Raw genomic sequence first — 139,253 nt, 5'->3', positions numbered from 1 at the left:
ACTCATCTATTTTTTCCTGGCGCTCAACACGTCATGAGTTGTTTGTTCTTTTGTCATTTTGGATTAAATTGAATTAGCTTAATGGACACAGGAACTGAAACAGATGTGCATATTGGCACGAAAGACTGTAATTCTACGACTAAAAATGGATATTGCCATCCAGAGGAGCGCAGGATTTTGCTCCTTTTCTTAGAAGTACTCTCAAAAGTGCTAAAATTCTAGTAATCTGTTTAACTCTGTTAAACAGTGTATTTTTCTAAAACTAAATTAAAATTATTAAACAAAAAGATAATGTAATCCTAATCCTAATTTCTATTGTAATCAACTGCAAACAATGCATTTTTGACAGCTATCTCTACATGGATTTGAACATCATTTATATGTGGCTTACTTATGTTGCTGTCTGTGATCACTTTGTGAAACTTTAGCTCAGGAACATATCAAGTGTGCAAACTAAAATTCCAGAGAAAAACATTCAGCATGTTTTCTGTTTGTAATTCAAATAAAGTCCAGAGTTTCCATGATGTAGAGTAAATGGTCTGCTGTCCCAGTTGGCAAGCATCTAATCCTCTGAAATTAAGAAAAAACTTTGACCTGGCCGTGTTTTGATCTCTTCACAGCTTGTAATCTGTCATTAATTGCTAATATTCCGGCCATAACTGCTCTAACATGGACATCAGCGGTAAGATGCATAAGTGATTGAAAATGAAAGTAAACCCTGGCATTATGTCTCTGCAGACTGAGTGAGATAATTCCTCCTGAAGGTCAGAAAACAGGCTTGAATGTGGATTAGTTGGTCTGAACTAAACTAAAGGAAATCCATAGTTTTTGTCCCTGTGGCGTTTTAGATCATTCAGACTGTCTGAATGAATGACCTGAAGGCTGAGCCCTGACTTATATCTGTCAAAGGAAATGTGTTAAGGTCATGCTTAGAGTCTGCCTGTTCAGCAAGGTCTGTTTTCTGTCAACACAGAAGACTATAATTCAACAACAGCCTCACTGTCGACAGCTCCAGACGTACAGTACACCCTCAGCACCATTGGGAAACATTTTCTAAACTCTATCAAATGTTTTCTGTAAGAAACGACACAATGACCCTTTAGGATTTTTCTCTCTAGTTACAGAAATCTATGGTGGTTTATCTGGCTTAAAAATCATATCTTTTTTTATTGAAAAGAGCTTTAATTAAAGTTTCTCTTGATTATTAAGGAACATAATTAGGCCCAAGCAGAGAAAGCATTGTGAAGCCCTGGTGTATCTGTAGTATTTGTTATTCTTCAAAAGTGAATGAGCTTTTTGGAGGTCTAAACATGTACAAAACTCACTGAACTTTGCACACACGTCAGTCGCGCACAAAATTTACATATTTGCCTTTGCCCTTCATAGAGCAACTAGATTCATACTGAGATCAACTTGCACAAAGGAGAACTTTGTTTATTAATTAAGGGACTTTTGAAGATAACTGGTTGGACTGGATTTTAGTTAGGGGTTGAGAGTTAGAGGGTTAGGGTGCACATTCTTATTCTATTCATACCCATGTCTACATTTGTCACTATTTCTATAAAATGTAAGTAAAACTAAAATAAATGAACTTGCAAACATGACAGACTATTCTAATAATGTGGGCATCAACAAACTCAAAATGAAACGAAACACCCGGCAGCTACCTGCATTGTTTCCCATTTTTCAAATGCCTTTATGCTATTAGACAACAGCAAAGCACACAGCTCTTTGTTTTATTCAACTCAACCACACAAAGCAGTGTGGTACTCAGTGTCGCTGAGGTCAGTGCATTCCCTTGTCACAAAAATAAAAATGTGAAGAAAACTGTTACCCTTAAATGTGTCCCTAATGAGTGTCCGGGTTGATTTCCAGAATTAATGTCATGTACGAGTCTCAGTAACAGTCCTAATTTTGAGGCGGTGGGTATCTGTCTCTCAGGGGTAGAAAGACACAGTGGAGCTGTCCAGCAGCTCAGCGGTTTGGCCTGTCAAAGCTGTGATGACATTATCCAGTGGAAGCAGATGATTCAACTCAGGAGGGAAAAAAAAGCAAGCAACAGGCCTCAATTAATCTCCTCATCTTGGCAAAACTGGAGCAGAGGGAGTCAAATCTATAATCCAGATTGGATTGTATATCATACAGGAGGCAAGATTCATGTCAGATAATAGCAGTAACCTGAAGCTTTTAGTGAGACCCCCAAAGTTAAGGAATTCATGCACACATGATTTGCTTCATATGATACCAGAAGTCAGACCAGTCCTAAGTATTGTTTGCACATACATATATGACATGAAATATTGGACAATTAACTAACCATGTCATAGAAATTCTTCAGTGACGCCACCACAAATTAAGTAGTTTTCCAGTAAAACCCTGTGTGTAAGGATCCAGGGCTCAGAAGTACTTGTTCCAGGTTTTAAACTGACCTCAGAAAGAACAGTGGAGAACAGGATCCAAGAGCAGTCTTTGTTAAAGCACGCTCCACATACTTTTAAGTATACGTTTAGAAGACCTGAAAACCACCACGTCTCAGTTCTGGAGGTAAAAGAGCCCAGCAGACGAATCAAGCTCAACCCAAATCATTGTAATAAGGTGAAACTGCCCTGCGTGTGACGCAGAAGGCCAAAGCCAACAGATTTAGTTACTGGGGGACCCTCTAAGCGCCTGTCAGACGGGAGTCGGACTGTTTGGAGACTCTTTTGATACGACAGAGCCGCAGTCATCAGAAGAAAATAAAAGGTCTAGTCAACACCTCCAGATCTCAGGGGTGTCTGGCAGAGCAGCATGCTGTTAAGTGAATTCACATATGGCATGTTCATACAATTAAAGCCCATCTGACTGAAGTTATCCCCATCTTGCCTAAAATATAAAATAATTGTTTGAAACATTGGTGCCACTTGGTGATTTGTGCTGCATTTTTAAACTCTAGCTTTTAATTGAGATCTACACTTATAAAATTATTATCACACTCTATGAATGCCTGTGTTTTTCTAACATATTTGAACATGTAGATATTTGAATCCCTTTAAGTAAATCTGAAGAAAATACCTTTACAGTATTTTTAAGTTTGTTTTTAAGGAATTATTTTTTTCTGTTGAATAAATTAGGATACACCCTACAGTTATTCTTACTTCAAATAACTAAAATTATAAACAGGCATTAAATGCACACAATTAGAAAATTACTCAAACAGTACCCATGTTTCTTTAGTTTTTGGGTGGTATTATGTGTAATTGACTTTTGACATGGTAAAAAGTTAATTTTGTAATGTATTTCATGTATTTAATGGGGTGTCCTAATTTATTTAAATTGTATATTACTCCTTGTAGCTCACAAACACCATCTGATTACTTTTAATCTTTAGCATTTTTAAAATGCAGAACACATTTTACTCAGTTAGATAAGAGAATTTGACATTTTAAACAGTCCTTTTCAGGCCTGGAGTTTTAGCAGGGGTGTCAAAACCTTTGACATAGTTAAGGTATGTTATTTTGGAGGATAACATCTGTTTCTGGGCTTCATTCATTGTGGTTAACAAAAATCCCAAATATCTGTGTCTTTGCCACATTTCTTCAATCACTCTCCCTTTTAGATATATTCAAAAAAGTTCAGGGCAAACAATCAAACAACAAAAACATGGATTTTGAAAACTTTGACAAGAAAACTTCAATTTATCGATTTTGAGGTGTATCACACGTCATGTCTCTAAGGAGAAACAATATTTTATTCCGTATTTTACAGGTTTTAACTTGATCTGAAGATTTATTGAGCAAAGTACGTAGTAAAAAATTGTAATAAGTTTAACAGTTATCTATAACCCTAAGTTGATATTAACCATGCAGACCAATTTCACATTGAGAGCGTAATTCCATGTCCTGAAATACAAAAAACTGCTTTAAACACATTTTAATAAACAACAGTACATTAGCTCAGCTCAGTAATTTACTATTTTTCTTCTGTAAGTGGTGAAAACGCTCTAAAATCTGAGTGATTAGAATAAATTTAATAAATTTACTAATAAAAGAGTCACTTTCTGCATTATGGATGACAAATCAGTGTCCTTCCATTAACCATTTTAAACCTATCGTATCGGTCCACACTGTAGTATTCATGTCAAGTTTTTACCATAATGAAACAAGGAAGATAAACATGTTGGGAAGATCTCTGGAGTGATGGATGGTGTGTGTTTAAATGCCACATGTTGTGTTTCTGTGCCAAGTAACAAACAAGCCAGTCATGAACTTATTTTGTCTGAATTTCTATTTGGAATGAATCACTTTGTAATTCTCATCAGATGGTGTTGCGATTGAAACCAGAGGCTGCTTGCTTTGTTTTCAGAAACAAAAGACAGAATTTCAGTAACAACACAAGACACTGTTTCACGTTACACTGAGACATCTTAGACTGAAACAAAAACTATTATTTCTTCACTGGAGAAGTAGTGTAGATCAGAAAATCTTACTGTGGCCCAAGTAACATTCTTCTGTTTGACCATTGTTGAAGTACAACTGGACAGAAAGTCCTTAAAGTGTTTATTGGAACCTAAACTACGTCATTCACATCAAAGCAAGCTACATAGAAGTAGAAATGGCAACTTTGAAGATAAAAAGTAGTTTTGTGTTTTCTGTGATGCCTTAAGTTGTTTATTTTGTCTTTCTGGATTTGATCTTGTCACGGTGTATGCTGGATGTGGTGGACCCAAATGCAGCAGGCAAAGGCGTTGAGTAGATTATGAAGATTTAATGAAAAATGAAAAAAAAACAAACAAAAACTTACAACAAAGAAAAAACATGGAAAGAGAGAGAGAGTGACCCGGGGGAGTGGGGTTTACGCAGAGGAACAAGGAATAAATCTAACACTAAAGAATAATTAGACATCAAGTACACAGTAAAACTAAAGTAAGACACAATAACCAGACAAGAGAAATAATTAAACATAATTATCTAATGAAAGAAAGAGATTAAGGAACACAGAATAACAATGAAGCCAGAATAAATTAATCAAACTCGAAAACAACCAAGGACTTCATAAAGTTTGGGAGATGACCTTGGACAGTTGACCCTTTGTGGTATTTCCCATGTAATAGGAACATGTATTTGTAGTTATGGTCACTGCTGTACATACACAAAGTGGCATCACTTACCTGGTAGTACTGGTTCACTTAAACGCAGTTATAAAGTTAGAAGACATTGAGAGGATGTTGCTGGTAATGTAACTCACTGCAAGGGTCAATAGTGTTAAACAACGAGCTAAAAAGTGCATTCACTCTCTTGTTTCTCACCAACTGACATGACTTGGTTGAACTCTGTAACATAACACAAATCTTGCTCTTTCACAGGAGAGCATGGCCTGTTTGTTTCTGTCTGTTGACACTTCATACCCTATGAATTTAGCTAACCTTCATTGACAGCCTGACCTCTGAAAGACAGGAGGTGATGAAATGCTGCTCAGTTCACATTCCACTTTGAAATAATTCAAAGTCATATATACTTGTTCTGTTCCTTCCCTGTACTTTCTGTTCTCATGTCTCCTCCTTTGATTGTATACAAAACCTGAGAATCAATATGATACCACACTGTTCTATTTTTGCCTGCTGGGATGCCTTCCCTTTCATTTCCTGCCCGTCATCAAAGTCTTCCTACATCTGTCGCGCTCTCTCTGTCTTGTCTGCAAAGCAGTCGGTCTATTATCTCCTCCACTTTATAGTGTAGCAGATGTGTGGGGCTGTAAAAAGCAGAATCTCTGGAAAGTCATTATGTGAGCAGTAAATCTGGCAGAAATGTCAATTCTTGGCAACAGCTTGTGAAAGAAAAGGCCCTCTGGGTGAGTGAAAGGAAAAACAAAGTAATGTCCTCACTCACTCTCATCTGGTCCCTGTTGTCTGATTGATAATGACAGCTTGCTGCTAATCAATACACCCACCCACTGTTCCAGTGGGCACATCCTCAATAAACTGTCCTCATGCGTATCTGTGCCACAGATGGTAAACCTTTTTTGAACAATCTGAATCTGCAGGCTTTTATGATTATATGTAACTGATGGCTACAGCATTAACACTAATATCTGAAGTGCACCGTGTTTAGTATCACACTGAGATTTTCCTTCTGCATCCAAACTGTTTTTAGAGCAGTTCAGGATTCCAGTAGCAGCTCAGGATACGAGCCTGGCTTGGCTCCTGCATCATGGGGTTGGACGGGTGTAAAAAGTGACATAACACGGTTTATTGTGCGAGGAATGGAATGCAACAACAGCAGAGGTCTTCAATAGGACTTCAAAACCAGACGATTTCAGCTCGGTTAGGTATTTTCATTGTAGCTCTTTGACGACAGAAATTTAAACCCCAGAAACTTACAGCTGGAAGAGCCGGTACATATTTATTACATAACACTGCAAGCATGCAGATACTTCACCTGAACTCAATTTGCACCAGGAAATGGATTTGGACTGAATGCTTCTGGCTGGGTTACATAACATGAGTGGATTTACTGTTGATGGTTTCCAATATTTTACTGCGTTCTTATGACAACAATCCTCTTTCCAGCTTCAAATGTTACTTTAGTCCCCTGTTCCTGTTGACATCATCCTCTACTCCAGCATAGCTACAATATATTTTTTTATTGTTGCTGCAAACCAGACAAGTATAATATTATGACTGCTGACAGTGAAGAGCGTCGTACTGGTGAAAAAGCAGCAAGAGTCATGGTCATGCAAGGCTCATTATTGTGGCTAGCTCAGTTAAAATTGCTAGTGCAAAAAGGGAACAAACACATTACTAGGCAGATCATTATAATGCTATACCTGGTTGGTCTATAAATTTGGAACTCCAAACTATGATTAGTTCTAAAGAAGACTTTTGGATGATAGCTAAAACACCTTCAAGAAAGAAGAAAATAGGTCCAGGGTCCTCCAGTCTTTACACACAATTAGCAGACCCCAGTGGTTATTTGAAATGCAACTGGAACATTTCCCAGAAGAAAGTTCCAACCTTTGATGGAAATGTATCACAACAAACCTGTGGGAAAGGACTACAGCAGACATTAGATATCATATCCCTGTTAAAAACAATTCAGTCTAATGTACAGTAGAGAACTGTTACAAGCCTTCTACCGTCCTGGAAAATGTATAGATTGGGATGTCTCAATTGGGACATTTCGTTAAAATGTTTGAACTCAGAACAACTCAGAAAACCTGTGTGCAAAATACTGCATGTGTTTTACTGGCTACAATGTAGGAGCTTGAATAAACAAGCAGATACAAGTTTTATACATTAGGAAAATAATCTCTAAGCGGTGCCTAAACTCTGCGTGCTGCTCATTGTTGCAAAAAAGGGAATGGGGTCAGCAACCTTAAATTACATTTCATTGGCTCCTTTATGGAGCTCCATAAAGGAGCCAATGAAGGTTGGTCTCCTTCTGGTTAGCCTTTAGGCCACCCTTTTTTGTGTCTCATCAAGTCTCATCAGGTGGGCTGCCCACCTGAACTTTTTACTTATTCTGTTTCAACTCCTTGGATCAAGCTCCTGGCCAGTGGAGCACAGAGTTTAAGAACTGTGCACCGTTATATCTGGCAACCTGTCTGAGGTGTTGCTTTTGTTCCTTCAACTCCTGATGGGAGTCTAGGTGTTACTCTTGTGGGGAACTATTTGTCAGTTTCTCCTATTATGCACCCTGTTTCGTTCTTGATTTTGCTTCACTCCATAACCTATCAAAACAAGTTTTGGATGTTCCTGGTTTTTCCTCCCAGAGGAACATGTCTGGAAAACCTCCAAAGGGAGGTGGACAGGGGTTCATTCTGATCAGATCCCCAAACCATCTCAAGTGACTCCTCCTTTTGATGAGACTCTACTTGGAGGTCACCCCGACTGATGGAACTTCGTATTCTACTTATTATGTATTAAATGCTTATTACGTATTTAATACATATTATGTATTAAAACAATCCTTTTTCGCCATTTTTTGCATACCACATTGAGTCCTTTGTCACTCACAGCAAAAAGCCTGACTGTGTCACACATACTGTAGTTAAAGTGGTTAGCAAGTGACCAGAGAGATCATACTTTTTGGGAGGGAGAGATTAAAATCCACCCTCTATTTCTCACTGCCATGCACTTGGTGGCCAGCAGACCGCCCAGCCCTGTGCCTTTCCACTCTTTAAGTTTCTGACCACATGCAGCTAGGGTGGAGAGATGGTGTGGGTTGAAGTAATGGACAGAAAAAGACGAGACACTGGACAAGCATGAGGTATTTGAAAACTACGCAAGCAGCAAATTTTAGGTGCTCATTTCTATATTGTTCAATGATTGTTTTTTCTCCTTATGAGAATAATACTGGGAAATATATTTTCCTAAAGTTAATTAAAGAAATGGTGGGAGTTCAGTAAAATCAACTGACTTTTTAAATAATTCTAAACATGATATTTTCACAGATATCTAAAGAAAACTGGGAGAAAAACAAGTTGCACTGAGTTAAAACTGGTGTCATAGGGTGTATTATGCAATGATGGCCTAAAGATATTAGTCTTGCAAAAAATTACAAAGTGCTACAGCTGTCATGAAGCGGTGTGGTGTTGGTGGTGAGGCAGAGGCAGCGGACCCAGGTATGATGAATAGATGATGTTTTAATGAGAAAACTTAGTCCAGACAACGAGCAGCAGGCACACGGAAACACTGACGACACAGAACTAACATTGACGACGACTAGACTGGACATTGACGAAACATAGACGAGGACCCGACGAGGAACAAGGAACACAGGTGGAGTTAAATACACGGGAGGGTAATCACAGAACGAGACACACCTGGGAACAATCAAGGGGAGGACAGGACAACGAAGAGACTCAAGGACACAAAAAACTCTAACTAAACACGGAAAAACACAGATCCTGACAGTACCCCCCCCTCAAGGGCGGCTACCAGACGCCCAAAAAAAAAAAAACCACAACAAGGGTGGGCGGAGGGGCGCCGGATGGGGGGCCAGAGTCCAGAAAAAACAAAAACACAACAAGGGTGGGCGGAGGGGCGCTGGACGGGGGGCCAGAGTCCAGAAAAACAAAAAACAACCCACCATCGTGGGCGGAAACACAAGAAGGGCCAAGAGTCCAAAAACAAACAAAAAACTACCCACAGGGTGGGCGGAGGCAAAGGAGGCAGGAACCACGGAGGTGGTCCGGCGGTCGTCCGCGGCGGCGGGAACCACGGAGGCGGTCCGGCGGCCGTCCGCGGCGCTGGAGGCGGGAACCACGGAGGCGGTCCGGCGGCCGTCCGCGGCGCTGGAGGCGGGAACCACGGAGGCGGTCCGGCGGCCGTCCGCGGCGCTGGAGGCGGGAACCACGGAGGCGGTCCGGCGGCCGTCCGCGGCGCTGGAGGCGGGAACCACGGAGGCGGTCCGGCGGCCGTCCGCGGCGCTGGAGGCGGGAACCACGGAGGCGGTCCGGCGGCCGTCCGCGGCGCTGGAGGCGGGAACCACGGAGGCGGTCCGGCGGCCGTCCGCGGCGCTGGAGGCGGCGATGATGAGTCCCGGGGGCCGCCCACAGACGGCGACGACGAGCCCCCCGAGGCAGGGTCTCTGGTGGAGCACAGGGGGTCTCAGTGGGAACGCCGGGAGTCTGAGTCGGAACACTGGGAGTCTTATGAGGAACGCAGGGGGTCTTGGTCGTCGGGGTCTCGGAAGGAACGTAGAGGGTCTCGGGAGTCGGTGTCTCGGAGGGAACGTAGAGGGTCAGGGTCTCAGGAGGAACGCAGGGGGTCTCGGTCTCAGGAGGAACACTGGGGGTCTCGGTCTCAGGAGGAACGCAGAAGGTCAGGGTCGGAACGCAGGGAGTCTCTGAAGGAACGCAGGGAGTCTGAGTCGGAACGCAGGGAGTCTCGGAAGGAACGCTGGGGGTCTGGGTCTCGGAAGGAACACTGGGAGTCAGGGTCTCAGGAGGAACGCTGGAGGTCAGGGTCTCAGGAGGAACGCTGGAGGTCAGGGTCTCAGGAGGAACGCTGGAGGTCAGGGTCTCAGGAGGAACGCTGGAGGTCAGGGTCTCAGGAGGAACGCAGAGAGTCTGAGTCGGAACGCAGAGAGTCTCGGAAGGAACACTGAGAGTCTCGGAAGGAACACTGGGAGTCTCGGAAGGAACGCCGGCTGATTCGGCCTCGGGTGCGCCGGCTGGAACGCCGGCTGATTCGGCCTCGGGTGCGCCGGCTGGAACGCCGGCTGACTCGGCCTCGGGTGCGCCGGCTGGAACGCCGGCTGACTCGGCCTCGGGTGCGCCGGAGCGAAGCCTTGGAACCGGCCGCGGAGGCGAGCCGCAGCGAAGCCTTGGAACCGGCCGCGGAGGCGAGCCGCAGCGAAGCCTTGGAACCGGCCGCGGAGGCGAGCCGCAGCGAAGCCTTGGAACCGGCCGCGGGGGCGAGCCGCAGCGAAGCCTTGGAACCGGCCGCGGGGGCGAGCCGCAGCGAAGCCTTGGAACCGGCCGCGGGGGCGAGCCGCAGCGAAGCCTTGGAACCGGCTGCGGAGGTGAGCCGGAGCGAAGCCTGGGAAACGGCTGCGGGTCCGGAAAGCGACGAGGGGCCGGGTGCACCGGCGGCTCACGTCGTTGTCTCCGAGCGGGCAGCGGAGGTGGCGGCTCCGGAAAGCGACGAGGGGCCGGGTGCACCGGCGGCTCACGTCGCTGTCTCCGATATGGCAGCGGAGGTGACGGATCCGGAAGGCGACGAGGGGCCGGGTCCACCGGCGGCTCACGTCGCTGTCTCCGGGCTGACCGTGGAGGTGGCGGCTCCGGAAAGCGACGAGGGACCGGGTCTGCCGGCGGCTCACGTCGCTGTCTCCGAGCGGGCAGCGGAGGTGGCGGCTCCGGAAAGCGACGAGGGGCCGGCTCCACCGGCGGCTCAGGTCGCTGGCTTCCCGGACGGAGGTATCGACGGGGGCCATATCCGGGGGGTGCCAACACCAGTCTTGTCCCCCGGAATAGCTCCCGCTGCAGGTCGGCGAGGGCTTCAGCCAGCTCCCTGTCCTCCCTGCCGGACCTCCGCCTCGGGCCGCTCTGCCCTTTAGGAGGTAACCTCCTGAATGCTGGGTCCATGTTAGCCGCCTCACCGATCGGTATGGTCGGGTCCTTCTGTCATGAAGCGGTGTGGTGTTGGTGGTGAGGCAGAGGCAGCGGACCCAGGTATGATGAATAGATGATGTTTTAATGAGAAAACTTAGTCCAGACAACGAGCAGCAGGCACACGGAAACACTGACGACACAGAACTAACATTGACGACGACTAGACTGGACATTGACGAAACATAGACGAGGACCCGACGAGGAACAAGGAACACAGGTGGAGTTAAATACACGGGAGGGTAATCACAGAACGAGACACACCTGGGAACAATCAAGGGGAGGACAGGACAACGAAGAGACTCAAGGACACAAAAAACTCTAACTAAACACGGAAAAACACAGATCCTGACAACAGCTTCTATAAAAGGAAAAGGTATGTGTTGTACTTTCCAGGCGAACGGATTATCTGTGCTTGTCAGAAATTGCTTAAGTACCTTGAAAAGTGTTTATTAAGCTGCGATCTGGAGGCCATCAAAGAGAGATCAGTCAGAGCAAAAATATTTACTGACAGGAGGAACTGTTTTCTGAGATAATCTTCACAAGGGGAAGATTATGTTGAACAACAAAGATATGAATCGAGGTGCTGGGGAGAAGCTGTGATGCCAGTGAAATTTGAACAAAAGTTAAATATTTTTAGCTAAAGATTTGTTGATAAGATTAGGACTTGAGAATTTTTTTTTGCTACATTTTGTACTTCATGCTCACTATGCGTCATGGAAAAAAATAATTAGAATCTGCCTGACGTGCAAGAGAGCTCATTTAGTGAGCAGAGCCAAACATTCACAAACAAATCCTTCAAAAGCATATTCTTCTTCTGCTTCACATTTCTTTACCTGCTGACATGAAAACAAAAATACACTGATGGATCAGAGAGCGACTAAATGTCACCCTGTCCCTGACTTTTTGTTCATCCCAACAACCATCCCACAATACTGCTGGTCCTTTTGTCTTGAGTCCTCATATACAGTATTTGAGGAATGCAGACTGAAGTTTGATATCCCGGGGCTTAGCGAGCATAACAGAGGGCAGAAGCCTCAGAGAATAACACATAACCAAAGCCCTAAAGAATTCCCTTGGAAACAGCCAGCAACCAGAAAACCATGCACTGGGAGGGAGGGCAGGAGAGCTACTGAAACCCCAAACTTAAATAGCACGGACTCCGCTGGTGGAGACTGCCTGAGATAGATACTCTGCATTTTGGTTTCTGCTGTTTCTTGCTTTAGCTAAAACTAGACAAAAATACAATGCATTTTTGCTAAATTGTTTATTTAAACATTTGTGCGATACATACAGCACCTTGCTGTGTGTTCACACCTCTTGAACTTTTTCACATTTTGTCAGCTTAAAGTAGGTAATGTGCTACAGAGCACTATTTACCCCATCACATGCTACAACAAACCTAGCAAGATATGTCTGGTACCTCAAGGAGTTGCTGAGATCTGGAGCCTGGATGGTGGAATGGAATGGATAGGATAAAGAAAAAATTTTATATATATTGTATGTATATATTAGTTGTGCACTCAGCAAATTTGACCTTTTTCAAAGAATGTTAAGAAGACAGTTATTGGATCAGGAAGTTCATTTTAGCATAAGTAATGTAGTCTCAAGTATTTTGCAGCCTCTAACTGGTTTTACCTTCAGAATTTGCCAGTATTGAAGGTTTTTTGTCCCTGATGTATAGAAAGCCTGCACACAGCATGTCGCTGCCACCACCATGGGTTAATCTAAGGGCAAAGTGCCTTTAGATATCACTTGACATTAGAGTATGAAAGAGGTTTAGACCTCAATTAATTATAGTCTTTTTAGCTTAGCTGAACAACTCATACCTTAAGATTGAAAAAGAAAAAAAGACAGAAAATGGACTTGTCTTGATCTTCCACATAAAATGCATTGAAGTCATTTCTATGTAACCCTGGTCTTTGCTAGATCATCATACAGTATGTCTTCTTGTTCATGATAAATGAAACCAGGTTTCAGTTTCATGTTTCTTAGTTTGGTTTTTCTGCCATTTCTTTCCAGCAAATATAACATTTTGATTCACCTATCTGCCTGTGGAATTAAATTACATGACATTTATGAGAATAATACCACTATCAAGATTTTCCATGTTGCTGCTTGAGTAGTACGTTTTTTTCATTGTTTTCTTATTTATTTTGCCTTTATTTATATAGAAAGTTACCAGTGAGACACAGCACCATATCTTCTGGGGATTCCAGTTCAAGATTGAACACTCCTAGATGTGTGAATAGACAGCAGTATTTGAAGTATTATGAAACTTCTAGCCACTTTACTTTATGATCTCTTTGCAATAGATGCAAATAGTGACCATACAATTTAACATATATCTGCATTAGAAAACTTTTTATTACTTTGCAACTGCATAAGATTAATCAGTAATTGTGTTCAAATCTTTTGTAAAAACCCACATGTTGGTCACATGTGTGGATACATGAAGTTATTGCTTCCAGCTTGTTGACATTTTTTTAGCAGCAGCAAAAATAGGATATATATATACATGCACTGCGGACTTACATGTGCAGGTCCTGGTATGCTCTGACCCATGTCACCACAACAATTACAGCCACCGCCGTTCCCCCTCTAACTTGAGCGTTCACTGTCTTTAAATAAAATGCACTGATGTTGAATAAAATCAATCATTCCCTGGTCAGCTTGATGTAGCCAAGCAGATGTTGTGTCTACAGATGTTCACATGTTTGATGCCATTTCACATGGTTCCCAGGCTTTAATGGTGTGACTTTCTATCCTTCAATGTCTATGTGGAAATAGTTTAGTGCGCTGCAGTACACAATGCTGGACTTTCTCACAATTTGTTACATTGCAACCACAAACCTCCAAGAATTTTACATTGTGGATCGACACAAAGTTGCCTATATGTTGTAATTAGTAGATTGAGTACATGTGACCTTGTAATCTAAACCCAGACAAATCCAGCTGTTCTGTGGAAACAGAGGCTTTTAGAGAACATCGTTGCTTCAGCAGCATCCTGCAGACCCAGGAACACAACACGGATCAGGGATAAAGCTGTAATAAAAGCAGTGTTAAACTTAAGATTAAACTTTGAGCATCTCACAAAGCACTCCATCATCAGACAATGAAGACATTAGAGAACAACTGCAAAGCCATCAAAACATGATCGTCTACTTTTACTGACAGACGTTATTCATTTAAACAGAATCCTTGGGATTAAACATGATGGTAGCGTCTTCATGGTGGAGTATACATTTTTTTCATCAAGAACTGTGAGGCCTTTCAGAATTGATGGGGAGGCTATCTGACATAAAGACTGAGGTTCATCTTCCACCATGGCAATAGCTAAAGAAAAAATTGGAGTGATTTAAAGCAAATTTAAACCAAATGGACATTTTGACTTGGGTATTTGAAAGTTGATCATAGATTCCCAGGATTGCTGAATATAAACTCTTCTACTTTACAATTATGTGCTACATTGTGTTGGTCTAACACATAAAACCAGTGTAAAATACAATAAATTTTTATTTTTTCTACCCCTCCAGGGGGTCTTTTGTGGACTCTAGTGTCCCTTATATGATAGTAGGCTGACAGGAAACGGGGAAGGAGAGGGGGGAAGACATGCGGCAAATGTCGTCGGATCCTGGAGTCGAACCCGTGAAGGCCGCGTCGAGGACTCAAGGCCTCCAAATACGGGTCGCGCTAACCGCTACGCCACCACGGCAGGCCCTACAATACATTTTTGAGGTTATTACATACAAAAATAGGAAAAAATAAAGAGGGTGTGAATTCTTTTGCTAGGGCCTGTATTAAATCTACAACGGTAGAGCATCAAGGCAGCATGTGCTTGTCTCTAATCGTCTCTTTGATCAAAGGAGCATCTTGGGACTCCACCACTAAGCCCCTGTGGCCCATGTCAGGCAGAAAAGAGCCAGCACACTTACCCAAATGCACATATCTCATCCAGTGGAATCCATCCAGCTTCACCCACTAAGCCGCAGAGAGGCAACCACTTAACAGAAGCATCATCCTCTTGTATAGTCTGTAATAATGGCATGGAGAAATCCAACCACACGCAAAGAAGATTCTGTCTTAAAGGACTGATTAACCAGAAGCTGTGGAAGGTGTGTTGTTTACAGTCCCTCATGTACCGATGTACCGACATTAGACAGCACATGTATACACAGAGAGATGCAGAGAAGCATGAATACTCCCACTAAGTGGTCTGCTGGTGCTTGGTTGTCAGGCTACAGTTAAAGTAAGCAAGCAGTGGCAAGTATGCCCAATGTCTGATACACTTCTGTGCATTTAATGAATGAGGTTGTATTTCATGCAAAGGAGCTGGCAAAGGAAGGAGGGAAAAAAAGCTGTATTTCTCGGCATAGAGGTGATGCCATTATGATGTTTGTTTTGTTTCTTCATACTGCATTTGATTGTGTTGTGAAAACACAGGTTAGGCTTTTTGTTTTCACAGGTCATCCTGCAGGGAAAATCCCAACCACAAGCTAAGCTGTTTGTCCGGAGAGAGCTGCCATCTCTCTTAACAGACTGAGCACACCTTTTTGATCAGCTGCCAGAAGGGTGCTTCAAGACAAAAGGTGTCATATGTTGGCAAAGATCACTGAAAAAACAGGTTTTTTTCTTTACACGCTTTTACCTCAAAGCTCCACCAAGTTTTCAAGTGTGCTCCGCCAAAGAAAGTGGCTTCATTTGTGTCAAAATAAGACTCTTACAGTTCCTCTATCCTTTCAAAGCAGATGATGCATGCATTTCAGTGGATGTGCTTGCAGATTCATCAGGCACTGCAACAATCGCCTTGTGACAACTTTCTATGTCTCACTGCCATTTGATCTCCTTGTGAACCCACAACAGGAAGTGGAAAATAAGAACGCAAAGATAAGCACATGAACTGTGGGAATTTATCGCTAAAAAGGCGAGAAAAATATTCTCAAGTGTTTTCCCCCTGCTACTAGAAAGAATTTACCTTGCATGCATGCAAACTGAGTTTTTTTAGACAGACAGACAGAGAAAAAGAGAAAGAAAGTTTCAGTTGTCTGAATGTAAAAGAAAAGACAGTCAAACTCAAACCGTGGTTGTTCTTTTGGGGAGAAACCACAGCTATGTCAGCTTAAGCTCAAGATAACACTAGACCAAAACAGGATATTAAAAACGGAGTTCGCAGCTCCCAAAAAGGCCCATTCCAGCTTTGGTTGGTGTTTACTGCATGCAAGGTTTGATCCAGGAATCACATTTAGCTCTATGCAAGATCTACTTTAAAACAAGTGGTTGCACCCTGTGCCCAGACAGATGGTAACGTCTAGGTTTCAAAAGCTCTTCAATCATATATGTATCGGTTTTCACCTTCACTGTAAAGTAACATAATGGGTTCTTGCCCAGACTTTGAGTCAGAAGTCATGAAAATACTTTGACATATTTACAATGGTGCCACTAATGGTTTAGATTTCACTATCTTGCACAGTGGAATATATATTAGCAGCCCATTTCCTGACCCAAGATCTGTACAAATCCTGGATGGAGGGATATTCCCTCTCAGAGATCTTCTCTGCAGACCCAATTGTTTGTTGCAGTCTGCCCCTTTTCTGCTTTGTAGATGAACCAATCAACACAGTGACAGATGCATATGATACAGACTAAATATTGATTGTGAAGAAGATTAACAACAGCTCCTGTGGTAGGTTGCACTTTTTGAATTGCTGCAGGAAATGCAGTCTGCACAGAGGCCTCTTCCAAGCAATGTTTATTATGCGTGAGGACCGTCTTACGGTCCTCACGTCAGAATGGCTGACGTCAGGGAACTGGAAGTGGTCCACAGTGGCCACAGTCATATCATTAATATCAACAAATTTGGAACAAACTTCCAGAAAACTGTAAAACAGCTGAAACACTGACTTCTTTTAAATCTCGACTAAAAACCCATCTGTTTAGAATTGGATTTGAAATGTAATCAATTACAAATTTATTGATGGAACTTGACTTAATGCTGTGTTTTAATTGTTGATTCTGTCTTGCATTGTGTTTTGTGTTTGTAATTATGTAAAGCACTTTGAAATGCCTTGTTGCTGAAATGTGCTATACAAATAAAATTTGATTGATTGATTGATTGATTGATCATCTATGAACTTCAGGAATTCCACAGATGGGTACCTTGACTAAGTAGAGTCATTACAAAAGGAGGGACATACGTCAAGTTTTTCCTAGTCATTTTGAATAAAATAGCTTACAACTAATCAAAACCCAAAATTCAGTTAGTTTGACAAAATTAATACATGGGACCAATTTAAAAAGCTACTTTATCAGAGTTTTTTAAACATAATTTTTCCTTCCAATTAACTTTTCAATAGTATGCTTGAATACAGCACCCTATTAGCGGATGTGTTCTTTAGCAATGCTCTTTGGGACATGCCTTAAATATTGGGTTTTCATCATCTATAGTCATGAAAATTAATAAAATTCGACAGAATAAACATATCACTATGTGGAAAATTAATCCATGTTTCAAAAAAGTTTCACTTTCTGATTTGGAAGTGTGCCTGCAAATGAAATTCTACTTGGGGCTTCTGCAACCTTGAACAAGCTCTTTGGTCTGCAACATCCTGTAATGTGTATACCGTATTCCTAAAAAGTAACAGCTGCTGCTATATTTAGGGCTGTAAGTTGAGTTGTCTCCATTGAAGCTAGCACGTTTCAAGCCTCTGCAAACACAGTTGTTTTTTTTTTTGCACTTTCATGCCTGGCTCAAGAGCACTGTCTCGATGACCGTCAGAGCCTGTCAAGCTGGTGTGCTCTGTGAAGCGCTTTCAGGTGAACTGCATGCAGTGGTTCTCTGAAAATCTAGTCAACTGTTGTGCACCACAAAACATTGTAAAACACACATTGATGTTTAAGGAATATTCCTTCTCTGAGATAAAGTCACATGTTTATTCCTTGTTCTGTTCCAGGTTGAAATGATCTGTTGCTTTTATTCATTTTTCATTGAACTGTTTGTCTTTAAAGAGCTTTGCCCCCATATCTCATTTGTCAACATTATCTTGTCTCTAGATCATTGAATTACCACATGTTACTCATCACTCATCTGTGTCTGCTCCTGCAGTCACGCCTTCTTTTCAGAGTTTCTATCTGTTTATGCCCCGGTAGGAGCATAGACATGCCAGTAAATGGGAGTTTTTTTTCTCTACTCTGCTGGATTACTTTCTGTTAAGCTTGATCATGAACAAAATCTCCTACAGCATTATTTTTAGTTGAGTGTTTTTTTTTCTTTTTATCCTGCAATCTGCGTGCATGTACTGCTCTAATATTTTCATTTGGGATATTCTGTAACCATAGATTATGGTAAAACAGTGGCTTTGTCACATTTTTACAAAAAAGTTGCTCACACAGATAAAAAAAAAAAAAATCAACAATTTGTATATTTTGTGTCCCGGATATTAAAATATATTAGCAAACAAATTAGTTTCCAAAATCTAAGTACTTAGTAGATACAGAAGTCACAGAAGAAGGTGTGAATCCTTTTTTCCAGAACTTTTGAGATGTTTGATAGATTTCAAAAATCTATTTGAATTTTGAACCGGATACATATTATTTGCCAGATTAGTTTTCTCAAATACTAGCCTTTCTTAATCAGGCAGGTGTGGCAGGAACTCATTTCGTTCTAAGAAACCTTTAATATACAGGGTGTGCCTGCAGCACTGAAAATACTTTTGTCAATAATTCCTCGGAATGAGTCACTGAACCTATGGTGACCTTTTCTTAAACATACAATCCCGAGTTTTATACCTGTTGTTCTTTTGGATGTTTTGTAACACATTTTATGTCACGGTGAATCATCTCGTCGTTGATAGACGATCTTTGAGGTGACCACTGTCACCTAGCAACCAGATACACCATAGCCCTACCAGTTTAGCGCTGGTTGTGAAGGTTAGCTTCTGGGCTAAGTTGAGGCTAGCCTAAAAAGTTTTGTTTTATAGTAGAAAATGTTTAAACAAACGATACAGATATTCGGTCGAATTAAGCCCACGAATAAAACTGCGGCGGTAAGAGCACAATTCTCGGCATTCAGATGTATGTCAGATGTATGGAAAATAGAAGTTATTTGGTGTTAAGATTAGATAAAGTAGAGAGCTTATTGCCCGTGGCGTTGGCAAATACATACAGTCTAGTCTTTATTCAGAGAAGCTAGACTGTGCATACAAAAACACCAGGTGTCAAAATATGCAAATGTTTACATGTATGTTTAATTTTCTTCTTACCGACATTTTTTTCCACTGAAGATTTTGTTACCTTGATTTGTCAGTTATAACTTTAATGACGATGGCTCCTTTCCATAAGGTGTCCTAATAAATTATTCGGATGAACAGGATTCCACAAAAGAGTCTCGGAGCCTTTCGAGCTCTGGCACACCTGGAAGGAATGCAGTTGTTTCAGATTGTTTTCAGTGGCACATTTCATGTGCGCTTCTTGCTATAACTTGCATGTTATAAAAACAGCTCAGGCTATAAAGTCAAAATTTTCTTGACTTTTTTGCTATCTAAAACACAATTGTTGTTGACATGTTCTATGTAGTTGTCAAATTTGAATGTTGTTTTTATTTTATTGACTACATATACAGGTCCTCAATCCGATACAGGTTCTCTCCTGGCTTTTTTTGTTGCCTTACCTTGTTTGTACTACAAATGAAAGAAAATGGCTTATTCTCCTTAATGAAAACTTGACTTCATTATATGAAAAACTCTTTACATTGCCTCTGACATATTCCTATTTTTGACAAGTATGTACATTGTCAACCAAAACATTTTAACTGTTTTTCTTTTAGATTTGTTATGCCCACAGTTATATATTTGAGCTGTGTACTTCTGCTAATTTTGATTATTACAGTCTACAGCAAAATAAAACAAAATTATTTGTATCAGAAACTATTTATCTAGTCAAATGAATTTTTTTGCTTTGGCAATGTTAAAGCTTACATATGTAAACATCATGTTTGTCCTTTTTTGAGCTTCTGTTTTCTCCACTTTCAGGGTGCCACTTTCAGTCCACTTTCAGGGTGGACTGAAAGTGGACCCTGAAAGTTTCAGCCATCAAAAAAGCTGTATCCAAGAAAAAAGTTTAAATATTTTCGCAAAGTGACCAAGATCACTTTACAGTAAATTTTGTAAGAAGCTTTGGCTCCTGTGAGCACATTTAGATAAGATAAGATAAGATAAATCTTTATTGTCATTGTCACAAGGACAATGAAATTTAAAAGGTGCCACCAGTCAGTGCATATGCTTAAAAACAAAAAAATAACTGTCTCACAATTCACACACAATGTAAGAATTAACAAATAACTGGTAAAAAAACAAACAAACAAACAAAAAAACTAATAAATAAGATTTGCTCCACATTTTACATGTAAACATAGGTTCTCATAGGATGCAGAGCTAAAACTGTATTTTCGTCTTATTGAAGCGCTTTTCTGAACAGAGCCCCTGTTTGAAAAAAAAAAAAATCTGACGTAGTTTTGTAGTGCTTTACTGCTACCTGACAATATCCACCAAAATGAAAGAGCACAGCTCCCCCCTAGGGGCTTTTTCAGGGTTTGGCACACATCTCTGGAAAAAACAGCGTTGATGAGGAGGGCAAAGCAACAAACAGGGTGACAGTGGAAAACCAATCTAATCACTGGGGCCATATCTTTTTTTTTATTCCTCCAGCCCTGGAGAATGCTAATTACATCAGTGTCCATTGGAAACATATGCCAGAGGCTCAAAAACAGAGAACATGGGTGTTCAGAGCACCCCAGCCAAGCCCACGTAAATGGCCTCCTGTGCTGGAGCTCAGTCGATATTGGTTTAATGTTCTACAATTTTCTTTGTCTCCCTTGGGGCCTGGCTTTGGCTTGAATCTGCAGAGCCTGCATTCTCAGTGCACTGATCCTGATTGCCTCTTTAGTTCTGTTGCTTTCCACAGGATACTTGCACCATAAACTGCCATCTTTTCATTTCTGGGCTTTTTCAATGCTCAAACCACAAATGTCCAAACCTATATTTCTAACTAAAGATGATGCATAGACTTTATGTTGAAGTTTGACTGCAAGTATGACTCCACATACAATTACGGTAAAAAAAATCTGTAAAATATATAGCAGACCAGTACATGAATGTTTATTTGACTGCTCTTAAATGCTTCCTAAAATGTCATTTTATGGTACATTTTCTGCCTATAGTTGCCACTTTTAGAACTTATGTGCCTGTGTTTATGTTGCCTCTGGCTCCCTCAGGTGTACTCTGTGAACCACAAGGAGGAAACAGGTGCCTCTCTCGAGTTTTTGGTGCCCAGGGACCTGGCTGATGGCATTATTAATCACAAGAGGGAAAACTACAAGTTCAGGTACATTCATTTACATAAGTGTTTGTTGCAAAGAATAAATAAAAATACCTATTTGCTTGTGTTTGTCAATGATACTTGGGAAGGCAAAGCATGTTTGTTTATATAGCACCATTTATACACAAGCTAATGCAAGGTTTTTTACTGAAAAATAAAAGAACAGAGACAATGGCATCAAAAATAATGAAGACAAAAAAAGAGAACTGTTAAAAAATTTATGCATGACATTTAAAAAAAAATCTAAAATCCAAATTTTAGACATAATGAAAGTAAACTGATGAATTAATCTTTAATCTTTATTGAAAGGCTGCTCTAAATAACAATATTTAATTTAACTTGCTATTAAATAAAGAATGTGCACCACTTTTCTGGTGTCCTGTACAGGAAAGCATTTTCTCTCTCAATGTTATTGCTGTTGTTGTTGTTGATTAACTGAGTACAGACATACACTCATTCACTCTTTTCAATTTTAAAATCACTCAATGAATGTAAGGAACTGCAATTTGTGACACATCAATGTAAAGTTGTGTATTGTCAGCATGTATGTGCAAGAAGACGTACTAATTCTCTAGTTATCTGAGATAAAAGTAGAATAAAGGTCCTGAATTAAAGTCACCTGAGGAAGGAACCTTGGGGAACTCCACATGTGATCTTGTATTTTATAGTTTTTATAGTCCTGTGGTGTGATAAAACACTTCCCTGGAATGGAAATTATGAAAGACATTGCTGTTTTGCTATGTAGAAAACTGAACGCAGCTTGTAATAAATTTATTTTTTCCATAATTATTACAAAAAAAGACAACAACAACATGGGGCATGCAATTAAATATTATTGAGCTATGCAGGTTAAGCCTACAAAAGAATTATCTACCTGCAATATTTCAGGTGGAACCCATCTAAAAACTATTTTTCTTGAATACTTGTGGGCACCAGGTGGAAGATTTAAAGCTATCACAGTTTCTCTCAGAGACACACAATTCAATGATTGGAAATAATCAAGATGCAGTAATAATTCTGGAATCATCAAGGATGTAAGCAGATTACCGGAGATGGAACTACATTCTGCTTGTGTTATCCTGCACAATGATATTAGAGTAAAGTATTTTTTTAATTAGGCTAACAGTGATTTAAATTAAGATTAATCTGTGACCAGCAAAAAAACCCCAAACAAAACATGACTAATTTTATATACGAGGAACAAATATGCCAAATGATCTAAGTGTAAAAAGCTACAATAAGGAAAGCCAGCACAGACCTGGCTCATGTGGCTGCATTTGAACTTTTTCCCCATGAATAATTCATCCACAAGTCCTGTCAGTGAAGAGCCAGAACATCTGTTTAATGCGCAGCTGCAGCCTCATATACCCTCTGTGCAGGGCCCATGCCACGCTTCCAAACCTTAAATTCACAGTTAGAAAGTCAGACAGCAGTGGACACTCAGAGCCTCTGAAAACCACATGGTCTTATAATAGCGTGCAGAGGTTCCCCTGTGCCCTTATAGCAATAAAGTTTCCACTTTTAACAACCTTCCTTGGGTGGATTCTGTTCACATTTCTCCTCATCTTTCTGTGGGCTTAAACACGATGCAGCTTTGTTTGTTTTACAGAACAGAACCACTTAGATAATCCTCGTCTATTTAAGACCTTAAATATTTAACAATCAGCTGTGGATATTCCAAATGAACTAAATTTTTTGGACTATTCTTAGCTTGCTTCATTAAATGTGTCATGGCAATACAGTGTTGTTTCCCATTTCTCTCCAGGTTCCGAAAAGTGTTTGAACAGCACATTAAACAAGATGTGATCTTTGACGAAATTGCCAAACCAGTTGCAGAAAGGTAAGACAAAAAAAAATCTTTGATGTTTGCCTAAATGCTTAGCTTTTTTGAAACACGAATGATGGAAAAGATTTTATCTGTGCATTGTACACCCTCAGACTAATGTGAGGCCACAGAGATTCAGCCAAACCTTGTTGACAGGAAGTTAGTAAAGCTCAGTTTTCTTTAAGATGGAAATGGAGGGTGTCTGTGATGTTTGGCACGTTTTAAGCACTTAAACCACTAAGTGGACAGAGCTGGCAGGCAAGATGGCACACTGTGCCATCATGAGAGTGAAAGCGTTTTCAAGCCACAAAGCTGTAGTCTGTATTTAACACATAGGCTTACTGTAAATGTATACGTGAGATGAACATACTTCTTTGATGCTGTATTATTTTCTAATCCTCCATCATAGTTTTTATTTTAGAAAAGGGAAGTGATGGGATAAACACAGTTTTGTTTGTCGTCTACTGATATGGTCTGTTGGTTGTTTTATTTAGAGCTTGGTTTTATTTCCTGGTTCTTTATTTTTAGTCGGCTCCAGTTTTGGTTTCCTTATCGATCTTTTGTAACAGTCTTGTTTTATCTTCTGCAATGTTCAAAAATTTGTCAGTTGTTTTAGCACCTAGATTTAATGTGTTATTATTTTTGCATAGTGCCTTATCATTATTTATGGCTCAATATAAGCTGCAATCTGCTATCCCATGGGGCCAAATTGATATCATTAGATGTGTTCCCTCCATGATAGTCCTCTTGGTGCCTATGTTTGTCCACTTTATTTACTTTAACATATTGTTTTTGTTATCCAGTTGGATTTTATCTTTCAGCAGCACTTTCAATTTTACTGTTTGTGGTCAGTTAACTTAGCTTATATGTTATCTTAGTGTGCGTTTCCATCACCATTTGTATTGTACATAACTTTGTCCCTAAATCTGATTTAAAAACACATAGACACACGGAAATTCATAGACATTGTTATAATACATGTGTAAAAAGTCTACCAAATAATGATCTTTTCATTAATGTAATCTCATACTAAACATGTTGAAACTACTAAACAACTGAGGTTTAGTAGAACCCGCTCCCTCTTCTTCATCAGTCTATCTAGCTTCTTCATCCCAAGCTACAAATAAATTGCTGATAAATTTTTGCTGAAATCGCTCACAATTTCCTCCACTTTTGTGTACTCAGCCTTACTTGTTTATAGTTTGACTTACCTTGAATACATCATAAGATGACGCTGGCGTTTGACCCAGTTACTGCAGGCGAAAACAGCCCCACTCTGCATTGATGGTATTCTGTGACAATTATTTATTATTAAATGTTTTTGTGTACACAGAATGAAAGCACAGTAGTTCATCTTTTTAAATCGTTTAAGTGGTTATATTGTGTCAGTGACACTTTAAGTTTTACTTTTGAAATAAGACACAACAATCAGGAAAAGACTTGGAATTTCCTGAAATCAAATGTTGTTTTTTTGTCGAGGTTATTCCTTTCTTTGTCCCCAGCAAACCTTGTCTATACCTCAGATTTGCTCCACCATCTTCTCCACATTCCACCCAACCGTCATTATTACACTGGGACCTATTTGTGGAATCCCACAAGTACTTTGGATTTTCTCAGCTATTTGGAGACATATAAACAATGGTTGACTAATTAGTCTGATGTGTCTGACCTTTAAGGTATAATATTTCCATCCAAAGCTAGCAGTTTTAATGCTTCTCATTTTGGTGTGGCAGCTGGTATACATCAGAATAAAAATCCGTAGTCACCAGCAGGCAGCATCTTTCCACATTAATTAAAAACTTGTCATGTTCAAGTCTTTGAAATGAGCCTTCTGTCTGTAGTCTAATCACTCAGTCGAGGCATGACCAGCCTGTTTCCCTAATCAGACATATCTTAGTCTATCGTTAGCTCCTTGTATCCTCAAGAGAGATCCACCTTATACAAACTCTGAAAATGCCATGGCCAAAGAAGCTGGTTGTTCAGAGAATGATGTGTCCTAGAATATTCATAGAAAGTTGAGAGAAAGGAAAAAGTGTGGTAGAAATTGCGGTTAGCAATTGGACTAACCGCTGACCTCGAGAGGATCATCAAGCAAAATTCATAAAGGATTTTGGGGAGTTTCATAATAGTTAAATCAGTCCATCTAGTGCCAGTATGAATCCCACACATAGGCTACAAGCATCTTATCTGGGCTAAGGATAACAAGAAGTGGACTGTTGCTCAGTGGTCCAAAGGCCTGTTTACAGAAAAGTAAAGCTTGCATTTTATTTCTAAATTAAGATCTCAGAGTCTGGAGGAAGAGTAGAGAGGGACAGAATCCATGATGCTTGGAAGTCCAGTGTGAAGTTTCCACGGTTATTCATGATTTTAGTGTTAAGCCATCTGCTTGTCATGAGCCTTGCTTGTCTAGAGACTGAAAAGTTGAATGTCAACAGTTTTTTTTTTTTTTTGTTCTAGGGTTGCCCTGTATTTACCTCCATCCATATTCAACTCAAACCAGCTCATTGTCCCTGTTGAAAAAAAGCATCTACACAGGATGACACTTTTGACACCATCTTGTTTGGTGTGGGTGTTGTGCTCATGGTCATGTGTTGTTTTAGTTTTCTGCTGCACTTTGCCCTTGGCTTGAGCTACACACGTATTTGGGTCTTATCTGACAAATTACATGAAAGGTTAGTTTCTTCCATATGAGTCTATATCAGAAGTAAGTATAATGGACAGTATTTAAATGTAAAATTCAAAAGAAGAAATGCAAGGCATTGCACCTGAAGTAATATATTATTGTAGCCCATCTGTGGGATTCATCTAAGCAGTACCTATCATATGTATCTGATCATTTGGGGTTGGTATTTTGCACACATAGATATTTTGGTTAGATATATTACGCAGCTCTACATAACTCCCTTTAAACTTCTTTATCTCTAATCTGTTTGCTTTGTTCCTTGGTTGTCATCATGCTATTTTTTCTTCTAATGTTCCCTAACAAACCTCTTAGTCCTTCACAGGAGAAATGATTTTGTGCTTAATTGTCTCTGTAGTAAGTTATTTCTTAAGTCAACTGGATTTTATTTTGGGGTATTAAAAGGTTAAGAGGACTGAATACTGTTTTAATTATTTTAATTTGTAGGAAATTAGGAAAGCCATATATTTTCTTTCCTCTCCACAAATATGCTTCACTTCTGTCTTGCTGTGGTGTAACATAAACCACTCTGTTCATGTCTCATGAAGTAGTTTAAAAAAATACAGCCTCAGTTGTTGGTGAAGAGGAGCCAGTTTGATGATATTGGGCTGACAGCACAGACCAACTGTCTGTATTGTGTGATCACATTTCACAAGGCAGTGAGACCTGCAGCTGAAGTTCAGACATTTCTGTTCAGTAGCCAGGAAAGCTGAGGTGTAAACAGGATCAAGAGCTGGGAAACGCCCAAACCTCAGTGGCACGGCCCAGCCCGCATCATTAGTACTGACATTAAGCTAAACACTGAGCTTGCGTCTTTTCTCTCCGCTGCCAATCACCACCATGACTCAGACTCGATTGTACTGATGCCCAATGGCCATCCAAGTCAGTCTAGCTCTAGTGGGGTATCATTTATTTGAGTGGACAGATGCTCTATTATAGCTGCCTGTTTTCCTGCTGCTTATGTTTCATGTAAGATGTACATATACTGTACATATACTGTATATATATATATATATATATATATATATATATATATATATATATATATATATATATTTATATAATAACTGCAGTTTTGACCACTTTTAATCTCACATCTCACAATAGTTTCATCATTTAAGAGAAAAACTGGTTTCAATCATTCTGTGCACGTGTATGTAGAAGATCAGCTCCATGCCAAACCCAAATACAGCAGATCCAGCCTAGTCGTGAGGGTTTGGGCTCCTGCTGTCAGTCATGCTCCAAAGCATTCCACCCTCACCATCAGATGTCTGCCGCCATTGCAGCTCTGAATTCACTGGCATGCTTTAATGTGGATTTTATGTGTCAGGTTTTATTCACAAAGACCCTTATTGGCTTTATAATAGTTTCAGAAATTAAAACAGAGATTGCTTATAGGGACTAACTTGCTAGTGAGCAAACTCTTCTGAAAATTATTGAGATAAAAGAAGGGATTCTATAGCAGCCGATTCTATAGTTCAGCTCAAGTAAATCTTACTAGTTGGATTTTTCTTGTCTTTGAAAGTTTTTTGTGTTAGATTAATGAAATATAACTTGCATACTTGAAGATGTATTCATGTATTTAGGGTCAGATGATTTAGTGATCAATAAAACCTCAGAAGTATTCATTTAAGCACGACTTTTTATTTGAAAAATTTGTTCTCCAACAGTTTTGTACATTTGCTCATATTCAAACTGTGAATGTAATATATCTGCAGAAAAATATTGCTTTGAGGCCTTCTTGTTGCTCATGATCTGTTCTGTGCAGTGTACTGGCTGGCTACAATGGCACCATATTTGCTTATGGTCAGACGGGAAGTGGGAAAACTTTCACCATCACTGGAGGAGCTGAGCACTATGCAGATCGTGGTATTATACCTCGCATTCTGTCCTACCTGTACGAACGCTTCAACCAGGTCAGAGCAGGCACCTCTAACTTTCTTGTACAGATTCCCTAAATAATTTGTAAAGATGCATGGATAGATTATTGTTATGATGAATGTTTATAATGTTGTGTGATATGTGTTGTTTTTCTGAAAGGTGTCTCACAGATTATGTAAACCAAATTTCCATGTCTATAGACAGTAAAGTTATTGTCTTATAAAACAAATATAGCTTAATTGGTTGTTGTGTTAGCAGTATATGATAAAACCTGTGCCGTTCCTGTTATTATTTTGGCTATACTTTTGCAGAACTTGAAGGTATATTTTACAGTGAACTTATAAGTAATTCAAACTAAACTTGAAGTGTAGTTTCCAGAAAAAGTACACAGGTGGCTTTTTCAAACTTGCAGGTTGGTGTAATTAACTTGCAAGAAACGCATTGGAATTTTTAGGGTACTTTCTAGAACTGATATGGTTCATTTTGGAACATACAGAATAATCTCTGGTTCTTGCAAGTTGATTTTTGAAATGTACACACTGCTTTCCAGAACATATGTTGCTTTCTATATTTTAGAGGCTACTTTCTGTAATTTGTTTCATAGAATGCTTTATGATATCTTTCTGAAATTTTCATGGAATTTTCTGGAACTGATATGCAACTTCCTGGAACTTACCTTTTGGAACTTACAGGTTACTTTCTGGAACTTTCACAGAAATTACAGGTTACTTTGAACTAGGCCTGTCGCGATAAACGATAAATCGATTAATCGTACGATAAATTAAAACTATCGACGTCATTTCAATTATCGGCATTATCGTCTCTCCCGACCTTTTTCTCTTTCTGTTGATGACACAGAATGAAAAAAGGCTCAACTCCGGTGCTCTCCACTGACTCCTCCCTTCCTCATTTCCTTAGTGTAAAGCCCAGCGCACCCTACACGATCTTAGAGCTGTCGGCCGATTGTCGGCCCATTTTCAAAACCTGACAGATCACACATTAGCCGACAGAAATCCTAGGTATAACGGTTCGATCGGGTTCGGTCCTGCCGTGTGGTGTCCAACAATGGGCACAAAATAATGGCTACAAGTCCAGTGAACTAATTTTAAAACCAGGTATTAATCAATGCTTTACAACAATCTACCTGCAATGCATGTGGCTAGTGTCAGCGTAAAGTCCTGACTGAATGAAAATCATTATAACCTATTTACGTCACGTTAACGAAGAACAGCTGAAAAGTTACCGGGTTTATCAACTGCGGTAGCAATTTCGCTCCAACTCCTCCCCTTGTCATTTCTATATTCTTTGCATGTTGAATAAACATTAATGTTGTTTCCACGTCGGCTGGACTTCGGGTTGCGTCGTGTCAGCTGTTTGGGATTCCCCGACGTAATTTCCCCTCAGAAAGTGCGGAGGAGAATCCGCGCTTTCTGATTGGCTACCTGTCACTTTCAACAGGCTGCGTTAACGCTCCCAGTCGGGGAAAACCCCTGATTTAGATCGGAGCGGCAACGAGGATCTACCGTAACACACCACACAATCTTAGGAAGACCAAAGGTCTAAGATTGTTGTATGGGGAAAAATAGGAGCAAAAAATCATGTAGTGTGAACTATTGCATCAGGTAGTCGATGTGCCCGTCTTCTCTATTTAAATCTAATTATTACTGAAGGGCAACATAGTATACAGACTTCATAATCTGCACTCTTTGGGTTGAATGCAGTATTTATTTCCACTTTGGCTTTATGTTGTTTAGTTTTTATCAAGTACATTTTTTGTTAATGGAGACTGAGAATCCATTTTGTTTTTGGTTGTTTTGTTTATTTAGTTTATCAGCTCCAGTGTTAAATATTCTTTTGAAAATAAAGTGTATCTATCTTTGGCAGGAAATCACATGCATTATTATGTCATTTCCATTAAATCAGTGTAAAAAGGTCTTCAGACAATATTATCGTTTATCGCAATAATTTTTTGAGACAATTAATCGCTCAGCAAAATTTGCTATCGTGACAGGCCTACTTTGAACCTAAATGTTACTTTTTGGAAGTTAAGGAAAGTACCCTATGAGTTCTAGCAGAATGTAAGTTTGATGAAAGTATTGATTGATGTATGTATGAATACTTTTTTTTTCTTGCTAGATGTAACATAGATTACAATCCACTAATAAATAAATAGTAATAAAATCTGATGGCTTGTACTCCTATCCTGTCTCAATTTATATAATTTTGCTTCACAGGAGAGCAGTGTGATGTACACCATGCACATCTCCTACCTGGAGATTTACAACGAGGTGGGATATGACCTTCTGGATTCCCGATGTGAGGCGTCGCGACTGGAGGACCTACCGTCAGTTTTTCTCTCAAACATTTTTTGTTTGCCTCTGTAAATATACATTCTTAGAGAAAAAATAAGCCATATGAGTCAGACTTTTAGATTTTACATTAACTGACACATGAGTTTCAGTGTGGTAGTATGTATTTTTCATGTACCACTTCATTTTAAGTCACTTCTGGACTAGAAGTCAAAGTTTTAGGTACCCACAAATCACAGTCTTCTGGAAATAACCAGTGCCCGTTGTGAACCATGTTGTGGCCATACTTGCTGAATCATGAAGAGGCAGTGGCAGTGACATTTGCTCCATTTTACGTCTGTCTCCATCTTTCCTTCACTCCCAATAATGAATGGTCTCCTTTCTTTCTGAAATTTCTTGCACTATTTGATATTGCTTTACATTTGACTTTCCATCTGTTTTCATTATGCACTCATCTTTCCATCATCTGGATTCTTAAAAGTCGGCAAATTACCCTCATTCATTCCATCATTTTTTCGCAGAAGCCCAATAATCAAATTATATCTAAGGTTGGCTTGGTCGTTGCGGAAAATTAATCTGCCAGGACGCAGCTTTGAATGACAATAAGATTAGTATTGTTTTATCAGACCACTTGAATTACCTACACATGTTAACATAATTATCTGCATGTGTTCTCCAATCATTCCTCCTGTTTGACAAGTCAGTCAAGTAGTTGCACTCTCACATCACCGGTGGCTGGATGGAAATTATGTGGTAGGATCACGGGAGTAATTTAGTCCCATCTGTGTTTCAAATCGCGTGATGTGGGCGAGAAACAATCACCTGTTTGTTTTTAAGATCTGGCCCTGTCTGTTATCAAGTTATGAACACCCAGATAGATAAATCACATGTGAGACAAGTCTGCAGCGCAGACTGTTTGGATTCAGTGCTGAGTGACGCCAAGGCCATGGGAGGTAAATGGATGACATAACTGGCACATTTAACGTTGTGCTTTTACTTCTGTGTTAAATTTTGAAGTGTGAAGTCTTTCAATAAATGTGTGCAGCTCTGACATTTTTATTTAATATGCCAGGTTTACAAAAATCTTGGAATGAATCCTACTTTTCTCCCAAAAATGAAGAATAAAGATTTTTGTCATTATATACAATGCCTTTCAATAGTATTCATACTTCCTGAACTGTAATTTTTTCACATAGAAACTTCAATGTAATATTAGGATTTTATGTGGTAGTCAAAAACAAAGTAGAGCATAATTTTAAAATGGCATAAAATTCACATGTGATTTCCAAAATGTTTGTTGTAGATTCAGCTGCAAAGCTTTTGAGTAGAGTGAATTCAATTTTTGCCCATTTCTTTTTCTAAAATATCTTTAAAAACAGATTGTCGTTTGGATTTGGGTGTGATCTTTGACTAGGACATTTACCTCCATCCATCTCACTAACTTTGGCCATTTTCCCTGTCTCTGCTAAGAAATCATCACCAGCTTTTTCACATTACAACATTTTATTTATGACTTCAGATTTTAATGTTGCATGCTGTAATCTATAATTGTCTTTTAAAAGTCTTTAAAAAAAAACATTTTGCTATTTTTTTGGCAGGAAAGTGATGATTATGGAAGATACAGAACAGAACATCCATCTCAAGAATTTGTCTATGCAGCAGTCTGGTAACGTAGAGGAGGCTCTCAATCTGCTCTTCCTGGGTGACACCAATCGTATGATTGCTGAAGTAAGAAAAAGGGAGACATAGATACACACACACTCGCACGCACACCCGCACACACAATTTATGCAGTGATCCTAGTCAAGACTGTAAACCGTAAGCAAAAATTACACTGGCCACTTCCAGGGTAAGTGGCATAAGGAGTCATTGTTGTTGTTTCTAAAATGCAATATACATACTAAAAACTACCTTAGTACCCTTCTAAAACATAATTTTAGTCCACAGAGGGCCTTTTTATCAGTTCCTTTGCCCAGTAAAACCCAGTTTTCTCTCTGTAATTTATGTTTATTATGTGGTGCCTTTTCTTCACTCGCCCAAGCTCCCCTCACTGATGACAAGATGTGTGGTGGCTCAGCCTTAGTTTTTCAACATGACATTCATGAGGTTTTGGAGGAAAAAAGCCGATTTCACCTTGTTTACTCTTGTCACTGGTTTGCTGATAAATAAATGACAGTAAAAGTGACCCAGATGATAAGGTTTCAGTCACAAACTGGTTGACATTGACGTCAATTTTAGATGTGGTTGGGATTCTTCCATGAAACAAAAGCACTGCTCAGAAATATGATAGAACTTTAGTTCTTTATTAAGGGGAAATGTAAACTGAGGGGCACGTGTTGTACTTAATGTAATCCATTTGTTCCGTTCCACCCAGATGACACCCTTCTGGGTTCAATTCTGTAAAACTAGAAGGGGTATTTTATTGGAAACAGCTTAAAAAATGGAAATGAGCTTTGCTTTGGGGAGACCCCACAATCATCCACCCACATAGAGACATTTACTTGCTTGTCCTCTCTGGAATTCCATCTCTAGAAGTCCCCCAGAGTGAATCAAACAAAGAACCCTTAATATTGTTCATTTATCTCTGGCAGAATCCCCCAAGAAGTTTGTTCTCCACAATGAGTTTCCATAAAGTTAACAGCAATGCCTTCTTTCTTCTCATGATCCCATCCATGTGGATAAAAGATGACACATCCATTCATGCAAAACTCAGAGGACCATTAGCTCACTCAGTTTGAGAATTTTATTGGACTTAAAAAAACACGTTTTAAACTCCTCACCCTTCTGTCAATGTTTTTGGGGATTTTTTTTCTCCCATCTGGTCTTTTCTGACTCACTTTGTTGTCCAAATGTGTTCAAAGCTGGTTTTCTCCCTGCAGTGAACTCTAACTTCTGTTGAACCTGTAGGAATGGGTACATTGCAGCTTGTCTAAATCAGAACTGCATACTTGTGTAACCTTTTTATGCGTTTCACTTTTAGTCACCAGAATGTCCTTTTGTGATGTTCCCTTTCAGCACTGTGTGTGGTCAGAACAGCCGGTGGTGCAAACAGAGCAGTATGACTGCAATGCAGGGTGCATTTATGTTTGTAGTTTATAGCTTGTAAAATTATAGTTGTATGACACCTTCGGCATCATCTTAGGTTTTATGATCTGCTACACTTGCATAGCCTCCTTATGCTAGAACCCTATCATCTGCAGTAATATGAAAATTAGACTATTATAGTGCACACTCTCATCCATTATGGACAATGCAATCCCATTGATAGTGTCTTGTTATTAACCACCATTATCTTGGTGAAAAGAACAAAACAGTTAGAGATTGGAACAAATGGTGAGTTATCTGCAGGAAACAGCTGGTAGATGTGAGACTATTAACTGTCGAATGCAAAAACACATAACATTTTATCTACTTAATTTAGCTTGGTTACACATTTAAAGATCATATGCTATTCACTCTTCTAACCCTTGCTAAAAATACCAGAATATTTTTTTTTTGTTTCTGTGTTTAATAAAATGTAGATTATATATTTTTTAAATTATTTGTATTACTTTCAAAATATGGTGAACAATTCAGACCTACAACTTTAACATAATCTACATTAAAGTGTAGATTATGCTGTGACGCCCAGCAGAGGGAAAAAATAATATTGCTGTAATTTAAAAAACGTGAATAAATGACAAAAACTGGACTAACTTCCTCTGTATGTAATAAAATAATCAAAATAGGATGAAATATTTCACAAAGTACAGGAGCTATAGATAGTTCAACTTTAATAAACTAATTTTAACTGTTGCAATTATGTAAAATTCAATTATTGGCCAATATAAAAGAGAAATTAGTTTAGTTCTCTCTTTCATCTTGACAGAACTGACAGAAACCAAACTGTTTATAGATTTATATCTAAGGAGAATACATATTTTACATATCAAAACAACAGCAATTTTCTCTGCTTTGACTTAAACCATATTTTATAGAAATTGGGTAAGAAATATTGCTAATACTGCTATTTTTGTGACAGCTTCCTGCTCATCCAACATTGGAACAGTATGGCTTTGTGTTCATGACTCAATGTATTGATGCACAGGAGCACACCACTAGCTGCAACGGTTAATAGGCGATGTCCAAACCAATAATATACAGTATATCAGTGGAGAAATCCTACAAGCGCTAAAATCTGACGCTACTCTCTTTTTGTTTACATTTTGTGGTCTTCTTCAGAGGTTTAGGGTTGTTTCCTTCAGTAGTTCTTGGTGCAGCTCCACCACAGGCAAAAGGGGGCACAGGTTTCCCAATTAGTTTGGATCGTTGAACACAGTGCAATGTGAATGTTAATAGGTATCTTCATATAGGCATATATTTATCTTTCGTTTTAAAACACATTTTTACATGGATTTAGATGGAAGTCAACATGGCCTTTTAGTGCTATTTAACAGGGTTTTTCTTTACGGCTCAAATCATGGTAATCCACAGAGCTCTAGTGGTACACAAACTAAAATTCTTTCCTGAGAATTTCTCTCTGTCCCTGTTCATGACCTTACAGTACAGTCATGCCTTTTAAACACAAAAAAGGATCCTTTTCTAAACTCCAAAGGCTGTCTCACATTTCTCTAGGGATACCCTCTGGACAAGTGCAGAGTGAAGGGAATTTGGTCTGAGGAAAGGGAGGACATCTGCAGGTTAAGATAGAGAAATGTCTGTCATGACCTGCTGTGACCCTAACAAGCAGGTGTTGGCACATTTATGTCAACTACTTAAGGCTAAGAGAAACATTTTTTCCAAATTAGGGGACCTGAGATGTCATGTGTGAATTTATCAGATTATTTTTAACAGAGAAAGAAAAAAAAATTCTTCTGCAAGGTCTTTCTTAATCACAACATCATAATAACATAAATCTAGAGGCATGTGCTTTTCCATTTGAGTTGTTGGAGTGGCTCAGGATAAGAAAATACAATGTAGTGTAGATTCCATCTGTTTTTCTTCTTAGCGTGGGTCTCAGGAGTCACCCATCCTCTTTTGGTTAAAGATGTTTTCATGTAGAAAGTGAGTCATACTCTATTTCTGTCTCTCTCCTAAGACCATCCATAAGCCACCATTATCTGTGTACGTTGTGTTGGTCCACATGTTTGAGGCTTTCCTATCGGCTAAGAGGGACAAACAAGATCTATCAAAACTAACCTAAATGCCTTCTAATGTATCTTTTTGTTCTTGGTTCTTGTCTTTCTCAGACCCCTATGAACCAGGCCTCCACTCGTTCGCACTGTGTTTTCACCATACATCTGTGCAGGCGTGAACCTGGCTCAGCTACCCTGCGCCGGTCCAAACTGCACTTGGTGGACCTGGCCGGGTCAGATCGAGTCAGTAAGACAGGCCTGGATGGGCAGCTACTCACTGAGGCCAAGTACATCAACCTGTCACTCCACTATCTAGAGCAGGTATACTCATCTTTATTTAAAGATCCTCCTGATTTTTAACCATTTTTTCATCTCTTCAGAAAATAGTTTGTTAGTGATAAAGAGCAACAACGATAAATTATGAAAAAAGGTCTTAAGTTGTATTTACAGAATAAAAAGGGGCAAAATATGACCTAAAACATTGCATCATAATGTCAAAATGTCCTGATAACACTATTCCTCTCACTCAACCACTTATTCCATCTGGTGCTCATTTTGGAAATCATCTACATATTTATAATTGTTCAACCACATTATGTTGTTGGATTGTGTTGCAAACTGAAATAATTGATGTGTGTTTCTGCAAAGAAGCATTTGAAAGGGAAAGCAAGAACCATTTCTGTTTTCAGATTGTCTAACCCTTCTCTGATTGACTGATTGTAAACACTCCTGTGTATCATAGAAGTGGTTCATTTTCTGGTTCTTGTCCTCAGGTGATAATAGCATTGTCAGAGAAGAATCGTTCCCATATTCCATACAGAAACTCCATGTTAACATCAGTGCTGAGGGACAGCCTTGGGGGCAACTGCATGACCACCATGATCGCCACCATGGCAGTCGACAAACGGAATCTAGATGTAAGTTTCGGCATTCATAACCCTGTTTGGATACCATATTCTGTTAAACCATTAGAAAATAAAAAAATGCTAAGGGATAAAAAGAAATAGAAAGAAAAATAAGAAATCAATGTATTTTCTGATGTCCAAGTTTATTTTGAAATGTCAGAATGCTCATGTGCCTCCAGTCACACCAAATCTTTAAGTTCATCACAGGTATTTAAAAAACGTTTGGTATATGTAGAAAAAAAATTCAACAGCACATTGCGAGTATTTTTTGTTTTTAACACCTAACATAGCCTATGCTTTACAAGGCTCTTTTTTAAAGAAAAAAACCCCCAAAACAATCAAACTTAGGTAAGAGATGTGTGCAAAAGAATATCTACATCAAGATTTTATGCCAGGCAGTTCACCATGGAAGGCTGAGCTTATTTTGAAAAAGTGATTATTATCAAATTATTACATGAGTGTTTTTATTTTCTTCCTTATTGTCCCCCAGGGAAACAGCGACTGATTTTTAAAATTGTTTTTTACCAGGAGTCAATCTCTACTTGCCGCTTTGCTCAGCGCGTGGCGCTCATCAAGAACGTGGCCATATTGAACGAAGAATTGGATCCTACACTGGTGAGACTGTCAGAATCATGTTGCGCTTTGTTTAAAACAACACTTTAGCTAGCCCACGAACTACACAATCTTGACCATTCTAAAGTGGGTCGTCAAAACTTTGACATTGACTCTGCTACAAAACCTAAATGTTGTTTGATTTTGGAATGAAATTATATTTCCAGTGTTAGTCACTCTCACTGCAGGAATTTTCACATCTTAGACAACATGAATATCTATCTATCTTATGGTATTTAGACAGCTGGCATGTCCTGTTTGTATTTTCTGTCTATCTTGTTTACTTTTAACAAATTGTTGTTTAGCATATTTTATACAAATACATCACATTTTTTAGAGGAAACATTTCAGTAGGAAAATGTGCATATATTTATCTTCCAAGTTTTATGGAAAAGATCATAATCTGGATTTAAGGGACTTTAACCAGCCCCTTTAAAGTTCAATGACAATGTCACAGTTTTAACTTTTTTTTGCAATTGTTCATTTATTTAATTTTATATACCTATAACTTTGCATCCTTAAGCCCTTTGTATTTAACTTTACCAGGTTTCTTTACTCCCTCTTGAAGGCTTTGAAAAATAATTAACTTGATTTTGGTCTTTTCTAGTTCTGACTAAATATGAGAAAAAACAAAGTAGAGCATGAAAGGTCTTCCTGTCCTTCTGCCAACATGATAAACAACACAATATATTTAAAAAATCGTTATACCAACCCAAATTATGCTCGTTTTTAAATAAGATACACATAGAAATGATCTATCAATTCACCTGCCCTCTTTACCTGTGGAATATCTCATATGTAACACCTAAGTATTGTGGGATGATCTAAAATTCATACTCAGATTTTGTATTTTCTGTTAAGCAAAGCCTTATGAAGTTAGGAACTTTGAGTTTGCAGATGTAAAAAACTGGGTTCTGCAACAGGCGGCTATGGAGCAACAAGTTGCTTTTTCAAGCTTTCACAATAGTAACTTTGGCTGGTAATAATAAAGAACCAGGTAATGTAGTGAGACATAGAAATACTACCTTTTGTTAATAGTTGCAATAATTTTTAAATATTTTCATTAAATTCCAACAATAGAACAATACTAAGTACCAGTAATATTTCTTGAGATGATAAAAACAGCTGGGTTTTAAAGGGTTGTAAAGGTGTGATGTTTTTCTTAACTTTCTTCATCCAAAACTAGAATATTTTTTTCCCAAAAGATAGCAACAAATTTCCTATGTTGTATCAAAAATGTACAACATTTGCAGCTATAATTGAGTAACTGTAGCTGGACTGTTCACAAAAATGACTCCTGTGATTGCAAAGTTGTAGATCTTTAATTTAAATGTGAAATATGAAAAAAATTGAAACAAAGATCCCGTTTTGTACAAAACAGTTTTTGACATGCTGAGTATAATTTACAGTCTTTACCTTGTGAACATGTATCATAAACATTACGGTACGGGAGTGTAGCTGAAAGTCAACATAGTGTTGAAATGTCTTGCTGAGGGGATGAGTTATGGGTCTTCACAGCTGTGTCCATGTCCTATGCTTCCATCCAGATCTTCCTCAGAACCAACTGCTACTGTAATCCTGCTGCTAAGATTTGACTGTCCACTTGCAAACTCTTGAGAGGTATTTTTATAAGAGTCTGCGGCTGGCCCCAGTAATTGTGACAGCGTCTGGCTGTTCCCATTTGGATCTAACAGAGTTACAGCTTCAGGCAAAGTCAACCTCCTTCCTCTGTTTATAGGTTTTATCTTGTCTTTTGCATTTTCTCCCCTGTTGCTGCCTGCTTACCATCTCTACATGAAAAAGTGTGAGTTGGAATAAAGCAAAGCCTGGAGTGTAATTTATAAATTATAAAAATGTCATTTATTGAGGTTTCGGGATGTCACTTTACCCCATTAGATTGACAGCTCCCTGTTGGACTTGCTCATTGTGGTAACTGATTTGAAAGCTGCAATTTTCACAACACTATTATATTTGCCACATTGCCTAAGTAGTCCTATGCTGCAGCCAGGATACTAAATGGATTTCTGAACAGCAGGAAACCGGCCAGACCAGACAAAATATTTAGCAAGTCTTTCATGGAAATGGGAAAGAATGAGGTGTTGAAAGTGACCTGTGCTTATAATGAAGTCTGCTTCAGTGACCTGACCATATTAGGGTGTTATTTTCTCTAAAGGCACAAAGGTCAGTTGTAGACCAAAAGCTGGTTTATGTTTGCCAGTGGAGATTTTCTGCAGTCATTAGCTCTTCTAAGATGCCTCCACAACTTATTGTTGCATTTCTTTTGTGTACCTTAGACAAAGATGATGCCAATTAGTAGATACCTGTGACTCAAACAGAAACTTCCTCTCACTAACCGACACGAGAGTTTCAGAAAGTGGGTGCAACATCTCCTCGTGTTTGGAGAAAGTTCAGTCAAGTGTTTCTGCTGTTAGATGCAATGAGTGCAGCCCTTGTTTACTTATTTTTGGGGAGGATAAAACTTGTCCACGTGTAGATGGTAGTGGGAAATTGTGCCTCCTTTCCCCTCATAAAAAGAGGCCCCTGTAATAGCAACATTTTTGGGAGTGGGATGCTGTATACATGCATTTAAAGTGAAACCTGTGGTTATACTGCAATGCTTACAGTTTATTGTGGGTGGTTTGCATGTACACGAGGAGGAGGTATAATCTAAAGTAAGCACTGTGTTAATGTTTTACGTTTAATTGGGTAACCAGATAGTTAGAATTTAGGTGATGGCAGAGCTGTTTCGAAACTGCACTTTTACAGTACCTAGCAACTGTAACAACACTCTTTTCACTTTTCCACATCTTTTTTAGATTTTATGAACCACAAGTTTTTATTTTTTAGATTTTATGCTAATGTTCAACACAAGGTGCGGCATAAATTTAAAGAATATATAAAAAAAAAGCATACACTCTTTCTAAACTCAAAACGTGTGGCATGTATTTGACTTTTTTTTGACAGTTCGGCTGAATAATTTTGTCTTGGTGAATTGTGCCTTACTACTTCAATTTGCATACCAATAATTGAACAGGCCTGACAGAGATATTCAATGCCTGGGCTAAGGCGACTTTATGTACCAATTACTTGACCTATGAAAGTAATTGCTTACACTGGACTAAAAAGGTTTAGTCCATCTTGAACCCAAGATTTCTTGCACACTTTGAACTGTAAATTTTTTTTCCAAAGGCCTTTGTGCATTTAGAATACATTATTTTACATGTTCCAGACCTAGGCTAAAGAGGATTGAAGAAAATGCTTGCCACACAGTGACAGTTTTTTTTGACAAGACAAAATGTGAAAAAGATCTAGAGCCTACTTTTGCAAGGCTCTGTACATCTTCTGATATCATCATTACAGTGTGCTGCATTGGTGCCCTAACATGAGTTTGTACAAGAAAACCCCAAAACTACCTCATCATTTTTATGGCTTAAGTAATTTTTTAGCCTTAGAATATGTAAGTCTGCCATGGTACTGTGGTGCCCGTGTGGGATTTTTTGCTCTGAAATAGACTGCACCATCCCGCTGACCAACAGCCGGCGGTCAGATTTTTAAGGATGCAGCTGGGAGAATTACCATCAGAGCAGTGGTTCTAACAAAAAGAGCCAGGGAGCGGCTCTGGTGAAGGAACGGTCAAGCCATGATATTCAGTGTTGAAACATACGATATGGGGTGGATTAGGGGCATAATCATCGTTGAGCGAAGTGGCACCCACTCAAAAACCGCACCATAGCTGTGTTTTCGTTCTGTAGCATCCTGAATCAACAGCAACTGGGCATTTTGCTAGTTTTAGTGGTAATTTTAGGTTTAAAATGACCACTGTTTAGTTTCTGTTAGATCACTTAGTCTGACCTTTGACCTTGTATTAACTATTACTGAAACTAGCCTAATTAGAATTTTTGTGTGAGGAACACTGCCGAGTTAGTGGTACACAGTTGGTATCTTGTGTTAAAGATACCAACTGTCCACAGGAAGAGAACGGTTGATGGTAAAAGAGGACTGACATTAACCAAAATGTTTCTTCTGACTTGAAAAATTATTGGAATTTTGAAGTAGTCCAGCTAGCATCCTAGCTGATAGCTGCAAGCCTAGATTTTTTTCATGTATAAAAAACTCAAAACTTTTCCTTCCACTTTTTATTTATGCATTACTTTTTCTATCACATAAAAATAATACTAAAAACGGAATTAGAATTGTATTTGCAGTGTGACCAAAATATTCAAACAGAGCTAGAAAAGTCTAGCATTTCTCTGGCTGTGTTGTGTTACTTTTTGCCCTGAGAACATCTGATGTGAAGCCTCCCACTAATGCTGTGACTTCTGTTGACACTGCATAAAGGACCATGAACTCTATGTTGTATTCTTTGGATTATAATAAAAGGCTAAATATACAGGACAGAAACTCTTCATTTGTGGACTTAGGTATTCCTCTCTTATTGTGTCATTTATGACCTCCCACTGTACCTTTTGCATCTTTCAGCTTATTGCCCGTTTGAGAAGAGAGATCCAGTTCCTGAATGAAGAGCTGGCAATGGTGACAGGAGAGCAGAGACAGGAGCAGCTAACTGCAGAGGAGATACAAAAGTATACCTTCTCTGATTTTCAAAAATGTCATTGTTGTTTTTCTTTTCCAAAAAGCACCAAAAATACAACAAAACAAGCATTAAAATAAAGCAAACCATAAACTATACATCTTGTCTGTGAAACAAAAAACATGAAATTACCTATTCTGGTTAATATCATAAAAACTGAATGTCCAAACATTAACTCTGCATTTTTAGTTTACTTTTATTTAGATATGAAAAGGCCTCAGGTGTTCCACTAAACAATCAGGACATCTTATTCCTAAATGTCTGGAATTTTCTATTTCAAAATTTGGGAATTGCAAATACCTGAACAGCCAAACATAGGATTTATAAGAATTTATAATGTTCCTAATAGGTGGCTATTACTTTTACTGACGGATATTCATCAGGACTTAATTTAGATTTCATCAACTTAAACATATTTGGGCGAGACCACAGGTTTCATTAAAGATTTGGAAAATTTCCCCTTCAGTATGGAAGTGTTTCCTGTAGCTATTTTTGATTTCATCTTTAATTGGGTGACATATCTCCTATTTATACCCATTAGGGATTCACTTCACAGTGGCAACATGTAATGACTGTTGTAGCCACATTTAGCAGCAATGATGAATTATTTGTTTCTGTTGCATTTTTATGTTATGACCTGCATTGGTCGACATATTAATTGAGGGCAAATTGATGAGAGCCAAAAGTGCCACAATGTTAGGAATAAAAAAAAATAAATGAATAAAAAAATTGTATAACTGCAGAGGAGATATGATTGTTTATCATAATTAAAAATTGTTTTTTGAATGTCGTTCTTGTTATTGTGGCTCTAATATCTGTGGCCAGCCTCTTCTACAAAATAGAGGAGATTAGATTGAAGTTAATTTACATTTTTGATAGACCTAGTGCATATTTGTGAAGTGAAAGGAAAAGGATACATGATTCTTCAAAGTTTTGCAGATAAATCTTATGGGCTTGCATTTGTAAGCAGCCCATAAGTAAAACCCAGTGCAACCAAATGTCCACATTGTTAATCACTTAAATAATTTACACACTTAAATTGTTTGTAATGTAAAACTTAATTATATTAGGAATATTTTTTTATTTGTTGTTCTTTAAAATAATTGTGCATGGCATCAAGGGATTTTCAGGAAACCAAAATCATAAACTCTTGAAGGGACCAGCATGTTTGTGTAAAGCCCTCCATCATATAAACTTGGCCTCTTTCTAAGCTGGACATGTAACAGAAAATCAAGAACCGCACATTGTCATCCCTGCATTTGATCCGTCTGGATGGATGCTTTCTGGTCTTTTCCAGTGGCTTCATCGGGATGCAGTGTTTGGACTATCATTTAGCGGTAGTTTATCAACAGGTCGCTCCAGTGGAGCTGAAACTCACGTTGATGTAAATAGTTTTGTTTGACGAGACCCACATTTTAAACTGCTCGGATGAAGCCATTAACCATTTGGGTGCCTGTAAAGGGAATGTGATGGAAGATTATAACATGAATTTTTGGCATTGCTAAAAGTAAGTCTGTGTTTATTTTTGTGTCTTGGCTTTTTAGGTTGGATGAGTTAGTCAAAGCCTTTCTGAATGATAAAGATCCAGATGTGACTCTCTCCCTGGGACCTGACATGAGAAAGATACAGCACTGTTTCTTCCTGATGAAGGTAAAATAGTCAGCGCTGCCTCTGTGAAGTGACTGCAGAAATGTGTTTTGTATAACCTGCCTCTTGCTTCTGGTATTTTTGTCCGTGAAATGTTCCCTCCTTTTTTTAGTTTTCTGTCTTGGCACTGTCGCACATGATTCACATCCTATGACAATTTCAGCTAGTTCATTCGTTTAACTTTTCATATTTCTATTAGAAAGTTATTGCTCTTAACAGAACTCTTACAGTTACATAAAAAAACACAATGGATCTGATCATCTTGTCTTACTATTATCCAAATATGGATCTATGAAACAGTGTTAAAAATAACTAAAGTTTCATTTTCTTTTACTTTTTTCACAAGTATTACAGTGTTGCATAGTTTTGTTGGTGAATTGTTATTTGAAGTCATCTAAGAAATAAATCAGTAAATATAAACTCAAGTTCAAAAACAAGTAAATTATCAGTTATTTAGAAGAAAATACATGTCATGAATTCTGGTGTGTAAAGTGATATGCATTATCCATGATGGTTTTTACACCAAACAGTAAAATTGATATGTTTCATGAACCTATTTTCTTTGTTATAGTGTCTGGACAAAATGATTGAGTGCAAATGTCAGGGTTTTTTTTTATTTTTTTGCACACTGTTTTACAAACAGAAAGTGTGTTCTTGCTGCTGCTTCTACTGCTGCTCCTGGTGGCCAAGAAAAAAAACCTCTGCAATGCTCACTCTGGTTTGGTTGGAGCTGAAGCATCCACCAGATGCAGTAGATGTCTGTTTATATTCCCTACAGCTTGTTATGATGCACAAACTCTATCTCCTGTTCAGTTTACGTTCCTGCAAGTAACACCTCAGTTCGGTTCCAGCAAACCTGTTAAATGTGTCTGGTTTAAATTCCATTTCCTTCTTCTTTGGTCCTGATAACACAGTAGGAGTGTAACCGGTAAACCTTTTATGGATGCAAAAGCAAGAACCCCCCCCTTGGTGACTTTGTGTTTCTGTGTTTGTAATGATGTAAAGCACTTTGAAATGCCTTGCTGCTGAAATGTGCTATACAAATAAAATTTGATTTGATTTTGATTTGACGTAGGATTCCAATTCTCAACTTGTCCTTGTTTCAGGGTGAGCTCTGATGTGCAGTTTGTTTTCTTTTTCATGATTGTTTGTGTTGACAATCACAGTGAGCTATAGTTCCATAAATTTGATAATCCAGCTGAGCTTCATGAGGTTTAATGAGCCTTGCAAAAGTATTCATTCCCCAAAAGACATTTCACATTTTGTCACTTTAAAGCCGCAAGCTTTAGTATAGTTTATTGGGATTTTATACAACTGAACATAAAGTACAACATAAAGTGGAAGAAAAAGGGCTTTTTTTTCCTATTAAAATTCTGAACTTCCCAGTCTCTTGCACTCCACAAATCTTGTTGAAAAACCTAGTGAGTTCAATCATGCATGGACTGCTCCCAGCAAATATCTGGAAGAAAATCAAAAAATCAAATCAAATCAAATTTTATTTGTATAGCACATTTCAGCAGCAAGGCATTTCAAAGTGCTTTACATCATATCAAACACAGAAACACAATGCAACATAGAATCAACAATCAAAACACAACATTAAGTCAGGTTCCATCAATAAATTTGTAATTGATTACGTTTCAAATACAATCCTAAACAGATGAGTTTTTAGTCGAGAAAATACTCTACTAACTCATATGAGGCAAATAGGAAAGGAAACTGGCACCTGGTGGTGGCAGCATCATCCTTTTGAGAATGCTTGACAAAGTCAGCTAGTACAGAGAGGGTTCAAAAGAAGATTTTATCAATTCTAGAAGAAAATCTGGTTGAGTCTACAAGACTTCAGAGTTTGGTGGAAGTTCACTTTACAGTGGGGAAAAAATCCCTAAACATCCTACCAGAGCTACAATATGTGATTTATACAAATGATTTATGTCAAAGCATATGCATATGTTTGAAATTCATTTGGGAATATATGGTGCTGAGCGCTAACAGTTTCTACCTTTCTCTGCATTTTAACCTCACACTTTCCGGTAACAAATTAGCACACTTACCTATTTTACACAAGCACACATTCACACTCAGACAACCTGATAAATAACCAAAAAGGCTTAAGATCAAACAAATACATGCTCTTATTTCAATATTTGTAACCTGTCTTTTTTGTTTCCAGATGCAGCTATGATTTAATAAAGTCAGTAATACAGTTAGGATCTTCTTTATTGCGCAAAGCTGTCCTGTCACATGAAAGCAACCTGCTTCTGTATATGACATACAGTACATGAAATGTATACTTCACTAGTGTCTCCTTCTGGAGTTTGAGGTATTTCCACATCCAATATTTAAAAATATAGCAATACTTTTTCAATACACTATAATTTCAAAAGAAAGCATATTTAGGTGTTTGAAAATTTTTGAGAACCCACTGCCACATTACTAACAATATTTAGTTTCTTGAGCAGATGGACTGTTCGAAAACTGCATTTATTACACCTGGGTAATCTTTCTTTTTCTGTTTTCTTTTTTTTTTTTACAGTCAATGATTTTGGACAAAAAAGGTGCCAAAACTGGACGCAGTGATCAACAACTGTTACCAACAGGAAGTAGAGAGTACTCCCAAATCAGCAATTCCAGTTCAGCAGCAGAACTGACTAAACTGAATGAAATGCTTAAACAACGTGACGATGAGATCAGTATCCTTTGACATTGTGATCCAGCTGCAGTAATCTCTAGTTTCTGACTTTCTTTTTCTGACAATGGTTTTACGATGAAACATAAAGTTGATCGATAAGCTATCATTTTTCAGAACCATATAAAGTTAACGGCTCTTGACAATTTTTTTAGGTGGTCTAAGAGTAAAATTGGCTCTCTGGATTGTTAAGGTTGCTGACCTTTGATCTGTGCAACTGAGATTAGTTTTAAAAGTGTTTGGTTCAAACTTGATTCCATGGATGATGTAAGAAAGAAAATTGCTCTGTTGTGTTGACAGAATCAACTAAGCAAGATTTGTTACTAGCTCTTGCTTACAAAAGCATAGAAGAATCCCCCATTTTTTTGTAAGTGCTTTGAACTCTGTGACCTGCTAATGGTTACTAGTTTGAATCATTATGATGTGTATTTTTTCTGTCTTGACTGCATTTGATCATCGCTAGTTCAAAATCTGAAACACCTGGACTGATTAAGCCTACCCTGTATTATTCTACACTGAGCATAGATTATTAAAAGTGTTAATGTAATTCAAAAGCCTTTATTTTGGCTTTAGAACAACTTCAGGATTAAAGGAGCAAAATAAAGGAAACACTGTTTATAGACAAGTCAAACATGGATTGGATTATTCTACACTTAGAGTGTCGTACAAGCCAACAAAGTTTGCAGTGTGTGAAAGTTTTACTGTATTTGGACAACAAACAGAAAATGATTCTGTTTCCACAAAAAATAACTAAACCCTTGTCTGCTTTTATTCTCATGGAGATGGACATGTCAAGTTGAATGTCCCGTTACACTTCTAAGCTTAGGTTCTGTTACATAGAATTACTCATACACTCATCAAGCTCAATTGTTCCACAAGAACAAGAGATTGAAATATTTTTTATCTGTGTCATTTTTTGAACTGTGGCAGCACTCTCTACCAAACTGGAAATATCTAATTCATTCCATTTCTTTCTTCTTTCATTCCTGACACAAGAATTTAGGAAAATTATAGACAATTTAGAAAGTATAGGAATTACTGACTAATTCCAGTAATTGGGTAATTTGCTGTTTTCCTCACTTTTATCAGGGAAGTCTTCCTTGCAGAACTTTGGTTTATTATTATTGCAAAAATATTTGTTTAAATAATACACTTCTTTGCACACACATAATGTACTTTTAATATTACTACATTCTTGCCAAGTGCTCCACAAATCCAAAAATATCTTGAAGTATTTGCTCAGATATGTTTTCATGTCATGGCTTCTGTTAATGATAAACACTGTTGATCATAATTATAGTTCTTAGGTTTGAATATAATATTTCTGAAGACTTTAAGGGTTTATTCTCCACTCTACCCCTCTCGTTGTGGTTTCTCAATAAATCCCAGCACATATGTAGGAAAACTTGAGATATCTGCTTGATTATTTAACCCGTCAAACCTCAGCTCACTAAAATAAACTACAATATTATCATGCAGATATTTTAGCACAGTGTTTCTTGGACCAAATGTGTGTAATGTGATTTCCTCACTTTGTATATTTTCCCCTCTCAAACTGTCACTCCCTGGTTTTCATGGGATGCAAATGTGGTCCACTTCAGTGCCCCTATGCGCGTCAGAAAGCATATATTTCAGGTGATAATGCTCCCACGCTACTGACAAAGTATGTTGTATTTATTTTCTTTCATTGGGGAGTTTGTATATTTAAGTGCAGCAGCCTAAACTGTGACTCTGTCAGTCATGGTGGTCTGTCTGCAGTACGTAACATTATAGGCTGACCATGCTTATAGGCGTGTCATCGCTTCCAGCCACTTGTATTTACCAGCTCATCCCCCTGGTGTCCATACCTCTAAGCGTTTCACACCTTTAACTTTAATGTGCCAAAGGTGTTTGCAGCAGCCACCAATGCTTGTGCTGTGGGCTCACACTTCCCACACTTCCCACACTGACAAACAGTCTTTATAGGGTTAATTGCAGGAATGTTGCCTGTAAAAGTGTATAACTATCCACTACCCACTGTAAGGGAGTTGAGCACCTGGTAATGCTTAGCTGGCTCTGCTGGTGGGATGAGGCATACGCTAATACATGATGATGGAACAACAAAGGGAACCAAAAAACATTGGGGTGACATTGCATTCTCGTGACTAACCTTAGTTGTTGTGGTATCTGGCATGAAAAGTCAACAAACGCACAACAAACTGTTTAGGATTTGATTTATTTGTGATGCTATAAACAATCTTGTCTTGGCAGTGTTATGACTTATGGGTCAAACCAAATGGGGCTAATGCTTACAGCATTCTAGCGCAGTTAGATCTACTTTACACGATATAACACATGGGCCTCCAACTCCAGTCTTTGAGAGCATACCAACACTATGACATTATGCAGATTAGTAAACTTGAACGGATTAAAACAGAGTCTGTTTTAAATGAATTTGCTTATTCGTAAAGCACTTGTTATGCTAGTATTACCTGAGAACATAAAGCAACAATTAACCCCTTTATATATTTCCTTTTGTTTCATCCCATTGCAACAAGCCAAACTGTACATTTGACACATTCTACCCTTTTATCCATTGACAGAATTTAGTGTAGTTCCAGAGATCATACAAAGCCTGGGAGGTTTACTTGTTTTCACTCTTAGCTGGATTCCTATGATTTGTGCAGTATAACACTGGATTTATATTCTACTTATGGACTTTTTAGAGTTTTCAGCAGAAGAGCCAAACTATTCATCAGCCATATTTTGCAGCTGTGGTGGGAACTGAGGATAAAGGATTGAACAAGAGCTCTCTCTCTGGGCTATAAAGTGGAACAACTCAGCCTTCTTGTAGAAAAGAAGGACAGATAACTCGATTAGATTTTTCGTGGTGCACTTCTGTTGACTGTATCCCAAAAAGATTTGGTTTATGCAATGGAGGGGGACATGTCTTATGCCGTCTTTTGGATAACTCCAAACCTTTTAGCAGGTCAAAAGGTTACATAAATTCAGGAACATATTGTTCCTGAATTTTGTTTGCTCCGATTGTCTAAAGAATTAGTTAATCTGCAGGTATTTGAGCAGAAGAATATCTAATAATTAAAACCAGCATAACTGTGAACCCATCATTATTGAACATTGGGTTTAACAGCTCTGAAGAAAATCTCCTGGATTTATTAACATGTTAGAAATATATTATTTAATTTCAGATGGGCCTCGCTCAGCAGTATCCCAACAGTCTTTATAGTTATCATCACTAGACCTTTTATTGAGTTTATGAATATGCTAACACACCTTATATTCAGGCATTCAAATCAGATCTTAGAAGGTCTATGTTGTTTGCTGCTTAGCTTTAATTGTATTAGTATTGTTACCAGATGAGTGAAGATATGGTTTGAATTCTGAATGCAGGCAGGAGTTTTTATAGACAGCCACGTGTTTTTTTTTTTGTGTTTTTTTTCAGACAATCAGTGCTGATTGCATAAGATTATCTAAATTGTAGCTTTTGCACACAGGAACTGTTAATTATACTGATTATGTGTAAACATTTAATTGCTTGCAGAGAGTGTTGTGTTAACAGAAGAACTGGCATTGGCTTGTCAGCCATGTCTCCTAGCCTTATTCTGGCTTTTGTAGATCTGTCCTATCCTCTGCTTCAAATCTATTCTCTGATATACTTTGTATTCAAAATACATGTAGATATTTAATATTAACATTGTAGAACCTAAAGGTACAGAGGTGCAGTTCCTTGTATAAGTATTCACACCTCAGAGCCACAAACACCGATTTATTTTATTGGAATTTTTTGCTTTTCAAATCTTGTTGGAGATTACGTATTAGTTTTTGTTTCTTTGAAAACACAAAACATTTTGGTTTATTAAAAATTACTTATAGAGAACCAAGATGATCAAATTGAGATTTAGACACTAAGAGCACAAATGGATAGTTAGAATTTTTTTGACTTTGTCAGTCTGAGAAACAGAAGGTATGTTTTAATTGTAATTTAGACAATGATGTTGACCAGGATTTTTAAAAAGCTTCTAGTTTGAAACAGTAGTACATTAGTCATTTTAATTAGGCCCGAGCAGCAAAGCGCTGCGAAGGCCTATTGTATCTGTACTGTTTTATTAGGCCCGAGCAGCAAAGCGCTGCGAAGGCCTATTGTATCTGTACTGTTTTATTATTATTCTGCCCCCCTCTTCGTGTGCCTTTTTGGGGGCTTTATCATATTCAAAAACTCACCAAACTTGGCGGTCGCAACTAGAAAATTTAAAAATTTTGAATTTTAAGGTTGTCGCAAGAATCGCAAAAAAAATTGCTGAACGGCGGCAACTAGCAATTTTCTGTTGACACAATGGTATGAACGTACTTCATCGTAGAGACATGAAATTTGGTACACTTGTAGAGCTCACCAAAAGACTCAGAACTTACATTTAATGTTATAAGCCAACTATCACAGAAAGTCGGCCATTTTGTATTGAACGTCCATTTTTTACCTCGATTTTGACGTTTACAGCCTTCGTATTTGATCGAACTCCTCCTAGGGATTTCGATTGATCGACTTCAAACTCGGTCAGTCTGATCATAAGGCATGTTTGATTTAAAGTTATCAAATTGGTGAGTTTTGGAGCATGTTGAAGGGGGGTTAGCAGGGGTCAAAGTTCACCTACTCGCCATGAAACACGAAACTCTTATATTTCCTATATAAAAACACAAAGAGGGACCAAACTTTCAGTGATTGATCGGCATCGGGTGCCCTACAATACCCTATGGTCAAATGATGACATCACTTAGGCCACGCCCCCTGAGAACAGGAAGTGTCATGTTTTACTGTGAACGGTCGCTATCTTAGCCCTTTGACCTAATCAACATGAAACTGTGTCCAGAGACAGAAGACATGTTGGTGTGTTGTGGATTCCAACCCCGACCGGCTTTGACATAGCAGGTGGGCGTGGCGGCGTGGCGAAGTGACCTGTAACGCCGTTGCCATACGTTTGGCTCTGAATTCCACAATTTCGGGCCCAGCTGCTCCAAACTTACTAGGATGGATCCTTATCCACCCACCGACCGGAATTCATAACAAAATTTGGTGGGCGTGGCCTAATTTCTCTATAGCGACCCCTAGAGTATTTTAAATGAACAGCCCTAAGCCATGCTTTAACCTAGAATTACGAAACTTGGTACACATGTGTATCTTGTCAGGACGTACAAAAAAGTCTATTAGAGCCATGGTCGAAACCCAACAGGAAGTCGGCCATTTTGTATTGAAGGTCCATTTTGGACCTCGAGTTTGACGTTTACAGCCTTTGCATTTGATCGAACTCCTCCTAGGGATTTCGATTGATCGGCTTCAAACTCGGTCAGTCTGATCATAAGGCATGTCTGATTTAAAGTTATCAAATTGGTGACTGTCTGAGATTGCTGAAGGGGGGTTACCAGGGGTCAAAGTTCACCTACACGCCATGAAACACGAAACTCTTATATTTCCTATACAAAAACACATAGAGGGACCAAACTTTCAGTGATTGATCGTCATCGGGTGCCCTACAATACCCTATGGTCAAATGATGACATCACTTAGGCCACGCCCCCTGAGAACAGGAAGTGTCATGTTTTACTGTGAACGGTCGCTATCTTAGCCCTTTGACCTCATCAACATGAAACTGTGTCCAGAGACAGAAGACATGTTGGTGTGTTGTGGATTCAAGCCCTGACCGGCTGCGATGAAGCAGCTGGGTGCGGCGGCATGGCGAAGTGACCTGTAACGCCGATGCCATACGTTTGCTTCTAGATTCCACATGTTTCGACCGAGCTGCACCAAACTTGGCTTGAGTGATGCTGGTGTGATACCTGAAAATTCTATGTCATCAGATTATGACGTCATCTAAGCCCCGCCCCCTCAGAACAGGAAGTGCTATTTTTTTCCTTGGAAACTTTCATCTATGGCTCTCTTGACCTAATCAAGGTGATTCTGTGTTGGATGACAGATAGGAAGTTGGTCTCGCTTGCTTTAAAGTGCCAAGAGTTTTCAATGGCGGCAACGCCGTTCGTATACGTTTGCCTCTACATTCCACATATTTTGACCGAGCTGCATCAAACTTGGCCTGAGTGATCCTGGAGGCTTGCCCGTCAATCCTACGTCATCACATTATGACGTCATCTAAGCCCCGCCCCCTCGGAACCGGAAGTGCCGTTTTTTTCCTTGGAAAGCTCTGTTTATGGCTCTCTTGACCTAATCAAGGTGATTCTGTGTTGGATGACAGATAGGAAGTTGGTCTCGCTTGCTTTAAAGTGCCAAGAGTTTTCAATGGCGGCAACACCGTTCGTATACGTTTGCCTCTACATTCCACATATTTTGACCGAGCTGCATCAAACTTGGCCTGAGTGATCCTGGAGGCTTGCCCGTCGATCCTACGTCATCACATTGTGACGTCATCTAAGCCCCGCCCCCTCGGAACCGGAAGTGCCGTTTTTTTCCTTGGAAAGCTCTGTTTATGGCTCTCTTGACCTAATCAAGGTGATTCTGTGTTGGATGACAGATAGGAAGTTGGTCTCGCTTGCTTTAAAGTGCCAAGAGTTTTCAATGGCGGCAACGCCGTTCGTATACGTTTGCCTCTACATTCCACATATTTTGACCGAGCTGCATCAAACTTGGCCTGAGTGATCCTGGAGGCTTGCCCGTCGATCCTACGTCATCATATTATGACGTAATCTAAGCCCCGCCCCCTCGGAACTGGAAGTGCCGTTTTTTTCCTTGGAAAGCTCCGTTTATGGCTCTCTTGACCTAATCAAGATGATTCGGATGATAAACTCTGTCAATGCTCACTGCTGGCTGAACCGTGTGGGCGTGGCCAAATGGCGAATATCAGTCCCTCGCCATATACATACGTTTGGCTCTAATTCACACATGGATCATCCGATTGGCGCCAAACTGGATATGTATGACCTTTGTTCTGCTCTAAAGAGCCCAACGGGTTTGAGATGTAATTTGGGGAAAATGCGCGACAGCTTCTGCAGCGGCTAGCGGGCGGCGGTGCTGGAAACTGCGGCAGAGCTTCTGCGGTGGGGAGCGGGCTGCGGCTCTGGAAAACGCGCGAGAGCTTCTGCGGTGGCCGGAACCCCCGCGGTGGCCAATAGGCCGGAGCGGCGCTTGCTGCGAGGGCCGCCCGAGGCTGCTTGCAGCTTTAATTAGGCCCGAGCAGCAAAGCGCTGCGAAGGCCTATTGTTTCTGTACTGTTTCTTATTAGGCCCGAGCAGCAAAGCGCTGCGAAGGCCTATTGTTTCTGTACTGTTTCTTATTAGGCCCGAGCAGCAAAGCGCTGCGAAGGCCTATTGTTTCTGTACTGTTTCTTATTATTATTACGATTCTGCCCCCCCAAAGAGGCGCCTTTTTGGGGGCTTTATCATATTCAAAAACTCACCAAACTTGGCGGTCGCGACTAGAAAATTTAAAAATTTTGAATTTTAAGGTTGTCGCAAAAATCGCAAAAAAAATTGCTGAACGGCGGCAACTAGCAATTTTCTGTTGACACAATGGTATGAACGTACTTCATCGTAGAGACATGAAATTTGGTACACTTGTAGAGCTCACCAAAAGACTCAGAACTTACATTTAATGTTATAAGCCAACTATCACAGAAAGTCGGCCATTTTGTATTGAACGTCCATTTTTTTCCTCGATTTTGACGTTTACAGCCTTCGTATTTGATCGAACTCCTCCTAGGGATTTCGATTGATCGGCTTCAAACTCGGTCAGTCTGATCATAAGGCATGTTTGATTTAAAGTTATCAAATTGGTGAGTTTTGGAGCATGTTGAAGGGGGGTTAGCAGGGGTCAAAGTTCACCTACTCGCCATGAAACACGAAACTCTTATATTTCCTATACAAAAGCACATAGAGGGACCAAACTTTCAGTGATTGATCGTCATCGGGTGCCCTACACTACCCTATGGTCAAATGATGACATCACTTAGGCCACGCCCCCTGAGAACAGGAAGTGTCATGTTTTACTGTGAACGGTCGCTATCTTAGCCCTTTGACCTAATCAACATGAAACTGTGTCCAGAGACAGAAGACATCTTGGTGTGTTGAGGATTCCAACCCTGACCGGCTTTGACATAGCAGGTGGGCGTGGAGGCGTGGCGAAGTGACCTGTAACGCCGTTGCCATACGTTTGGCTCTGAATTCCACAATTTCGGGCCCAGCTGCTCCAAACTCACTAGGATGGATCCTTATCCACCCACCGACAGGAATTCATAACAAAATTTGGTGGGCGTGGCCTAATTTCTCTATAGCGACCCCTAGAGTATTTTAAATGAACAGCCCTAAGCCATGCTTTAACCTAGAATTACGAAACTTGGTACACATGTGTATCTTGTCAGGACGTACAAAAAAGTCTATTACAGCCATGGTCGAAACCCAACAGGAAGTCGGCCATTTTAGATTGAAGTTCATTTGACCTCGATTTTGACGTTTACAGCCTTTGCATTTGATCGAACTCCTCCTAGGGATTTCGATTGATCGGCTTCAAACTCGGTCAGTCTGATCATAAGGCATGTCTGATTTAAAGTTATCAAATTGGTGACTGTCTGAGATTGCTGAAGGGGGGTTACCAGGGGTCAAAGTTCACCTACTCGCCATGAAACACGAAACTCTTATATATCCTGCACAGAAACTCACAGAGACACCAAATTTTCAGTTATTGATCAACAATAGGTGTCCTAAAATACCCTGTGGTGAAATTATGACATCGCTTAGGCCACGCCCCCTGAGAACAGGAAGTGTCATGTTTTACTGTGAACGGTCGCTATCTTAGCCCTTTGACCTAATCAACATGAAACTGTGTCCAGAGACAGAAGACATGTTGGTGTGTTGTGGATTCAAGCCCTGACCGGCTGCGATGAAGCAGCTGGGTGTGGCGGCGTGGCGAAGTGACCTGTAACGCCGATGCCATACGTTTGCTTCTAGATTCCACATGTTTCGACCGAGCTGCACCAAACTTGGCCTCAGTGATGCTGTTGTGATGCCTGACAATGCTATGTCATCATATTATGACGTCATCTAAGCCCCGCCCCCTCAGAATGAATTAGAGAGATCTTCTGTGTAATTACATAATAAACAGTACATGTTCGTCGTTTGTAGGGCAATGCTGCCCTCTGCTGGCCACTGAAATAGTTTCATTATTTCAGTAATTCGACACCAGAGGGCAGCATTGCCCTGCAGATGAAATTCTTCGATTTTGTAATACACAGGAAAAAATGAAAAATTGGTATTTCTAACACAAAAACTCACAGAGACTCCAAACTTTCAGTGATTGATCGTCATCAGGTGGCCTACAATACCATATGGTCAAATGATGACATCACGTAGGCCACGCCCCCTGAGAACAGGAAGTGTCATGTTTTACTGTGAACGGTCGCTCTCTTAGCCCTTTGACCTAATCAACATGAACCTGTGTCCAGAGACAGAAGACATGTTGGTGTGTTGAGGTTTCCAACCCTGACCGGCTTTGAGATAGCAGCTGGGCGTGGCGGCGTGGCGAAGTGACCTGTAACGCCGATGCCATACTTTTGCTTCTAGATTCCACATGTTTCGACCGAGCTGCACCAAACTTGGCTTGAGTGATGCTGGTGTGATGTCTGAAAATTCTATGTCATCAGATTATGACGTCATCTAAGCCCCGCCCCCTCAGAACAGGAAGTGCTATTTTTTTCCTTGGAAACTTTCATCTATGGCTCTCTTGACCTAATCAAGGTGATTCTGTGTTGGATGACAGATAGGAAGTTGATCTCGCTTGCTTTAAAGTGCCAAGAGTTTTCAATGGCGGCAACGCCGTTCGTATACGTTTGCCTCTACATTCCACATATTTTGACCGAGCTGCATCAAACTTGGCCTGAGTGATCCTGGAGGCTTGCCCGTCGATCCTACGTCATCATATTATGACGTAATCTAAGCCCCGCCCCCCCGGAACAGGAAGTGCCGTTTTTTTCCTTGGAAAGCTCTGTTTATGGCTCTCTTGACCTAATCAAGATGATACGGATGATAAACTCTGTCAATGCTCACTGCTGGCTGAACCGTGTGGGCGTGGCCAAATGGCGAATATCAGTCCCTCGCCATATACATACGTTTGGCTCTAATTCACACATGGATCATCCGATTGGCGCCAAACTGGATATGTATGACCTTTGTTCTGCTCTAAAGAGCCCAACGGGTTTGAGATGTAATTTGGGGAAAATGCGCGACAGCTTCTGCAGCGGCTAGCGGGCGGCAGTGCTGGAAACTGCGGCAGAGCTTCTGCGGTGGGGAGCGGGCTGCGGCTCTGGAAAACGCGCGAGAGCTTCTGCGGTGGCCGGAACCCCCGCGGTGGCCAATAGGCCGGAGCGGCGCTTGCTGCGAGGGCCGCCCGAGGCTGCTTGCAGCTTTAATTATTATTACGATTCTGCCCCCCTCTTCGTGTGCCTTTTTGGGGGCTTTATCATATTCAAAAACTCACCAAACTTGGCGGTCGCAACTAGAAAATTTAAAAATTTTGAATTTTAAGGTTGTCGCAAAAATCGCAAAAAAAATTGCTGAACGGCGGCAACTAGCAATTTTATGTTGACACAATGGTATGAACGTACTTCATCGTAGAGACATGAAATTTGGTACACTTGTAGAGCTCACCAAAAGACTCAGAACTTACATTTAATGTTATAAGCCAACTATCACAGAAAGTCGGCCATTTTGTATTGAACGTCCATTTTTTACCTCGATTTTGACGTTTACAGCCTTCGTATTTGATCGAACTCCTCCTAGGGATTTCGATTGATCGACTTCAATCTCGGTCAGTCTGATCATAAGGCATGTTTGATTTAAAGTTATCAAATTGGTGAGTTTTGGAGCATGTTGAAGGGGGGTTAGCAGGGGTCAAAGTTCACCTACTCGCCATGAAACACGAAACTCTTATATTTCCTATACAAAAACACATAGAGGGACCAAACTTTCAGTGATTGATCGTCATCGGGTGCCCTACACTACCCTATGGTCAAATGATGACATCACTTAGGCCACGCCCCCTGAGAACAGGAAGTGTCATGTTTTACTGTGAACGGTCGCTATCTTAGCCCTTTGACCTAATCAACATGAAACTGTGTCCAGAGACAGAAGACATGTTGGTGTGTTGAGGATTCCAACCCTGACCGGCTTTGACATAGCAGGTGGGCGTGGCGGCGTGGCGAAGTGACCTGTAACGCCGTTGCCATACGTTTGGCTCTGAATTCCACAATTTCGGGCCCAGCTGCTCCAAACTCACTAGGATGGATCCTTATCCACCCACCGACAGGAATTCATAACAAAATTTGGTGGGCGTGGCCTAATTTCTCTATAGCGACCCCTAGAGTATTTTAAATGAACAGCCCCAAGCCATGCTTAAACCTAGAATTACGAAACTTGGTACACATGTGTATCTTGTCGGGACGTACAAAGAAGTCTCTTAGAGCTATGCTCTAAACCCAACAGGAAGTCGGCCATTTTAGATTGAATTTCATTTGACCTCGATTTTGACGTTTACAGCATTCGTATTTGATCGAACTCCTCCTAGGGATTTCGATTGATCGGCTTCAAACTCGGTCAGTCTGATCATAAGGCATGTCTGATTTAAAGTTATCAAATTGGTGACTGTATGAGCTTGCTGAAGGGGGGTTACCAGGGGTCAAAGTTCACCTACTCGCCATGAAACACGAAACTCTTATATATCCTGCACAGAAACTCACAGAGACACCAAATTTTCAGTTATTGATCAACAATAGGTGTCCTAAAATACCCTGTGGTGAAATGATGACATCGCTTAGGCCACGCCCCCTGAGAACAGGAAGTGTCATGTTTTACTGTGAACGGTCGCTATCTTAGCCCTTTGACCTAATCAACATGAACCTGTGTCCAGAGACAGAAGACATGTTGGTGTGTTGAGGTTTCCAACCCTGACCGGCTTTGAGATAGCAGCTGGGCGTGGCGGCGTGGCGAAGTGACCTGTAACGCCGATGCCATACGTTTGCTTCTAGATTCCACATGTTTCGACCGAGCTGCACCAAACTTGGCTTGAGTGATGCTGGTGTGATACCTGAAAATTCTATGTCATCAGATTATGACGTCATCTAAGCCCCGCCCCCTCAGAACAGGAAGTGCTATTTTTTTCCTTGGAAACTTTCATCTATGGCTCTCTTGACCTAATCAAGGTGATTCTGTGTTGGATGACAGATAGGAAGTTGGTCTCGCTTGCTTTAAAGTGCCAAGAGTTTTCAATGGCGGCAACGCCGTTCGTATACGTTTGCCTCTACATTCCACATATTTTGACCGAGCTGCATCAAACTTGGCCTGAGTGATCCTGGAGGCTTGCCCGTCAATCCTACGTCATCACATTATGACGTCATCTAAGCCCCGCCCCCTCGGAACCGGAAGTGCCGTTTTTTTCCTTGGAAAGCTCTGTTTATGGCTCTCTTGACCTAATCAAGGTGATTCTGTGTTGGATGACAGATAGGAAGTTGGTCTCGCTTGCTTTAAAGTGCCAAGAGTTTTCAATGGCGGCAACGCCGTTCGTATACGTTTGCCTCTACATTCCACATATTTTGACCGAGCTGCATCAAACTTGGCCTGAGTGATCCTGGAGGCTTGCCCGTCGATCCTACGTCATCACATTATGACGTTATCTAAGCCCCGCCCCCTCGGAACAGGTAGTGCCGTGTTTTTCCTTGGAAAGCTCTGTTTATTGCTCTCTTGACCTAATCAAGGTGATTCTGTGTTGGATGACAGATAGGAAGTTGGTCTCGCTTGCTTTAAAGTGCCAAGAGTTTTCAATGGCGGCAACGCCGTTCGTATACGTTTGCCTCTACATTCCACATATTTTGACCGAGCTGCATCAAACTTGGCCTGAGTGATCCTGGAGGCTTGCCCGTCGATCCTACGTCATCATATTATGACGTCATCTAAGCCCCGCCCCCTCGGAACAGGAAGTGCCGTTTTTTTCCTTGGAAAGCTCTGTTTATGACTCTCTTGACCTAATCAAGATGATTCGGATGATAAACTCTGTCAATGCTCACTGCTGGCTGAACCGTGTGGGCGTGGCCAAATGGCGAATATCAGTCCCTCGCCATATACATACGTTTGGCTCTAATTCACACATGGATCATCCGATTGGCGCCAAACTGGATATGTATGACCTTTGTTCTGCTCTAAAGAGCCCAACGGGTTTGAGATGTAATTTGGGGAAAATCCGCGACAGCTTCTGCAGCGGCTAGCGGGCGGCAGTGCTGGAAACTGCGGCAGAGCTTCTGCGGTGGGGAGCGGGCTGCGGCTCTGGAAAACGCGCGAGAGCTTCTGCGGTGGCCGGAACCCCCGCGGTGGCCAATAGGCCGGAGCGGCGCTTGCTGCGAGGGCCGCCCGAGGCTGCTCGCAGCTTTAATTAGGCCCGAGCAGCAAAGCGCTGCGAAGGCCTATTGTATCTGTGCTGTTTATTATTAGGCCCGAGCAGCAAAGCGCTGCGAAGGCCTATTGTATCTGTACTGTTTATTATTATTATTCTTCCCACCTCTTCGTGTGCCTTTTTGGGGGCTTTATCATATTCAAAAACTCACCAAACTTGGCGGTCGCAACTAGAAAAATTAAAAATTTTGAATTTTAAGGTTGTTGCAAAAATCGCAAAAAAAATTGCTCAACGGCGGCAACTAGCAATTTTCTGTTAACACAATGGTATGAACGTACTTCATCGTAGAGACATGAAATTTGGCACACTTGTAGAGCTCACCAAAAGACTCAGAACTTACATTTAATGTTATTAGCCAACTATCACAGGAAGTCAGCCATTTTGTCTTGAACGTCCATTTTTTTCCTCGATTTTGACGTTTACAGCCTTCGTATTTGATCGAACTCCTCCTAGGGATTTCGATTGATCGACTTCAAACTCGGTCAGTCTGATCATAAGGCATGTTTGATTTAAAGTTATCAAATTGGTGAGTTTTGGAGCATGTTGAAGGGGGGTTAGCAGGGGTCAAAGTTCACCTACTCGCCATGAAACACGAAACTCTTATATTTCCTATATAAAAACACATAGAGGGACCAAACTTTCAGTGATTGATCGTCATCGGGTGCCCTACAATACCCTATGGTCAAATGATGACATCACTTAGGCCACGCCCCCTGAGAACAGGAAGTGTCATGTTTTACTGTGAACGGTCGCTATCTTAGCCCTTTGACCTAATCAACATGAAACTGTGTCCAGAGGCAGAAGACATGTTGGTGTGTTGTGGATTCCAACCCCGACCGGCTGCGATGAAGCAGGTGGGCGTGGCGGCGTTGCGAACGCCATCGAATTTCGTTTGGCTCTGAATTCCACAGTTTCGGGGTGAGCTGCTTCAAACTCACTAGGATGGATCCTTATCCATCCCCGAACAGGAATCCATAGCGATATTTGGTGGGCGTGGCCTAATTTTTCTATAGCGACCCCTAGAGTATTTTAAATGAACAGCCCCATGCCATGCTTTATCCTAGAATTACGAAACTTGGTACACATGTGTATCTTGTCAGGACGTACAAAAAAGTCTCTTGGAGCCATGCTCTAAACCCAACAGGAAGTCGGCCATTTTGTATTGAAGGTCCATTTTGGACCTCGAGTGTGACGTTTACAGCCTTTGCATTTGATCGAACTCCTCCTAGGGATTTCGATTGATCGGCTTCAAACTCGGTCAGTCTGATCATAAGGCATGTCTGATTTAAAGTTATCAAATTGGTGACTGTATGATCTTGCTGAAGGGGGGTTACCAGGGGTCAAAGTTCACCTACTCGCCATGAAACACGAAACTCTTATATTTCCTATACAAAAACACATAGAGGGACCAAACTTTCTGGGATTGATCGTCATCGGGTGTCCTAAAATACCCTGTCGTGAAATTATTTTTTTACGTAGGCCACGCCCCCTGAGAACAGGAAGTGTCATGTTTTACTGTGAACGGTCGCTATCTTAGCCCTTTGACCTAATCAACATGAAACTGTGTCCAGAGACAGAAGACATGTTGGTGTGTTGTGGATTCAAGCCCTGACCGGCTGCGATGAAGCAGCTGGGTGTGGCGGCGTGGCGAAGTGACCTGTAACGCCGATGCCATACGTTTGCTTCTAGATTCCACATGTTTCGACCGAGCTGCACCAAACTTGGCCTCAGTGATGCTGTTGTGATGCCTGACAATGCTATGTCATCATATTATGACGTCATCTAAGCCCCGCCCCCTCAGAATGAATTAGAGAGATCTTCTGTGTAATTACATAATAAACAGTACATGTTCGTCGTTTGTAGGGCAATGCTGCCCTCTGCTGGCCACTGAAATAGTTTCATTATTTCAGTAATTCGACACCAGAGGGCAGCATTGCCCTGCAGATGAAATTCTTCGATTTTGTAATACACAGGAAAAAATGAAAAATTGGTATTTCTAACACAAAAACTCACAGAGACTCCAAACTTTCAGTGATTGATCGTCATCAGGTGGCCTACAATACCATATGGTCAAATGATGACATCACGTAGGCCACGCCCCCTGAGAACAGGAAGTGTCATGTTTTACTGTGAACGGTCGCTCTCTTAGCCCTTTGACCTAATCAACATGAACCTGTGTCCAGAGACAGAAGACATGTTGGTGTGTTGAGGTTTCCAACCCTGACCGGCTTTGAGATAGCAGCTGGGCGTGGCGGCGTGGCGAAGTGACCTGTAACGCCGATGCCATACTTTTGCTTCTAGATTCCACATGTTTCGACCGAGCTGCACCAAACTTGGCTTGAGTGATGCTGGTGTGATGTCTGAAAATTCTATGTCATCAGATTATGACGTCATCTAAGCCCCGCCCCCTCAGAACAGGAAGTGCTATATTTTTCCTTGGAAACTTTCATCTATGGCTCTCGACCTAACCAAGGTGATTCTGTGTTGGATGACAGATAGGAAGTTGATCTCGCTTGCTTTAAAGTGCCAAGAGTTTTCAATGGCGGCAACGCCATTCGTATACGTTTGCCTCTACATTCCACATATTTTGACCGAGCTGCATCAAACTTGGCCTGAGTGATCCTGGAGGCTTGCCCGTCAATCCTACGTCATCACATTATGACGTCATCTAAGCCCCGCCCCCTCGGAACAGGAAGTGCCATTTTTTTCCTTGGAAAGCTCTGTTTATGGCTCTCTTGACCTAATCAAGATGATTCGGATGATAAACTCTGTCAATGCTCGCTGCTGGCTGAACCGTGTGGGCGTGGCCAAATGGCGAACATCAGTCCCTCGCCATATGCATACGTTTGGCTCTAAATCACACACGGATCATCCGATTGGCGCCAAACTGGATATGTATGATCTTTGTTCACCTCTAAAGAGCCCAACGAGTTTGAGATGTAATTTGGCTCCACTGCGCCCCCTAAGTTAATACATCGGCTGTGTCTCCTCGAGGCATCGACCGATCTGCACCAGATTTTTTGACAGTGGTCGGGGAGCGCTGCCGAACGCATTCACGCATGTCGCCTGGTGGACGGGCGTGGAAAATGCGCGACAGCCTCTGCGGTGGCTAGTGGGCGGCGGTGCTGGAAACTGCGGCAGAGCTTCTGTGGTGGGGAGTTGGCTGCGGCTCTGGAAATCGTGCGAGAGCTTCTGCGGTGGCTGGAACCCCCGCGGTGGCCAATAGGCCGGAGCGGCGCTTGCTGCGAGGGCCGCCCGAGGCTGCTCGCAGCTTTAATTATTATTCTTATTATTCTTCCACCCAAATGAATTGCCTTTTTGGGGGCTTTATCATATTCAAAAACTCACCAAACTTGGCGGTCGCGACTAGAAAAATTCAAAATTTTGAATTTTAAGGTTGTCACAAAAATCGCAAAAAAAATTGCTCAACGGCAGCAACTAGCAATTTTCTGTTGACACAATGGTATGAACGTACTTCATCGTAGAGACATGAAATTTGGTACACTTGTAGAGCTCACCAAAAGACTCAGAACTTACATTTAATGTTATTAGCCAACTATCACAGGAAGTCAGCCATTTTGTCTTGAACGTCCATTTTTTTCCTCGATTTTGACGTTTACAGCCTTCGTATTTGATCGAACTCCTCCTAGGGATTTCGATTGATCGGCTTCAAACTCGGTCAGTCTGATCATAACGCATGTTTGATTTAAAGTTATCAAATTGGTGAGTTTTGGAGCATGTTGAAGGGGGGTTAGCAGGGGTCAAAGTTCACCTACTCGCCATGAAACACGAAACTCTTATATTTCCTATATAAAAACACATAGAGGGACCAAACTTTCACTGATTGATCGTCATCGGGTGTCCTAAAATACCCTGTGGTGAAATGATGACATCACTTAGGCCACGCCCCCTGAGAACAGGAAGTGTCATGTTTTACTGTGAACGGTCGCTATCTTAGCCCTTTGACCTAATCAACATGAAACTGTGTCCAGAGACAGAAGACATGTTGGTGTGTTGTGGATTCCAACCCCGACCGGCTGCGCTGAAGCAGGTGGGCGTGGCGGCGTTGCGAACGCCATCGAATTTCGTTTGGCTCTGAATTCCACAGTTTCGGGGTGAGCTGCTCCAAACTCACTAGGATGGATCCTTATCCATCCCCGAACAGGAATCCATAGCGATATTTGGTGGGCGTGGCCTAATTTTTCTATAGCGACCCCTAGAGTATTTTAAATGAACAGCCCCAAGCCATGCTTAAACCTAGAATTACGAAACTTGGTACACATGTGTATCTTGTCGGGACGTACAAAAAAGTCTCTTAGAGCCATGGTCGAAACCCAACAGGAAGTCGGCCATTTTAGATTGAAGTTCATTTGACCTCGATTTTGACGTTTACAGCCTTTGCATTTGATCGAACTCCTCCTAGGGATTTCGATTGATCGGCTTCAAACTCGGTCAGTCTGATCATAAGGCATGTCTGATTTAAAGTTATCAAATTGGTGACTGTATGAGCTTGCTGAAGGGGGGTTACCAGGGGTCAAATTTCACCTACTCGCCATGAAACACGAAACTCTTATATATCCTGCACAGAAACTCACAGAGATACCAAACTTTAAATTATTAATCATCATTAGGTGTCCAAAAATACCCTGTGGTGAAATGATGACATCACTTAGGCCACGCCCCCTGAGAACAGGAAGTGTCATGTTTTACTGTGAACGGTCGCTATCTTAGCCCTTTGACATAATCAATATTAAACTGTGTCCAGAGACAGAAGACATGTTGGTGTGTTGTGGATTCAAGCCCTGACCGGCTGCGATGAAGCAGCTGGGTGTGGCGGCGTGGCGAAGTGACCTGTAACGCCGATGCCATACGTTTGCTTCTAGATTCCACATGTTTCGACCGAGCTGCACCAAACTTGGCCTGACTCATCCTGGTGTGATACCTGACAATGCTATGTCATCATATTATGACATCATCTAAACCCCGCCCCCTCAGAATGAATTAGAGAGATCTTCTGTGTAATTACATAATAAACAGTCCATGTTCGTTGTTTGTAGGGCAATGCTGCCCTCTGCTGCCCACTGAAATAGTTTCATTATTTCAGTAATTCGACACCAGAGGGCAGCATTGCCCTACGGAATGACAGTTCAATGTTGAATTAAAGAGGAAAAAATTAAATAATTTGTAATTCTAACACAAAAACTGACAGAGACACCAAACCTTCATTTATTGATCATTATCTTGTGTCCAATAATATCCAATGGTTAAATGATGACATCACGTAGGCCACGCCCCCTGACAACAGGAAGTCTTGTATTTTACTGTGAACGGTCGACAGCTTCTGCACCAAACTTTGCACGAGTGACCCTGGTGGGATCCCTGACGACCCTGTGTCATCATATTATGACGTCATCTAAGCCCCGCCCCCTCAGAACAGGAAGTGTCTTTTTTTTCCTTGGAAAGCTCTGTTTATGGCTCTCTTGACCTAATCAAGGTAATTCGGATGATGAGCTCTGTCAATGCTCGCTTCTGGCTGAACCGTGTGGGCGTGGCCAAATGGCGAATATCAGTCCCTCGCCATATTCATACGTTTGGCTCTAATTCACACATAGATCATCCGATTGGCGCCAAACTGGATATGTATGACCTTTGTTCACCTCTAAAGAGCCCGACGGGTTTGAAATGTAATTTGACTCCACTGCGCCCCCTAAGTTAATACATGGGCTGTATCTCCTCAACGCATCGACCGATCTGCACCAGATTTTTTGACGGTCGTCGGGGAGCGCTGCCGAACGCATTCACGCGTGTCGCCTGGTGGATGGGTGTGGAAAATGCGCGACAGCTTCTGCGGTGGCTAGCGGGCGGCGGTGCTGGAAACTGCGGCGGAGCTTCTGCGATGGGGAGTTGGCTGCGGCTCTGGAAATTGTGCGAGAGCTTATGCGGTGGCTGGAACCCCCGCGGTGGCCAATAGGCCGGAGCGGCGCTTGCTGCGAGGGCCGCCCGAGGCTGCTTGCAGCTTTAATTAGGCCCGAGCAGCAAAGCGCTGCGAAGGCCTATTGTATCTGTGCTGTTTATTATTATTATTAGGCCCGAGCAGCAAAGCGCTGCGAAGGCCTATTGTATCTGTACTGTTTTATTATTATTCTGCCCCCCTCTTCGTGTGCCTTTTTGGGGGCTTTATCATATTCAAAAACTCACCAAACTTGGCGGTCGCGACTAGAAAAATTAAAAATTTTGAATTTTAAGGTTGTCGCAAAAATCGCTAAAAAAATTGCTCAACGGCGGCAACTAGCAATTTTCTGTTGACACAATGGTATGAACGTACTTCATCGTAGAGACATGAAATTTGGCACACTTGTAGAGCTCACCAAAAGACTCAGAACTTACATTTAATGTTATAAGCCAACTATCACAGGAAGTCGGCCATTTTGTATTGAAAGTCCATTTTTTACCTCGATTTTGACGTTTACAGCCTTCGTATTTGATCGAACTCCTCCTAGGGATTTTGATTGATCGGCTTCAAACTTGGTCAGTCTGATCATAAGGCATGTTTGATTTAAAGTTATCAAATTGGTGAGTTTTGGAGCATGTTGAAGGGGGGTTAGCAGGGGTCAAAGTTCACCTACTCGCCATGAAACACGAAACTCTTATATTTCCTATATAAAAACACATAGAGGGATCAAACTTTCATTGATTGATCGTCATCGGGTGCCCTACAATAACCTATGGTCAAATGATGACATCACTTAGGCCACGCCCCCTGAGAACAGGAAGTGTCATGTTTTACTGTGAACGGTCGCTATCTTAGCCCTTTGACCTAATCAACATGAAACTGTGTCCAGAGACAGAAGACATGTTGGTGTGTTGAGTAATCCAACCCCGACCGGCTGCGATGAAGCAGGTGGGCGTGGCGGCGTTGCGAACGCCATCGAATTTCGTTTGGCTCTGAATTCCACAATTTCGGGCCCAGCTGCTCCAAACTCACTAGGATGGATCCTTATCCACCCACCGACAGGAATTCATAACAAAATTTGGTGGGCGTGGCCTAATTTCTCTATAGCGACCCCTAGAGTATTTTAAATGAACAGCCCCAAGCCATGCTTTAACCTAGAATTACGAAACTTGGTACACATGTGTATCTTGTCAGGACGTACAAAAAAGTCTCTTAGAGCCATGGTCGAAACCCAACAGGAAGTCGGCCATTTTGTATTGAAGGTCCATTTTGGACCTCGACTTTGACGTTTACAGCCTTTGCATTTGATCGAACTCCTCCTAGGGATTTCGATTGATCGGCTTCAAACTCGGTCAGTCTGATCATAAGGCATGTCTGATTTAAAGTTATCAAATTGGTGACTGTCTGAGATTGCTGAAGGGGGGTCACCAGGGGTCAAAGTTCACCTACTCGCCATGAAACACGAAACTCTTATATATCCTGCACAGAAACTCACAGAGACACCAAACTTTCAATTATTGATCATCAATAGGTGTCCTAAAATACCCTGTGGTGAAATTATGACATCGCTTAGGCCACGCCCCCTGAGAACAGGAAGTGTCATGTTTTACTGTGAACGGTCGCTATCTTAGCCCTTTGACCTCATCAACATGAAACTGTGTCCAGAGACAGAAGACATGTTGGTGTGTTGTGGATCCAAGCCCTGACCGGCTGCGATGAAGCAGCTGGGTGTGGCGGCGTGGCGAAGTGACCTGTAACGCCGATGCCATACGTTTGCTTCTAGATTCCACATGTTTCGACCGAGCTGCACCAAACTTGGCCTGACTCATCCTGGTGTGATACCTGACAATGCTATGTCATCATATTATGACATCATCTAAGCCCCGCCTCCTCAGAATGAATTAGAGAGATCTTCTGTGTAATTACATAATAAACAGTCCATGTTCGTTGTTTGTAGGGCAATGCTGCCCTCTGCTGCCCACTGAAATAGTTTCATTATTTCAGTAATTCGACACCAGAGGGCAGCATTGCCCTACGGAATGACAGTTCAATGTTGAATTAAAGAGGAAAAAATTAAATAATTTGTAATTCTAACACAAAAACTGACAGAGACACCAAACCTTCAGTTATTGATCATTATCTTGTGTCCAATAATATCCAATGGTTAAATGATGACATCACATAGGCCACGCCCCCTGACAACAGGAAGTCTTGTATTTTACTGTGAACGGTCGATAGCTTCTGCACCAAACTTTGCACGAGTGACCCTGGTGGGATCCCTGACGACCCTATGTCATCATATTATGACGTCATCTAAGCCCCGCCCCCTCAGAACAGGAAGTGTCTTTTTTTTCCTTGGAAAGCTCTGTTTATGGCTCTTTTGACCTAATCAAGGTAATTCGGATGATGAGCTCTGTCAATGCTCGCTTCTGGCTGAACCGTGTGGGCGTGGCCAAATGGCGAATATCAGTCCCTCGCCATATTCATACGTTTGGCTCTAATTCACACATAGATCATCCGATTGGCGCCAATCTGGATATGTATGACCTTTGTTCACCTCTAAAGAGCCCGACGAGTTTGAAATGTAATTTGGCTCCACTGCGCCCCCTAAGTTAATACATGGGCTGTATCTCCTCGACGCATCGACCGATCTGCACCAGATTTTTTGACAGTCGTCGGGGAGCGCTGCCGAACGCATTCACGCGTGTCGCCTGGTGGATGGGTGTGGAAAATGCGCGACAGCTTCTGCGGTGGCTAGCGGGCGGCGGTGCTGGAAACTGCGGCGGAGCTTCTGCGGTGGGGAGTTGGCTGCGGCTCTGGAAATCGTGCGAGAGCTTCTGCGGTGGCCGGAACCCCCGCGGTGGTCAATAGGCCGGAGCGGCGCTTGCTGCGAGGGCCGCCCGAGGCTGCTTGCAGCTTTAATTATTATTCTGCCCCCCTCTTCGTGTGCCTTTTTGGGGGCTTTATCATATTCAAAAACTCACCAAACTTGGCGGTCGCAACTAGAAAATTTAAAAATTTTGAATTTTAAGGTTGTCGCAAGAATCGCAAAAAAAATTGCTGAACGGCGGCAACTAGCAATTTTCTGTTGACACAATGGTATGAACGTACTTCATCGTAGAGACATGAAATTTGGTACACTTGTAGAGCTCACCAAAAGACTCAGAACTTACATTTAATGTTATAAGCCAACTATCACAGAAAGTCGGCCATTTTGTATTGAACGTCCATTTTTTACCTCGATTTTGACGTTTACAGCCTTCGTATTTGATCGAACTCCTCCTAGGGATTTCGATTGATCGACTTCAAACTCGGTCAGTCTGATCATAAGGCATGTTTGATTTAAAGTTATCAAATTGGTGAGTTTTGGAGCATGTTGAAGGGGGGTTAGCAGGGGTCAAAGTTCACCTACTCGCCATGAAACACGAAACTCTTATATTTCCTATATAAAAACACAAAGAGGGACCAAACTTTCAGTGATTGATCGGCATCGGGTGCCCTACAATACCCTATGGTCAAATGATGACATCACTTAGGCCACGCCCCCTGAGAACAGGAAGTGTCATGTTTTACTGTGAACGGTCGCTATCTTAGCCCTTTGACCTAATCAACATGAAACTGTGTCCAGAGACAGAAGACATGTTGGTGTGTTGTGGATTCAAGCCCTGACCGGCTGCGATGAAGCAGCTGGGTGTGGCGGCGTGGCGAAGTGACCTGTAACGCCGATGCCATACGTTTGCTTCTAGATTCCACATGTTTCGACCGAGCTGCACCAAACTTGGCCTGACTCATCCTGGTGTGATACCTGACAATGCTATGTCATCATATTATGACGTCATCTAAGCCCCGCCCCCTCAGAATGAATTAGAGAGATCTTCTGTGTAATTACATAATAAACAGTACATGTTCGTCGTTTGTAGGGCAATGCTGCCCTCTGCTGGCCACTGAAATAGTTTCATTATTTCAGTAATTCGACACCAGAGGGCAGCATTGCCCTGCAGATGAAATTCTTCGATTTTGTAATACACCGGAAAAAATGAAAAATTGGTATTTCTAACACAAAAAGTCACAGAGACTCCAAACTTTCAGTGATTGATCGTCATGAGGTGGCCTACAATACCATATGGTCAAATGATGACATCACGTAGGCCACGCCCCCTGAGAACAGGAAGTGTCATGTTTTACTGTGAACGGTCGCTCTCTTAGCCCTTTGACCTAATCAACATGAACCTGTGTCCAGAGACAGAAGACATGTTGGTGTGTTGAGGTTTCCAACCCTGACCGGCTTTGAGATAGCAGCTGGGCGTGGCGGCGTGGCGAAGTGACCTGTAACGCCGATGCCATACTTTTGCTTCTAGATTCCACATGTTTCGACCGAGCTGCACCAAACTTGGCTTGAGTGATGCTGGTGTGATGTCTGAAAATTCTATGTCATCAGATTATGACGTCATCTAAGCCCCGCCCCCTCAGAACAGGAAGTGCTATTTTTTTCCTTGGAAACTTTCATCTATGGCTCTCTTGACCTAATCAAGGTGATTCTGTGTTGGATGACAGATAGGAAGTTGATCTCGCTTGCTTTAAAGTGCCAAGAGTTTTCAATGGCGGCAACGCCGTTCGTATACGTTTGCCTCTACATTCCACATATTTTGACCGAGCTGCATCAAACTTGGCCTGAGTGATCCTGGAGGCTTGCCCGTCAATCCTACGTCATCACATTATGACGTCATCTAAGCCCCGCCCCCTCGGAACAGGAAGTGCCGTTTTTTTCCTTGGAAAGCTCCGTTTATGGCTCTCTTGACCTAATCAAGATGATTCGGATGATGAGCTCTGTCATTCCTGGCTTCTGGCTGAACCGTGCGGGCGTGGCCAAACGGCGAATATCAGTCCCTCGCCATATTCATACGTTTGGCTCTAATTCACGCATGGATCATCCGATTGGCGCCAAACTGGATATGTATGACCTTTGTTCACCTCTAAAGAGCCCGACGGGTTTGAGATGTAATTTGGCTCCACTGCGCCCCCTAAGTTAATACATCGGCCGTATCTCCTCGACGCATCGACCGATCTGCGCCAGATTTTTGGACAGTCGTCGGGGAGCGCCGCCGAACGCATTCACGCCTGTCGCCCGGTGGACGGGCGGGGAAAATGCGCGACAGCTTCTGCGGCGGCTAGCGGGCGGCGATGCTGGAAACTGCGGCAGAGCTTCCGCGGTGGGGAGCGGGCTGCGGCTCTGGAAAACGCGCGAGAGCTTCTGCGGTGGCCGGAACCCCCGCGGTGGCCAATAGGCCGGAGCGGCGCTTGCTGCGAGGGCCGCCCGAGGCTGCTTGCAGCTTTAATTCTTATTATTCTTCCACCCAAATGAATTGCCTTTTTGGGGGCTTTATCATATTCAAAAACTCACCAAACTTGGCGGTCGCGACTAGAAAAATTCAAAATTTTGAATTTTAAGGTTGTCACAAAAATCGCAAAAAAAATTGCTCAACGGCAGCAACTAGCAATTTTCTGTTGACACAATGGTATGAACGTACTTCATCGTAGAGACATGAAATTTGGTACACTTGTAGAGCTCACCAAAAGACTCAGAACTTACATTTAATGTTATTAGCCAACTATCACAGGAAGTCAGCCATTTTGTCTTGAACGTCCATTTTTTTCCTCGATTTTGACGTTTACAGCCTTCGTATTTGATCGAACTCCTCCTAGGGATTTCGATTGATCGGCTTCAAACTCGGTCAGTCTGATCATAAGGCATGTTTGATTTAAAGTTATCAAATTGGTGAGTTTTGGAGCATGTTGAAGGGGGGTTAGCAGGGGTCAAAGTTCACCTACTCGCCATGAAACACGAAACTCTTATATTTCCTATATAAAAACACATAGAGGGACCAAACTTTCACTGATTGATCGTCATCGGGTGTCCTAAAATACCCTGTGGTGAAATGATGACATCACTTAGGCCACGCCCCCTGAGAACAGGAAGTGTCATGTTTTACTGTGAACGGTCGCTATCTTAGCCCTTTGACCTAATCAACATGAAACTGTGTCCAGAGACAGAAGACAAGTTGGTGTGTTGTGGATTCCAACCCCGACCGGCTGCGATGAAGCAGGTGGGCGTGGCGGCGTTGCGAACGCCATCGAATTTCGTTTGGCTCTGAATTCCACAGTTTCGGGGTGAGCTGCTCCAAACTCACTAGGATGGATCCTTATCCATCCCCGAACAGGAATCCATAGCGATATTTGGTGGGCGTGGCCTAATTTTTCTATAGCGACCCCTAGAGTATTTTAAATGAACAGCCCCATGCCATGCTTTATCCTAGAATTACGAAACTTGGTACATATGTGTATCTTGTCAGGACGTACAAAAAAGTCTCTTAGAGCCATGGTCGAAACCCAACAGGAAGTCGGCCATTTTGTATTGAAGGTCCATTTTGGACCTCGAGTTTGACGTTTACAGCCTTTGCATTTGATCGAACTCCTCCTAGGGATTTCGATTGATCGGCTTCAAACTCGGTCAGTCTGATCATAAGGCATGTCTGATTTAAAGTTATCAAATTGGTGACTGTATGAGCTTGCTGAAGGGGGGTTACCAGGGGTCAAAGTTCACCTACTCGCCATGAAACACGAAACTCTTATATATCCTGCACAGAAACTCACAGAGATACCAAACTTTAAATTATTGATCATCAATAGGTGTCCAAAAATACCCTGTGGTCAAATGATGACATCACTTAGGCCACGCCCCCTGAGAACAGGAAGTGTCATGTTTTACTGTGAACGGTCGCTATCTTAGCCCTTTGACCTAATCAACATGAAACTGTGTCCAGAGACAGAAGACATGTTGGTGTGTTGTGGATCCAAGCCCTGACCGGCTGCGATGAAGCAGCTGGGTGTGGCGGCGTGGCGAAGTGACCTGTAACGCCGATGCCATACGTTTGCTTCTAGATTCCACATGTTTCGACCGAGCTGCACCAAACTTGGCCTGACTCATCCTGTTGTGATGCCTGACAATGCTATGTCATCATATTATGACGTCATCTAAGCCCCGCCCCCTCAGAATGAATTAGAGAGATCTTCTGTGTAATTACATAATAAACAGTCCATGTTCGTTGTTTGTAGGGCAATGCTGCCCTCTGCTGCCCACTGAAATAGTTTCATTATTTCAGTAATTCGACACCAGAGGGCAGCATTGCCCTACGGAATGACAGTTCAATGTTGAATTAAAGAGGAAAAAATTAAATAATTTGTAATTCTAACACAAAAACTGACAGAGACACCAAACCTTCAGTTATTGATCATTATCTTGTGTCCAATAATATCCAATGGTTAAATGATGACATCACGTAGGCCACGCCCCCTGACAACAGGAAGTCTTGTATTTTACTGTGAACGGTCGATAGCTTCTGCACCAAACTTTGCACGAGTGACCCTGATGGGATACCTGACGACCCTGTGTCATCATATTATGACGTCATCTAAGCCCCGCCCCCTCAGAACAGGAAGTGTCTTTTTTTTCCTTGGAAAGCTCCGTTTATGGCTCTCTTGACCTAATCAAGGTAATTCGGATGATGAGCTCTGTCAATGCTCGCTTCTGGCTGAACCGTGTGGGCGTGGCCAAATGGCGAATATCAGTCCCTCGCCATATTCATACGTTTGGCTCTAATTCACGCATAGATCATCCGATTGGCGCCAAACTGGATATGTATGACCTTTGTTCACCTCTAAAGAGCCCAACGGGTTTGAGATGTAATTTGACTCCACTGCGCCCCCTAAGTTAATACATCGGCCGTGTCTCCTCGACGCATCGACCGATCTGCGCCAGATTTTTTGACAGTCGTCGGGGAGCGCCGCCGAACGCATTCACGCGTGTCGCCCGGTGGACGGGCGGCGAAAATGCGCGACAGCTCCTGCGGCGGCTGGCGGGCGGCGGTGCTGGAAACTGCGGCGGAGCTTCTGCGGTGGCGAGCGGGCTGCGGCTCTGGAAACCGCGCGAGAGCTTCTGCGGTTGCTGGAACCCCCGCGGTGGCCAATAGGCCGGAGCGGCGCTTGCTGCGAGGGCCGCCCGAGGCTGCTTGCAGCTTTAATTAGGCCCGAGCAGCAAAGCGCTGCGAAGGCCTATTGTATCTGTACTGTTTATTATTATTAGGCCCGAGCAGCAAAGCGCTGCGAAGGCCTATTGTATCTGTACTGTTTATTATTATTACGATTCTTCCCACCTCTTCGTGTGCCTTTTTGGGGGCTTTATCATATTCAAAAACTCACCAAACTTGGCGGTCGCAACTAGAAAATTTAAAAATTTTGAATTTTAAGGTCGTCGCAAAAATCGCAAAAAAAATTGCTGAACGGCGGCAACTAGCAATTTTCTGTTGACACAATGGTATGAACGTACTTCATCGTAGAGACATGAAATTTGGTACACTTGTAGAGCTCACCAAAAGACTCAGAACTTACATTTAATGTTATAAGCCAACTATCACAGAAAGTCGGCCATTTTGTATTGAACGTCCATTTTTTACCTCGATATTGACGTTTACAGCCTTCGTATTTGATCGAACTCCTCCTAGGGATTTCGATTGATCGACTTCAAACTCGGTCAGTCTGATCATAAGGCATGTTTGATTTAAAGTTATCAAATTGGTGAGTTTTGGAGCATGTTGAAGGGGGGTTAGCAGGGGTCAAAGTTCACCTACTCGCCATGAAACACGAAACTCTTATATTTCCTATATAAAAACACATAGAGGGACCAAACTTTCATTGATTGATCGGCATCGGGTGCCCTACAATACCCTATGGTGAAATGATGACATCACTTAGGCCACGCCCCCTGAGAACAGGAAGTGTCATGTTTTACTGTGAACGGTCGCTATCTTAGCCCTTTGACCTAATCAACATGAAACTGTGTCCAGAGACAGAAGACATGTTGGTGTGTTGTGGATTCCAACCCCGACCGGCTTTGACATAGCAGGTGGGCGTGGCGGCGTGGCGAAGTGACCTGTAACGCCGTTGCCATACGTTTGGCTCTGAATTCCACAATTTCGGGCCCAGCTGCTCCAAACTCACTAGGATGGATCCTTATCCACCCAGCGACAGGAATTCATAACAAAATGTGGTGGGCGTGGCCTAATTTCTCTATAGCGACCCCTAGAGTATTTTAAATGAACAGCCCTAAGCCATGCTTTAACCTAGAATTACGAAACTTGGTACACATGTGTATCTTGTCGGGACGTACAAAAAAGTCTCTTAGAGCCATGCTCTAAACCCAACAGGAAGTCGGCCATTTTCTATTGAAGGTCCATTTTGGACCTCGAGTTTGACGTTTACAGCCTTCGTATTTGATCGAACTCCTCCTAGGGATTTCGATTGATCGGCTTCAAACTCGGTCAGTCTGATCATAAGGCATGTTTGATTTAAAGTTATCAAATTGGTGACTGTATGAGCTTGCTGAAGGGGGGTTACCAGGGGTCAAAGTTCACCTACTCGCCATGAAACACGAAACTCTTATATATCCTGCACAGAAACTCACAGAGACACCAAATTTTCAGTTATTGATCAACAATAGGTGTCCTAAAATACCCTGTGGTGAAATTATGACATCGCTTAGGCCACGCCCCCTGAGAACAGGAAGTGTCATGTTTTACTGTGAACGGTCGCTCTCTTAGCCCTTTGACCTAATCAACATGAACCTGTGTCCAGAGACAGAAGACATGTTGGTGTGTTGAGGTTTCCAACCCTGACCGGCTTTGAGATAGCAGCTGGGCGTGGCGGCGTGGCGAAGTGACCTGTAACGCCGATGCCATACTTTTGCTTCTAGATTCCACATGTTTCGACCGAGCTGCACCAAACTTGGCTTGAGTGATGCTGGTGTGATACCTGAAAATTCTATGTCATCAGATTATGACGTCATCTAAGCCCCGCCCCCTCAGAACAGGAAGTGCTATTTTTTTCCTTGGATAGCTCTGTTTATGGCTCTCTTGACCTAATCAAGGTGATTCTGTGTTGGATGACAGATAGGAAGTTGGTCTCGCTTGCTTTAAAGTGCCAAGAGTTTTCAATGGCGGCAACGCCGTTCGTATACGTTTGCCTCTACATTCCACATATTTTGACCGAGCCGCATCAAACTTGGCCTGAGTGATCCTGGAGGCTTGCTCGTCAATCCTACGTCATCACATTATGACGTCATCTAAGCCCCGCCCCCTCGGAACAGGAAGTGCCGTTTTTTTCCTTGGAAAGCTCTGTTTATGGCTCTCTTGACCTAATCACGATGATTCGGATGATAAACTCTGTCAATGCTCGCTGCTGGCTGAACCGTGTGGGCGTGGCCAAACGACGAATATCAGTCCCTCGCCATATACATACGTTTGGCTCTAATTCACACATGGATCATCCGATTGGCGCCAAAATGGATATGTATGACCTTTGTTCACCTCTAAAGAGCCCAACGGGTTTGAGATGTAATTTGACTCCACTGCGCCCCCTAAGTTAATTCATCGGCCGTATCTCCTCGACGCATCGACCGATCTGCACCAGATTTTTCGACAGTCGTCGGGGAGCGCCGCCGAACGCATTCACGCCTGTCGCCCGGTGGACGGGCGGGGAAAACGCGCGACAGCTTCTGCGGCGGCTAGCGGGCGGCGATGCTGGAAACTGCGGCGGAGCTTCTGCGGTGGGGAGCGAGCTGCGGCTCTGGAAAACGTGCGAGAGCTTCTGCGGTGGCCGGAACCCCCGCGGTGGCCAATAGGCCGGAGCGGCACTTGCTGCGAGGGCCGCCCGAGGCTGCTTGCAGCTTTAATTATTATTACGATTCTTCCCACCTCTTCGTGTGCCTTTTTGGGGGCTTTATCATATTCAAAAACTCACCAAACTTGGCGGTCGCGACTAGAAAAATTAAAAATTTTGAATTTTAAGGTTGTCGCAAAAATCGCAAAAAAAATTGCTCAACGGCGGCAACTAGCAATTTTCTGTTGACACAATGGTATGAACGTATTTCATCGTAGAGACATGAAATTTGGTACACTTGTAGAGCTCACCAAAAGACTCAGAACTTACATTTAATGTTATTAGCCAACTATCACAGGAAGTCGGCCATTTTGTCTTGAACGTCCATTTTTTTCCTCGATTTTGACGTTTACAGCCTTCGTATTTGATCGAACTCCTCCTAGGGATTTCGATTGATCGACTTCAAACTCGGTCAGTCTGATCATAAGGCATGTTTGATTTAAAGTTATCAAATTGGTGAGTTTTGGAGTATGTTGAAGGGGGGTTAGCAGGGGTCAAAGTTCACCTACTCGCCATGAAACACGAAACTCTTATATTTCCTATAAAAAAACACATAGAGGGACCAAACTTTCAGTGATTGATCGGCATCGGATGTCCTAAAATACCCTGTGGTGAAATGATGACATCACTTAAGCCACGCCCCCTGAGAACAGGAAGTGTCATGTTTTACTGTGAGCGGTCGCTCTCTTAGCCCTTTGACCTCATCAACATGAAACTGTGTCCAGACACAGAAGACATGTTGGTGTGTTGAGGATTCCAACCCTGACCGGCTTTGAGATAGCAGCTGGGCGTGGCGGCGTGGCGAAGTGACCTGTAACGCCGATGCCATACGTTTGCTTCTAGATTCCACATGTTTCGACCGAGCTGCACCAAACGTGGCTTGAGTGATGCTGGTGTGATACATGAAAATTCTATGTCATCAGATTATGACGTCATCTAAGCCCCGCCCCCTCAGAACAGGAAGTGCTATTTTTTTCCTTGGAAACTTTCATCTATGGCTCTCTTGACCTAATCAAGGTGATTCTGTGTTGGATGACAGATAGGAAGTTGGTCTCGCTTGCTTTAAAGTGCCAAGAGTTTTCAATGGCGGCAACGCCGTTCGTATACGTTTGCCTCTACATTCCACATATTTTGACCGAGCTGCATCAAACTTGGCCTGAGTGATCCTGGAGGCTTGCCCGTCAATCCTACGTCATCACATTATGACGTCATCTAAGCCCCGCCCCCTCGGAACCGGAAGTGCCGTTTTTTTCCTTGGAAAGCTCTGTTTATGGCTCTCTTGACCTAATCACGATGATTCGGATGATAAACTCTGTCAATGCTCGCTGCTGGCTGAACCGTGTGGGCGTGGCCAAACGACGAATATCAGTCCCTCGCCATATACATACGTTTGGCTCTAATTCACACATGGATCATCCGATTGGCGCCAAAATGGATATGTATGACCTTTGTTCACCTCTAAAGAGCCCAACGGGTTTGAGATGTAATTTGACTCCACTGCGCCCCCTAAGTTAATACATCGGCCGTATCTCCTCGACGCATCGACCGATCTGCGCCAGATTTTTTGACAGTCGTCGGGGAGCGCCGCCGAATGCATTCACGCCTGTCGCCCGGTGGACGGGCGGGGAAAATGCGCGACAGCTTCTGCGGCGGCTAGCGGGCGGCGGTGCTGGAAACTGCGGCGGAGCTCCTGCGGTGAGGAGTTGGCTGCGGCTCCGGAAATCGTGCCAGAGCTTCTGCGGTGGCTGGAACCCCCGCGGTGGCCAATAGGCCGGAGCGGCGCTTGCTGCGAGGGCCGCCCGAGGCTGCTCGCAGCTTTAATTATTATTCTTCTTACGATTCTGCCCCCCTCTTCGTGCGCCTTTTTGGGGGCTTTATCATATTCAAAAACTCACCAAACTTGGCGGAAGCGACTAGGCGGTTTAAAAATTTTGAATTTTAAGGTCGCCGCAAAAATTGCAAAAAAAATTGCTCAACGGCGGCAACTAGCAATTTTCAAAAGACCCATTGCTATTCACTTACTTCATCGTAGAGACTTGAAATTCGGTACAGTTGTAGAGCTCACTAAGACGCTCAGAATTTACAAGTAATGTCATAGTGCAAGTATCGCAGGAAGTCGGCCATGTTGGATTGAAGGTCCATTTTGGAGCCTGATTTGGCCGTTTACAGCCTTCGTATTTGATCGAACTCCTCCTAGGGATTTTGATTGATCGGCTTCAAACTCGGTCAGTCTGATCATAAGGCATGTCTGATTTAAAGTTATCAAATTGGTGAGTTTTGGAGCATGTTGAAGGGGGGTTAGCAGGGGTCAAAGTTCACCTACACGCCATGAAACAAAAACCTCTTATATTTCCTATACAAAAACACATAGAGGGACCAAACTTTCAGTGATTGATCGACATCAGGTGTCCTAAAATACCCTGCAGTGAAATTTTTTTTTTATGTAGGCCACGCCCCCTGAGAGCAGGAAGTGTAATGTTTTACTGTGAACGGTCGCTATCTTAGCCCTTTGACCTAATCAACATGAAACTGTGTCCAGAGACAGAAGACATGTTGGTGTGTTGTGGATTCCAACCCCGACCGGCTGCGATGAAGCAGGTGGGCGTGGCGGCGTTGCGAACGCCATCGAATTTCGTTTGGCTCTGAATTCCACAGTTTCCGGGTGAGCTGCTCCAAACTCACTAGGATGGATCCTTATCCATCCCCGAACAGGAATCCATAGCGATATTTGGTGGGCGTGGCCTAATTTTTCTATAGCGACCCCTAGAGTATTTTAAATGAACAGCCCCATGCCATGCTTTATCCTAGAATTACGAAACTTGGTACACATGTGTATCTTGTCAGGACGTACAAAAAAGTCTCTTGGAGCCATGCTCTAAACCCAACAGGAAGTCGGCCATTTTGTATTGAAGGTCCATTTTGGACCTCGAGTTTGACGTTTACAGCCTTTGCATTTGATCGAACTCCTCCTAGGGATTTCGATTGATCGGCTTCAAACTCGGTCAGTCTGATCATAAGGCATGTCTGATTTAAAGTTATCAAATTGGTGACTGTATGATCTTGCTGAAGGGGGGTTACCAGGGGTCAAAGTTCACCTACTCGCCATGAAACACGAAACTCTTATATTTCCTATACAAAAACACATAGAGGGACCAAACTTTCTGGGATTGATCGTCATCAGGTGCCCTACAATACCCTGTCGTGAAATTATTTTTTTACGTAGGCCACGCCCCCTGAGAACAGGAAGTGTCATGTTTTACTGTGAACGGTCGCTATCTTAGCCCTTTGACCTAATCAACATGAAACTGTGTCCAGAGACAGAAGACATGTTGGTGTGTTGTGGATTCAAGCCCTGACCGGCTGCGATGAAGCAGCTGGGTGTGGCGGCGTGGCGAAGTGACCTGTAACGCCGATGCCATACGTTTGCTTCTAGATTCCACATGTTTCGACCGAGCTGCACCAAACTTGGCCTCAGTGATGCTGTTGTGATGCCTGACAATGCTATGTCATCATATTATGACGTCATCTAAGCCCCGCCCCCTCAGAATGAATTAGAGAGATCTTCTGTGTAATTACATAATAAACAGTACATGTTCGTCGTTTGTAGGGCAATGCTGCCCTCTGCTGGCCACTAAAATAGTTTCATTATTTCAGTAATTCGACACCAGAGGGCAGCATTGCCCTGCAGATGAAATTCTTCGATTTTGTAATACACAGGAAAAAATGAAAAATTGGTATTTCTAACACAAAAACTCACAGAGACTCCAAACTTTCAGTGATTGATCGTCATGAGGTGGCCTACAATACCATATGGTCAAATGATGACATCACGTAGGCCACGCCCCCTGAGAACAGGAAGTGTCATGTTTTACTGTGAACGGTCGCTCTCTTAGCCCTTTGACCTAATCAACATGAACCTGTGTCCAGAGACAGAAGACATGTTGGTGTGTTGAGGTTTCCAACCCTGACCGGCTTTGAGATAGCAGCTGGGCGTGGCGGCGTGGCGAAGTGACCTGTAACGCCGATGCCATACTTTTGCTTCTAGATTCCACATGTTTCGACCGAGCTGCACCAAACTTGGCTTGAGTGATGCTGGTGTGATGTCTGAAAATTCTATGTCATCAGATTATGACGTCATCTAAGCCCCGCCCCCTCAGAACAGGAAGTGCTATTTTTTTCCTTGGAAACTTTCATCTATGGCTCTCTTGACCTAATCAAGGTGATTCTGTGTTGGATGACAGATAGGAAGTTGATCTTGCTTGCTTTAAAGTGCCAAGAGTTTTCAATGGCGGCAACGCCGTTCGTATACGTTTGCCTCTACATTCCACATATTTTGACCGAGCTGCATCAAACTTGGCCTGAGTGATCCTGGAGGCTTGCCCGTCAATCCTACGTCATCACATTATGACGTCATCTAAGCCCCGCCCCCTCGGAACAGGAAGTGCCATTTTTTTCCTTGGAAAGCTCTGTTTATGGCTCTCTTGACCTAATCAAGATGATTCGGATGATAAACTCTGTCAATGCTCGCTGCTGGCTGAACCGTGTGGGCGTGGCCAAATGGCGAACATCAGTCCCTCGCCATATGCATATGTTTGGCTCTAAATCACACACGGATCATCCGATTGACGCCAAACTGGATATGTATGATCTTTGTTCACCTCTAAAGAGCCCAACGAGTTTGAGATGTAATTTGGCTCCACTGCGCCCCCTAAGTTAATACATCGGCTGTGTCTCCTCGAGGCATCGACCGATCTGCACCAGATTTTTTGACAGTGGTCGGGGAGCGCTGCCGAACGCATTCACGCATGTCGCCTGGTGGACGGGCGTGGAAAATGCGCGACAGCCTCTGCGGTGGCTAGCGGGCGGCGGTGCTGGAAACTGCGGCAGAGCTTCTGTGGTGGGGAGTTGGCTGCGGCTCTAGAAATCGTGCGAGAGCTTCTGCGGTGGCTGGAACCCCCGCGGTGGCCAATAGGCCGGAGCGGCGCTTGCTGCGAGGGCCGCCCGAGGCTGCTCGCAGCTTTAATTATTATTACGATTCTGCCCCCCCAAAGAGGCGCCTTTTTGGGGGCTTTATCATATTCAAAAACTCACCAAACTTGGCGGTGGCGACTAGAAAATTTAAAAATTTTGAATTTTAAGGTTGTCGCAAAAATCGCAAAAAAAATTGCTGAACGGCGGCAACTAGCAATTTTCTGTTGACACAATGGTATGAACGTACTTCATCGTAGAGACATGAAATTTGGTACACATGTAGAGCTCACCAAAAGACTCAGAACTTACATTTAATGTTATAAGCCAACTATCACAGGAAGTCGGCCATTTTGTATTGAACGTCCATTTTTTACCTCGATTTTGACGTTTACAGCCTTCGTATTTGATCGAACTCCTCCTAGGGATTTCGATTGATCGACTTCAAACTTGGTCAGTCTGATCATAAGGCATGTTTGATTTAAAGTTATCAAATTGGTGAGTTTTGGAGCATGTTGAAGGGGGGTTAGCAGGGGTCAAAGTTCACCTACTCGCCATGAAACACGAAACTCTTATATTTCCTATACAAAAACAAATAGAGGGACCAAACTTTCAGTGATTGATCGTCATCGGGTGCCCTACAATACCCTATGGTCAAATGATGACATCACTTAGGCCACGCCCCCTGAGAACAGGAAGTGTCATGTTTTACTGTGAACGGTCGCTATCTTAGCCCTTTGACCTCATCAATATGAAACTGTGTCCAGAGACAGAAGACATGTTGGTGTGTTGAGGATTCCAACCCTGACCGGCTTTGACATAGCAGGTGGGCGTGGCGGCGTGGCGAAGTGACCTGTAACGCCGTTGCCATACGTTTGGCTCTGAATTCCACAATTTCGGGCCCAGCTGCTCCAAACTCACTAGGATGGATCCTTATCCACTCACCGACAGGAATTCATAACAAAATTTGGTGGGCGTGGCCTAATTTCTCTATAGCGACCCCTAGAGTATTTTAAATGAACAGCCCCAAGCCATGCTTAAACCTAGAATTACGAAACTTGGTACACATGTGTATTTTGTCGGGACGTACAAAAAAGTCTCTTAGAGCTATGCTCTAAACCCAACAGGAAGTCGGCCATTTTAGATTGAATTTCATTTGACCTCGATTTTGACGTTTACAGCATTCGTATTTGATCGAACTCCTCCTAGGGATTTCGATTGATCGGCTTCAAACTCGGTCAGTCTGATCATAAGGCATGTCTGATTTAAAGTTATCAAATTGGTGACTGTATTGGCTTGCTGAAGGGGGGTTACCAGGGGTCAAAGTTCACCTACTCGCCATGAAACACGAAACTCTTATATATCCTGCACAGAAACTCACAGAGACACCAAATTTTCAGTTATTGATCAACAATAGGTGTCCTAAAATACCCTGTGGTGAAATGATGACATCGCTTAGGCCACGCCCCCTGAGAACAGGAAGTGTCATGTTTTACTGTGAACGGTCGCTATCTTAGCCCTTTGACCTAATCAACATGAACCTGTGTCCAGAGACAGAAGACATGTTGGTGTGTTGAGGTTTCCAACCCTGACCGGCTTTGAGATAGCAGCTGGGCGTGGCGGCGTGGCGAAGTGACCTGTAACGCCGATGCCATACGTTTGCTTCTAGATTCCACATGTTTCGACCGAGCTGCACCAAACTTGGCTTGAGTGATGCTGGTGTGATACCTGAAAATTCTATGTCATCAGATTATGACGTCATCTAAGCCCCGCCCCCTCAGAACAGGAAGTGCTATTTTTTTCCTTGGAAACTTTCATCTATGGCTCTCTTGACCTAATCAAGGTGATTCTGTGTTGGATGACAGATAGGAAGTTGGTGTCGCTTGCTTTAAAGTGCCAAGAGTTTTCAATGGCGGCAACGCCGTTCGTATACGTTTGCCTCTACATTCCACATATTTTGACCGAGCTGCATCAAACTTGGCCTGAGTGATCCTGGAGGCTTGCCCGTCAATCCTACGTCATCACATTATGACGTCATCTAAGCCCCGCCCCCTCGGAACCGGAAGTGCCGTTTTTTTCCTTGGAAAGCTCTGTTTATGGCTCTCTTGACCTAATCAAGGTGATTCTGTGTTGGATGACAGATAGGAAGTTGGTCTCGCTTGGTTTAAAGTGCCAAGAGTTTTCAATGGCGGCAACGCCGTTCGTATACGTTTGCCTCTACATTCCACATATTTTGACCGAGCTGCATCAAACTTGGCCTGAGTGATCCTGGAGGCTTGCCCGTCGATCCTACGTCATCACATTATGACGTCATCTAAGCCCCGCCCCCTCACAACAGGAAGTGCCGTTTTTTTTCCTTGGAAAGCTCTGTTTATGGCTCTCTTGACCTAATCACGATGATTCGGATGATAAACTCTGTCAATGCTCGCTGCTGGCTGAACCGTGTGGGCGTGGCCAAACGGCGAATATCAGTCCCTCGCCATATTCATACGTTTGGCTCTAATTCACACATGGATCATCCGATTGGCGCCAAACTGGATATGTATGACCTTTGTTCACCTCTAAAGAGCCCGACGGGTTTGAGATGTAATTTGACTCCACTGCGCCCCCTAAGTTAATACATCGGCCGTATCTCCTCGACGCATCGACCGATCTGCGCCAGATTTTTTGACAGTCGTCGGGGAGCGCCGCCGAATGCATTCACGCCTGTCGCCCGGTGGACGGGCGGGGAAAATGCGCGACAGCTTCTGCGGCGGCTGGCGGGCGGCGGTGCTGGAAACTGCGGCGGAGCTTCTGCGGTGGGGAGCGGGCTGCGGCTCTGGAAAACGCGCGAGAGCTTCTGCGGTGGCCGGAACCCCCGCGGTGGCCAATAGGCCGGAGCGGCGCTTGCTGCGAGGGCCGCCCGAGGCTGCTTGCAGCTTTAATTATTATTCTGCCCCCCTCTTCGTGTGCCTTTTTGGGGGCTTTATCATATTCAAAAACTCACCAAACTTGGCGGTCGCAACTAGAAAATTTAAAAATTTTGAATTTTAAGGTTGTCGCAAGAATCGCAAAAAAAATTGCTGAACGGCGGCAACTAGCAATTTTCTGTTGACACAATGGTATGAACGTACTTCATCGTAGAGACATGAAATTTGGTACACTTGTAGAGCTCACCAAAAGACTCAGAACTTACATTTAATGTTATAAGCCAACTATCACAGAAAGTCGGCCATTTTGTATTGAACGTCCATTTTTTACCTCGATTTTGACGTTTACAGCCTTCGTATTTGATCGAACTCCTCCTAGGGATTTCGATTGATCGACTTCAAACTCGGTCAGTCTGATCATAAGGCATGTTTGATTTAAAGTTATCAAATTGGTGAGTTTTGGAGCATGTTGAAGGGGGGTTAGCAGGGGTCAAAGTTCACCTACTCGCCATGAAACACGAAACTCTTATATTTCCTATATAAAAACACAAAGAGGGACCAAACTTTCAGTGATTGATCGGCATCGGGTGCCCTACAATACCCTATGGTCAAATGATGACATCACTTAGGCCACGCCCCCTGAGAACAGGAAGTGTCATGTTTTACTGTGAACGGTCGCTATCTTAGCCCTTTGACCTAATCAACATGAAACTGTGTCCAGAGACAGAAGACATGTTGGTGTGTTGTGGATTCCAACCCCGACCGGCTTTGACATAGCAGGTGGGCGTGGCGGCGTGGCGAAGTGACCTGTAACGCCGTTGCCATACGTTTGGCTCTGAATTCCACAATTTCGGGCCCAGCTGCTCCAAACTTACTAGGATGGATCCTTATCCACCCACCGACCGGAATTCATAACAAAATTTGGTGGGCGTGGCCTAATTTCTCTATAGCGACCCCTAGAGTATTTTAAATGAACAGCCCTAAGCCATGCTTTAACCTAGAATTACGAAACTTGGTACACATGTGTATCTTGTCAGGACGTACAAAAAAGTCTATTAGAGCCATGGTCGAAACCCAACAGGAAGTCGGCCATTTTGTATTGAAGGTCCATTTTGGACCTCGAGTTTGACGTTTACAGCCTTTGCATTTGATCGAACTCCTCCTAGGGATTTCGATTGATCGGCTTCAAACTCGGTCAGTCTGATCATAAGGCATGTCTGATTTAAAGTTATCAAATTGGTGACTGTCTGAGATTGCTGAAGGGGGGTTACCAGGGGTCAAAGTTCACCTACACGCCATGAAACACGAAACTCTTATATTTCCTATACAAAAACACATAGAGGGACCAAACTTTCAGTGATTGATCGTCATCGGGTGCCCTACAATACCCTATGGTCAAATGATGACATCACTTAGGCCACGCCCCCTGAGAACAGGAAGTGTCATGTTTTACTGTGAACGGTCGCTATCTTAGCCCTTTGACCTCATCAACATGAAACTGTGTCCAGAGACAGAAGACATGTTGGTGTGTTGTGGATTCAAGCCCTGACCGGCTGCGATGAAGCAGCTGGGTGCGGCTGCATGGCGAAGTGACCTGTAACGCCGATGCCATACGTTTGCTTCCAGATTCCACATGTTTCGACCGAGCTGCACCAAACTTGGCTTGAGTGATGCTGGTGTGATACCTGAAAATTCTATGTCATCAGATTATGACGTCATCTAAGCCCCGCCCCCTCAGAACAGGAAGTGCTATTTTTTTCCTTGGAAACTTTCATCTATGGCTCTCTTGACCTAATCAAGGTGATTCTGTGTTGGATGACAGATAGGAAGTTGGTCTCGCTTGCTTTAAAGTGCCAAGAGTTTTCAATGGCGGCAACGCCGTTCGTATACGTTTGCCTCTACATTCCACATATTTTGACCGAGCTGCATCAAACTTGGCCTGAGTGATCCTGGAGGCTTGCCCGTCAATCCTACGTCATCACATTATGACGTCATCTAAGCCCCGCCCCCTCGGAACCGGAAGTGCCGTTTTTTTCCTTGGAAAGCTCTGTTTATGGCTCTCTTGACCTAATCAAGGTGATTCTGTGTTGGATGACAGATAGGAAGTTGGTCTCGCTTGCTTTAAAGTGCCAAGAGTTTTCAATGGCGGCAACACCGTTCGTATACGTTTGCCTCTACATTCCACATATTTTGACCGAGCTGCATCAAACTTGGCCTGAGTGATCCTGGAGGCTTGCCCGTCGATCCTACGTCATCACATTGTGACGTCATCTAAGCCCCGCCCCCTCGGAACCGGAAGTGCCGTTTTTTTCCTTGGAAAGCTCTGTTTATGGCTCTCTTGACCTAATCAAGGTGATTCTGTGTTGGATGACAGATAGGAAGTTGGTCTCGCTTGCTTTAAAGTGCCAAGAGTTTTCAATGGCGGCAACGCCGTTCGTATACGTTTGCCTCTACATTCCACATATTTTGACCGAGCTGCATCAAACTTGGCCTGAGTGATCCTGGAGGCTTGCCCGTCGATCCTACGTCATCATATTATGACGTAATCTAAGCCCCGCCCCCTCGGAACTGGAAGTGCCGTTTTTTTCCTTGGAAAGCTCCGTTTATGGCTCTCTTGACCTAATCAAGATGATTCGGATGATAAACTCTGTCAATGCTCACTGCTGGCTGAACCGTGTGGGCGTGGCCAAATGGCGAATATCAGTCCCTCGCCATATACATACGTTTGGCTCTAATTCACACATGGATCATCCGATTGGCGCCAAACTGGATATGTATGACCTTTGTTCTGCTCTAAAGAGCCCAACGGGTTTGAGATGTAATTTGGGGAAAATGCGCGACAGCTTCTGCAGCGGCTAGCGGGCGGCGGTGCTGGAAACTGCGGCAGAGCTTCTGCGGTGGGGAGCGGGCTGCGGCTCTGGAAAACGCGCGAGAGCTTCTGCGGTGGCCGGAACCCCCGCGGTGGCCAATAGGCCGGAGCGGCGCTTGCTGCGAGGGCCGCCCGAGGCTGCTTGCAGCTTTAATTGGACTTATAATCAAATGCATATGAATGCAAGCTATTAATTTAAGTTTTCATCAGTAATAAAATACTTATAGCATACACTGAAATTGTAGCAGTTTGTGGTAAATTTGTCAGCAGTTACTTTCAAAGTACTTTTATTTTCTGTGATGTCATTGGATAGTTTAAGGAGGAGAGTTGAGACAGATGAGGAGAGCGCTTTGGGACTGAGTTTGACCACAAAATGTTAAGTAAATGACATGCGAAGCGGTTCACAGAACTTACGTGAAACCTCACTGAAGTTTTCAACAGTCACTTGAGTTTTGTGGTCAACTTTACCATGATGGGATCTTGGTATTAAAAAAGCTGCAATCCAAGGTGATAGCCTGTATGAATTGAAGATTATTTCTGTTATTAGCTAGCTAACTAAATAAGGGAAATTAATATAAGTGTGGTTTTAGATTAGATTAAACACAGGATGTATTCAAATATGCTCAACAGATTGACATATTGGTGTGTGATCTAAAAGAAGAATGGAATAGTCTCTTGAATTTAACCAATAATCAGTTATTTTTTATTGTTATTTTTTTTCTATGAATAGTATGAAACCCAAATAGAAAAACACCTGGAACAAACATTAATACATAACAAATTCTTATTTTACAAAGAAATTGAATTTTTGAAATATTCTTGTAGAATAAAGATGGTTAGAAGTAGTTTTTAAGTAATGGCTGGTCTATTGCAATTTTTAATAGAGGGCAGACTGTGTATTATCAACCAGTAAAATTATTGAAGTTCTCAGAAAAGTTGGATTTTCCTGTAAAACTTGGCCTTTGTATGTTATTTGATATGTTGGAATTGGCAGTGTTGGCAATGGTTGGTTTTCGCTGGAAACATTTTGTTACCACTGACATCCCTTTTGTGTTGACTGACAAGGACATACAATAGCTTCTCCAGCTCCTTTAGAAAATTATCTACTCATCATCCAAAAAACTACTCTAATTTGAACATCCCAAAATATCTGGTAACCACGATAGTTACAGTCTTCCCACAAAGATGTCTGTTATTCTCACTGTAAGAAAACTGAATAGCTTCCTAATGTGCAGTGTGACTTTAAATTATGGGTTTGGATTATGGCATCAAACACACTTCCATTGACATTATTGTAGGAGTTGCATTAATTCTCAACTGTTTGATTGTTCATTCATGTACAGATATGTGTAAAAAGACCAAACTGGTTCCCAAACATGTCATTCATCCTCTCATTTTCACCAATCAGTTTCAATTTGGAGACAAGTTTGATCTCTTGCTTTCTGTTTGCCGTTGCAAGTAGTTCTTATCACTTATCAGTCAGTATGTTGTGTTTTTCTTTACTCAGGTTATTTCTCATTACTCTGACTATAAACAGAAATATGACAAGAGTTTAAAAAGTCTAAGAACTTACAGTTCCACCTCTCATTCTTCATTTTTAAACTAAACAAACAAGAAAGCTTGCTATCACACAGGGAGAGTTTTTTACCAGACGGTACCCTATCTTATAAAATTTGAGCCCTTTAGTCTCAAGCATTCCAAAGCAGCTTCTCTTTTCCATGTTTCATTGTAGATATGATGATTTTATTGTGATATGCTGTGTTAGTTTTCAGTTACAGTTTAACTGGATGGGTATATCTTTCTAGCTATTGTCATCCATGTTCTATTAGGAGTCTTCCTAATGCTCCATGAGATTTTGAAGTTGAGATGTTTTCTAATCTAACTTTGCTTTAAGCTTCTTTTAAAACTTTATGATCACACCTATCTGATATGTTCCTTGGTTGCTGTGATGCTGTTTGTTCAATAAGGTTCTCTGGCAAACCCCTGAGGCCTTAACAGAACAACTGGATTCACAGATTAAATTACACACAGGTTTCTGAAGACAATTCCTTTCACTGGATTTGATATAGCAGTATTAGAGTAAGAAAAACTAAAAAATAGTAAAGGATATTGTAATATTTGGACAGTATCACTGCTGTCCTTCTGGATCTTCTGCTCTCCACTAATACATTCCAAACTATGACACCATTCCAAGCCTCTAAGACCAGATAGGACATGTCAGCACCCTATGATATCATTATGGAAATGTATGATCAACTGGAAAAAGGTCACTTGTGAGTTGAATTTTACAAAAAGAGCATAAAGTCTAAAATTAGCTGTTAGGGTATTCCTAAATATCTGTCCGGAGATGTTTATTTTAAGCTTTTTATTTTTGTTCTTTGTGAATTCCAATGCATTCGCTATTAAGTTAAATATGTTCTCCTTGCTGCGTTTGCTGAGTCCTTAACCAGTTGCTGCAGGTATCCTTGTGAAAACACTGAAGAAAGAAAAGGAAAGAGCAGATGATGCCATCGCACGGCTTGCTTACATTACTGATGCCGAAGTGCTGCCCTCGTTGAAGTTCTCGAGCACACAGCCTGTTTCACAGCCTAAAGAAACAAAGATGGAGACATTTTTCAAAAACTGTGGAAGACAAGGATTCACAAGGCTTCACTTGAGGAGAGGAAATAAAACTTCAACAAGAGACCATAGTGAAAAAATGTTTAGAATGCCACAGTTTAGAGTAAGAAAGGCTGACAACTCTGCCACAGGCCATGCATGTCAACCATATCCAGTGCGTCAGAATAATGAAGGAAATAATGAAACCTTTACAGAGGATCATAGCAGAGAGGTTTCCACAGCGCCGCAGTTGGAAGAGCAAAATGTGGACACCTTACCAACAAACCAAAGAGAAGAAGTGTGCACAGGCCGTTGGTTTAGTGAAGGAAACCCGAACAGCTTTGGAGTGGACCGGGAAGGCCAAGCATCAACAGCAGTTCAGTTAAAAGTGGAAAACATGGTAACTCTGCCGGCAGAGGACCAAAAAGTGTCCACAATGCCACAGTTTAGAGAAGAAAACATGGAAACGGTTCCGGTGGGACGAGGACGAGCTGGGCAGTATATGAAAATAGGTATTTACACATTTTGTTCTTTCTCTATTTTCAGAAACACAATTTTAGTAATAATATATTCTTGTTTATGACACTTCAATTTTAGCAGAGTAGTTCCTCAGTTAAAAACTAAAATAATTTTATGATATTACACAAAAGTGGCCACTTTATTACTTGCACTTTGCTGGATTGATTTTAGAATTATCTTAATTCTTTCTGGGGTTTTTTGTGCAGAAAAATCTAGAACAGGTACGCCCAAAAGGCAGAATAATAAGGACTCCTAAACCTACAATTGTGGCAAGCAGCCAATCAGATTGAGCTGGAAGTTTCCAAAATTGTAGCTGTTCACTGCCACCAGACAGCAGTAAATACAGCTAAAAGACTTTCAGAAAAATTTCAACATGACATTCAACCTTCCAGATCTGGATCAAGAGATAAGTTTGTGATAAATTGGGTGTTGAGTCTTCAAGCAGGTGATCTCTCTCAGCTGGAATGTAGACAGCTTTATGCAGTCATATAGACTGTGGCTGTCTATTGTGAGCTGTGGGCCGTGACCAGGATCTTGGATTCCGGATCTGACTTCACACGTCTTTAATTTTTGTAGAATGCAAACTGTGGGATTGTGGGATAATTAAAAGATTTCTTTTTCATACTGTTGTCTCAGCAGCACAGCTGTAGACAGCACAATATATTAGACATATAATTTGTTGCTTGTAAAAACTTGATGAGTTTGAAAATTGTAATTCTCAGTGGATCATGACGGGTGTAGCAGAGGCCAAGAGAACTTTGCAATATTTATCCAAACACAGTTCAGACAGTATGTCATTGTAATAGAACCTCTATTCAACTCAGTTTGCAGTTTGTAAATCCACAATAATTACTTAAAAACACTTATTTGCTTTGTTTTCCTTCTGGTCACTGTGTGCTGGAAACAATTTCGAATATGAACTAATGAACCATACTGCTGGTCACTTTTGTGACCACTCAAGCTTAAATTGATTAGTTACCCTTCCTGTTTTTCTCTGGGACACAGATTACAATCTAAACCTTTGAAGATAATAACAATGTTCAATTGCAACACTTAACACAGCAGATGTTTGTACATTGTCAGTATTGTTTTTCTAGCTGTTTAAAGTGAAACAAGAACGCAGAGGTTGCTGACATTTAAGACAGTTGAGCTTTTATGTTTCAAGCCAGAGGCAACAATTATTGAGCTTTTCCTGGTGAATTTTGCTTCAGTGGAGCTTTAAGTGTGACGATAAACTCAACCCCTTTAAAAAGTTTGGTCATAGCCATCGAGCATTGATGTGTGAGCCAGAAACTCATGAAGCTGTGCTGTTGTCTGTCCGAACCACAGCTCCCTCATATACTTTGACATTTTTCTGCAATAGTGCCCAGTTTTGGAAATAGAGCGAACAATATGGGGTCCCTGCTGAAAAACAAGCACATGTTTTAACTCAGACAGAATTAATGATCAGTCATATAAAGGGGCAGGACAGAAGGAAGAGCTCTGAGGTATGCCTGCAAACCAGCAGATTATAAAATCACTGATAGATCACATGCAACCTTCATTAATCACTTTGTCATGTCATGCCATGAAGGCTAGACTTTATCATCCAAGTGGTCCTCGCAGAGAAATGAAAGTTTTTGCTAACTTTAATTAGCAAAACTTTAATTGGACAATTCTTTCTCCAATTATGACTCACCATTAATAAATCGCTCTCCCTATTTGATGGGGTAAAAAAACTAATGAGCTCAGTATTTTTATTGAGCATCCATTGTCCTGTTGCCATTGATGAGCTCCTATGATTCCATATATCATATTAGTCCAGTCTGGAATTGTTTTCCTGATTCACTTCTAGTCGTATCAATTTTGACATTTTCTCTTTTCAAGACTCTAATTCTCTGACATTCTAATTCCATAAACGTCACTAAAAATCTCAGAGAATGGTGCTAAACCAACTATAAAAAGTGTAAAGTTAAACAAGCAGAAGTCATCTTCAGAGCACAAAAAAGTGGCAGCATACTCCTGGAGCAAAGCAGTGGCTAGTCAGTTTGCAGTGAAGCTGTTCCCAGTTGTCTATATATAACTATATAGTAGCACAAATGCAAATTTCTAAACCAACATCACGGAGATCTGCAACAGTCTTAACAGTGATGATGTTACATACAGGGCAAACTCAAGAATCACATAAGAGACACTAAAGACAAAAGTAATGATAACAATGAATCATGCTCAAGAAGTAGTTCATAAGGCAATTTTTTTCTGGCGAGGAAGTCATGAGAAATGTTTTAAGAACAGTACTTTGGATACCAGACAGACTGGTACTCGACCCAGAGATTTAAAAGCAATATATGGGGAGCCAAATGTGCTTGTAATTCACTACAGTGGTACATAATATCTTGCAACAAATCTGTAATGGGGAAATTTTTTTTACCTGCATTGTTACTTTAATATCCCGCTGAAAGTCTGACTGTTCTGTAGGATCAAAAAGTGTGTTTTACTCACACTGAGTGTAATAGCATGGTTTTAATGCAACAGTCAAAACCTTATTTCAAAGACAACGTTTGCCAGTAAGCTCTCTAAACCCATCTACAGTTAGATTTATTAGAAATATGTGCCTTGGTTTTAGTTAGACTTCTGACCCAAATGCAAGATACTCTCAGGAGACAAAGATGAAATGGTTCAAAAAATTATTATTAACAAGGAATATACAATGGTAGAGTACAGGGTGTTAGTTTGCATGGTGAAAGGTAGGGTGGGGCTGGAGCTGAGGTAGGAGTGGACCGGGTTTGCAGGTGGAAGCTAAGAGCTTGTTCGAAGCCAGACAGGTGGGTTTGATGAAGAGATGAAGAGAAATCTTAAGGTTGTTGGTCATAGGAGAATGATGCAAAAGTAGTAAGTGGAGGAAATCTGAATAACTTAGAGATTATGTTCCAGGAGCACACAAAGAGGTAGCCTTCAGAAAGAGAGAACAGGGAAGGTATTATCATAAAGATCAAATGCATAAAGTAACAAATAGGGAACCCAACGGCAAGCTGATGTTAATACTCAGGCATTGTAGCCACTTCCTCTTACTCAGCCATTAATGAGGCTTGATGCAGTGCAGGTGTGTGGGAGCACCCAGCTCAGCCCCACCCTCCAGGGAAAACCTGCAGCTCTAGCGCAGAAGAAATACATGACATCATGTATTGTATCTAAAATCTTAGATAATCCTACCCTGTTTGTGGGTCGAAGGGAAGTTAAATACTGATAAAGAATCAGACCGCAGCTGCAGTTAAGTGCTCTTGTTCCTTTGACTCATACTCAGAACAAATGATTCTGGATCACAGTTGATTCTCTTAACTAACCTTCCATTAAACGAGGAATGTTTAATGGGGCATGACTCCTAAGGGTCATGTGTTAAAAAATGTGTTTATTTTTACATAAATTTCAAAAAATGGATAGGATAATTAAGATTAATTTATACTTCATTCTTTAAAGGTTTTGATGTTTTCTGTTGTTTTTGTAGTTTCCACAGAAAGATCACACCTTCCACGTTGCTAATTAATATCTTAATGAGACCTTTTGAAATGTGCATGTTTTTCCAGTGGGAATCATGAATGGAAAGAAATGTGTTTAATTAGAAAAAATCTGTTCCTTTATTGTTTGGAAATGATAATCAGAGAGATTGTTCTCTGGAAGAGATTAAACTCAATTACCTACTTCCTTAATTAGCTGATTTTTAAAAACATCATTGCAGTTCCAAGTTTTCTTAATTTCTTTTCCAGCAATTTAAAATTTCTCTCGTCCTATTGCAAAGCAAATAAATCAATCTCTCACCTTGGTCATTGTAAGTGAATAGTTTCTCTTTTCCCATTTGTTTCTTAGAGTATCTCACGGAAGCTGGAAAGCTTCAGTAATAAAGTTAATATTTGTGACAGCAAGAAAGTAATTGTTCTGATTTTTAGTAACAGTTGATGTTACTGTTGGGAAGTTTTTTTTCCAACATTAAATTGATATCCTGAACTAAAATGAGATAGGACTGTATTCATAAACTAAATTGTACATTAGCCATGTTAGATATTTTATCCATGAATATTGATCCCATTTATTCACGCTAGGAAAAACAGAATTCCTAGGTCCTGCAAACCCTTGCTAGCAATGATGTGTCTGGCTTGGAATGCTTCTCCCATTTCATCACACTTCATGCTGAATCTTCTTCTCTGCTTTGTTTGCTCTTACAGTTTGAGCAGAACACACTTTAAGCTCTATCAGCTGTTAAGCAGCAGGGAACAGTTGGTGCTGTAACGAGAAGCTTTGCAATTTGGGAAATAAAAGATCTATTTAAGAGTCCATTAAACTGTTTCAGGAGGATTACTGAAGAAACTTTATTTGCCTATAGTGATATTGACTATCACTGTGCAGAGATCCGGAGTTAATTCAGCATCATAAAACTGATGACTATTGACTAAATTGTGGCCAAAGAAACCATTGCATTATGTTTGCTGGAAATTTAAATATGTTTAGTTGTTTTTCTACTCATTTGTCAGTGTTTTAGTCATTAGGACACTTTTTATACATCTGGTTTGGAAAGAAATGTTTCTTATGTTTGTTTTTTTCTTTGATTCTTTAAATAAAAATAAATAGTAACGGTTTTTGTTACTGAATTTTACATTACAATAAGAACCATTTAAAATTTACAAAAACATCTGTAGTGTGTTACTGTTTTTTCAACTCTTTTTATGATTGAAAAGATTTTGAATTTTTTTAGATTTTTTTGTGACCTTTGATATGATCTTCTCTTAAAATAACACTATTTAAAAGAATAGTTGTTAATATATCAGCTTTATTGATCAAATTACTTTAAAATAGACAGAATGTCCAGTATATTCCAGGAATTGAATTTTAATGTACTGCAACATCTATCATTCCTGGGCATCTGGAAATACCAAACTATGTGCACATTACATCATTCTTCATTGCTCTGTTTTAATCCAAAACAAATGTGCTGCAAAGGTCTTTGTATATTGCTCAATAGGTCACTAAATGTTTATATGTTGGAGTTTAATATTTATCCAACACTTCATGTTCTGCAGTCAGCAACCGCTCTGGTTTCTGTGAGGCAAATTCTGTTGTGCTTGTGTATTATTGCCAAATAGCTTTACCTGTCATCTTTCCAAAGAACATTGTTGCCGCAGCATTGTGGTTCTTCAGGTGCAAATTTGTAAACTCAATTTGTGTTGCTATTTATTTTAGAGGTAGGAAATATTTTTCTTTTATGTTCCAAGCAAGATACATAGTCCTTTTCTGATTATGCTGTCATAAACTTTTATGTTTGCCGTGCTAACTGAGGTCTCTAGCTTCTGAAAAGTACTTTACAGTTCCTCTAAACACTGCATGCTCTAAACTTGGTGAATTTGATCAAAACTTTGCTTGATGTTCAATGTGAGTAACATTAGCAACTTTTATTAAAATGGTTTCCATTTATGAAGACTCTTTTTTTACTGTAAAGTAGTGATTCCTAAATTGTTTGGCTTGGAAACCCACATCGATAGTCAGCAACAGTTGCTTCCCTGAGGTCACTGCTGATGTCCTCCTATCTTGGCATTGTGTTAACTCTACTAGTTTGCTTCAGAGCAGCAAACTGCAAAAAAATCTGTTTTTACAGAGCTGACCATATTAAGTTAAACAAATTTGTTTGATGTTTAAATAATAAAAGCAGTACCCCCCCCCCCCCCCCCCCCCCCCCCCCCTTCACTGCTTTCCATTTTTTATGATTTATTAACAGTGTCTGTCTGGAATGAAATTGAGAGTTTCAATATACTTGAGATTAGATTAATATATATATATATATATACTGTATATACTGTATATACAGTATATATTAGGACCCATTATATCTACGCTCATTTTATTTGATGCTTTTATTATGTAATGTTTCCCCATTGCATAATTTAAATAAACAAAATTATGCAAAATTAATAAACAAAAGAAAAACATTGGTGAGTCAAATTATCCAAATTTGAGGATTAGTGCCATCTTATCTGTTTTAAGCTGGTTGCGGTTTCTCAACACTTGAAGCAAAGAGAAGGAGAAAAAAAAAGAGACAGTGTCCTTGTATCCGTGTAGTTTTAATACCTCTCTAGCTATGTTAGTGTATGAAATGATGTGATGTTTCTCTGAGATATTCCTGGTATGTTGCTGTTCATGCAAGCCAAACGGTTCCCCTGTGAAAGCCCAACAGTGAATTGTTGAGATTGGCTCCAACAATGTATGTCTGCATGTTGGCTGCTGGTTTTAGTCAAGACTTTCCAAAAATGAAGAAACACAAATCATTTACTAAACAGCTATAATTCTCAAACAAGTCAGAACCCTGTGTATGCCCCTTTGCAAATGTCACAAAAGTAACAATAGTGGAAATATTGGAAACTGATGTCAAGTTTGGGGTTTTCCAAGATTGAGCATTTACTTAAGTTTACTTCTTGTGCAAAATAGGATATTTTTCCATCTTGATAACACCTTTGTTAAATCAAACAGTGTTGGATCACAAAAAAACACACAAAAATCTAAAATGACCGTCTATGATATGATGTTCCAAATGAAAAACTATATTTAAAGCACATGTATAGATCTTAAGGAAAAATCCCTATTAAAATCATTACGAGCATATAAAACAGTGAGGATGTGGGGTTCAAAATAATTTTATGTCCTAATTTGTAGAAGTTTATGTTGGAGGGGGTGGGCTGTAGTAGGTGTTGCTGACATGCTGTTTATCTTTGTGTTTATATCCCTCCTAACCCTGAACAACAGTCTAATTGTTCTTGTGGTTTGTCCTTGGTAAAAGGTGGAAGGTTGGGGGGTTCAGCCCACATCTGGCTGCCAGATCGGAGTCAAAGGATGTGGGAGAGACCACAGTTCTGTCTAATTTTCCCATAGTTATTAGATTTGTTTTAGGGGAATATGACAAACACAGACATTGTAAATAAGGTAATTTGAATGATGGGTTTAGTTAAGCAAATATTTTAGAGATTAGAGTCCCATACTATGTTGTCCAGTGAGTAACAGCCATGATTCAGGACTGATGAATCAGTCATGAATCCAGTAAACTGTTTGCTGGAGGCAGTTTAGAGATACAGATCTCAAGCTCTAACCCAGCATGTGCAATTATAATTGTTTTTCATTTGTCCAAAGCTAAGCATCTGTTTGTCACTAGCTAAAGATGAAACACAAGAAAAGAAGCCAATAAAAAAAATCTGATGTTATACCTAAGTAGTTTCAAATTTGATTTACTGGTTTTAAAAAGATTATATGTGACTTTAAAATATTAATATATATTTCCCGTGGAAATATATATTAATATTTTCATGGAACAATATGTTATTGTTTATACGTTGAGGTCTGTGATTGCAAACCACAAACCTCAACATGGTGCACTATTAAAGTAGTATTAATATTTTTGAATGGTGCTTTATGAGTATTTTGTGTTTCAGTACAGATTTTTATTTCCTCAGGTTCAAAGTTGTCAATGGGAAAACAGGAAGCATTTGAAATATTCATAAGAGATCACGAGGAACATCAAACCATTGAAGAGAATACGAATATATTCAAAGAAAGGTGAGTGACAAAAGGAACAAGATATTCTTCACACAGTGTTATATGGCTTCAGCTTGCTTTTAAGATTCCTTCTGATACAGTAAAGTTGCTAACACATTTTTGTTTTATCTTTTTCATAATTGTCGCACCTCAAAGCACACGCCTTGGTTATTTCCTTAATTGCAGTTTTCCATTCATTAAATTTAGTGTAAAAAAAATATTTGGCTTCTTCTTTTCACCAGATCAGATGAGGCCAGAAGGCTTGGAGAACAACTAAAGGAAGGCAGAAATAGAATCAGTGAGTTCTCTCAACATTTGCAAGTTCTTCTGTAGATATTTCATTACATTTTTTAGCTGTGAACATCTTTCACATCTACAATTTGCTCTCGGTGTTATTCCTGCGGTACCCAACCAAAAAACATCAACACCAGATCACTGTCAGGGTGTTGAGTCCCTCGAGCGTCAGAATATCTTTCACAACATTCCTAAGCTTTCCCAGAACTGGGAGGCATTCAAATTTCCATCCACTTATAGTGGGCTTCCAACCTGTGCTTTTTACGAGACGATCTCAGGCTGTTTTATGACGATTCTGTTAGAGCTCCCCTGAGTTCTTCCTGATAGTCACTAACTTAACTAAGCCAAAATGAGTCCTGGCATTAATTTGCTATGCAATGTGAATGAATCCAAAGATGTTCACAGTCTCTCTGCTGCAATTTAACACGTGTACTTCTTGTAAAACTATGTGTAATGGTAGTACAATGGCCTAATTTTACAGGTCTTTGTCTAAATACTAGGTAAATATAAAATTTAACAGCTTTTGGATGCAGTTTCTAATTCTTAGTACTAAACATGCAAATGCAAAATAATTTAGTAAAAAAATTCAAATTGCTTCTTAAAAAAAAAAAAAAAGATGACAAATACAATTTTTCCTTATCAGATGGACTTGATGTAGTGTTCATTATCTTTGTGAGCACCTCTGTAAAAGCAGAAGTTTTGATAGTTGTTTAATGTGGAGCAGTTGGGTGTGTGTGATAACAATAGGTACAATAGGCAAGTCCAAATAGGTAAGACCTCAACAATGATCACAAAGAAGCAGTAGTTCCTATCCATCAGTCTGGGAGGGGTTAAAACATGAATTATTATTATACAATGCAGAACAAAACAAATTTTCAAATCAAATTTTCAGGGTTTGATGCCTCAGTATGCTTTACCCCAAGATTAACCCATTTAATGCTCAGAGAAAAGATGAAAGCCCCTAAAGCTACATGCGATGCTCTAGAGGCCTCCAGGCAGTTATTCCTAACAGTACAGTTAGAAAAAGACTGAATAAGAACAGCTTGTTTAGAAGCATTAATAAGGTTCTTCTTTCTAAAAGGAAAATGGCATAAGTCATAGCATTAACAATTTTTTTTTTTCTCCGAAGAGTTTTTGCGGCGCTAGTGGCTCGTATTTTTTCGACAGTAGGCAGACAGGAAGGAGGGTGAGGAGAGGGGGGAAGACATGCGGCAAAGGTCGTCGGGACCGGGAGTCGAACCCGCGACGTCCGCGTCGAGGACTAAGGCCTCCAAACGTGGGGCGTGCTAACCCCCTGCGCCACCACAGCACGCCCCAGCATTAACAAATTTTAACAAACCATACCCAGCATGTCATGTCGCCATCGGATTTCTTATGATTTATGCAGCACAGTTCTATTACTGACGATTAGACAGACATCTTCTGCAGCTCAAAGAAAACCCCTGCGCATGTCTTGGAGCGGTGCGTGCGAGTGAAAGGTGGGGAGGGAGAGGGGGGAGTAACAGAAACACATAATTGGTAAGTCACGTTATTGCTTGGATTTTAATCGGTGCATTTTGCATCCAGTGAAAACAAACATGTTAACAAATAAACTCGGCAGTATGCTATAAGTTTTGTGATATTTCCACAGTTGCGGTCTTGACTGGTCTTGAAATAAAATCCCAAGTCCTCAGCGCCCGAGACCGAGACAAGACCGAGACCAAATGGGGTCGAGTCCGAGACGAGACCATCAAAAACTGGTCTCAAGACCAAGACCGGTCTCGAGTACTACAGCACTGGCACCCACTATTGTGGGTTTATGGCTCACTTCACACACCAATAAGATAGATATGTTTACAGCATGACCACGCCTCATCCCTACCTTGGATCACTCTCAGTGGTTTGGCAGTTTGTGCCCGTTACCCTCATATATGCCACCATGTATTTATCACCCCTACAATCTATTGTTTTCCTCCTTTCACCCCAAGAAGTGCTGACATGGCCATGTTTGTTTTGCATCACAAAGAAATCAAGTATGACAGCGTTTAGTAACCCTTGTTGCTCCGTTTGACCCACACACAATAAAGTAAAATGAGGATAAACATTCCTATGATGTTCTCAGCTGAAATGTAAAAAAAAAAAAGACACTGTTTTTAATCAAAAACAGTGCTTCTTCTGGCTGGTAACTCAAAGCTTCTTTGTCGTTTTGGAAGCCCTTCTTGGACACTGTTAGCCACCTATGTCTTATGGGTAATGTACACCGCGGAAAAATTAGATGTAATATAGTGAATTTCTTTTGCTGTTGGATATACCCAGCTTGGAGGGCTGGTAGCAGGGGATAAAAAGAGAGATGGAAGCGCGAGGAAACATCAGTGTCTAAACATTACTCTATTGTACTTGGCCATGGCACGTAGGTCTGGAATCCAGTCCCACTGGAAGAGGATACATTTTGAGCCTTTCAGTTCAGAGAGTGCATGCATGTGTATGTATTTGCTCAGAAAGATCAGTGATTCGCGTCCTCTGCAGTATAAAAATTGGAAGGCAGCTGGAAGCAAGCAGCATCTCCTGATTATTTGGCCAGATGTTGGAGGATTTATGCAGCGCAGTCTTAGGTAAAGCATCTGGTATCTCTTAGGTAATACACTCTGCTCACCTTTAAATAAATGACCTTTAAGCCCAAGATGTTTCAAAAAATATATCATTATCAAAAAATATATAATGTAAAAGCCTCCTCTTTTTTTCCTTCCAGTGTGCTAGACGTTTCTTTTTTACATGGTCTTGATCAATAGTTTTTTATTTCTTCTAAACATTTCACTCTGGCTCTTGGCTTTTTCATGGATTAATTATGCAGTTAAAGATATTTTTTACAGGGCCTTGAAAAAACATTTACACTATTTAATCAACCTCACAATTTGTCAAGTTACATTCAGAAACGTCATGGTAGTATATTTGAATTGTATTTGACAGGCCAACATACAGTAATGCATAATTGAGAGATGGAAAATGATGTATGATTTTCAAAATACTTGCATAACCATTACATGACTACTCCATAAATCTGATCTTAATGGAAAAAAATAAATAAATCAGTGTTGAAGAGTTATTAGCCCAATTTGCACGGCAAAGAACATTCAAACATGGTCAGATGACTGATCACAACAGTTGGGCCTACATTCAAAAGACTATGTGTGATGTGTAAAGCTATCGCTGTACATGACCCTGAACAGGCAGGGGTCAGAGTTGAATACAAGATGGAAGGAGCTAAGAGCTAAATGAAGGATAGTCAGGAAAGAAAATTTGCTAGAGGTCGCAAAAGACTTGAGACTAGAGTGGCGGTTTCACCTTCCAGCAGGAGAACATGCAGCCAGAACTACAATGAAATGGCTTAGATCAAAGCAGATGCATTTGTCAGGATAGTCCAGTCAAAGTCCAGCTCTGAATTCAATTGAGAATTAGTGGCAAGACTTGAAAATCAATGTTCATAGATGGCCTCTATCCAATTCCAGTAAGCGGGAGCTACGTATTTTAGAATGAATGGGGAAGCTCTAGCTTATGTGTGAATCTGATGGAGAAATGATATGATTACAATAAATGATGTTTGTTTTTACGGGGCGTCAGAGGGAGCTATAGGATGAGCATGCTAATACTAAACACATCAAACTTTTCAGAGTTTTTCTCTTTTTTTAAGCCTTTCCACTCACAATTATGCATCACTTTATGTTGGAATGTCATATAAAATCCCATTAAACTATCTAGGATGTTGTGGTCGTAAATTGGGTCTTTGGGGATTTTGCTACCACAACCTTTCACAAAGATACACTTTATTCCCCATGAACTGATGAAAAACATCAAAAAGACACTTTGAGAGATGATGATGTTAGAACGGAAAAAATAACAGAATCATGAAAGGTTACAAAGTATTTAGCCACACTGTGACTATTTCAGCTGTCATGCGTCACTGTTTGACATAATAAACTAGATTTCACATGAGTGTTATGATTTATGCACTTCTCATGTTGCAAATACAATTGTTTTGCATAAAGTTTTCATGTACAGCTGTTATAAACACAGCTATTCAACAGAAAACAGAGACTGTTTAAAAAAGTTTTGGTTTAGTATAAACAACATTTTATGTTTCCTCTCTTTTGACATGTGATATTTGTTGTAGTCAAGATATACTGGTAAACTTTTCCTGTAGGTTTTTCTTACTATGTCGAACTTTTGAGGTATTGTTTCTTGGTGTAAACAATATATCCTTCTGTTTACATCAGAAGCTGATCTAGATCCTTGATTCATGGTATACTTTAAATCCCATTCAAGCATCATGCCACCAAAATGTGGGTATTTATTGAAACTTATAGCTTAAAGCTTGTCTTCAAAGAGGATAACTCTTACCGTATGCTATGCATGTAAGTTCAGTTGCAGTGTGTCGCAAATAAAAGGGACATTGTGAGGAAAAGGTTTCTCCCCAGTTCTGTATGTGCTGAATGGACACTCACACTGCTTGTTCTTTATCAACAGGTGATTTGTTGAATTGTTACTCGCTCAGTTTAGATTTTTTCCAGGATGGGGAGAGTGTAAAACTATTTATATTATGCATGCGATTCTCATCAACTCTTTCACTTTGTTGCAGATGCAGTGCATTTCTTTGCCATATAAAGCGGCGGCTATAGAAGGAGTTTATTGCCAGGATTTCAGTTGCATTTAAATTGAATCTGTGGTGCTTTGTCTGGCGACTGCTTTTTACTGCTCCACAAAGCCAGCACGCAGGACTTGTCAGATATTACAGATTTGTGGCTACAGCTACTACGCTACGTAATAGTAGATCACAGGAATTTCCTACTGTGGTTTCTTTGTTTTAATCTTAGTGTTGGGGATTCTGAAATGCTTATGTACATGCTATGATGGATTTAAACAATACAGACAGTGTGCTCATCATGTCTTTATAAACTCCCTTTTAGAGTGATGGTTTAAACATCCCTTAATCCTTTAATGTTCTTTTGAAGACATAGACTCGACATCAGTAGGCGTGTTTTAGAGTGTCGTGTTTGTTAGAGAAGACCCAGGCTACCCACCTAACCACAAAATGAAGCCACAGGGCGTCTCAGATCATTTACATTCTCAGCTACCCAAGTACATGGCTTCATGAGAGGATCCCAAACTCTGCTTCATACCTCATAACCATTTGGAAAAACAGTCTTGTCACGGGCACCATATGACTCTGTGTGTCCTGTATAATGTTTCACTTCATCTGTTCAAGTCTCTGCTGTCTACAGAAACCCCTAAAGTGGTTGACTTTGAACAAAAGTGCTTGTGATGCGCTTGGAAAGATAAACTGGTTGCACTGGCATTTTGCAAACAATTTTAAAGCTTTCTGAAAGAAAGTGCTGACTAATTGAAAAAATCTTGTGGGTTTAGAATCACTTCAATCCACCTATTATAGGACAGCATGGGTGGCATTTAGTGTAAAGGTACTTTTATAAGAGAGGACTTCATCTGGATTTCTCATCTATGGAGCTTAAACCTCTGATTTTAGATTGAACATAGCATCACTTTGCAGGGCTCAATTACTGAGCAGTTTTTATGTATGAGACCTAAGGGATTGTTAAAGAAAATCACAGACACTACCATTCTGCTACCCTTCATGTCTGTTTGTCTGTGACCCAAAAATCCCAAACATCTCCTTCATGCTTATTCCTGGCATTGTTTGCACAAACAGCTACAGACACTCTCAACCTAGCAACTCATCTAAACGTGGCGAAGGCAATTTGCCAAAGTTCAAACTGAGCATCAGAATTGGGAACCACTGGGGATGTAAGTGACTTTGAAAAGGCCATGGCTGTTGGGCCTTTACAGACCAGTCTAAGTGTTTCTGAAACTGCTGATCTTCCCAGATGATCACACAACCATCTCACAAGCATACAGAGAACGGTCCAGAAATTATTTCCAGTGAGTGGAAATTATGTTGGTGTCAGGGTCTGACTTGTTTGAGGTGATAGAAAGGCAACAATAACACAGATAATGGTTGTTGCTACTGACATATAGAGAATGTCTTTGAAGATTCTCTGCACATGTTGAACCTTGAAGCAGATAGACTCCATCAGCTAAGGATCACACTCACAGAAACAGGAAACAAAAGTTAATTTATCTCATTATATAAGGACTGGTTAATTGTCCTAATCTTCATGACTAAGAATCTACACCAATCGTTTTTCTACTGTCTATAACTAATAAAGAATTAAATAGTTTTCCATAATTTAAGTTCGCCCTATTGGACTTCTCGAAAATTTTACCCAAAATTTTAGTTCTATAACTAAATATTTTTTTCCTAAAAAAAATATTTTTTTTAGAAAATATTTTTGGTTTCTGAACCAAAATGCTCTTCAGACGAACGCTGAAATATTAAAAATAGAACAATGTAATGAAAAATGATGGCAGTTTTTAAAGTTTTTTATCTGTTAAAATCACAAACTGAGAAAAGTGCAGAATGCTCTTGAAGAGGCTACGGGTTTGTTACCACAAACTTGTTTTGTTTTCAGCTTCCCGTTTAGCATCTCTTACAGACTGCTGAAAGATTATTTGAAAGCACATTTATTGTTGAAAATTGTTAAAAAAAAAAAACATGGTTTTGTCTTCATTCTTCTTTGTCTTCAGCTGAATTGAAGAAGCAGTTGCAGACACGAAGGAGACAAAGAGCAGCTCATGGTATGAAGATAAAAACGTACATCCATTTTCTGTACACCCTTGTCCCTAATGGGGTCGGGAGAGGTGCTGGTGCCTATCTCCAGCGAACGTTTCGGACGAAAGGTGGGGTACACCCTGGACAGGACGCCAGTCTGTTGCAGGGCAACACAGACACAGACAGGACATCAACAAAAACAGCCCAGGACAAGCAACCATGAACACACACACACTCACACCTAGGGAGAATTTAGAAAGACCAATTAATCTAACAGTCATGTTTTTGGACTGTGGGAGGAAGCAACATGCAAACTCCATGCAGAAAGACCCAGGCCCGGAATCGAACCCAGGTCCTTCTTGCTGCAAGGCAGCAGTGCTACCTACTGCGCCACTGTGCAGTGAAAACTTACATGATTGTTAACGGGATAACTTGCGTGTTTGTTATACCTGCACAATATACCTGTACACTTTCATTAGAGCTTGCTAAGACAGTTCCACCGGCAGTAAGCTCTATGTACAGTTATGTAGTGGGGAAGGAAATTCCACAGTAGGAAAAAGGGAATTTTAATGGTATTGCAAGGAACAAACCTATTACCACCGTAGACATCTATTGTGTAACTATAAAAGCATTTTTTATGTTGATTTGAACATTAGTCAAAATTAAATAACAAGAGGTAATTCTAATTTGTATTTTGAAATCGGTGATCTCTTTTATTTCTGGGCTATACATGTGATTTAAAATAGAAGCAAATTCATTCTAATCATCCTTCAAAATTAAAAAGAATATTAGATGCATGTGAAGCAGATGTAAGGTCAGGCAAATATATTATTTTATAAACTTTCCTATTCTTACATTTAGAGCAAAAAAATACAAGTTATAAAATACTTTAACTGTGACAAACAAGGATAAGAAAGATTAATAAAGTATGTTTGGGAGAAGGCCACAAGAAAGCCTGTTGTCACAAATGTAGATGTGGAGGTTTTCTAAACTGGACCTTTAACTGAAGCATGTCCTTCCAGCACAGAAAGATTAAACTTTTCTTGCTACAACCTCTCCAGATGTGTGTGGTGTGAAACACACACATCTGCATCTGAAACAGAAAAACATCACACGCCTACTGTTATGTATGGTGGAGGATCTGGCATGGGACGGAGGAGTTGTTTCACGATCGTATGAGTTTGATTTCAGCTTTTTCCTGACCATGTGTTGAAGTGCCTTTGAACATTTATACACTGATATCATATCAGTGTATAAATTATGACAAATGGAACATCATTTTATCGTTTTTCTAAACTTGTCACTCCTGAAAGGATGGGAAACGCTGAACTTTCTGGCTGCTTTTGTCTTGTGTGCATCAGTGGCCACTTCAAAGCTTTTACAGAAGGCCTCAGTGACTGCAAGCTTAAATACCAAAACTGCACTCTGTTAGCTCCTCTTCTGATGGTTTTGATCTGTTAACTTGCATGCTTTGATGAGAAAATTTGGTCATAAAGCTAACATTTTCCCCTGGTTCTGACGTCAAAGGGCTTTTCTTGTTAGTTTGAATCTCATCCTCAGGGAAGAGTTCATAGCAGCCATGTTTTTATTGTACATGACCAAAATAACAATTTACTTACATTTTACTTCTGGATGCAAATTTCTAAATATCTGCTTGTTTAAATTGAATTACTTTGTAGCTGTGACAGGAAATGATACACAGGACAAGGAGGAGAACGACCCCCTGGAAGAAAGCCTCTGCAACCAAGTTAAGCAAGAGAAAGTGATGTGAGTTGTCTCAAATAACTTACCAAATGTTATTCCACTTTTCCCCCCCAAGACCCTGCTTGGTCTGATTGAACACAGCAGGTGCTGTGTAACGCCAACTAAAGATAAATTTTGCACTGCTGATATCCCTTGTCAGCTACAACAACAACCTTGGCCACCTACAGGCTCTGAGGACAGAGACTGAGCATCTGCAGCTGTTGATAGACAGGGTGAAGGTCAAGATTCGGAAGGATTTCCAGACGTGGTGGAGTCAGGAGGCTTTGAATCTACAGGTGACTGGCCTCTTTTCTATCCTTGTGACAATGCATCTTGCAGTGCCTTTTGCAATTCGTACGCTTGGACTTTTCATGTTTTGTCATAATAACACCAGAAACGTCAGTATATTTTACTAAAAAAACCAACACAATCTAGGGTGTAACTGTAGTGGCTGAAAAAAACACTAATACAGAGTTTTCAAAACTTTTCACAACTAGGAACTTGGAAATATAAATGCATTGGTATTCACCCCATGTTTAATTTCACACTTCTAAATATAAATCCACTGCAGCTGTGTTGCAATAAGCGTCAAATGGAAGACAGACGACTATAGTGTCATATTTAACTACCAAGTTCAGACACACACAAACAAAAAACTATTTCTTAATACATGTTTATATCTGTCCCTCAGGTCAGGGCATGGGTCCGGCAAAAATGACAAATAAAAAAACTTGTTTTAGACCAGCAGGCAAACCAGATGTTGAGCTTGGTGCAGAGCCGGCGGCCCCGTTGAGACTTTATGCTGATGCCCATCATTAAACAGTTCCAAACATCTTAAATATGCATATACACAATGAACTAAAATAACAGTGGCAGCAATATTATGCTTGCTAAAATTAATGAAGAACATTGCATCCAAATGGAAGGACATTTATACTTTGAGACAAAGTGTGAAAAAGCTCAAAGTTTATGAAAAAAATGGTCAGGAGCCGTAAATCTGCTCTGATCAGATTGAAACAACAAAAAATGTGATTCTGATGCTAGGTTTGTATCAATGTTTTTCTCTTTATGAACTGTGTTTCTTACCATACTGGTGTTTTGAGCAGTGCTGACATTTAGCATGTATACTACCTGACAAATGTGTCGATTGCTGCCTCTGTTTGTTACAAAGCTAAATGGGTCTTAGTGGGAGGGAGAGTAGGAGGCAAACAGAGATGCATTTATTTTTTCCTCAATTCTTTGTGACTCAAACATTAACAGAGTGGATAATAACATGAGTCAGAGTCTATTTTAGTCTAATATACAAAAGATTGCAGAGAGGACGGCTGGCAAAGGATTCAATTGTAACACTGACTCAGTGAGGAGTCTGATAACTCACGCTTTGCTCAGCCTGGACAACTATTGAGCACATTTCAGGCAACCAGCCAACACGAAGATGTAAAGCAAGAACATCTGAGGAGCAAATTACGCTGACCTTATGATTGGAGATGAGTGTCTCTCTCTTTTATCTCGGCAACATTTAGATATGAATTTCTGAGTGACAGACGATGAGGAAGTGTAAGAGACTTCACACGTGCAGCTTTGCCTCACAAAGCTGAGTATTTTTCTTACCAGCTTATGCCCAAAAGCGCTGATCCAGTAGTAGATGCACACACGCACTTGCTTAAACTTTGCATTTGCTAAATAACGAACCAGAACAGTAAAGCATCAGAGGTGCTTTCTTTAATCTGTCGGATGTACAGTACGTATGTAGCATGCTCACGTTATTCTGTTGGGCTGTTTTTGTTGATAGTTGTTGTAGAAATGTTTCAGTAATTTTTTTTTTACATTTTTTATTAGGAATCTGAGTCGGAGCATGAAACCAGTTATAGCTCTGCATCTCAAAATGAAACCTTGCAACCATCTTCACCTGGCACTCCAGGATTTTGGTAAGAGCTTTTCTGCTATATTTTTATATGTAGCACTTTTGCTTTTCTGCCAATTAGGAGTATTGTGAATTATTTTACAGGTCTCAAAAGCCTCTTTTACAACAAAATCGTTTTTTTTTTTTTACATTTTTGAAATTCCGGATGAAAAATTGGTGATGCGGTTTTGTCAAACAACAACAGATTACACAACTAAAGTCTTCCTTTATCTCTGGTCTATTCATTGTTTTCTTTGCAGCTGATTTTCGGCACATAGCAAGACAATTATTCCCTCCTCTTTTTTTTATTCAGTGTTTGTTTTTAAACCTTGAGGAAATCCTTGGACAAATAAACAGCTGTAATCCACAACTCCTTTAAATTCAAGGAGACTAACATAAGAAAGCTGGCTAGCATTTTTTCCGAATTGAAGAAGTGACAAACTTTTTTTCTTAAATTCTAAAATGATGTTTTTTGCCCCTTTAGGCCCAAAATTGGAAGAATGTGTTGTTTTTTCAAAGAATTTAAAAAAACTGAGAACAACCAAATATATGTTACTCCATGAACTGTACTGAGATGTGAATTTCCCTCTGGAATTAATAAAGCATATTCATTCATTCATTCATTCTGCTAAACACCTTCAAAATATACACCTTCTGATTACATTTAAATTGAGATGAATTGTTTTTAAGTCACAAGTTGCATTAAAAGAACAGTTGTCGTCAATTACTTATTTCTACAAAATACATGAATGTTTACCCTTTCATAATTAGTTGATTACTCAACAACGTGCTTCTGATTGCTGGCTTCCACGGAACAGACATTGAATATTTGTCATCACTTACAGGCGTTTGTGTGCATTTTCTTCACCATCTGTGACTCCGTCAGCCAGAGGACACTCACAACATAATCACAGCCCGTATTTATCGTCTTAAATCTGCAGTAACTCTGATGACAGTTATTAATGCACACACAGTGAGGAAATGAGCCCAGAGTTTGTCAATGTTTTCCTCAGATACTGATCACAGAAACTGCCCTTGAAATGATTCCTCTCATGTCTGCTGTTAGCGAGTGTTTACTACCATATGGCCATTTTACAATATGCTACTTTATTTGCTGACATAATGCAACCAGGAAGATTTTGTCTATTTTGTTGAGTTTTATTTGCTCCCATTTCTTTCTGTGAGCTGTTACATTTTCACTTTGAAATATAAAAAACTAGAAAGAAAGAGCAAAGAAATTGCAGAATCCATATCAAGTGTAAATTCCTTATGCAAACTGCACTTATACATGTCATAGTTTGAAGCTTGCTCAGAACTGAACAGAGGAATCAAATCATTCTCACCACAATTTTGAAACAACGTTTTCCACTTTTTTCCAACCACAAGCTTCAGCGTATGTTCACAATGTGTGTGAAGTGAACAGAAAAGCATACATCACTTTCGAAGGGAAGCTTTAATCAGAGAAGCAGTCAAGAGGGCTTTTGTAGCTCTGCAGAAGCTGCATCTGTTGCCAGGCTGGTGCACCCCACAATTCTGACTTCTATAAAGGAGCTGGAAGGAGAAAGCCATAAGAAATCCTGTAAAATCTCCCACAAGCCATGTAGGGTACACTGCAAACATGTGGATGAATGGGCTCTGGTCAGAAAACCCAAAGCTGGACTTTTTGGCCGACATGCAAAACATTTTGTGGCAGAAAACTAACAATGATCATCACCCTTAACACAAAATCCCCACTACTAAACATGATGGGGGCACCATCCTGCTGTGGGAATGTTTCTCTTCTACATGGCCAAAGAGGACTGAGTTGAATGCAAGACAGGCCTGGAAGAAACTTGCGAGAGGGCCCAAAATAATCAAGACGAATTGTTCAAAAAGCCAAGCCTAAAAATCCAGCCAGATCTAATTTCTACATTCTAATTTCTGCAACAAGAACATCAGAGGAGAAATTTTGGTTCGGGTATTGCATTAGAAGCGTGATTACAACAGATAATGTCAGCCACTCACTAGAATCAATGTTTTCTCCACAACTAAGATGAATCTACACAAAAGTTGGACAAAAATACCATTAAACTTTGGTATCCCCTCTCTTCAAGTAACCTGTGTACAAGAAAGTTGTTAGTGACAAGGAATTATTTTGGATTATTTTGCGAGTCTAAAATGCAGCAGCAGGTTTATCTTGAGTTATGAAATAAAAATGATAAAACACAAATTGTTTACACAATACATTGGATTAAAAGTCAGACATGTCATATGTTGTTGAAACAGAAAAAAGTTCAAAAAGCATGTATTTGGTCTTCTGGCACACTTTTCTCAGTGTTTTAAAAAGAAACCTTGTGTTTAATTGTGATGAACCTGCAGAAGAAAAGTTCTGGCTGCTTTATGCTGTAGCTCCATCTGGTGGTATAAAGTAGAGGACACAGATAACTTCCATGTTTAAAACACCAACCTGTGGTATTACTTTGACATTATCTCTGTCTTTATGAAAGGCTCTACTTTCTTCCACAGTGCTCCTGATCTAAGCAGCACAATGAAGGAGTCTCCATCAAAGCAGGACACAAATCTGGACAATTCAGTCTCTTCTGCTCCTGATCTGAGGTCATTCACTTTTTAATTCTCTCTTCTTTTATTTCAGGAAAGTATGTCTAGATTGTACTACATTGCAGTTTGTGAACTGAAAAAAAAAATGCCGAGAGTGGAAATAACTAAATTTGTCTTACTTTCAGCTATCTTGCACCCATAGACAAACTTCCAGCACCAGTTTGGTCAGCCTGGAACAAGTCCCAAGAGGAGAGTAAGAATTCATACTGGAGGTACATTATCCAGAGGGTAATCACAGACCTAAAAAGCAACCAGAATATGTAAATTAAACCAATTGTTGCTTCCACTGAAAAGTTAATTAGAAGACTGAAATAGTTTAACTTGGGGAAATGTGTTATTTTTCTGGTATATATTGAATGAGCTGTGACTCCTGCTAACTGAAATTAAGCCTAATTTTTTTGCCTAATTTTTCAATTAATACTTTCATCCACACACACAATAGTATGTGTGGCTGTATGTATCCGAAATCCATACATACAGCCCAGACCTGCAGATTTTATAGCTGTTCTGTGTTTTTTTCTTCACTTACGAGAGCCGTCATAAATTTTAATGTCTTTGTGAAGTAATGTCTGCGAGTAATGTTCACAAATCAAAAAAGTCTCGCTTTATCCCAGATGCTGAAAGCTCCTTTTTACAGCCACTGTTAAACACTCACTGTAATATGTATATGCTTCCTCTTAAACAAGCACTCGCAGCACAGACCCACTTTTGTTCTGTAGTGAGGCTCTGAAACACAAGGAGCTGTTCTCTGTCAAAGTTTCTGCTTTAAATTTTGCTCCACAAACAGTTTACATGTTTCATACAGGGGTCATATGAAGACTTTTTTTGTGCCTGCTCCAAAACAAACATGACCACTTTTTTTAAAAGACAAATTTCAACCCTTGGCATGTTAGAGTAACCACAAGTACGTTTCAGGGACCTTTCCACAACAACCCTCACGTCTTCTTCCATTCCACTGACTGGAGATCAGGAAGTTGATTCTAACATCCTGGCCTTTGTTATGGCCCGGAAAAATCTCCTCAGCAGGATAGGTAACACACACACACACACCCACACACACACACACCCTCTCACATGTAGTGTCTTTCTGTCTTCTCAAGGACTTTGCATTGACTTCCATTCATTTTTTCCTCCATTTCAATAGCCTACACCCGACCCTTACCCTACACCGAACCATTACCAGTACATGCCTAACCCTAAACTCAATTCACACCTTAGTCCTAAGCCTAACCCCTAACCCAAAAGCAGCACTTTTTCTTATTGAGACTTAAAATGTATCAAATACAAGGTCATATACACAGGCACGCACTAATACAGTTTGCACACAAAAATTGGTGCAAACTGTACTTATAGGTGCTCAACGCTGCACTCTAGTGGTGTGATGAATTACAATGCATCCCAAAGTTTTGTTAGCATTAAAGAGCTTGAGTTCATCAGACAATACAGTGCCTCAAAAAAACTTGAGTTTTTCCAAGTTTTGTCCCACTGGATTTCAGCGTGGCCATTCTGACACATGCATGCACTTTGATCTAAACCATAGCTGTCAAACCCCAGGCCTTCTACAACTTTTAGATGCATCTCTGGTCCCACACACCACAACCACAGGACTCTCTAGAGCTTGAGGGGATGAGGAGGTGATTCAAACCTTACATTCAGGTGTGTTGCACTTGAGGCACATCAAAAAGTTGCAGGACAGCAGCCCTCGAAAACTAGAGTTTGACACCCTGATCTAAGTAATTTAATTATTCTCTGACTATGTTTTGAGACTTCACCTGCAGTGTCACCATTGGCCTATTGGCTGATAGAGAAATACCATCTCAATAGATTTGTCGGTTCTCCCATTATAACTTTTGTGTAGATGTTTGCTTTGCCAACAGCAGATTTGCCTGTGTTGTATTTTGTCATCAGATATTCAGAGAAGCTGAGGTTATAGGCTACTTGAGCTGTTAGACTACATTTTTTTACAACACGGAAAAAAACAGTCTAAATGAGTTGAGTTTAGTTTTTACTAACTGAGGAAACGAAAAGTGCACCAAGTGTTGCTATCTGTCAAATGTGTGCTGTGTAAGACATAATAGACTAATCAAGTAGGTTTGTGCTTTGTGTATTTTAGGCCCCCATAAAGATGGGAAGTTCTAACGAGGAGCCATATCATCACTTCCAGGCAAACGAATGGTCTGGGAATTTGTATTGCCACAGACCACTCATGCTTTCTTATTCTGGACAGCAGCATAAACCACAGACTATGTCTTAACGTTTGATGTAAACCCTTTTACTAGTAAAACAACAGAGAAAAGACATAAGAATAACCAGAAAAGAGCCGCAGTATTTGTTGAAATCTTGTGAAACTTTTTAATTGGTGACATGTTTCAACATTTAGAAAGAAGTGCTTTTTATATTTCCAGCTGAGTTTGCTCTATTAATTTTTATGTAAATTAATATAAAACTATGGGACGTAGTGTGAATAATAAAGCTCTTTATTGCTTTGCCCAAACAATTAAGGCAAAATGCAACTGTGAGATCCTGATATGCTTGAGCCATCACTTCATTGTGCTGGCTCTAGGAAACAATTCGCTTCCGAGGTACAAAGTTTTTATTTTTTGTAGGTTCGTCCTTAAAGAAAAATACTTTTACGATGCTACAAATGGCACCTGTGCTATGTGTTGACTTTTTTATCCTATTTTCTTGTTGAGCTCACCAGGACAGTTATCTAGCAAATTTTTCTCTGTTAATCTCAAATGGGATCTTCTGTGTAAGAGCAAGTAAAGAAACGTAAAGAAAATTCAGGAAGACAGTCCATTACTAGGTAAATTTATTCTTAAATTCTGGGAAAAGCTTGAGTCCATTGTACAAAAACAAGCAACCGGTTCTGTCCTTCTGACCTTTGCAGCTGTTCTGCTTAAAGCCATAGGGAAGAAGATCCAACCAGCCACTGGGAACCACCTATGCCTTTCAAACAACTTGTCAACATTTTGCATTGCTTTGCATTAATTTGTTTGATGGATGACAAGAAGTTGCACACTTTGCATTCAGTTCTGGGCTCTGTCGTTGCCTTGGATATTTCTCCAAGACAACTCACCCTTTAAAGTCATATCTGTTACATCTCATTGCCATGACGTTAACTCCTTTTCCACAACTGCAGGAAATGTTTTAAGATCTGTTTAAAGGTAATATGGAATAGTAGAAATCCATTCATCCATTAGCTAGAGGCTAGAAGGCGGGGTACAAAATTCAGTTTCTGGACAGAAACAGAATTTTATTTAGTTCACATTACAGTATAGGGGATTCAATTCTGTTCCAGAATTTGTTCAATTCATATATTTAAAATATAAACCATTATGTATATATACAACCAATCACATCCATGCATACTGACCAGCCATAGCAGCAGTTTCATTTTCATCTTAATTATTAGATGTTAACTCACAGTCGCTATTGCAATAAGAATGTGTGCAATATCGCAATCATAAATTACCTAATGGATTGAATATTTATTGGGCTATAAGACTTAAGGCACCATGCATTAAAATTTTGCCTGATGATAATATCTTTAACCATTTGCATTTCTTTTTACTTTTAATGCCTATAACGAATATAGATATTTGTGACTGTTATCAGAAAGCTTATGGATAGTGATATATGCATTGTGATGATGCAAAATAAAAAGAATTGTAAGATAAATGTGCTTTTATCACAACCAGTATTGTCACAATATTTGGAAATAATATTGCAATATCATTCTTTAATGGTATGCATTCCCAATAATTTTGATGCCATCCATACTGATTCAGTTGATTTTTTTTTCCATGTCACACAAGGAAACAATGCATTTGATGTGTGGCCCCACCAGTACATCTGCATGTGGGGCCACAACCTAGCTGAAATGTTGTGAATTAGAAGCTGACAAATCCATCATCCTAAACACTTAAACACCTCTGCTCTTCCTCATAGAAATCATTTGAAGAAAGTAATAAACAAATTCTGTCACTATCCTAGCGTCTAACTAACAATACCCAGGTCTTTTGACCTAACTCATACAGTTTAAAACCAAAACTACAAAATACTAAGAAATCATATGTAAACTTGGTTTGTGGTGGAGAGTTGTGGCAGCAAAAGCAGCAGAAGAAGCAAATCCAAGACATGAGGCCCATCTACACTGCCATGACTTAGCAGTGACCATAGTGGCTTTGTGTCGAGGTGATTTATCTCCTTTATGTACTAGTGTAGCTGCATCCCAGTGCTGTCTCATAGAGTTGTTTAAGGCTGCAGCTGTGGGTGTGGTGTAGTCTTTGATAAACTGGGTAGAATCGTCATAGTAAAATACTAGTTGTAAACAGAGAGTGGTGAGAGCACAGGAAGGTATCTTAAGGTTAAGGAAAATAGGAGGCACACTTTAGCAGTGTCAAATTTACCTTCTCTCTAAAAAAAGGTTTTCCAAATTTTCTGCAATCCAGCTAAGATTATTATTCAAATTAAAGAAGGCTTAAAAACATTCTGAAATGAAAACCTGTCATCTGCTTTACACAGTTGGTCCTTAAGAAAAAGGAAACAATTTTCACTTTTAAAGGATCTTAATTCTTTTGGATAATTTGGAACGTCTCTAAGCAGTAACCAGGTGGTGCAATAAACTGCAGCTCCAGCGTTAATATCTATTCAGCCACATTTCAACATAATGCCAGGATTATCAATAATGCTAAAGATCTTCATTATAAAAAGGTTTTTGAAGTGTTTAATTTCTGGTTTATATTCAAGAAATGTTTCAAACTCGTCCCATGTGACAATGAACAGCTCTGGTTCCAGATGTGATGGAAAACGTGCAGAAACTGTTCCAGCTGACTTGTAAAATGACTGAGCATTTATACTGGTAAGACTTTAAAAAGTTAATTTGTAAAGAAACTGAATTAGCCGAACTAGACAGAATACCACATGTATCCTGGCTTGCATCTGAGACTAAAAGTGAAAAACTATAAAAACAAAACCTTTGGCCTCAGATGCAAGCTCTGATCTATGGGATTTTGTCTAGTTGAAATCACAACCTTCAGAGTGGTTTTTTTGTGTTTTATGTGACAGACCGTCAAAAAATAGTGCATATTCATAAAGTGAAAGGCACAAAGTTTTAAATTTGTATTCATGTAGATTTTATTTTTAAAATGATGCCTTGCATTTATATTTAGCTCAGCTCTGCTAATGCTTTTCAGAGCCTCGTATCACTGCACTTAAACCTGCAACTGGCATGTCCTTACCAGTTTTGAACAAGTAGAGACAGTTTTTTTTTTTTTTTTTTTTGCCACTTATTTGACAGAGAGAGTCAATGCAGAGCAGTTTTTAAGTGTTGCCACAGATTCGTATTGGAATTTTGGTCCGGACTTTGACTGGCCTATTTCAAAACAAGCACATGCTTTAATATATTCTAGTGTAGCTCTGTCTGTATGTTTATGGTTGTTTCCTTGCATTTCCCTCACTCTGAAGTCTTTTTCAGCCTAATAGGTTTTCTTCCAAACCTAGCCTTTTTAGAGCTAAATCCTTCTTTCATTGATCATCTTCCCCATCCCTACTCAAAAAACGCATCTCCGGAGCATAACACTGTCACCGACATGTTTCACTGTGGTTGATATGCTAAGGTACTGAGAAAAGTTGTGATTTTTTGTTTTGTTTTATTTGATCAGAAAATTCTTCCACTTGTTTGCTGTGTCCTTATATAGCTTATGGCATTGCTTGTAGAGTTCACAGCTAGTAGTTGACCCGTCAATTAATGATGGAGTTGCACATCCTAACACCGCATTAAACTTCTGCACAACTTTATTCCAGACCTCTCTGCTGTTTTCCTTGCTCTTCATGTTGCTGCTCACCAATGTTCTCTAACAGTCCTTAGCAGCCCTAGCTTCTGACCATTGACGGTTGGACTGTATGTTATTTAGGCGTCAAATGAAATGCTTTAAATTCTTGGATGTAACGACAGATGACAGTGATCAGATCAAAGGATATAAATACTGCTCTAGATTTATTTTCTACTCCGTACGTCAAGGGTTGCAATAACTTCCAGAGCAGCTCCACTAACATATTGACAGATTTCACATTTCACATAAAATTAAAGCACCGCCAACCTCCAGATCCCAAAGTAGGAGACCGACATCTGAGGGTGTCAAATGGAAAGCAGGTAAAACATTAACTTTTGTTCTGCTGACAAGATACTGCCACTGCTTCCTTATTAGTGGAAACAGGGGAAAGCTTGGGACCAGATGTCATTCGCTAATTGAGGAAAGGAGTTCGGCTGTTACCTCGGTAACCCAGAAATCAGCACCCGTGCTCCTCTGACCAATCAGACTGAAGACATTGCCGTTCAGAGAGAGATACAACATCAGCCTGAGCAGCTGTGATGTTAAGCAGGACTGCTTTTTTCAAAATACCTTCTTTTTTTTTTAAAGAAGAATGCATTTTTCTAAAGTGACAGGACATCTATTTGGAGAACTTCACAAGAACTGCTTAACATAGAAATTCAATCTTCCTATTTTTTCTTTAAGTACTTTTATGTTTTTTCTGAGCTTGAGCACCAGCATTTTTGTCTTTTTCTGGTGCGGTGGTGGGGAGGGGGGTTAATGGCGTGGTTTCATCTGGCTCGGGTCAAAGTGAACTGGACAGCACTTTTAATTTTGGCCCACTTCACATACCTGCTGATCGGGGCCATCATCTTCCAGATTCTGGAAAGAGAAGCCGAGAGCAACAACAGAAACCACTTCCAGCTAGAGAAACTACATTTTCTGGCTAATTACACCTGCTTGGATGGTCCTGCCTTGGAGAAGTTTGTCCAGGTTTCTATTTTTTTTCTTATTAATCTGAAATATTTCTTTAGATTAGGAGAGGTTAAAATGCATGGTTTTAGAGTTATTTTCCACTTTGTGGTTGACAGAAGCTTCAGTCTTATACAAATAAAACTAATTCATTATGTCAATATTTGGTACATTTGGTTTGTAAAGCTGAAAAATCAATTTTATTATTAGGTCAGGCTTACTGCAATAAATGGTTTTACAGTAACTGGTTTGAAAGATCAATAAATGTGTCGTAATTTATAACATTTGACAAAATCATTACCCTGGTGACCTTAAAATGTTTTCTTAAAGTGATTTAATTCAAGGATTTAAATGGGGTTGCCCTCATAAAAAGATCTGTTAAAATTAATTTTAAAAATGATTACAGTAAAATATGTTCATTTCCAATCTATTGGCTTATCTTTATTCATCTTGACAATGATGGCAATGATGTAGTTAATTTTTTTTAATTATGATTGTTTTACCTTTTTTTTATCTATTTAGTTTTATTTATATTTTTTTGGTTTCATATAATCTGTTTTTAATATTACTAGTCATTGGTTACCTTTTAAAAATGTATTATGAAATTTCTAATTTATTCCCTATAACTTGAATTAAACAAAATATATTTTTTTACCTTTCAGTTGTGCAAGTCTTGCTGATTGAACAATAATATTTCAATACTGCCAAGTCTGATGTAATTTACCCTGACAAATATGGGGTTACCTAACATTAAATCAGAAAAACTGAGAAAATATTTTACCTGATTCAGCTAAATCATTACTTAATTCTAAAAAAAACTTAATGTAAAACTCATTGTAGATTTTTTTTTTTTTAAAAATCAGTGTTAGCTGCACAACCTTCCAAACCCAAGTTTGGTTATGCAAGAATATTTCTGTTCAAGCCTATCAATCATTGCTGATTTGTGTCTTAATGTGCATTTCACTCTGTCTGCAGGTGATTTTATATGCCTGGGAAAAGGGAGTGAACCCCTCAGGCAACTCAACCAACCCCAGTAACTGGGATTTCAGCAGCTCCTTCTTTTTTGCAGGCACAGTCGTCACAACAATTGGTAGATTGATATTTTACCCTTTCAGCTCCAGTTGTTGTAAAATATGATGCTTCATTACGTCTTACTTGTCTGGTTCACAGGTTACGGAAACCTCTCCCCGAGCACTGTGTCCGGTCAGGTGTTTTGTGTGTTTTACGCACTCTGTGGTATTCCTCTGAACCTGGCTTTCCTGAAACAAATGGGCAAGTGTCTGACCATTCATCTGGGTCGACTAGAGACAGGAATGGTGGCGGTTGTTCCTCACAAGGTTCTGACATGGTTCTCTTTATTCTGCAATGCAGCGTATAACTGATGGTCGCATATATTGGCTAAATAAAGAGGGTTTTTTTTACTGTCCCAGAAAGCCGTGGAAGCCCTGGCAGTCAGTTTGTTCTTCATCACCGGCAGCCTGCTGTTTCTTGTCATCCCTCCTCTTCTGTTCAGTTATGTGGAAAGCTGGACGTTTGGAGAGGCCTTCTACTTTGCCTTCATTACCCTCAGCACCATTGGTTTTGGAGATTATGTAGTGGGTGAGTAGAGACCACAATCAAACCACTAATGTGCTAGAAAGGCTGCAACGGTCACTTCTGTCTATCTAAAGCTCCCAGGTCTCATTCTGTTGTATAAGTCAGTGAGGCGTTGGAAGATTAATGTGTGCTCTGAACTCAGATAAACTCATTTAACATGTTCTTACATGTTTCTGCTTAAAGGCACCGACCCAGGGAAGGAGTACATCTCCCTGTACCGCTGCCTTGCAGGCATTTGGATCATCTTCGCGCTTGCTTGGCTTGCCCTTATTCTCAACATGGGAGTGAGGATTATGGAGAACCTGGTTATCCTGACTCACCCAGGTTTTAAGAAGCATGAAGAAGAGGATGAGGACGTTTCCTCCAGTAAATTAGAAGTCACATCAAAGATCTGACAATGGACTTTAAAATTCTTTCAAATAATATTATTCTGCTGGTTAATACTTTATTTAATCCTTTTTTCTCTCTCTAATATCTTTCTTAATACAAGACGAGGCAACAGCAGTTTTAATACATAAATATATTGGTGATATATTGTGTTCTACCTCAGTGTGAAAGCCTGCTTGATCAGGAATCATCTGTTTTTTCCATTCTATGATTGGTGTTTATCTTCTCCTTGTTCTCTTCTGATTCCCACCCGTATGATTAGATGTTCAAACAGGAAGCTCATATCTGGGCTGTTATTTCATGACACCCTGTCACATGGCGTGTGGGGGTGTGCGTGGGGCGGTGTGTGTGCGTGTGTTTTGTGTGTGTTCATTGATGTCAGTCCACATCTGTGCTTGTGTGCTAACAGGAGACTCTAGTGAATTGAGCACGGACGGCTATCTTAAACCAACACATTAATCAAGATGGTGATGCGAGGTGGAAAAAAAGAGGATGGCCCTCACCTGACACTACCTTATGTTTTTCAGAAGACAAAATTAAAAACACCAAATACGCATATCTGACATTCATTCAAGATGCCGTGCAAAGGAGCTCATACACCTGGACCTTTTCCACAATTTGTCACGTTGCAATCACAAATTTTTATGTTTTTGTTCCTATTGTATTTGACCAACATCAAAGTATTGCACAATGATGGAGTGGAAGGAAGAGGATGTAGGGTTTATTAGCAATAAAAATCTTAAATATGTCGCATCCATATGTCTTCATTCCTGATGACTCAATACTTTTCAATACAACCTTTCAATGCATTGCAGCAAACTGGTTTAGGCTTTTAAGGTGCATCGCTATCAGCTTTGCAAAACTAGAGACCGAAATGAACAGCTAGATATATTCCATGATTAAATCACATACTGATAGACTCTGTTTACTTATTCTGGGACTTCCGAAGACAATTGATGGTGCTATTTTTTATTAAGGGGTATCATTTTGAAAGAGATTTTGTTATCACATAAAATCTCAAACTTCCCATTAAAGATTTTAGTTCTAAGCTGACAAAATGTGAGAAACGTTAAAGCGATGTGCATATGTTAGTTTTTCCAAGACATTGTACAATTCTACTTGTGCTGCCTTATCTCCCTTATCTTACTTTGCTCGTCTGGATTTGCATGTCAGGTCAGTGAAGTGATTCAAACAGTAGTGCTCTGGAAAGGTTCATTTGCCTGTGATGTGAGTCCGCCAGGTAAACCCTCTCTACTCTTTGCACCTGACTGCAGAGGCTGAGACTCCGAGCTAAAACTGGACGTCAACGTTCGGACTGCCTGGCCAACATGGGAGTGAAGGAGATGTTAAATCTGGCGCGGGTGCCATCCATTCTCATGCTTGGTGTGATTTATGTGGCCTACGTGCTGATCGGTGGCGTGATTTTCTGGAAACTGGAAGGAGATCTTGGAGGGAAGGATCTCTCCAAGTTGCTCCTTAACAAACAGAGGCTGCTAATGACGTACAGCTGCCTGAACCAAGAAGGTCTAGAGGAAGTGGCTCAGGTAAGGTACTCAGAAGTCTGAATATGATTAAATGGATTAGTTAGAGTAATATAAAGTATAACATAGACGTGTAAACTCCTAATTGATACATACATGGATAAATCAGTCAAGATCACTTGTCCTTTTAGATATCTCTGCACTCATAATGGATCACAGCCTAATGTAATTCTATAAAACGTAATAAACTTATACACTTTTGTGTCATTTGCTTAGTAGATTTTAAAATGTAGCTAAGTCTGTATGTGATTCTTAAATTTTGATTACATTTAATGCAGAGAAACCCTCACCATGACTTGACAATCATTTTAAAAACTCAAACAGAAAACCAAAATTAAAAAATAAATAATTTTTATATTTTGCCATCAGATTTTCATTTTATATAAATTGCAGTTGGGTGACCTTTAAACTCTCTGGAAGCCCTCAACAAGAAACCTTCATTCTATCGTTAACCATACATGGAATTAAGAGGAGACATTTTTGCTCACAAAAGAATACAACTTATGAACCATAAACACCCTACCATCAAACATGCTATGATGTGCATCAGATGATCAGAAAGACAGCAAAAATGTAAACAATTGGGTCCATGTTCAGATGGTTTTGGGACAGAAGAATCTGGGTAAAACCATCCAGGCTGTTCTTAGTATTTGTGATGATGCTGTGGAGCATCACAGTTTATTAGTAACCTGCAAGTGAGTGAAGGTCCTATTGATGCAAAAGCAAATTGGAATCCACTATGTTCCTGCATATATTGATAGTCTTGGTTACTATACAGTAATGAGGTTATTATAAAGACACATAGAGACACACAGCCGCACAGTAATTCAGCCCTGATCAGGTCTTTTGTGCTTTTACATCTGAGAGCACATTAAAGGTGTGTTTGGGAATGTGGTCATAAAAAATTGGGGTGTCATGAAATATTATCTCTTCTAAACAAATGTAGCTACTTTACTCGTTAGTCCTGAATCCTAAAATCTTAACTGATGTTCTCTCTGCAGAACTGCTAATCCAATTTTTCTATGATGGTGCTCCAGTTTAGACTTGTCAGCTACATTTATCTTGGTGTCTTGTCTGTGGGTAAAGAGATCAAAACTGAATCTTAGTTTTCAGTAATGATCTAGATTTACTTTGGGTACACGTTCAAAAAACACTTAAAGAATCATCAACTTGAGCTTCATTTAAACGACAGGTGCACCCTTGAACAGCACAATAGATACTGGAGTTTCAGAGACACAAGTGTGTGATTACTGAAACAGACAAAAGACGACTTACCTAAGCTGCAAACCAGTTACTTCAAATAATACAGCTCATGACATATGGTTAGCTATTCAAGCAATTTCTGTAACTTCTGTCTTAATCAATCCCTCAGTACCACTATCAGGAGTAAGGTGGTGACACATTCAACCATTGAGGCAACTTTTTCACCTTCTGAGCCATGTTTGGTTCAGCAGGACTCTTCTTTTTAACTTAGTTAAGTTACAAACTCTTGACCAGATTCAGCAAAAAGAACCGCTGGTTTTCCTGAAAACCTACAAAAGTTGATATTTTCATTTGGCATGGGGATAGAAGCTAGAACTAACATGTAGAGGGATGCCTAAACTACACTGAAACAAGTGATTACAGATATTTGGCTTATAACTTATTAAACATCACAATGCAGGTTAAGTAGGACAGTACACCACTAATACATGAAGTGAGAAAGACTTCGCAAAGGAGATAAATCCACAGTGCAGAAAAGTGATACTTTAAATACTTAAGCCAGTTTGAGAAAACACAGACACCGAGTTAGGTGTTTATGATCCAGCAGAATGCAAAGCAGGTGTCCAGTCCCTTCATCTAATAAATCATTAAAATACCCATTAGCTTTACTCAATTGAATCCCAATGGGGTGATTCATCCTGTGAAATACAAAATAAACTTAAAGGAACATGACAAAAATATTAGAGAAAAAAATGTTTACATCTTATTTCTAAGGTACGAGGATACCACACACATCAGTATTTATGTGGACAGTGGAATAATTTGTTTTAATATAATTCATAACAGAGTTGAATGTTGAATCAATTAAAGGAATTGTCTTCATAGGAAAATTTAGAATTTATTAGTGTCAAAAATAGGCTTTTGTTAAGCTAAAATAAATCTCACATAAAATTTTGAATTTTCTTTTGAGCCTTTTAAAAATTTGGGAAAATGAAGAAGAAATTTGCAATAGAAGTTCGGGAGCGGGCAGGGATTTTTCAAACATGACTGATTTGATATCAAATCTAAGCAACAAAGAAAGGGGAAAACAGCATGTAATAACAAGCAGGCAACCCCTTTTTCATGCAAATAGCTTGTGGAAACTTTAAAACTCTGCTTTGCTTACATGATTCCAACCTGGAAGACGTTGATTGGCCACAAAAGTTCTCAATGTTCTGTTAGGAGAACCACAGGATTTATTAAAACACCTAAGAAGCACACGTAATATTGACGTCTGTTCAAATTTATGTTAGAACGTGAAACTATTGACCAGGTGAATGTTCTGCCACTCAGTAATAGAACGATTATTTGCATTGTATTAAAGCAAATAAAGCTAAATTTGTAAAGAGAAAGAACAAAAGTCCAAGATTTAAGTTAACTCCCTGCGTATTTACTTGTAAAGCCACTGGTGTGTGAATAAAACAACCTTTACATTGCTTGACATAAAGTGTTGCAAACTTTGAGCCTGTTATTTACAGCATTTTTAATATCTCACCTTGGTGCTGATCTCTGAACACAGAGGTGAGAAGATATTCTACTGTGGAATGCTGATTGCAATGATTTATTGACCAGAATAGCTCCAAGGTGTTCTAAAAGTAGAATAGATTACTGTGAACAGGAGTCAAATGTGGTTAATAAAGTCTGTTTATATTGATAAATGTAAACCGTAGAAAAATTCAGCTTTCCCTTTTTTCCTCTTTTAGGTTGTTCGAGATGCATCAAAGACTGGTCTGAGTTTGAAAGGCAACCAAACCGCAGACGGCTTCTGGAAATTCACCAGCTCGGCTGTGTTTGCTGCCACTGTGGTCACAACTATAGGTCAGCGTCACATATTTTTACACACTTCCTATGAAGTATGACCTGCTGAAAATGATAACCTGTCCAGTTATATATCAACCTAATTTTGAAAATGATATCTAATCTCAAAAGAAGGTAATTATGATAAACAATGTGTCTAGATGATGTTTGGCTCACTCTGTCAAGACTACTAGCTTCCTGAGTACAGCTAGGGTAGTAGTTAAAGGCTGGACCAGCTGTACACTGGTATTCTAACATTATTTTATTTATTATTTCTACTGTTTACTTCTATTTACTCTCATAGAAAAAATCTCGCAATTTAGTGTCTTAATCTCCTGCTAAAGAGGATTATCCAACAGATGTAGAAAAGGAACTCAAGTCACACTTATAGGTACATTTACAGGAACAGTTTCCATAGGATTTGAATTTATTAAGTTAGCAGCTGTCCAAATGGACTAAAAAACTGATCATCAGTCTGGACATGTCAATAAAACCAGTTTTGGTTTAATTTTCTACTGTAGAACACAAACAAAAAGGGGTGTCAGCACTGTACCAAGGTGAAAGACTTCAGTAAAATAATCTTCAAGAATGTGAGAAGGCTAGTGCCTATTTACAACGGTTCTAAGACTTTTTCGAACCAGTTTAGAGTTTGCCATTCAAGATTATTCTCAAGCAAAAAAAAATATCCCAGTCCTTTGAAAAGTATTAACATGGCTTAGCTCAGCGGTTCCTTAACTGGTCCTAAAATACCCCAAAATGCCCTTCATGTTTTAGATGTGTCTCAGTTCGAGCAGGCCTTACTCCAGTGATTGCATGACCTCCTCTGCAATCACCCATTCATCTAAGTCAGGTGCTTGGAAGAAAGGGGACACCTTTGCCAACCACCAATAAATTTCAAGAAGAAGAATAAGGGGACACCTAAAACATGCAGGACAGGGATACTTGAGGACCAGGTTTGGGAACAATTTTTGCCATGGATGTCAACACTGGTAAATAAACGGCACCATGCAGACCCAGGAACACAGCAGAGGGGTCAGGGATAACGTTGTGGAGGAGGTTGAAACAGGGCTACATTATAAAACAATATCCCAAACTTTGAACATCTCACAGAGCGCTGTTCAATCCATTATCTAAAAATGGAAGAAGTATGTCATAATTGCAAGCCTTCCAAGAAAATGGCAATCCACTTAAAATAAAAGGCTTTGTGTTGGCCTGTTCCAAAATGTGTCAGTGAAATATATTGTACTTTGTGGTCATAACATGACAAAATAAAAAAGTTCAAGGAACATTTATAGTTTTGTAAAGTATTAAAGGACACTGTCTTCCCAAGAATGAACCACCCAGCAAATTCACTCCAAGGTCAGACTTTGCAAAACTCAGAGTAATGTCTGAAGCCCAGTAGCTCCACCAGCATGTTAAATGAGACCAGATGTCTGGCCATAGTACACACCTAATGCCATGTACTAAGGACGATGTTGGGGTGCTGGTGGTATGGTCTTGGTACATGATGTCAGTCTGTAGGGTAATGTTATTTTTAATTATTCATATTTACAAAGATAAAGCTAAAGCAGTTCATCTGCCATCAAACAACGAGATATTATAATGTTTTTATTTTAACAGGTTATGGAAACATGAGCCCCAGCTCAACAGCTGGTCAGATCTTCTGCGTCTTCTTTGCACTCTTTGGGATTCCTCTCAACGTAGTGGTGCTCAACAGAGTGGGCAAGTACATGCTCGCATTGGAAAGAAATGTCTCAGACTTCCTAGAAGGCAAATCTGGACGAAAGGTAAGCAAGTGATGAGGACGAAATAAGCATTTTGTTTTTTGTTTTGTTCTTTGGAGTGTGACCAACATCACTGTTCTCTCTTTCCCTGGTGAAACTGCAGAGGTGCACACGGTTTTTTGTCCACCTGTTTTGCTTCATCTGTGGCACCGTCCTGTTCTTCATCATGCCCATGCTTGTGTTCCAGCAGCAAGAGGGCTGGACCTACTCCCAGGCCATCTACTACTGCTTCATCACACTCAGCACCATTGGTTTTGGGGATTTTGTAGCAGGTACAGCATAGCCCAAAATCCCAAACATCCACTGACTGTTTTAACTTTTATTCTTGATTGTCACAAAGACACAATTCTTTGGTGTGCTTTCCAGATAGTAATCCAGACAAAGACTACCCTGACTGGTATAGCGTCCTCATGGCCTCGTGGATCTTTTTTGGCCTGGCCTGGCTCGCTCTGCTCATCAACCACTCCATTGACATCCTGGAGCGGCTTAACTCCCTCCTCAAAAAAGGCTGCTGTGGTGAGAAGACTCTGGAAGAGTCTGAGAGCGCAGACAACAACAATCCCGACACTCAAATGGAGGATGATGATGAGATCAAGAAGCCTCCAATAACTGAGTAATCTACAACAACAAGGTGAAGGTTTTAGTGAGTCAATTACACGACCATTAGCCCTGTATTTAGAATGTTTGAACTGGTGACAGGACGTGAGTACATGTGATATCAGGCTGTAAATGCTGTAAATCTTCATAATCACCAGTTCATTAGCATGTGACTGATCAAAGGTTGTAAAGTTCTGATAAGTGGCCAACGAGCCGAATAAGAAAGCGACATGTCTCATGTTCCACAGAGGAGATACAGTTTGTGTTTGTAGTTTGCGTAGTACGTGTCACTTTTACAAATTTCCAGAGATGCAGCAAATAGTCATACATGAATCTGTGTAAAAATAATAAGGATCTATATAATTAAAAACCATGTTTCATTAAGAAGTAATCATCCTATTTTGTTATTCCCTTAAACGCTTAAGGGAACCACTTTTACTGGTTTTATCATCAGGAAAATATCTACATGAATGCAGCGCCAGGCAGGAGGAAGAAAAGTGCAGTCAGTAGCAATTCTTGTATTAATTCTTGTATAAATACTGCAATTAGTTATTCCCTCCTTTGCGCTCACAGGGATGAGAGAAGAGATCTTCAATATATTCTTAAAAAAAGGAAGAATCTAATTCTATTTTTTATAGTTTGCATGAATCCAAACTTTTTATTTTGTTTTTTTCATTCTTTCTTTAGGTTTTTAAGAGAGTGAAAACGTTCATATATACACACAAAAGAGGACAGTGTACAAAAACAAAGAGCAAGCTAGAATTTCTTGAAAATTTAGAAATCACTTTCTTTTTCTTTCAACAGCATCCATTTTTGCACTCAAATTCTCACATTTTTATTATAGGTAAAATATAATTTTTTTTTCAATAAAGTAGATTTCTGATTTTGGTTTTGGGTGGACAGTTTTTAACCATCATTCTTTGAAGAAATAAATATGTTTTATGTCATTGGTCTGTGGGTTGTTAGGGGTTTTAGTGTTACCCTTCTGACTGGGTGTTCCTCGTCTTTTTTAAACATGCCATTGTTGAACGAAAACTTAAATAACCCCAACTTGGATCCAACCTTACATAAAACCTATAGGCCTATTTCCAAACACCCTTTTATGTCAAAGTTTTTTGAAAAGGATTTTGCTGCCCAATTTACAGCCTACTGGGAAAAAAATGTCATTTATGACTGGGTTTCATGGAATTCCTCTGGGCTCCGTGTGGGGACCTATTGCTTTTTCATGTCATTAAGCACCTTAGTAATGTTTATTATGTTGTTACTGATGATGTTTTTATACTCCTCATTTAATCCCTGTGTGTCATAAATTGTCTTCTTTAATAATCACTTAACAAAAATTAGGCAACTGTTTAAAAAAACAATTACTTCCAGCTACAACCAGGCAAAATTGAAATTTTGTTGACCACTCCAAACAGTAATCTGTGTCTTACATTAAACTCTACCTGGGTGATTTACGACTTGCAGACACTCAGAGACTTAGGTGCTATTTTTAATTAGGCTTTTTACCATTGAGCACCAATTAAGCAGATGATTAAAAACTGTTTATATTTCTATTTCTATTCGAGGAATATCTCAAAGCTTAGACTAATGATGTCAAAAGGTAACCTTAAGGTGATAATTCATTCCTTTGTCTCAACTGGACTATTGTAATGTCCTTTTTACTTGTTCAGGAAGAAGGGGCTGGCTGCTCTTCAGGTTGTTCAAAACTGCAGAGAGACTGTTGTTGGGCTCAAACAGAGGAACTCATATAACCTATGTTTTATAGTTGCTACACTGGCTGCCAGTCAGATCTAGGTTTTACTTTAAAATGTTAGTCTTAACCTTCTGAGCTTTACATGGACAAGCTTCTTCTATTGTTGATTTGATTTAAATATAGGTCTCTTCCCATATTCTGAAGTTACTGAATCAGAACCTTTTTGTGGTCATCTACATCTGCATCAGAACTCAAGGAGATTGACCTTTCCAATCTGGTGTCACGCAGACTGTGGAAATACACTGCCTATGTAGTTTTGGACTCTGTTGATACATTTAAAAACCAGCTAAAAATATTTTTATTAAAACTTTTAGTGGGTTTTTGTGAAATGCATTTTTGACTGTGTTGTGTTGTTTTGTTTTGTTTTTTTGTCAGCATTATACATTGTATGTTCTTGGGCTACTCTTTTTGTAAATCACTTTGTGACATCTGTATGGGAACTCGTGCTATATAAATGAATTTTTATTTACTTTACTCACTTGCTTTTAGAGAAGTACTGGTATTATCCCCAGGTACCAAACAGAGATCTCTGTAGACTGTACAACTTGAGGTGGATTCACAGAGCCTAATAACATCTTCACAAAAAGACTGAAGTTCAGGACGTTTGGAAAAGAATATGTAAGCAGTCTAGGCCATTTTATATTTTACAGTTTTCGTGCTTGTCTCAAGTCAAGGTTTTTTAGATAGCCTTGATACAAAAACAACATTGTAAATGCTCCTAGTTTGTCATTTCCCAAACATAAATAAAAGGTTCCACAAAGATGAAGCTGTGACAAAAGTGATTCTTGTTCAAATAACTTTTTGTCTTAAAGTTCTTAGAATTGTGCTTCTGTTATAGAAGTAGGTCGAAGCACAGTGGAAACCTCCATTGAATCTGTCTGCAGTTCAAACTCATCAGCTGCCAGCTCCAAGGCACTTGGCAGCCGACAGTCTTTGGCACATTGGGGTTATAAAACAGGCTCATTCAAATTAAACATTCAAATCTAACCTAAAATCTAGAGATTGAAATATGAGATAAATGGTTATGTTGCATAATATGATTAATGACTCTCTGAGAGCAGTTCATGTGTGTAGTTTTGCATTAACAATCTTATATTTGCTTAAAAACATTTGAAATAGATTGTATTGTTTTAAAGACAGGTTGGAGTTAACAATATAAAGAAGACATCTTAAAATAAAAAAATGTGTGTTATCTGCATCTTTATTATTTTATCATATTAACATTATATTAACGCAACAACTTACTTCTTACTTTAGTCTACTGCTGGTGTCAGGTGCAAAATCAAATATTAGAACGCATATGCATACTTGAGGAAAGACCTCATCAGATAACATAGTTTTATAAAGAAGTCACAACTAAGAAATAACCATTTTAAAAAAGTGCAAAATCTGTTTACATTTCTTTTTATGTGTTTCTGTGCAAGGCTTATTGTGCATGACATCTGCATGTTATTTACTTAGAGATTTCTGTCCAATATGATTACAGTAGCATATTGTCACCTTCCTAAGATAATGGCCTAAGTCATTGTTTTGCCAAATTATTTATTTATTTATTTATTCATTATTATTATTATTATTAGTGTTGTTGTTATTATTATTTTATTATTATTATTATTATTATTATTATTATTATTATTATTATTGCCTACAACAGCTTTTGTAAAGAAAAAAAATGACATAGTAGGTCACTATTTTTGGAGGTGACGATTTGTAAGATCAGGTTTGTGCAATACATTTGCGCTGAAGTTGCCTTGGTAACCACGAGATGGCAGTGCAGAGCAGCATAGTAGAAATACATAAAGGCAAAGAAGTAAACACAGAATGTTCTTTGAATAACACAAATTTACGCTATTAATAATGTCTCCACAGTCTATATAATTTTACAGCAATAAAATGTATATATTTAGCATTTATGCAAGTTTTTCTGACTATTACGCCATTGGCTCAAAGTCTAGAGAGGAAGAGTGGTGCGACCGCTTGTGCTTTGGCACTCTAGTTAGAAATGCAAACGCGTCTTGAGGCTCATATATCAGAAAACCAGGCTTCTCTGAGATGGAGTAAATAGCAAAGACAGACGGAAAGCAGCAGGGGCGGAAACTGAGAACGTGTTAGACAGATGGACAGCAATGAAAGACACATTAAGTTGGTGGAAAAAGTGTGGAAATATCTAAGGGGAAAGTGTAAGATTCCAGACTGCAAAATAAGGCAGTTAAGTTGTGTTTTTTTTTATTCCCTGTGGGGGTTGTGAAAATACTGTAGACGGGGGCGGGGGGAAGAGTGACTGAAAAAAGACTGCCGTCCAGCTGAATGCCTTTCTGGACATGGTTCATTGAGAATTGTAAAGTGCAATAGACTTAACTCTGTTGTTTGCATGCATATTAACCACAATTAGAAACCCCCCCACCTAATTTCATTGTCACAAGCAAGCCTTGGATATTCTAAGCTGAATCAATGTGGTAAAGTAATTTATTTTCTATTAATTAATATACACAAGATAAGCTCAATACTTTAGTGATTTATTTGGTGTGACGTCACCTTGGAATTGAAGACGTCAGGTTCTCATTTTACAAGAAAATTTGAGAGATTTCCCAAATCTCCTTCCATGGAGCGGCTGCCATTTATAAAGTCGGGTTCTAGCTTGTTCATGGGAACCTAAGCATCTTCTGAGCACAATTTATAAAGGCAAGTGGCGTGACTGCTTAAATTGCAAATGCAGTACCAGGATCTGGTGACGTGTGAATGCAGTAACCAGGTATTTATGGATTACATAGATGATAAGTTGCAGCAACTATCTGCACAAAGTGCTTCTTCTTAAAAAGAAACACATACAAGCAGGGGGGGAGAAGAAAGACAGTAATGCCTATGTGTGAGCATTCCCCATGACAGCAAACACCGCATGGTGCATGACCCTTGACTTCCAGAACCCACCCATTAAGTATCTCTGGGCTTTCTTACATGACGTCCAGTTATAACCAATAATTTCAGTGTAATTTATTGGTATTTTGTATGTGAGAACAACTCCAAGTAGTTCATGGCTGTGAGGTAGAGTAGCTGGGGACTTTAGTTTTAAGTTTGTGCACTGTATCACACTAAAAGAATGCTTTATGACTGGGTTGAGTACATAAAGAATATAGAAATGCTCCTAAATGCACAAAGCAATATAAGTTGCTCCTTTTTCAATAACACTTATTGAACATAATCACCTGGAGAGACACAGAAGATGGATTAACCTGCACAGAACAGTTTTCCTTGCACGCATACTGCTGTCAAGTTTCCTCAGCCTCATGTAACATTTCTAAAAAAAAAAAAAATAGGGCAATGGCAAAATACAAGTAGCTGCATGTTATATTCTGCAAGAAAGTTTATGTAAATCATATTAGCTTACACAGCACATTTTGACTAACATGGGGGGAAAATCAGCACATTCTGATGAATTCAAATAAAATTGAGATCAGTAAAACATTCCAGAATGACCATATTTCATATTCAACCCCAAAAACTGCAGAGCATGACATTGCAGAATGTCAGAAATATGACTTTGTGGTTAGTTGTAGTGAAATTTCAAATATTTTGTCTCGGGCCATATCAACGCCTTGTTAGCAGTGGTTGGTTGCATCACAACATGGCTGTGGTTAGCAGTCATTGACAAGTAAGACTCGCTGTTGCTCCAATCGTGGGGCTGAAACAGAACTGTGGACCGTATGCAGCAAAACTGGGACTGTAGCTAAAATAAAATACTGCTGAAGGGAAGTAATGATTTGTAATAGAAAATCTGAAGAATGCTACTTCATATTTTACACACATTTAGGGTGAACTTTTTTTTATTTAACTCGTTTTATTCAACTTTAAAACCACCCTTCAGACTTTTCAGTAAAATCACTCAATTGCTATTTTATAAAGGCAAAGTCTGTTCTCCCAGAAGCAAGTTGCAAGTCCATAGTGATATCACACAAAGGACCTGGTCAGAGTTGTTTTGCATACATTCATTTTTATTCTTGTTAATTTTGTCTCGTTAGTCACATTCTCATCAAAATTACTGCAAGGCAGATAGATTTATAATGGGCCTGATTTAGCTAGTTAGCCCCACTGGCAGGAGTGTATGAGACATGAAATATGATCAGCCAGTGGCAATTCTAGCATGAACTGACATGAAGCGAGTACAAGAATGAGACGAGAAGAGATTTGGACCATTTATGTTTGTGAAAAGAACCTACCTGTTTTGTTTGCTTGGTCTCACAAGTAGGTGCCACAAATCCCATATGTGGAACAAACTTCCAGAAAACTGCAAAACAGCCAAAAAACAGAGTTCCTTTAAACTCTGTTTTTTGGCACTGACTTGGTCAGTGCCTTAGTGAGGCACTGATCAATATAGCCAGTGGCAATTTTAGCATGAACTGACATGAATCAATATATTTGATCAGTGGTGATTTTGATGATGGTACTTAACAAAATGTAATGTTAATTGCTTGTTTCATAATTGGTTATTGTGCTTTGTTTTTTATCATGTAATGTACTTTGAACTGCCTTGTTGCTAAAATGTGCTATGCAAATAAACTTCACTTGTGCAACTAGTGTAAAAATAAAAATACATATTGTGATTTCATACTTGTGTCAAGCCAAAGAAAAAAAAAAAGTTCTTTTAGGGGATTTTACAAAAAGAAGAACATTTTCAGAAATCTATAGTCATTCATCAAGTTTCCGTTCAGTTCTGACTGTTGGTAATTTAGAATTGAAATTAGATCTGATCTAATGCAGACCAGATTTAGTTTAGTAATGAACACAAACTTCAAATTAGTTACCTTAATACCAATCAGTAGTGTATGTTCATATTTTCTTAAAGTACAGTCATGGCCAAATGTTTTGAGAATGATTCAAATGTTAATATTTACAAAGTCTACTGCTTCAGTTTTTATAACGGCAATTTGCATATACTGTACTCCAGAATGTTATAAAGAGTGATCAGCGTAACAGCAATTAATTGCAAAGTCAATATTTGCCTAGAAAATGAACTTTATCCCCCAAAACACATTTCAACTTCATTGCAGCCCTGCCTTAAAAGGACCAGCTAACATCGTTTCAGTGATTGCTCCATTAACACAGGTGTGGGTGGTGATGAGGACAGGGCTGGAGATCAATCTGTCATGATTAAGTAAGAATGACACCACTGGACACTTTAAAAAGAGGCTGGTGCTTGGCATCATTGTTTCTCTTCTGTGAGCCATGGTTATCTCAAAAGAAACTCGTGCAGTCATCATTGCACTGCACAAAAATGGCCTAACAGGAAAGAGAATCGCAGCTAGAAAGATTGCACCTCAGTCAACAATCTATCGCATCATCAAGAACTTCAAGGAGAGAGGTTCCATTATTGCCAAAAAGGCTCCAGGGAGCCCAAGAAAGACCAGCAAGCGCCAGGACCGTCTCTTAAAAGTGTTTCAGCTGCGGGATCGGGCTACCAGCAGTGCAGAGCTTGCTCAGGAATGGCAGCAGGCAGGTGTGAGTGCATCTGCATGCACTGTGAGGCGGAGACTCTTGGAGCAAGGCCTGGTCTCAAGGAGGGCAGCAAAGAAGCCACTTCTCTCCAGGAAAAACATCAGGGACAGACTGATATTCTGCAAAAGGTACAGGGAGTGGACTGCTGAGGACTGGGGTAAAGTCATTTTCTCTGATGAATCCCCTTTCCGATTGTTTGGGACATCTGGAAAACAGCTTGTTCAGAGAAGACGAGGTGAGCGCTACCACCAGTCTTGTCTCATGCCAACTGTAAAGCATCCTGAAACCATTCATGTGTGGGGTTGCTTCTCAGCCAAGGGAGTCGGCTCTCTCACAGTCTTACCTAAAAACACAGCCATGAATAAAGAATGGTACCAGAATGTCCTCCGAGAGCAACTTCTCCCAACCGTCCAAGAGCAGTTTGGTGATGAACAATGCCTTTTCCAGCATGATGGAGCACCTTGCCATAAAGCAAAGGTGATATCTAACTGGCTCAGGGAACAAAACATAGAGATTTTGGGTCCATGGCCTGGAAACTCCCCTGATCTTAATCCCATTGAAAACTTGTGGTCAATCATCAAGAGACGGGTGGACAAACGAAAACCTAGGAATTCTGACAAAATGCAAGCATTGATTGTGCAAGAATGGACCGCTATCAGTCAGGATTTGGTCCAGAAATTGATTGAGAGCATGCCAGGGAGAATTGCAGAGGTCCTGAAGAAGAGGGGTCAACACTGCAAATATTGACTTGCTGCATTAACTCATTCTAACTGCCATTAAAAGCTTTTGTTACTCATAATATGATTGCAATTGTATTTCTGTAAGTGATGACAACATCTGACATACACACATGAAAACCAGAGGGCAGCAGATCATGTGAAAATATAATATTTGTGTCATTCTCAATACTTTTGGCCATGACTGTACAGTGCTTAGAGTCTCCACAAAACAAAAGAACCTCCTTCATATTTACTGAAGACTCCATTTTTTGTTGTTTGTTTTCTTTTGCAAGAACGTGTGCCTCCCACTCGGGACACCTGTGTCCCATATTACGCATTTAAAAAGTGGCACTGTGCTCACGCATTAAGCAGAGAGAAGTTGTTGTTTTAAGATGCAGTAATGACTTAGACTTGGACAGGAAGCTAAACAGATTTGTGCCAGTTAGAGTTCTGAGGGCAATCATAGTCATCGTTATAGTTTGCAGTAGGTTCACCATCCATGTCAACGCACATCCTGGCTCGTGGGGTGTCAAAGTTGAACTCTGGCTCAAGCATCTAAGTTTAAACCCTGAAGCGGCTTAAAAGTTTCAGAATTTATACAGAAATGTGTCAAAGTTTTCTCATTATACTGTACCTGTTGTGACTTAGATTCACTTCAAGAAGAATAAGCAGTTTCTCTTCACCTTCTTACTGATAAATTTTGAATAACTGAAAATTCAGACTTATTCAACAAGTTGTATTTGTCTTTAATATTTAATGGGTTTTTTTGTGTTTCTCTCTGTTGCACTTTAAGGATCTTCCTGAACGAACAGAAAGACGACATTCCCATTCTGCCTCCCAAGTGTCCTGCATTCACCTGTTTTGGTGACACATACCTCTCTGCGTCAGACCTCGTCATCCTCCCCCTATTTCTCACCAAACCTCTGTTTGTGTGCATTTTTGAACGTGACAGATTGCCCAAGCTTCTTGTTTACTTTCCCTTGCGAAGCATCAGCTGCAGCTCTCAGCCGAATCCTGGCAATTACTGTAATCAGCCGAGAGACATGCCTGCGTGCAGTTACTACGGTTTGCAAATACTGTGGGAAAATATATTTATATATAAAAAGCTTCGCTCTCCTCTGCGGGATCTCTTGAGCAGCCATTGAGATGTTTTTGCCTGAATGTGTTTGTCCTCTGGAGGTGGAAATTGATGAGGGTTGCCTCCTTGTCTGTGCTTTCAACTTTCTCCTTGCGTCAGTACGGGTTTTTGAAGGCATGTAAAATGGGAAAACACATAAAACCAGGATGTTTGGCTTCAGGAAAAAAAAAAAGGGGGGGATAAGAAACCCAGAAGTGCAAAGGTCATGTTCAAACATTGGAAGCACAACAGAGCAGACAGATAATAACTCCTGACTGAAGTGACCTGCCCAAAACACAGTAAAAGTTCACCACCCTTCTCCAAGTACTCATTAACAGCGTCAGTAGCAAAACATGTCTGTATCTATGTGTGAGGTGAAAGACTTGCAACTTATGTCAACCTATTCCCAGCGTTGCAAATTAATAAACTAGTTTTGAAGTGTCTCATTAGTTATATGAAGATGAAAGCCTTCCACGTCCTTGCTCAATGAGACCAGGTGTGATGAGAGCTTCCAAGATATTGATGTGTCAAAATTAAAAGCAGTAATTGGTCAAAGTTCAAAGAAGACTCCCTGCCCTGCTCTGAAAGGAGTAAACAGGAGTGATTTTGATCAGGATTCCTTCTTGTGCATGTCACAGTGGGAGAAGACTAATAACTCTTTTTATGGATTTACTCATTCCTCTTGAAAATGTTACATTTTGTCATATTTTAACTGCCTACTCATCACCCTCAACACTAAATTCCCATGGTAACACATGGTGTTGGCAGTGTCATGCTGTGGGGATGTTGTCCTTCAGTATGGACAGGGATGCTAGCCAGATTTGTTGAGAAGATGGATAGAGTCCAGTCCTGGGCGGACCTTAAGAAAGCACTGATGTTCACCAACACTATTCTACGGAGCTGGAGCTAGTTTGCAAAGAAGAATAGCCAACAGACAGACATCTTAGAAAGTAACAGAACTTGCCAACCAACCGGGTTTCCATTGCAGTTATTCATAATACATTGGATTCAACATTATAAGAGCAATTATTTTTATACGTCTTTTGTTTTAGTTTTTGTTGAGTCAGACTGACTCTGATTCTTTGACTGTGTACATTCAATAAAAATAAATATTTAAAATAAAAAAATTTTAAAGGACCTTCGTGGGACTTGGAAAGCTGACATTCTCCCACTCTTCTTGACAGAAACGTCAAACCTCAGTTTTTGTTATTTTTTTTCCTGTCAAAAGAAAAACATCTTCTTGTCCACACATCCTCATTCCCTGCTGAACAGCTGCATTTTGCCAGTTATCCTCCTTCAGCAGTAACTGACGCACAGGATGTGCCAATAGTAAACGCCGACAGGAAACATCATTCTTGTTTATCAACATCTAACTGGGATCACAGAGTCCAGAGAGGAGGACATGGATAAGCTTCAAATTCTTCCTTCAGACTGCCTTCTTTAATTATCTTCTGCATGAAGACCAAAATTACAAAGAGAAAAAAAACAACAAAGGATGAATATATAAAAAAAATCACAACATGCCCACTGTTGTGCATGAGGGAGGATCTGTGATGCTGTTGGCCTGTTTCTTCACAAAAGGCACCGGATATCTTAGCAGGCTGTAAGTCGTCACCTCCTTCCAGCGTCTTGATTATTGGATTTTTGTTGTTTTGTCAAAGTTTGGAAAAATGTATTGTCAATCAAATAATTACCATAATCAGCCTTTTTGTTTATTTTCAAAGCATATCAGTCATTGTGAAGTGCAAAACATATCTGAAACCAAACATCCACGAAAATTGAGAGTCACTCACTTATATGAATGACGGCAGAACTTCTCTAATGAGACCATGTGAAAATCTCTCAAGGAAATCCCAAATTGACTGCAAATGAGGATAAGTAAGCTCCAATGTTCTGTTTATTTAAAAAAAAAAAAAAACCATCCTCTGCATAGCATTTGTTTTAAGTGGCTTTATGGGGCCAAAAACATCTGTTGTGCATAAATTAAAAGTAAATGGACTTATGGAGTTTGAATCCTTGGAATTATGTTTTGACCGCTACATAATTGAACAGTAGTTTTACACTCACAAGTAAAATATGTACTCATGTGGGAAAAGGTAAAAACTTAAAATCACAATATTTCCCCCCAATGTAAAGATATTGTAGAAACAATTGTTTGAAGTGATAGGAAGGTATTAGTCCTATAATGCTGTCCTTTAATGCTGGTCAGAAGAGGAGCAGCAATTACAGATCTTAAATTACATGAACCTAAATGTATTTTGGATTCTGTAACAATATCTCATGGATAATTTATAAACCTGAGAGACTAAATGTTTGTGCAAATAAATCTGTCAAGTTTCTACAATGTTTAAAAAAAGCTAACTTTTTCTTTGATTAAATAAACAACTATGATGGTGCCACAAGGAATCAAACTAACAAATGCTCTCCATCACTGATGTCACATAAAAGTTTTACTTATTAAAGTTACCTTTTCCTTGCAGAACAGAAAACAACATTCAAACATCAGTCATTGACTAGAAAACATTAAGGTTGACCTCAACTTGACCTGCGAGGCTGCAGTCATGAATTTCCACATTTTTCTTGAGCTGAAACAGTGGTCAGTTTACTTACCTCCTGATAACACACTATTACTACAGCGAGTCCAGCTTACTGGCCGCAGGCATCAGCAGCATATACACACAAAAAGGACCAGTCTGTGTATTTACAGAGTCTGTCTGCCCTTGGTTTTCTCTGCTTGTGACTGTGAGTGTATTTGCATGTCTGTCCCCAAGCTATCCCATATAGTCTGAAGCTAACTCATAGTAAAACAGTATAACCCTCCAGTGATGGTGGATGACTGGATTCCATGTTACTACACTAAACATGTTTTTGTTTTTGAAACTGTGAAGTCTGGAAGTCCTGACAGCTCATAACTGGGTGTGTTCTTATTGAACCTTAAACATGTTTGTCTGGCTTCCAGCAATGTGGTCTTTGTGTTTTGGGTCGTCTCCCCTGTCAAGCACAAACATTAGACCTTTTGTGAACTCCTCCTTACTCCCTGCCTCTAGAGGAAGGGAATGAGTCCTCAAAAGGCTGCAAAGAATGTGACACCTTTAAATCCCAAGGCAAGCAACTCTAAACTAATACAAGCACAGGGTAGCTATTCACTTCTTTGTGGTCTGTTTTTGCCAACTACATTAGTGTATCAAAATGTGTGTCCATCTCACAAACTCATGCACAAACCATTTACCCCAAAAAAAGCACAAAAGTACAGCCCAAATGCAAAACCTACCAATAAATGACCAAAGACATAAAATGACATCTGAGGACATTAATAATGAGAGAATCTGCAAAGAAGTGGTAACTCTGGAGGAGCTGGAGAGATCTACAGCTCAGGTGGGACAATATGTTAACAAGACAACTAACTATTGGTGCACTCCACAAAACTGGCTTTTATAGAGTGGTCAGAAAACAATCATTGTAGAAAGAAAGCCAGACGGAATCCTGTTTGCTGTTTGTGTTAAGCAAATGTAGAGGACACAACAAACACACTGGGGGAATGTAACGTTTTGGACTATGTGCAAAACCCTCTATGTGTAGGAGGGTTTCCTAAGTGAAGGAAATCTAGGTCTGCACATCACCCTGAACACACCATCCTCACCATAGTGAGGATTTGTTCATTTCCATGACAATTTGCAAGAAACTGAAAGGACTGATTGGTACAATTTGACAGTAAATTTTAAGCAGACTTAATGTTTAGTCTAAAATCCAGAGGGCCACGTAAAAAGCTACCATGGGCTGGATTTGGCCCACGGGCCTTGAGTTTGACACATGTGACCTAAAGTATTGGCTAATGCTTACAGAACTGAAATGAATAGCATACTTTTAGATTTTTATTTGTATATATTTTGAAAACCGTGTGCCATTTTTCTTATACTTTACAGTGATGCCCTTTATGTAGACAAACTGTGAAATATATT

General features: G+C 40.4%; 3 protein-coding genes across 4 annotated transcripts; all 3 read left to right on the top strand.

Annotated features, from left to right (window-relative positions):
• The first annotated feature begins 19,011 nt into the window (after positions 1-19,011).
• On the top strand, positions 19,012-114,161 carry kif6 (kinesin family member 6). The gene is made up of 23 exons (XM_032548172.1): positions 19,012-19,133; positions 21,359-21,468; positions 23,228-23,302; positions 27,736-27,883; positions 30,083-30,192; positions 31,756-31,885; positions 35,386-35,592; positions 36,045-36,188; positions 36,705-36,791; positions 41,268-41,371; positions 42,924-43,029; positions 45,563-45,719; positions 89,079-89,729; positions 97,203-97,305; positions 97,527-97,582; positions 104,212-104,262; positions 105,916-106,003; positions 106,140-106,275; positions 107,819-107,907; positions 110,388-110,477; positions 110,606-110,692; positions 111,396-111,511; positions 112,594-114,161. The coding sequence occupies exons 1-23, from the start codon at positions 19,074-19,076 to the stop codon at positions 112,617-112,619; spliced, it is 2,931 nt and encodes a 976-aa protein (XP_032404063.1). The 5' UTR covers positions 19,012-19,073; the 3' UTR covers positions 112,620-114,161.
• LOC116709557 (potassium channel subfamily K member 16-like) lies at positions 112,637-120,004 on the top strand. The gene is made up of 5 exons (XM_032548175.1): positions 112,637-117,289; positions 118,244-118,358; positions 118,439-118,605; positions 118,699-118,867; positions 119,048-120,004. The coding sequence occupies exons 1-5, from the start codon at positions 117,077-117,079 to the stop codon at positions 119,257-119,259; spliced, it is 876 nt and encodes a 291-aa protein (XP_032404066.1). The 5' UTR covers positions 112,637-117,076; the 3' UTR covers positions 119,260-120,004.
• A 65-nt stretch (positions 120,005-120,069) lies between these two features.
• Positions 120,070-128,734, top strand: LOC116709556 (potassium channel subfamily K member 17-like). 2 transcript variants are annotated; one of them, XM_032548174.1, is made up of 5 exons: positions 120,070-120,795; positions 123,738-123,852; positions 125,452-125,618; positions 125,803-125,887; positions 125,982-128,734. In XM_032548174.1, exons 1-5 carry the CDS (start codon positions 120,580-120,582, stop codon positions 126,230-126,232), a joined length of 834 nt encoding a protein of 277 aa, XP_032404065.1. In that variant the 5' UTR covers positions 120,070-120,579; the 3' UTR covers positions 126,233-128,734. The 2 variants fall into 2 exon arrangements, with proteins under 2 accessions (XP_032404065.1, XP_032404064.1); XM_032548173.1 differs by having other exon boundaries at positions 120,078-120,795; positions 125,719-125,887.
• The last annotated feature ends 10,519 nt before the right edge of the window (positions 128,735-139,253 follow it).

This window comes from Xiphophorus hellerii, chromosome 19, assembly GCF_003331165.1.
Source record: "Xiphophorus hellerii strain 12219 chromosome 19, Xiphophorus_hellerii-4.1, whole genome shotgun sequence".
NCBI lineage: Eukaryota > Metazoa > Chordata > Actinopteri > Cyprinodontiformes > Poeciliidae > Xiphophorus > Xiphophorus hellerii.
The sequence above is the reverse complement of the archived record's forward strand: the minus strand, read 5'-3'. Positions and strand labels throughout refer to the sequence as shown.

Coding starts and splice junctions, on each gene's coding strand:
- LOC116709557 (XM_032548175.1), top strand. CDS start 117,077: ATGGCGTGGTTTCATCTGGCTCGGGTCAAAGTGAACTGGACAGCACTT. Junction 117,290..118,243: donor CCTTGGAGAAGTTTGTCCAG/GTTTCTATTTTT, acceptor CTCTGTCTGCAG/GTGATTTTATATGCCTGGGA. Junction 118,359..118,438: donor CACAGTCGTCACAACAATTG/GTAGATTGATAT, acceptor TCTGGTTCACAG/GTTACGGAAACCTCTCCCCG.
- kif6 (XM_032548172.1), top strand. CDS start 19,074: ATGTTTAAACAAACGATACAGATATTCGGTCGAATTAAGCCCACGAAT. Junction 45,720..89,078: donor ACAACGTGACGATGAGATCA/GTATCCTTTGAC, acceptor CAGTTGCTGCAG/GTATCCTTGTGAAAACACTG. Junction 106,004..106,139: donor GTTAAGCAAGAGAAAGTGAT/GTGAGTTGTCTC, acceptor ATCCCTTGTCAG/CTACAACAACAACCTTGGCC.
- LOC116709556 (XM_032548173.1), top strand. CDS start 120,580: ATGGGAGTGAAGGAGATGTTAAATCTGGCGCGGGTGCCATCCATTCTC. Junction 125,619..125,718: donor AAGGCAAATCTGGACGAAAG/GTAAGCAAGTGA, acceptor GTGAAACTGCAG/AGGTGCACACGGTTTTTTGT. Junction 125,888..125,981: donor TTTTGGGGATTTTGTAGCAG/GTACAGCATAGC, acceptor TGTGCTTTCCAG/ATAGTAATCCAGACAAAGAC.